Source organism: Musca autumnalis, unplaced genomic scaffold (genome assembly GCF_047663935.1).
Source record: "Musca autumnalis isolate F117 unplaced genomic scaffold, ASM4766393v1 scaffold_2, whole genome shotgun sequence".
NCBI lineage: Eukaryota > Metazoa > Arthropoda > Insecta > Diptera > Muscidae > Musca > Musca autumnalis.
Window position 1 is genome coordinate 199,054,416 of NW_027411755.1, and position 127,888 is coordinate 199,182,303.

Below are 127,888 nucleotides of genomic sequence, written 5' to 3' on the forward strand. Positions count from 1 at the left end.
TTCTGTTTAAAAATCAAGCTGGAGTCACGGTGGAATATTATCATCATGACGTGTGTGGCTGCCACAAGGATTTTAATAACTTCGGAGAACCCATTTGCCATAACATGGTGGAGGCATGTGAACGGCCCCATTGCCTGGTACCGGTAATGCCCTACGGCAGCTGCTGTGCCATTTGTGGAGCCGTCATTAAATTCCAAGTGGAATTTTGTGAAGATCGGCGTTTTCAGATCTTGGAAAATATTCTCCAAAAGGCAATAAAGGACCAGGAACTGCAGGATGATTTGGATTACTATGTCAATTATGTGAATTCTCAAAATTATGGCAATTATTTGCAGGCGGTAATTGTTGATCGTGATGGTTATAGGGAGAGGAGCATACAATTCTTGAGCAAACTGAATGAGTCGATAGATTGGAGAGCACGCCTTAACCTGAATGAAAAACACATTTTTGGTATTGAATATTCGGGACGTCCCTATAATCCCAATGTTACCTTTGGTTCCATACTACTCATACTCCTGTGTTTTATGTTTGTCTCGGTGGTGGCCTTGGTCATATTTGCCCATTACAATCCTGATAATCGCTACCTGCATTCTGTTCCAAGATGGGTGTATGATCCAAATCAATGGCGTTCCATGTTCCAAAGACGTGATGCTGTATTTGCCCGTTTTGATAACACCCGGGCTAGTGTAATAACCACCGCAGATGTTGGTGGAAGATCGACGACCACCATGGGTTATGATGCCGAAAGTGGTGATGTTCGCAGTAAGAGAGCTTTTGATAACCCCTTATTTGATGAGAAACCCAGCACTTCATCGAAGCAGAGAGTAGAGAGGGCTAAGGAAGAGGTTGATGGAGGTAGTTCAGTGAAGGATCCGCCCCCTCAATTGCTTATTGAAAGTGTTGATATGACAGATACTAATGTTCAGGACAATGATGAGCAAGAATTAACGGAAATCCGATTGGAGTCATCATCGGATGAGGAGGACAATAAGGAACAGGAAACAAAGGAATGAAATGTTGAAAAAAATATTTTTATAATATTACAGTGTTTTATTTTATATTGAATATGTTTGTATTTATGTTATATGTTAATGAACATTTGAATAAACAAGTAAAAAAGTATCAGTCGGCTTTGCCGACAGGGGTTTCAAAATGTTGGGCGTATGAACCGACAAAAATAGGGATAGGATTAAAGTTCAAAAATTTGCGGAGATATCGATAGAAAGGACTTTTTGACCATACTATCCTACGAAAAACATAATATCGCTGTAAACAGGGCCACTAGGAAAACTTTCGGTAAAAATGCCCAAAGGATCATTGAACAGACCCGTAACCACACAAAAATGTTGAACAATTGTGTGGGTGGTATCCCAAGGATTGGACAGATAGGGCCAAAATTTGAACATATAGTAAGTTTCGATAATATTTAGAGATCCAAAGTTTGGACCAAATCGGTTGCTACGTCTATGATATATCGCCCGTACAATTTTGGCGAATATTTTCGCACTTTTGTTGTTGTTGTTGTTGCTGTAACAGTGTTTTTATTATGTTTATATGTTCGTTCCTCTGTTCAATCTGGCTCTGGGTCTATCTCCAGTTCCAGAAAAATGGCTGCTTCGATGGGATGTAGCCACAGATCCACTGGAGTTAGATGGGTAGGTTTGGCGGGGCAGTTAAAAAAGTGTTGTGTGTCGTGAGGGTCCATGCCGCATATTGGGCATATGTCTTGCACGGCGCGATCGATTTCCGTCCAATACGAATTTAGGCGACTGTAATATCCCGAGCGTAGTTCAGCCAAAACTACTCTGGTTTGTCGTGGCAGCTGACGCTCCTCAGCTGCGATAAATGGAGGATGTACTCCGAGTACTTTATTCACACTATAATTGCTTGGCAACTGCGTCCGTGTGAATGCTATTCAATCCTGCTTGATATGCTTGTTGATCTAGGGGTTCTCTCCTGTATCGTTGGACCTCTCCCTCTAGAGCATAGATATCCTTCCTGATCTCCCTGAATGGTCCGGGCCTACCCACAAGATGGTGATTGGGATGGCCCATACGATAACATCCAAGCAGGTACTGCAACGAAAGCATCTCATTGTGTTGTTTTACAGGAAGAATGTTTGCCGCCTCATGTAGATGGTCCACTGAAGATTTGAGGAGGCACCCTGTCGCTGTTCTCAGGGCGGCATTCTGGCAAGTTTGAATCTTTTCCCAGTTCATATCACACAATCTCGGGGACCAGACTGGAGCCGCATAACTTACCACAGACCGACCTATCGCGTTATACGTGGCCAACAAGGTTTCTTTATCTGCACCCCAAGTGCTGTCGGCCAGGGACTTGAGGACCTTGTTCCTACTTTTCAACTTGTCGCAGATAGCTGTGGCGTGTGCGCACGACGTGAATGTAGCTTGTGGTCGGAATTCTACTACCGTCGACCACGACATTCAACTCACGTCCAAACTGCGCTGTCCATGTGGTGAACAGAGTGGCTGTAGATTTTGTGGCGGAAATCTGCATATTCCTCGATTGGAAAAAGGTGGTAAGATCGGTTAAATAGTTGTTCAGTCTCTCACAAATGTCATCAGGATAGGTACCCGACGCCAGGATCGTGCAATCATCCGCATACGTCACGATCTCAATGCCGTCTGGAGGGGGTGGAATGCAGGAGTGGTAGAGGTTAAATAGTTCCGTAGATATCACCCCACCTTGGGGAACTCCCTGTTTCACTCTACGGGGTTTGGACTTCTTATTCCTGAATTCCACGTACGACTGGCGTCCACACATATAGTTGACTATCCAACGTTTCAAGCTTGGCCGGAGGGTTGTCTGCTCAATGTCCTCAAACAGCGTGGAGTGCCTGACTGTATCAAAGGCTTTTGATAAGTCAAGCGCCACCATCACTGTTCTATCGCACGGCTGTCTCTGGTTGAGTCCTTGACAAATATGTGTGGTAATGGCGTGCAGAACAGTTGTCGTGCTGTGCTGCTTACGGAATCCATGCTGATGATCGGCAACTCGATAGCTATTTCTGATACTAGGGAAGAACTAAGGCCTCAAGGGTCTTTGCTACGGGCGACACAAGCGAAATCGGCCTGTACGATTCACTTTTGCTGGCATCCTAGTGGGACCACCCTGCCCATTTTCCAGACTTCGGGAACAATGAGGGTGGATAGCGACAAGTTGAAGACTTTGGTGAGATACTCGACTCCCGGCTCATCCAGCTGCTTCAACATTACCATGGAGATTCCATCAGGGCCCAACGCTTTGGATGATTTAGCGTTCCTGATGGCAATGGCAAAATCATCCATTGTTAAATTGTGGTGGTTCATCCTCGGCAGGAAGAGATCTGATGCGACGTAATACTCTTCTCTTCGCCCTGTCACTTTCGGGATGCTCGACAAACTGTCGATTGAAATAACTTGCGCACCTCTTCGGGTCAGTCAACGTAACGTCGCCAAACTGAGGTCCTATCGTCCCTTCCTCTAGGGTTCGACAGTGACTTAATCGTTGCCCACAATTCACCAATACCGGCTCCAATGTTGCAACTCTTCAGATGATTTAACCATTTGTTCCGCTTATGCTCGCTGACCAGACTGTTAACTTCCAGTGTCAGCTCCCTGACTCTGGAGTCATTAGGGTTGATACGACGAAACTCATCACGCTCATTTGCTAATCCCGTCGCCTCTGCTGGGAAGTATGGTCTTACTTCGGGTATTCGACCAGCAGGGATATGGCGAGGGGCTGCAGCAGTGATGATGTCTCGGAACGTCCTTTCCGCTACCCGAACATCAGAAGGATTGGGCAATTCTCTGAAGCGGTGATTGGTGAACTCTCTGAAACTCGGTCAATTAGCTTTTTGGTGCCAAAGGCGTTTTTTACAACTTTCGGGCTGTTTTCTCAAGAAGTATGGACTTGCCCTTGAAAAAAATTTTACTGTCGTAATTGAGGCAGCGAATGCAAGCTGCTTCAACAAAAATTAAAGTGATTCAAGAGCGGGTCTCAAAGTGAATTTATCCAAAACTTAGTGTGGGAGGTACCCGAAGAAGTGGACAAATATAGTCTATATTCGAACCTGATCTATATCTAGTAGATATATTAGGACGTGTAAAGTATGGACCAAATTGGTTACTACCTTCAAAAGTTATCGTGCGCACAATTTTTCCGAACATTTTTGAACTTTTGTGAGGGAGGTACCTGAAGGAGTGGACCGATATGGCTTATCTTCGAACTTAAAATAAGTTTGCACAAACTATTACGAAGGCCAAATTTTGGACCGAATAGGCCGATCCGTTGGAGAGTTAGCTTGCGCTTCAACTACTACACACGGTGTCATATGTGTTTTTCCATATTTCAGATTATTTTCTCAGGAAGTATGGACTTGCCCCTGCTGAAACTTGTACCATCGTATAGGTGGCAGTGAATACAAGTTGTTACAACAAAAATCAAAGCTATTCGAGATCTGGTCCTAAACTGAACTTTTCCGACATTGTGTGTGGGGTTACCCGAAGGAAGACCGATTGAGTCCAAATTAGAACCTCATCTAAGTCTGGTTGAAATTTCACGATGTGCAAATCATTGGCCGAATCGGTTGCTCCCATGAAGAGTCATAGTGCACACAAATTGTCCGAACATTTGCGAACTTTTGTGTGAGAGGTGCCGGAAGGAGTTGACCGATGTAACCCATCTTCGAACTTAAACTAAGTTTGGACAAAATATTACGAAAGCCAAATTTTGGACCGAATCGGTTGATCCGTTCGAGAGTTATTGTGCGCACCAGCCAGCCAGCCAGCCAGACAGACAGACGGACGGATATGGTTAAATCGACTCAAAATTGTCTGAAACGAATTTCGTCCAAACATACTTGGGGTCTAAAACCATTATTTCGATAAGGCACATTTAGTCTAAAGTCTGAGGGTATAAAAAAGCATCAGGTAGAACACTGATGCATTAGATTTCAATATATATTCTTCTTAAAAGACTCTTAAATCGTCTTCCAGCCATTAAGGACCTTTAAAGCATCTCCTTCCTATAGAACCTAACCTAGAACAAGTAAAAAAGTATCAGTCGGCTTTGCCGACAGAGATATACCCTCAGCCTGTATATATTTAAACAATTTTTTCCCAAAAAACGTATGTATGTAATTGGGGGTTTTCATAAATTTTGGGAATTTGAACCGACAAAATATTCATTAGGATTAGGGATCAAAAGTTTTGCGGAGGAGATACTAAAAGAAATGAATCGACATCGACCATTATGGAAATGGATCTTCAGCCACTACATATGGTGCCATATGGGGTTTTTACACACTTCGGGATGTTTACTCAAGAAGTATGGACTTGCCCTGAAAAACGTAAATGAGGCAGCGAATGCAAGTTGCTCCAACAAAAATCAAAGTGATTCGATAGCAGGTCTTAAAGTGAACTTTTCCGACATTGTGTGTGGGAGGTACCCGAAGGAGGACCGATTGAGTCCAAATTAGAACCTCATCTAAGTCTGGTAGACATTTCACGATGTGCAAAGCATTGACCGAATCGGTTGCTCCCATGAAGAGTTATAGTGCACACAAATTGTCCGAACATTTGCGAACTTTTGTCTGAGAGGTGCCGGAAGGAGTGGACCGATGTAACCCATCTTCGAACTTAAACTAAGTTTGGACAAAATATTACGAAAGCCAAATTTTGCCAGCCATCCAGACAGGCGGACGGATATGGTTAAATCGACTCAAAATTGTCTGAAACGAATTTCGTCCAAACATACTTGGGGTCTAAAACCATTATTTCGATAAGGCACATTTTTGGTCGTATCAAAGTGTATATACCCTTTCTAGTCTAAAGTCTGAGGGTATAATAAAGCATCAGGTGGAACACTGATGCATTAGATTTGAAGATATGTTTTCCTTAGAAGACTTTTAAATCGTCTTCCACACATTAAGGGCATTTAAAAGATCTTCTTCCTATATAACCCAACCTAGAAAAAGTCTTCCGTCCATAGAACAGCTTCAAAATGCGTCTTCTCTTCTCATAGAGAGACTTCAAGGATGTCTTGCTATAGAATATAAATATATTTTTCTGTAGAGGACCTTTGAAAGGTCTTCTCTTCATAGAAAACATTAATTTCTTTTCTACCTTTAAAAGGTCTTCTTCTTATAGTCCTTTTAAAATGCATATTTCCAATAGAGGACTTTAAAAACTTATTCTTCTAGTAGAACACATTTAAAGTGTCTTCTTCCACTAGAAAAGCTTTAAAAGGTATTCATCACATAGAAGGATACAAAACGTCCTTCGTTCATAAATTTTAAATGTACGTTTAAAAATTGATGAAACAATTTCATTTAAACTTATTTTACGCACGTGAAATCCATTCAAAAGTTGAACGGAAGAAAACGTAAGACTATTATCATTCTATAAATAAACATGTTAATGTCCGCATGACAGTTGGTTGTTGGGTTGTTTAGGGACATTGAATTCTTTTCTCCATTCTCGAATTGGTTACTGAAGGTCATAAGAAGGTGGTGGTGGTGGATGTTTGGAATGTAATTATTGGTTATTTTTGGAGTTAGAAGGAAATATAAATAAGGAAAGACAACATTAAGTTGAACTGTTTGACATTATTTTATGGGTCATTACTACAAAAATAAAATTTTGTTAATGTGGCTAAAGCTTCTCCATTCTCGAATTGGTTACTGAAGGTCATAAGAAGGTGGTGTTGGTAGATGTTTGGAATGTAATTATTGGTTATTTTTGGAGTTAGAAGGAAATCTAAATAAGGAAAGACAACATTAAGTTGAACTGTTTGACATTATTTTATGGGTCATTACTACAAAAATAAAATTTTGTTAATGTGGCTAAAGCTTTCAAACAACAACAAAGTAAACTAATTTGAAACCTTTAAAAACTAAGTAAGTACACATGAAAAGCTAAAGTTTTAACTAATGGTTTGTTTCTCCAAGTCACTTCGGACATAAAAACGAAAAACCTAATTTTAATGTTTTTTTTCAAACAAACCCAAAGTAAACAGGTAATAATACGAAACAAAAAAGTTTGCGTATTTTTCTTTTGGCTATTAAAAATAAATGTAAACAAATTGGTTTTTGAATGCGAGCGGAAAACGTTTTATTAAAACGAAATCCATTTTCTAGGCTATGAAATATGTGGGCGAATATAGGTACTTAAACATTCGCCAAATATGTATGCTTCAGGAACTGCACAGCTCTCCAATAAATATTGCTTCTGGTGCCCATCAAATTAGTAAAACATATTATTTTAATAAAAATATCTTATTTACTGTGTTACGTCTGGGACTTTCCACTGTACGCAATCCAGTATTTTGGTTTAATAACAAAAATTATAAACCTAATCATTTTATCTCTATGATAACAGCACTAGATTGCATTAAATGCCCTACTTATAGGCCAATAATACGCTCTGCATGGTATTATCACCTACCACTTCCGTTGAGCCAAATTGAATTGATAAGAAAAATATAAAAATAAAAAATCGCCAAAATGTATTTGCAAATACCACATCACGGCAACTCTAATCAATTTGGCATGTCTCTCACACTCTCTTTTCATTTGCCGTATTTATCTGTCAAATGGAATGGTTCTTTCATTCAATGGTCATTGTTGTCATTCTGAAAAGAATTGATTAGTTTTCGTTGTACGGTGCTGTCAATTTGTTTATTTTGCGGATAAATTAATACAACATCTTACGAAGTGAAAATAAAAAACATGGCAAAAAGTAAAGGAACAAACGTTGCCGAAACGGCATATCATGGAATTTATGGTGCTCTACGAGTTTTAGTACATTTAACTGCTGCCGTACAATTCGGTTATGCTGTTTATTATAGCCCTGTTCCTTTACGTGCAAGAATCTTCAAGTTTTACAACTTTTTTCTCGAAAAGCGTTCCTTTACTTCAGACACCATACAATTCATATGGAAGCAGATTGCAACTTTTGCTACATTTGCCAGTTTTACCACTTTCAAATGTAAAGGAACAGACCATATGATTACACTTATGTTCATTTCCCACAATCTGCAAATATTATGCACAATCCATTTGGAGGCAAATTTAAATATTTAACATTTTTAGATGCGGTAAGAAGAAGTGAAATATATGTATTTTGCTTTAAAGAAAGTTTTTTTCCTTCAAATATGTCAAATCATTCATATTCGCATTAAACGGTTGAGGTGAAAGTTCACAAAGGTTTATTAAATCTTATCTCATTCAATTCATATACTGCTTGGAAGAAGAATAGTGTGATAGTTGTGTTTAATAGTGGTGCGGTTGTGTGTTGTTTCAATCTTTATAAATGTGTATGAGGAGAACAAGGGCAAGGGGCCAGAGAGAGAACATTAAAGATTGTTATTATGTGAAAAAGAAGAAGATACATTTCAGAGTTGCCACTGTGTGTATTTATTTCTGTTGGTATTGATTATTGGCTTGGTTGATAACCAAAATTTAACTTCATAGCTGAAATATACACAAATAATCCACAATGTTCAAGGACCTGCAAAAATCTATTATGCATATTTTGACAAATTTATAAAGAAAAAAATTAAAAGTACTAGACTCTTGCAGTTTCTGACATAGAACACCTCTATCATATTTAACACAATCCCACGGTGGCGGGTTCTTCAATACGGGATTGATCTGGAACCAAACTACATCAGCGTTCCCGCAAGAGGATTCAACCTCAGCGAACACATGCTTGTATAGTTACAGTGAATCAAAGTCAAAAGTAACATCTAAAGTATAGGAACCCTGAAAATGCCTTGCAGGAAGGATTGGTAAAAATTCAGATATCGTGCACCGAAAATTTAGTTAAATTTTTGCCAAAAAGGCTAAAAGCTGTAAAGGATAACAAAGGATGTCATACCAAGGGCTGAAACCCTAAAAAATCCTTTTTGTTTCATGAAACTTTTGTTGAATACTTTGAAACACTTTGTTGTTCTTTACTAAACATTCACTTGTTTAAATTACATCAATAACGTTTTGAGTTTTGTATTCTATACGTCAGAAGTTTATGTGTATACCTTTTATATTTTTCAAGTTAGTTCTAAAATAAAATCTGAATTCAAAACAACGATTGTTGGCCTCGTGGTATTAATTCAATAAGGATATTCAATAGGTTATGGGCCTATTTTGAAAATATTCCACGTTTAAGGATATCGAAAAGGATAAAAAGGATACTATACGGAATCAGTTAAAGAATATTAAAGGAAACAATAAGGAATCAATTTTCCTAAGGAATTTATAATTCAAGAACTTTTTCAAAATATTCATAAGGATTTTTCAAGACTTTTATAAGGATTTTCAAACAGAAAGGATATTCAAGGATAGAAACTCAACATGGCGGACGCTAAACCAAAATTTTCGAAGCTGAATAATAACAACTACGCTAATTGGAAATTTAAAATGGAGCTTCTCCTACGTAAGCATAATTTATGGAAGCTGGTTATCGAAGGATCTCGTCCGGAACCAAAGCGCGGACAAAATAATGAAATCAGCAACCAGGCTCAGCTTGACGAATGGGACGCCAAGGATGATGAAGCAAGGGGAACCATAGGTTTGCTTGTCATGGATGACCAATTAGGACATATACGGAATATGAAGACTGCCAAGGATACATGGAACGCCCTCAAAGAATATCACGAAAGAAACACGCTTACTAATAAGGTTTACCTAATGAGATCTATTTGCAGTTTAAAGCTTGAAGAAGGGGGCGATGCTGTTGCCCATATAAATGCAATGAATGACCTTTTTACGAAATTGAGAGATGTCGGTGAGGAAGCTTTGTCCGACAAATGGAGCGCGGCAATGCTTCTGAGTAGTTTACCTGAAGGTTATGATACCCTCATAACTTCATTGGAATCTCGCAAGGAGGAAGAAGTCACATTTGCTTTTGTGCAGCAGAGAGTGATTGGAGAATACGAAAGGCGTGTACATTCTGGTAATTGTGGAAATGATGTAGTTATGAAGGCAACATCTAAAACAGAAATTGTGTGCTATTTCTGCAAGAAACCTGGTCATCAGAAGAAAAACTGCATGAAATACAAAAGCTGGAAGAATAAGCAAGGCAGTGCCAAGAATGGAAACAAGATCAATACAGTTGAAGAAATAGTAAATACCGAAAATATGCCGGATGAGTTTTTATTTAAATTTGGTAAGAACAAGAAAAATACATGGTTGGTGGATTCAGGAGCAACTCGCCATGCTGTAAGCGACAAGAATTTCTTTAATAATTTGGATGAAAATTACAAGAGTTCAATTGAGTTGGCAAATGGCGATTGTGTGTCTATTAAAGGCATTGGATCAGGTGAAATAAAGGCAATAGATGAATTTGGCAATGAACATACATTGAAAGTCAAAGAAGTGCTCTATGCTCCGTCGCTGGTTGGTAACATACTTTCCGTAAGACAACTTACTAAGGACGGGTATGAAATATCTTTTAAGAAAAATAAGTGTTGTATCAATGTTGGAGTTACAAATATCGGATTAGCAGATATTGATGGCGATATGTATATTTTGCGTCAACCGGACATGGTGAATGCGGTATTGCAGCATAATGAGCATTGTATACACCAATGGCACCGAAAACTAGGCCATCGTAATCCGGAGGCCATAAGGAAAATGTTTAAGTGCAATTTAGCGGAAAATCTCAAATTGGTTGAATGTGGAATCAAAGAAGTATGTGAAACATGTGTGAAGGGCAAGTTAACCAGACTTCCATTTCCAAAAGAGTCATCAACAAAATCATCAGCTCCTTTGGATTTGATTCACAGTGATGTTTGTGGGCCTATGCAAACAGTCACACCATCTGGAAAGCGGTATGTAGTAACCTTTATTGATGATTATTCTGGGTTTACTGCAATAAGGCTGATATCGCGAAAGTCAGAAGTGGAGCAAACGTTTAAGGATTTTGTGATGTTTTGTCGAACAAGTTTCGGTCGTACTCCTAAGAAAATACGTTCAGACAGAGGAGGCGAATATATTGGAAAAAGTTTTCAAGTTTTCTTGAGGTCTGAAGGAATAGAACATCAACTTACAGCTCCGTATTCTCCTCAACAAAATGGCAAGGCCGAACGGAAAAACAGAACGTTGATGGAAATGGCTAGGTGTCTGTTAATTGAAGCACAATTGCCGAATACCTACTGGGGAGAGGCGATTTCAACGGCCAATTATATTCAGAATCGAGTTTTCACCAGAACAACGAATTTAACACCGTTTGAATTGTGGTATGGTATAAAGCCTAATTTGGAAAATTTTCATATCTTTGGTTCAAAGTGTTATGTCCATATCCCAGACGAGAAAAGGCGAAAGCTTGACATAAAGGCCACTGAAATGATATTTATTGGCTATGATTGTAAATCAAAGGCATTTCGATGTTATAATCCCTCAACTAATAAGGTAACTATTAGTAGAGATGTAATTTTTACAGATATCGTAAAGGGTGAAGCAGATGAAGTATCTGTTTCTTTAAGTTCCAATAAAAAGCAGTTAAATAATCAATTATTGATTGAGGAGGAGAAATCTGATTCAAGTTTCTTGAATGAAAGTGCAATCAATAATTCAAGTGAGAACAGTACACTCTCAGAAGCGCCAGAAGGTATCAATAACTCAAGTGCAGACAATACATTCTACGAAACGCCCGTGACACAGCACAATGTGGAGACAGATGGACATGAAGTAAAGAGTTCATCTAGAGTTAATAAAGGAATACCGCCAAGAAGATTAATAGATGAAATATCAAATGTGGAAACAAATGAAAAGGATATGAGAACGTCATCCAGATCCAACAAAGGTATAGCACCAAAAAGATTTGTTGATGAAATTTGGTCAGTCAACGAGATTAAGGAACCAAAAACATATAAAGAAGCCATGGAAAGCGAAGAAAAGGTACAGTGGTTACAGGCTATGCAAGAAGAAATTGAGGCGATGAAAAACAATAAGACTTGGGAACTTGCGACACTTCCAGAAGGACGATCGGCTATACGATGTATATGGATTTACAAATTGAAACGAAATGAAAATGGTGACATATGTCGTTTCAAAGCTCGGCTAGTGGCTCAAGGTTTCTCCCAAAAGTACGGTGTTGATTACGATGAGGTTTTTGCACCAGTTGCGACTCATACTTCCTTCAGAATTTTGCTGTCTATCGCAGGAGAGGAAAATCTCATTGTTAATCATTTGGATGTCAAGACAGCTTTCTTAAACGGCAAGCTAACCGAAACAATATACATGCAACAACCACCTGGATTCAAAAATGAAAACGAGGAATTGGTATGTTTTCTGAAGAAAAGTATATATGGGTTGAAACAAGCAGCTAGAACTTGGAATTCGGTTTTGCATGAAGTCCTTAAAGAATTGGGTCTTACACAGAGTATGAATGATTTGTGTTTATATTCGGGAATTGTAAAAGGAAAAGTTTGTTACTTACTAGTATACGTAGATGATATTATAATTGCGTGTAATACTAATGAACAAGTCAAACTTGTAACATCATTCTTGCAGAGTCGTTTCCCTATTACAAATATGGGCGAAATAAAGCACTATCTAGGAATTGAGGTATCGAAAGATCAATTCGGAAATTTTCAACTTTGTCAGACGAATTATATTGAAAGAGTTGTGGATGAATATGGTCTAAGTAACTCAAAGCCAGCAAGTACCCCAATGGACATAAGTTATGGAAAAGGAGGAGGAAATTCAAAGCTTTTAGAAACAAATACTAAATACCGAAAGCTTATAGGGCATCTTTTATATATATATCTGTTAACACAAGACCAGATATTTCGGCAGCCGTAAGTATATTGGCACAAAAGGTTTCTCAGCCTACTTTAGAAGATTGGACTCAATGCAAAAGAGTTTTAAAATATTTGAAAACAACCGCAACTATGAAACTATTACTAAGTAACCAGGAAAAAGAACAAGGTCTCATTGGATACGCGGATGCAAATTGGGCTGAAGAACGCACAGATAGAAAATCAAATAGCGGAAGAATAGTTTTCTACAATGGTGGTACAATTGGATGGTCATGTCAAAAGCAAACTTTAGTTGCATCTTCAACTTGTGAAGCAGAGTATATTTCACTTTCCGAAGCAGCTAAAGAAGTTAAATGGATTAGACAAATATTGGATGATATAGGGCTACCAGTTAATCAACCAACACACATTTTTAATGACAATCAAAGCTGTCTTCGTTTGGTGAATGATGATAAGTTTTCTTTCAAAACAAAACACATGGATACCAAGTATAAATTAACAAAGGATTATGTTAAGAAAGGGATCATTACATGCAGCTACTGTCCTACACAAGAAATGATTGCTGACATTTTAACAAAACCTTTACCAAAGCCGAAATATGAAACTCTTTGTCAAAAATGCAATTTAAAGTGAATGAGGAGGAGTGTTGAATACTTTGAAACACTTTGTTGTTCTTTACTAAACATTCACTTGTTTAAATTACATCAATAACGTTTTGAGTTTTGTATTCTATACGTCAGAAGTTTATGTGTATACCTTTTATATTTTTCAAGTTAGTTCTAAAATAAAATCTGAATTCAAAACAACGATTGTTGGCCTCGTGGTATTAATTCAATAAGGATATTCAATAACTTTTAGAGTGCTTACTTTTCACTATGAGGTAGAAATCGATGTTGTTTAACCATTTTTATTTTTTATCTAAATTTACCTGAATTTCGTTAATTTTATTTTATTATATTTAATTTAAGACACTAATGCAAAAATATTAAAAGGAATGAAATCGCCATCATTAACCAATTCTTAGCAATCGCAGTTTTAATGAAAGAAACTGAAGTGGATACTTTTGACAGCACCAGTCTGTGCTTAAGCCTGAATCTAATGACCCGTAAATGGTGTGAAACTGCCGAGGTAAAGTTGCTTAACGTATACATACATCCCGCCGATAAATAGCTGTACTCCAGATTATAACTAACATTATCCCGCTGTTGGAAGTCATAACCGTCTGGTCTTGGGGAAATTTAATTCTCATCATTAATTGTGGCATTCGATCTTCCGAAATGACCCGAAGGGTATATTGCTGCTTTAGCAGATTGATAGCCCTGCGTTTTGCACAGTTAATGAGGACGTCTCTACCAAAATTGCCGGAGAGTGTCACAGTTCACCAGAAATAAACATCGTGTCACCGCAGAAAAAAGAGAGAGATGGAAAAGCGGGAGTGTGAAAAAATCGAGATGTACAGGAGCCAGAATGAAGTTTGAAAATTCTACCAAAGAGTCAAGCATCAAACTGATGGCTTTGGTACAGGCACATCCTCCTGTAGAGACCAGCAATGTAATTTGGTAACTGATACAGATAGTGTACTCAGGATATGGAAAGAACATTTTTCAAATCTGTTGGTATCAAATAGCAGCGAAGACGACGAAGATACCACAGTCCCAATCCCAGAAGATGGTATTGAATGTATACCGCCCAGCCAAGATGAGGTAAAGACAGCAATAAATCGGCTGAAGAATAATAAGGCAGCAGGGGCCGATGGCTTACCAGCCGAGCTGTTCAAAACCGGAGGCGACACGATGATAAGGTGTATTCATCAGCTAGTTAGCACCATCTGGCAGGAAAAACGAGTACCCGGCGATTGGAACCTGAGTATCCTGTACCCCGTCCACAAGAAGGGAGATAAGACTGTATGCTCTAACTATAGGGGCATAAGTATACTCCCTATTGCCTACAAGATCGTGTCAGGGATATTGTGCGAACGACTAAAGCCAATGGTCAACGAGATTATTGGACCATACCAATGCGGCTTTAGACCTGGCAAGTCCACCATTGACCAGATATTTACCCTGCGGCAAATCCTGGAGAAGACCCAAGAGATGCAGATCGACACCTACCACCTTTTTGTCGATTATAAAGCAGCCTTCGACAGTCCGCTGCGCTCAAAGGTATTCCAAGCCATGTCTGAATTTGGTATTCCCGCAAAGCTCATCCGGCTTTGTAAAATGACTTTAACTGACACGAGGTCCTCAGTTAAAATAGGAAAGAACCTCTCCGAAGAGTTTGGTACCAAAAGAGGTTTCAGACAAGAAGACAGCCTTTCGTGTGACCTCTTCAACATCCTGCTAGAAAAGGTTATACGAGAGGCAAACGTCAAAAGAAGTGGCACAATCTACACCAATAGTCACACGTTACTTGCTTATGCTGATGATATAGACATCATGGGCCGATCAGTAAAAGAAGTAACTGATACCTTTATAAAGGTCGAAGGAGAATCTGCTTAAGTGGGTCTGGCGGTAAACGGTGAGAAGACCAAGTTGATGGTGTCGACGCGCAATGCGTCAATTGAGCTCGGACCGACTGTGGAAGTTGGTTCCTATAATATTGAGGTAGTAAAAGACTTCGTCTATCTCGGCACCTCCGTAAACACAACAAACGACATCAGTTGTGAAATAAAAAGAAGAATTGTATTGGCCAACAGATGCTACTTTGGTTTAAGTAAGCAGTTTAAAAACAAAGCCACATCTCGTCAAACAAAAATAACGCTCTACAAAACACTGATACTACCCGTGCTGATGTATGGCTCCGAAGCCTGGGTACTTGCGCAAGCAGACATGGCAGTGCTTGGTGTGTTTGAGAGAAAAATTCTTCGAAAGATCTACGATCTACGGACCAATCTGCGTTGACGGTGAATATCGACGTCGCATGAACCACGAGCTGTATCTGCTATACAACGACATCAATATTGTTAAACGTATCGAGATGCAGCGATTGCGTTGGCTAGGCCATATCATAAGAATGAGCGATGATGAACCCGCTAAAAAGGCGTATAAATACGGACCGCTTGGCGGTGCACGCAGAATTGGCAGGCCAAGGAATAGATGGCGCAAACAAGTGGATGATGAGATGGAAAGGCGCGGTATTCCAGAGTGCGAAGCAACAAATAGAGAGGAATGGAGATCTCTTCTTAGTTCGGCCTATAGAACAAATGTTCTGTAATGGGCCAGCTAAGTAAGTAAGTAGTCACCTGGTCTGACATTACCGGGCAACCCTTCGTTTCTCTTGGGTTAGACCATCTCTCCACAATTTTCTCCCTCAGCAGACAGCCCGATTTCAACACATTTAAACGCAGTACTTTCATCAAGCATGGGAAAGCTAATTGGCCTAATTTTATGGAGTTCTAATCTTCCTACAATTAACCCTTCTGATGTTCGGGTAGCAGAAAGAACGTTCCGAGACATTATCACCGCGGCAGTCGCTTGTCATATACCTGCTGCTCGTAGAATACCCAAAGTGAGACCAAATTTCCCAGCAGTGGCGACTGAATTAGCAAATGAGCGTAATTAACTTTCTCGTACCAACTCCAGTGTCCTCAGAGTCAGAGAGCTTACTCTGAATGTTAACAGGTTAGTTGCTGAGCATAACATGTGATTAAATCATCTGAAGAGTTACAAAATTTGAGCCGGAATAAGTGATTTGTGGACAACGGTTAAATCGCTTTCGAGCCCTGGAAAGAAGGAAGTTATGACCCCAGCCACGTTTGGCGACGTTACGCTGACTGATCCGAAGTGGTGCGCAGGGAGTGACATGTTGAAGAGATGAGTACTACATCACATTAGATCTCTTCCTGCCGAGAAGGAACCACCACAATTTGAAATGACTGATGTCGCAAATGCCATCAGGAGCGCTAAATCATCCAAAACGTTGGGCCCTAATAGAATTTCCATGGTAATGCTGCAACAGCTGGATATGCCGGGAGTCGAGTATCTCAATAAAGTTCTCAACCTTTTGCTAGGCACCCACATCGTCCCCGAAGTCTGGAAAATTGGCAGGGTGGCCCCGCTACTGAAGCCAGCAAAGGTGATTTGTACAGACCGATTTCGCTTTTGTTGTACGCAGCAAAGACTCTTGAGGCTTTACTCCGCCCCTTTTTATTGCGAATCATTGTTAAATATTTTTTTGGAACGCCGGTTTTCTTAAGATACAATTCAGGGAATAAGCGTCGTTTAAAAACACCTCTCAGATCCGGTTGAAAATTTTACCATAGTCTATCCTTGGTACCCTGATCACCACGATATTTATATCGTTTTCCGGGGAAAGTCCATACTTGTCGAGTTTAAGTTACAGAATAGGCCTACTGGTCGAAAATGTACTTTTAAATTGTTGTTGTTGTAGCAGCATATAATGCTGGGTTGGCAGCCGCTGGCCGAAGCACTTTTGGTTTCGGGTCAATCCGGTACGTAAGAATCCGCTGCCGTGGGATTGTAGGTTCTTTTAAGTAACCTACCTTCGGCCGGGGGCTTTAAAACGTTCTCCTATGGACAGGTGGAAATGTATGCAACACGAAACAAACGGATTTCAAAATATTGTAAATTTTCTTGGAAAGAAAGAAATTGAGTTTCACTTTTTCACATAACTATCTCTTTCTAACACTCTCCAATTGTTAGATTATTAATAAAATATTGTTGTTTCCCTTTGTTTCAGATCATCCAAACCCTGTACTATACCATCTCTTTGGTAAATGATTTTGTAGGCAGCAATGAGGTTATGCCCAAGAAAACTCCATTGATACGCAAAATCAAGGATTACATGATGACGACATTTGCCTTCCCTATTGCTCTGAATGTTGGTATTACCTTCTGGGGTCTTTATGCTGTCGATCGTGAATTGGTCTTCCCACGTGTATTGGATGCTGTCTTCCCAAGGTATGTAGAAAATGTGTTATGAACATAAAATTTAAATGATAATAAAAGTTTGTAATTACTGCAAGAAAATGTGGAGATTTTAAAGATTTTAGAAGCATGCGAAAACGACAATAAACGAGATTTTTAGGAGCCACCAAAGAGAACAATTCTTACGAAGATTTGCTATTGCGTCATTGGGTTCAATAAACAATGAGTGTAATAGTCAAGTATGGAACTGCCACGGTAGGGATCAGAATCTCCTTGCTGATGTTCAAATAGCTGGATGTGCCAGTGTCAAGAATTACATCAATATCATGTGCCACAACCAACGTATGTCCATGGACACCAAGACACTTTTATTCCACTCACAGGAGCAATCAACTTCTTATTTGGCAATAGTGCCACATAAAGGGTCTTTTGCCAACATTAAAGCCATTATCGAGAAAAGTATAGAGAATAAAATTATAACAAAGACTACTAACTTTAGTGCGAGAGGTGTATGAAGGAGCGGACCTATATTTCGCGAAGTATTGGCTTCCAAGCATAAATGGAATTCCCAAGGATAACGAAATCGAGGACGAACAATAACCCAAGAACTAAGACAAAACTACCTTACATGGGAAGATGCAAAAACAACGGCAACTAATCATGTAATAATATGGCTATGATTGGTTGTTGTTTTAGCAGCATGAATCAGAAGAAGCATAGGTTTGATGCTGGGTTGAAAGCCGCTGGTCGAAACACTATGGTTTCGGGTCAATCCGGTACGAAAGAACCGGCGATGATTGGGGGAAGCCCTATACTCTCAAGAGCAGTAACATAAATAACATTGGCTTCCCTTATCAAAAAATATATAATGTTGTAGTCATGATCACAACGACACCCTCTATTAAAATGTCAACACAATCGGAGAAATGGTCCTAGACTTGATTAAAGCGCAAAAATGTTGAACCTTGAAGGAGGTACCTGAAGAAACGGACCAACATTGTCCATATTGGAAGTGGATCCAATTTTGGGAAGTATGGGCTTGCCCACGAAAAAAATAATGACGTTGCAATCAGAATCACAAGGACTACCATCGATGGAAATTTCAAAACAATCTTCGAACAGACCTTAAACTGCACTTAAGCGAAAATTTTGAATTTTTGCGAAGGATGTACCGGAATAAGACGTCCAATATAATTAATCTTCGAACATGATTTAAGTTTGCAAAGGTTTAACCAATGTCTGCCATTCGATTCGATAGTTACCGTGCCCACCAGCCATTTTAGTTGTTCAAAGTAGCCTTTGGACCAATATCTCAGGAAATATGGACTTGTGTGGGAGGTACCGGAAGGAGTGCAACCAATATAGTCCATATGCGAACCTGGTCTATGTCCAGATAAAATATTACGATAAAGAAATTTTGGGCCAAATCCATCCAAATTTCTTGAAAATGTATGTCATATTTTTTGTTGCGTAAAAAAACATGAAAACATATGTATGCTTAAAACTCCTTTAATTAGAAATTTTTTAATTAACTTTATATCTTTATTTAGTTTTAAGGATTAAATTCAGAGTTAGATGTAGTTTAGGATTACTTTGCTTTTGTAACATAGATGGCCTTAGAGGCTTGGTTACCCGTTTGAAATAAATGCAAATAAGATAAATATGTCTATGGGAGCTATATCCAAATCTGATCCGATTTCACACACTTTAAATTTCATCTAAATTGGACATACATAAATAAGTACCTCAAATATATGGAAGCTACATTGAGATCTAAACCGATTTCATTATAATTTGGCGAACTTTTTTCCAGAGCAAATTCCGTCACACACTTCAAATCTGATCCGATTTTCACTAAAAGCGAAAGCGTTCGTCCTTTGCAGAAAAAAAACGATCTTCCACAATTTGCATGCGAATCTTGACAAACAATCTGATACGTTGGATAATCTAAATGTTTGTTTTTTAGTTTGGTAGTTTGTCCGTGGTGTCACCTGGGGAACTGCCTTTAACACCCGTTAAAGGTAGTGAGCTAACATGTTTGGGCGTCGGGTTAGTAACCCTCCCCTAGAAAAAACAGCCTACTATGAAAAAACGAAAGAAAAGAAAAACAAACCCCTCTAAAGTTGACGAACCCTGCAAACGTTTTAAGGACCATGATCTGCGAATCTGCACCTGGAATGTTCGCACTCTTTATAGAGAAGGTGCAGTCTTCGCATTGGCAGACGTACTTGAAAAGTACAAGGCCGATATTACTGCCATACCGGAAATACGATGGATTGGGAAAGCCGTCACAACAACACCTAAAGGTGACGCACTGTATTATAGCTGCCATGACGTAAAGCATGAGATTGGTTAACAGACCAAAGATATATTTTACGAGCGCTTAGAAGAAACATATAACCGTTGCCCTGCCCATGACATTAAAATCATTCTAGGCGATTTTAATGCCAAAATTGGAAAGGAGAATATCTTTGGCCCAACAGTCGGGAAATTCTGTCTCCACAGTGAAACATCTGACAATGGTATGAGGCTGATAGAATTTGCAGCTGCAAAAAACATGGTAGTTAGCAGTACCAGATTTAATCATCTCGATATTCATAAGGGCACCTGGCTGTCTCCAGATCAAAGAACAAGTAATCAAATTGATCATGTTGTGATAGATGGAAGTCAGACACAACGCGGAAGTTGGACATCGATAGGCTGCAAACACAACTGATAGCCACAGCATATTCCACTCAACTAGCCATAAGTCCATATTTATATTAGGCAATTTTCCTTGCGGCAATTGTCAGTTTGATGGAGAGAGAGGTGAGGCATATGGTAACCCTTTGCCTCTCAACACCCTCTCTCACCTACAAACTGACAATTGCCGCAAGGAAAATTGCCTAATGTAAATATGGACTAACATAATAACACAATGGCAAAATATTGCCCACTCCATGCAAACAGCCGCAAAATCCATACGTGGATTCCAGAGACCTCCACAAAGGAATTCATGGTATGACCAGGAGTGTCGTGCTGCTACCGAAGAGAAAAATGCGGCATATAGAGCTACTTTACAATCAGTAGCAACGCGTAGCGCACGAGAGAGATATCGGGAGAAAAGGAGAGAAGAGAAACGCCTTTTCCGGAAGAAAAAGATAGAAATGGAAAAGCGGCAGTGTGGAAAAATCGAGATGTACAGGAGCCAGAATGAAGTCCGAAAATTCTACCAAAGAGTGAAACATCAAACAGATGGCTTTGGTACAGGCACATCATCCTGTAGAGACCAGCAAGGTAATCTGGTAACAGATACAGATAGCGTGCTCAGGATATGGGAGGAACATTTCTCCAATCTGCTGGTAATCAATAGTAGCGAAGGCGATGATACCACAGATCCAATCCCAGAAGATGGTATAGAATGTATACCGCCCGACCAAGATGAGGTAAAAACAGCAATCAACCGGCTGAAGAATAATAAGGCAGCGGGAGCCGATGGCTTACCAGCCGAGCTGTTTAAAACCGGAGGCGACGCGCTGATAAGGTGTATGCATCAGCTAGTTAGCACCATCTGGCAGGAAGAACGCGTACCCGACGATTGGAACCTGAGCATCCTGTGTCCCGTCCACTAAAAAGGAGATAAGACTGTATACTCCAACTATAGGGCATAAGTCTTCTCCCTATTGCCTATAAGATAGTGTCAGGGATATTGTGCGAACGACTAAAGCCAATGGTCAACGAAATAATTGGGCCATACCAATGTGGCTTTAGACCTGGCAAGTCCACCATTGACCAGATATTTACCTGCGGCAATTCCTGGAGAAGACCCAAGAGATGCAAATCGACACATATCACCTTTTTGTCGATTATAAAGCAGCATTCGACAGTCCCCTCCGATCAAAGGTATTCCATGCAATGTCTGAATTTTGGTATCCCCGCAAAGCTCATCCGGCTTTGTAAGATGACTTTACCTGATACTAGGTCCTCAGTTAAAATTGGAAAGAACCTCTCCGAACAGTTCAGTAAGAAAAGAGGTTTCAGACAAGGAGACAGCCTTTCGTGTGACCTATTCAACATTTTGCTGGAAAAGGTAATACGAGATGCAAATTTCAAAAGAAATGACACAATTTACACCAATAGCCACATGTTACTTGCTTATGCTGATGACATAGACATCATGGGACGATCAGTAAAGGAAGTAACTGATACCTTTAGGAAGGTCGAAGCAGAATCTGCGAAAGTGGGTCTGGCGTTAAACGGCGAAAAGACCAAATTGATGATGTCGACGCGCAAAGCGTCCATAGAGCTAGGACCAACTGTGGAAGTTGGTACCTATAATTTTGAGGTAGTTAAAGACTTCGTCTACCTCGGCACTGCCATAAACACAACAAACAACATCAGTTGTGAAATAAGAAGAAGAATTGTATTGGCCAACAGATGCTACTTTGGTTAAAGTAAGCAATTTAAAAACAAAGCCACATCTAGTCAAACAAAAATAACACTATATAAAATGCTGATACTACCCGTGCTAATGTATGGCTCCGAAACATGGGCACTTTCGCAAGCAGATAAGGCATTGCTTGGTGTGTTTGAGAGGAAAATTCTTCGAAAGATCTACGGGCCGATTTGCGTTGACGGTGAATATCGACGTCGTATGAACCACGAGCTATATCAGCTATATAATGACATGAATATAGTGCGATGATGAACCCGCTAAAAAGGCGTACGAATACATGCCACATGGACGCAGAATCGGCAGGCCTAAGCTTCGATGGAGCAAACAAGTGGATGAAGAAATGGAAATCGCGGTATTCCAAAAAGTCAAGCGAAAAACAGAGAGGAATGGAGATCTTTTCTTAGTTCGGTCTATGGAACAAATGTTCTGTAATGGGCCAACTAAGTTTGTTTGTTTGAAATTTATGGACTCAAAAACCGCTGTACCGATCTTGCTGAAATTTTCAAGGTATATTACTACATCGACTGAGTGAGGTCCAACAATAAAGGAGAGAACCCCTAGATCAACAGGCATATCAGGCAGGTTTGAATAGCATTCACACGGACGTAGTTGCTAAGGCCATAAGCAAATACAGTGTGAATAAAGTAAATCCCATCGAAGCAGCCACTTTCCTGGAACTGGAGATGGATCCAGAGCCAGGTTGAGCAGAAGAACGAACTCGCAAACACACAATAATAAACACTGTTACAACAACAACAACATCTTCGAACTTGATCTATGTTAGGATAAAATATTTCAAGGACCAAATTTTGGACCAAATCGTGCGCTCCAGCCAGTCGGATGTACATGGCTAAATCGACTTCAAATTGTCTGTAATCATTATTTCGTTGAGGAACATTTTGTATATACCCATGTTAGCTAAAAGACTGAGGTTATAAAAATCCGGTTGCGTACTGCTTTAAGTCATAAAAAAATTCACAATTTACTATTGTCTCTTTTGGGTCCTCCTAAAATAATTCGTTATTATCTGTGTTTCCTACTTAAATTTATAGAAATCCATGTTGATTATGGTCCTTTGTTTTCTTCTAAAGATTAAAAAAAAAGCGTGTATTGATCCCTCAAAAAATCTTTTATTTTTTATTTTATTTTATTTATTTCTTTTTTTTTTTTTTTGACTGCGTTAATAATCTAATTATTTATTATCCTCTCTTTCCAGTTGGCTAAATCACATTATGCACACCAATATCGTTGTATTCATTGTCTTGGAAATGTTTATCTCGTTCCGTTCGTATCCATCCCGCTTCAAGGGTCTGGCTGGCTTATCTGCCTTTATGTTGGCCTATTTGGTTTGGTTGCATGTCATTAAGCACTACTCTGGCGTTTGGGTATATCCTGTCTTGGAAGTTCTGCAATTGCCCCAACGTATTGTATTCTTTATTGGTTCATTGGTATTTACCTTGGGTCTCTATATGTTCGGTGAAGTAGTGAATAATTTGGTATGGTCGAAGGAACTTAAAATGGCCCAACGTAAACATAAGTAAATTCCAACAACTCGGTGTGTCGTCTGGTAATCCGGTAATCCAGAAGTAGAAAAATACAAATAACCACAAATTCACTAACTTTTTCAATTGACTTCACTAACTTCTGTTATTTTTTAGAATTGCTGCTAATTAAATGCAATAAAATGTTGAAATAAAATATAAAAAAGTGAAATTAATTAAATAACCCCGTAATATTGTTCTTATGATAATTCTAAACCAGATTTTTAAATGCTAATGTCTTTTTTTTTTTTGTGAAATATAAATAAATTGCATAAAACTATTATCTCGTATACTTATAAATATTTAATTATATCCTATATGATATATAATTGCAATGGAAACCAAAAAGAACAACAAATGAATAAATGCAAAGTAACCATTACTTTAACAATTAAAGTTAATAATAGATGACTATTATAATAAAGATCAAACAAAAACCAAAATTCAAATCAATCTTTGTGAAAATGCCTTTATTTCTAGAAGGCTTAGATTAAAATGTAGCATTTTATTTTTAATTTCTTTTCGTTAACTTATTTAGTATACTAGTATTTATTTATAAAGAAGAAGTAAAAGAAAGAAAAAAAAACAAAATTATAGATGTAATTCACAGTTTTGAACACATTCTCTCAGTCTATCTCAAACTTTGTCATATCAAGTGCACGAGTAACAAGTTTAAATTTTGAAAATTTTGATCACCACACAAAACATCCTTAAGTTATTCCAATAAACAAAAAAAAAAAAAAAGAGAAACTGTTACAATATTTCAACAATAAAAGTAAAACATCACGACAAAAAAATATTTGTTGGTCTTTTTATTTGAGAGGAAATGGCTAAAAGTGGGTTTAAAAAGGATTTGATATTTGTGCTTGGTGTAAATCAAGCCAGAAGAAAATTGAAACTATTCCAGGAAATAAATAAACAAACAAACAAATATTGCCGACTGCGTATTGCCATTCTGTGCAGCTGAATCTTTCAACGAAAGCGAAGTGTTTTGGTGTGGTGCTCAACCATCGGCTAATATGGAAAGGAACATCAAGGAACGCACGAAGTGAGGCTTGATTGCACCATATTCCTGCAAGTATTCTATACGGGGTTACAGACCACATACACTAGTTGAATAGGGCAGTGGCCTGGTGACATACCCTGAGCAATAATTCCAAACTGTCCATGCAATCTGCATCAGTTCTCATTTCTGACATTGTAGCTATAAAGCTACTGGGGTTAGTCCCGATTAACATTCGGCGAGTTTACTTGCGGCAAGTTTTCTCGTTCTCTTTTAAACTTGCCTCTTGCGTTTATACAAACAATTCTGGGGCCTAATTACGTGATTCGACATCGAGTTGTTTCGACCCGAGTACTCATAGTTGGGATGACAACATTCGTTATCGAGTAAAATTATCGAGAAATTGAGCATAAATTTGCGAGTAATTTCTCGTAGCCAAATGGCCTATCGTAAACAAACAAAATGAAAGATTTCTTATTGTATTTGTGTTTAAAATGTAAAAAATTGTTGTTTATTGACGGTTTATAGAGGAAAAATGATATTAGTAAATAATTGTGAGCATTTTTTACACAAAATAAGAGAAATTTGGAAAAGTCCTTTTTAATCGTTTTAAGTAATTGTGATAAAATTATAATTAAAATAAATACATATGCATGCTATCATTAACCAAAAATTAGTGTTTGCAGTCGTTAAAATATAAGTTGAAAAAATAAGCATTTCTGCAAAACAAAAAATTATTTAATATTAATAGGCTATATTTTATAGGTGAACAACTTTTAATAAAGTGCATTTTAAATAGTTCATCCCCCGTTGTTTTACAAAGGAAATACTCTCTGAGAGAGGCTAATGCAAAACACCCACCAAATTCTCTCATTTATTTTGAGAGAGAATTATTAAGGTAGATGTATTAGCAATCTGTAACTAGAATGACAAAACAATTTTGCAAACATTAATAATTTTCATATTTTCTTAGCACAACTTCATTCCGAAATTATTATTCAATGTATTGTTCAAAAAATTCCACAAAAATTTACATTTTTTCATTCATAATTTTGTTTTTTAGTTTTTGATTTGAAATAAACACATTTTTTTGACATCTACCTTCATAACTTTCCCCAAAGAACACATAGTTCGATTACCGGTTACTCTCGAAACATTCGATCAGTGATTTCGATCGAGTCTTATCATGCCGTTTTTTTCTCGTGTCGAAAACTTATTCACGAGTAAATTCTCGATCGAATCGAATCACATAATTAGGCCCCTGTTTCGACAAATTTTGTTTTTAAAACATTGGAAATAATGTCAAAAACGAAAAATATAAAAGGAATTGCCTGAAAATTTCCGGTACGAGCATTTTTTTCCACTTCCATACAACTTACGTGTCTCTCCAACAAACTGAGACTTGCCGCAAGTAAACTCGCCTAATACAAATTTGGACTTAGTTGAGTAGGTTTGTCAGGGCAATTAAAGAGGTGTAGTGTGGCACATGTTTTGCACAGTGTCATCGATAATTGCCCATTCCGAGTGTAGTTGCAGCTTATGCCCCTCAACTGCAATGGCGGACATGTGCATGCTATTTAAACCTGCTAGATAGGCTTGTTGATCTAGAGGTTCTCTCTTGTAACGTTGGACATCCCTATCTAGATCGTGAAGATCCCTTCTGACATGACTGGATGGGGGGTCCTATCCACCATATGGTAATTAGGATGACTCTCACGGTAACACCCGGGAAGTACTGCAACGAAAGCATGCCATTGTGTTGCTGTACTGGAAGAACCTTTGTCTCCTCATAGATGGTCCATTGAAGACATTAGGAGGCAGCGTGTTGCATTTCTCAGAGCCGCACTTTGAATATTTTCAATGGCGTTGCACATGTCCATTGAAATCTGTTAACGCTTCTGCTAACAGCGCGTTAGCAGAGCACTGTTAATGTTAACAGAGCTATTCAAAAATGTTTTTTTTTTTTTGTAAAAAATGCCTTTTGTAGAATCTGTACGGAAAATTCTGCCAAGAAAACATGGGTATCATTGGAAAGCTTACCGGGACAGCTATCCCCTGCGCTAATAAAATCTTTAAAAAATATTGCCCGATGTCGCGATATGTACTGTTTTTGCGATAAACCCTGCAATAAGGATTCTTATTTTGACCACAGATCATTTAAGGAAAATTCTTCCAGGACGACATGAATACCACTGGAAAGCTAATCGACACAGCTATCCCCTAAGCTAATAATATTTTCAAAAAAGATTGCCCGATGTCGCGATATTTATAGTTTGTTAGGGGTGACCCTGCCATCAGGACAATTATTTCATCTACTAAAACAATATTAATCTTCCTTGAATACTAAAATATAAATACGAAAATAATGCAACTTACCAATTTATTGACCATATTTGGAAAAATATAAAATTGCTTTCACAACACAGCATCTTTTCCGCTATATTTATTATCACACTTCATGTTCCTTTTTATACCCTCCACCATAGTATGGAGGGTATATTAAGTTTGTTTTTCCGTTTGTAACGCATTGAAATACTCATTTGCGACCCTATAAAGTATATATATTCTTGATCAGGGTAAAATTCTAAGTCGATCTGAGCACGTCCGTCCGTCTGTGGTAATCACTCTAGCATCCACAAAAATAGAGATAGGACGCTGAAATTTTGGGAAAATGCGTCTTTTGTTTGCAGGCAGGTCAAGTTCGATGATGGGCTATATCGGTCCACGTTTTGGTATAGCCCCCATATAACGGTACCCCCCGATTTACGGTATTTTGACGTTTTTAGCTACATTTTCAGACCGATTTGGCTATAATTTGACATTTAGGGTTCTTATGTGTCAACAAATATATATAACAAAACTTGTGGACATAGGTCCACGTTTTGGAATAGCCCCCATATAACGGTACCCCCCGATTTGCGGTATTTTGACGTTTTTAGCTACATTTTTAGACCGATTTAGCTATAATTTGAAATTTAGGGTTCTTCAGTATCAATAAACTTATATAACAAAAGTTGTGGACATAGGTCCACGTTTTGGTATAGCCCCCATATAACGGTACCCCCCGATATACGGTATTTTGACGTTTTTACCTACATTATCAGACCAATGTAGCTATAATTTGACATTTAGGGTTCTTAAGTGTTAATAAACTTATAAATTAGAAGTTGTGGACATAGGTCCACGTTTTGGTATAGCCCCCATATAACGGTACCCCCGATTTGCGGTATTTTGACGTTTTTAGCTACATTTTCAGACCGATGTAGCTATAATTTGACATTTGGGGTTCTTAAAAGTCAATAAACTTATATAACAAAAGTTGTGGACATAGGTCCACGTATTGGTATAGCCCCCATATAACGGTACCCCCGATTTACGGTATTTTGACGGGTTTAGCTACATGTTCAGACCGATTTAGCTATAATTTGACATTTAGGGTTCTTAAAAGTCAATAAACTTATATAACAAAAGTTGTGGACATAGGTCCACGTATTGGTATAGCCCCCATATAACGGTACGCCCCGATTTACGGTATTTTGACGGGTTTAGCTACATTTTCAGACCGATTTAGCTATAATTTGACATTTGAAGTTCTTAAATGTCAGTAAACTTATGTGACAAAACTTGTGGACATAGGTCCACGTTTTGGTATAGCCCCCATATAACGGTACCCCCCGATCTACGGTATTTTGACGTTTTTAGCTACATATTCAGACCGATATAGCTATAATTTGACATTTATGGTTCTTAAGTGTAACTAAACTTATATAACAAAAGTTGTGGACCTAGGTCCAAGTTTTGGTATAGCCCTCATATAACGGTACCCCCGATTTACGGCATTTTGACGTTTTTATCTACATTTTCAGACCGATTTAGCTATCAATTGACATTTAGGGTTCTTAAATGTCAATAAACTTATATAACTAGTGGGCATAGGTCCATGTTTTGGAATAGCCCCCATATAACGTTACCGCCCGATTTCAGGTATTTTGAGAATTTTACCAACAAGTTTCAACCGAATTATCTGTAATTTGAACATTTGACATTTGAAATTCTTAGTGGTCACCACACCTCTCCACCAAAAATTGTCAAGAAAGCCCCCATATAACGGTACCTCCCGATTTTCAGTAATTTGATAATTTTAGCTACAATATTAAACCGAACTAGCAGTAATTTGACATTTGAAGTTCTTAGGGGTCACAACACCTCTCCATCAAAAATTGTCAACATAGGTCCACGTTCGGATATAGCTCCCATGTGACGGTACCTCCCAATTTTTAGTAATTTGGCAATTTTAGCTACAATTTTTAACAGAACTAACTGTAATTTGACATTTGAAGGTTGTAGTGGTCACCACACATCTGCATCAACAATTTTCAACATAGCCCCAATATAACGATACTTCCCTATTTTCGGTACTTTGAGGATTTTACTTAAAATGTTTAACCGAACGTAGGTCCATGTTTTTGTATAGCCCAAAAACAAACCTCCCGATTTTCCGTACCTTAGCTTTATTTTTTGGACGAACTTTCTGTAATTTGAAATTTGAAAGTCAAGAAAAAATCTGCAACAATAATTGTTCATTTAAGTTCATATTTTCGTATAGCCCAGATACCTCCGAACTAGCTGTTAATGACATTTGAAGTTCCCACGTTATGTACCGATTTTCGATATTTTGAGGATTCTAGCTAAATTTTTTAACCGAATTAGGAGTTATTTGACATTAGAGGCTCCCATCAAAAACTGTCAACATAGGCCCATGTTTTATTATAACCCCTATATAACAGTACCTCCCAATTTCTATCCCACCAAAAATTGTCAACAGTTAGATATAGGCACCATAAAAAAGGGCCTCCCGAATGAAGCATATTATGTACAATATCTGACATTTTAACGTACTCACTTAAATGAATATTTTATGGTGGAGGGTATGAAAAGTTCGGCCCGGCCGAACTTAATGCTTTTTTACTTGTTTAATTTCTTTTAAATTTGAATTACAAAAATTATTATTCACGACTTTTTACCGCGTAAATAACAAAAACATCAGAGCAAGTTGGATCTTGTCAACAGAGATGAGCTAACGGAAGACTATGGCAAATGTGACTCTCATTTTTATGGAGTGACATTTTATAATAAGAAGAAGAGTTCAGAGTTACCCAATGTTCACAAAAAGAAAATGTTTTAGGACAAACCTATATCTCTGCGTGTTGCGTGTGCGTTTAAGGCCTTGTACACACGCTGCGATTTTGATGCATGCATCACCATTTTTTTAGCGGTGTTGCAAAAAGTAGTAGTGATGGAGGGAATGAAAATGCACGAAATGTATGAAATGTAAAATTTCATGACTAATCATTTAATTTATTAATACCATTTAAAATGTTAAAATAAAATAATAAAAATAAATGGACTAAACTTCCTCCTTTATTTGATAAGCATGTTGTTAGTTTTTTATTACCTTCATAGTTGAAACTGAATTGCTTGTGTGTGTTGTTTTATGCAGGTAGATCAACGATATCAAATCTTGCAGTTTTTGTAGAATACTGTTTAATGTCTCTAAGTTGTGGATACCAAGTGGAAACAATTTATACAGATTTTTCCAAAGCTTTTGACACCATTTCTCATTCGTTGTTGTTATCTAAATTACATAATTTAGGAATTTATTCATCATTTCAGAGGTGGATAACATCTTACTTATGTAATAGGAAATGTGTTGTCAAAGTTGGAGAATATGAATCAAATGGATATTACCAAACCTCAGGAGTTCCTCAAGGGAGTGTCCTGGGACCGTTATTATTTAATATATTTATTCATGATATTAGTAGTTATTTTAAATTCTCACAATTCCTGCTGTATGCCGATGACCTTAAAGTATTTTTGAAGGTCAAAACATTTATGGATTTTCTAAATATACAAGAAGATCTATACAACCTTATCCGATGGTGCGAATTGAATGAATTGCATCTTAATAGCTGTGTTCCAGAACTAAAAAGTTTTTACAATTTTTACGACTTTTACACATTTTACTCGAAAAAGCGTTCCCGTACACAAAAAAGTTGTAAAATGTTCACTTCTCTTTAAACAAAAATGGCGCTGAATGACGCTCTCTTTAAAAACTTTTTACACGACAAATTTGGTCGAGTAAAAAAATAGTAACATGGTTGCCGGCGTCTGATTGGCTGATACGCCGACTTTGACATTTGTTCCAGTTTTTTTGACGTATTTTCCATTTTTCCGTTCCCGAACTATTTCAAAAAACTTGTGTGTGATAACAAATTTTTTGCAGTTCACTCTTTTACGAGTTTTACCATTAAAAAGTACGGGAACGAAGCTAATATTGATAAATGTTTCCATTTATCTTTTCATAGATCCCGTAATCCACTTCAATTGCCTTTTTACTTGGGTAATCATATGTTAAAGATGGTTGAGGAAAAAGAAGATTTAGGTATTATTTTTGATTCTAAATTAACATTCACTTCACATATTGATCATCTAATTCCTAAAACTTATTCTTTACTTGCCTTCATTAAACGAAATAGCACGGATTTTAAAGATCCGTATACACTAAAGCAATTGTACTCATCATTCATTAGATCCAAATTAGAACACGGTGCTCTGATTTGGAGCCCTTTTTCTAAAATTCATATAAATCGAATTGAAAAAAATTCAGAAAAAATTTGTCAAATTTGCTTTAGCTTATCCAGAGTACGTAAAAATACTTTAAATAAAATTTCCAATCGTTTCGTTTCGTATTTTCCATAGGAACAATACAAAACGAAACATAACCCTCGTTGGCCGAGCTCGCTGTTTAGTTTCGTTTTGTTTACATTCGTGAGTACGAACAAAACGAAAAGCGAAAAGTACTCAACTCCACAACAACAGATAGAAAACAACACATGTGAATAAATCAAAAACGTTTGGTGGTTGATAAAATTCACTGTGGTATGCTGATGCTAACTTACCCTGCAAACATTTGCTATCTGTTTCTTGTCCAATGAGTCACTTCAATTAGATTGAACAAACGAATGCGATAGTCGCATTCTAATCCAATAAGATCATGCTCTCGGGAGGAACTGTTCCACTCATTAGATACTTTTTTGAGTGTCTCATTGGACACTGTAGAAAGTTATTAAAACGATAATATGGGTGGTGCAATGGTAAGCATGCTTGATTTGCAATCTGAATGCCCGGGTTCGATTCCCAGGCCAGTCGACATTTTTTTTTGAATGACAAAATTATTATAAGCTATAAAGCATTAATATAAGCTAAAACATTGATAAAAATAATAATAAATAAAAAGAAAAAAATATTTTTTCTTTCCTTTTTATTTGATTTGATTTAATTCTTTTTTATTTTATGTGTTGTTATTATTGTTGACCCATTGGTCGTTAATCCTTTGTTTGATTTATTTTTGGCTTTTTGGTTTTTTATTTATAAATCATTATATTTTATATTTTATGCGAGTATGTTTTTAGAATTTTTGTCGCTCATATTAATTTTTTCATTTGAAAAATGTGATGTCGCCTGACCTGGTAATCGAACCCCGGACATTCGGATTGCAAAGCGAGCATGCCTACCATTGCACCACCGTCTCATGTAATCATCTGTATACAAATGTCTTATTTGTTCAAATTACAACAGTTCTAAAAATAAATGCAAGCTATCTCATTTGTATCCAAATAAACGATGGAAAATAGATAGACATCATAATGATACAGAATTGTTATTGTTATTTGCCTATCGTATTTTTATCTAAATTTTGACTGAATACGATGCAAATGGGATAGCAATGTAATTGTTGTTGTATATTAGACAAATGTCGCATTTTTACAGAAAATTAGACACCAAAAAGATTCTCATTTATAAAATTAGATAAAACTCACTTCCAATTGCTGGCAGGGTATAGGGTTGTTAAGCAATCACATGTGTGTGTGTCTGAGTGTGCCATTGACAATACGCACGGCAAACGTTTCCCAAAAATACTTGTCGTTTCGGTGGTGAATGAAACAACTCGACAAAGCATAGCCGAAGTTACATTTCACCAATCGTACGATTTCCATCTTTTTACGTTGAAAAGTTTGTGTTTTTGTTTTGGTTGTGAGAATGAAACGATTCAGAGAAGCTGAACAGTTTGTGGCTTTGTGTGATTGGTACGGGAATCGTTTTGTTTCTTTCCGTTCATTGAGCTTATCTAAACTTTACTCTTCCTTGGCCTAATTATGAATCTCGGTGTCTTTTAATCCAATTAGAAACTTTCGAACGCAGAAGAAAATTACTTTCAATTTTATTTGCTTATGATATAATTAATTCTAATATCGACTGTTCATTTCTCTTGGATAAAATTGGATATACAGTTCCAAGTCGAAGTCTTCGGCACTTTAAGTTCCAATTTACATTAGGCGAGTTTACTTGCGGCAAGTGTCAGTTTGCCGGAGATAGAGGTGAGGTATATGGTAACCCTTTGCCTTTCAACACCCTCTCTCACCCACAAACCGACAATTGCCGCAAGTAAACTCGCCTAATGTAAATTGGGACTATCATGTTTCACGTAGATGCTAATACTATGTTTACATTTACGAAATCCACTCGATTTCAACTGTCAATTCCATTGCTCAAACGTCAAATGAAATCCAATCGATTTCAAATGAGTTTTCAGTTGACGTTTACGCAAAGGAATTGACAGATGAAATCGAGTGGATTTCGTAAATGTAAACATAGTATAATCGTAATAATTATGTTTTGAATAGCCCAATAAACAGGGCGTTATTAACCCACTTAGCGCCGAGAATTTTTTTTGCGAGAAAACTTAAAATTTTTTATGAAAATTATATTTTTGAGATTTTTTAAGCATTTTTTAATAAATAACTTTTTTCTCTAAAACGTATAGTTTTCCTGCAATCGGGCTTTATCTGGGTTAAAAATTAATACTCTAAATAGATCTTTTCCGATTGATTTTAGTGTAACAAAGTATGAATTTAAAACAATTTTGAAACAACATAACTTGTAATTATGAATACTTTTTAATTATTTTCTTTGTATATACGTATTTATGTATAATTTACATATTATTTATTGAATTACTGTTAGTCTGTAAGGAACTATGTTCTCTTGACTATTATGAAATAAAGAAATGTAAAACTAAATGTGTTTTTAAAACATCAAAATGCGAATTGCAAAAAAAGAATTTAATTTTTTGAATCGATTGGATTAATATTAACGCCGTTCGTTGTTCAATTTGTTGCCCAATATTTCGTAAAAATATTTCAATAATTATAATAGTGTGAACACCCATATCAATACAAAGTAATTGTTGTAATTGAAAAAAGAAAAAGAAAAGTAATTGTCGGAGTTTTATTACCTGTATCTCGTAGAATGGAATAACCCGAATGTTGGAAAATACATTTTTACCTAACAATGTTTTTTCCAAAAATTTTGTTATTTACATTTGTCGAGAAATATTAAGAAATATTTTTACCTGTTTCAATAATTTTGGTTTAACAATTTATACCTACATGCATTCAACAATCATAACATGTATGTAAAATCGTACATGTTTGTTACAAAAATTACACTTCTTACAATATTACGAAAAAATGCAACCATACAAGTACGAAAATGGTTATGCATGCATCAAAAGTCGCAGCGTGTGTACAAGGCCAAGATCTATTTAACAGGTCACGTAAGTAGCACAACAACAACTCTATTTTGGCCGACAATTCTTAAATATGTCAAAATGTTTGTTTACGTTTTCATACAATTTATTCACAATAACAAAATATTTGACAGATTGAAACCAATCAGCTGGCCGTTTTACGCCACCTTATAATTTCATCATGTACAAGGCTTAAAAAAACAAAAACAAAATACATATATTTCAATTTGAAATACATGTATTTTGTTTTGGTTTCGCCCTTACGTAAAAAAGTTGAGAAAAACAGTATTTATGTAATTTTTATTTGCAGCATTTCTCTATTTAACCTTTCAGTTGTAAACAGTGGGAATAACTAATTATTTTGCTTGGAAAAATAAACGAAAGAATTCCACTAGAGAAGACCGAAAACGGAAAGCTATCAGTTCACATTGGATGGCAATGGAAAGAAGAAGAAAGTATGTTGTTGCTATATCAAAATCATGAAAATGTAATTTCAGTCACGGTTACCTTATTTTTGGTCTGTTCCAGACCTGCAAGAATCTACTAATTTTTTTCGATAACATAAAGGAAAAATTGTTATCATAGTAAAAATTTGTAGATTCTTCTAGGTTCTGGAATAGAGCATTTATTGTGAAAATAGAAAATGTGCTGTGTGGACTATGGCTACCTCAGGTAATCGTCCAAACTTTAGTCATTAACTAGGCGTTTACACACAGACAGTATTGGGAAGACAATAGCAAAGTTACAAACCATTTTCACCTATACATTCATACTTTTCTTTACACATATTTAAAAAATTGTAAATGTATTTGTGAAAAAGGTTTGTATTTTTGCTTTTGTCTTGCCAATACTGGCATTTGTAAACGCAGGGTAAGTAACCTTTATTCATTAAAGCTCTGTTCCTTTACGTGCAAGAATCTTCAAATTTTACCACTTTTTACTCGAAAAGCGTTCTTTTACTTCAAACATCATACAATTCATATGGGAACAGTTTACAACTTTTACTACTTTTGCCAGTTTAACCATTTTTAAAAGTAAAGGAACAGACCATAAGTAACCAGATTCAAAAAAAAAATGTGCTAACCATGGCAGAACTACAAGGTAGTGGTATCACACCAGCTGTTCGAATATGAAAAGTCAAATCCCTTTATAAAAAATTATTTTTGTTGTAATTTCCCCAACAACATAAAGAAAGTTTTGACATAACATATTCAAAATTTTACGATGCCACTACCTGGGTAATTGTGCCATGGTGCTAACCAAGGCATATTTATATAAGGTAGAAGTGACAATCAGCTGTATTCTTACTTTTTTTTGTAAATTTAGTTTTCGAAGTGAAATAGGGTCTACTCATGAAATTTAAAACTTCTAAATTTGCTACAAAGGCCTAAAGAAGGTCGGCCACTCAGAGTTCTGTTAAAAACTTTTGATAACAAACATAATAGATTGTTCATTATTGTGATATGATTTCCTTTGTATTTTATGTCACAATAATGCATTTGACAGCAAACTAGATAGTCAGGGCTAACTAGACTGTGTTTGCTACCATAAAATACTGCTTTTCATCCTAAACGTGTAATAAAAATTACCTACGAGAGTTCTGTTTGTTCTATTTTGGAGGATTTTGTTCTATTTTAGAGGATTTTTTCCTTAAAAAAATTGGAGCGACTCTATTATTCAATATTTTCTTCGACAATTAATTTTCAATAACAACATTGTTGTTTTTGTAAATTTGTTAGTTGTTGTAATTCATGCATATACATATGTTCCTTATATAAATTTGCCTTGGTGCTAACATTGACAATTTTAGAGGATTTTTTCCTTAAAAAAATTGGAGCGACTCTATTATTCAATATTTTCTTCGACAATTAATTTTCAATAACAACATTGTTGTTTTTGTAAATTTGTTAGTTGTTGTAATTCATGCATATACATATGTTCCTTATATAAATTTGCCTTGGTGCTAACATTGACTAACCCCAAAAAATCCGGTATTTACAGTGCCATCTTCTCTTAAATTATTTAGAATAATGAATCTAATACGGCGTTTATATTATAGACTTTTGCAGGGTTAACCTTCTTTATGAGGATTTATTTGAAATATAAGCAATGGAATTGACATTTAAAACCCAGTCGGTTTGTTAAATCCGGTTATATATAATCGGGGTATAAACCATAACAAACTACAATCGAAATATAGACAAAATGGTCTGTTCCTAGTTATTGAGATTCTACTGTACCAAAGTGTCTTGGCAACTCTTCTAGAAATCAGATGTCTCTTCACTTTGTTGATGTTTTGTTTTGCATAACCTTTCTTCAAAGTGCTTTAACTGTAGAATATTTTTAATTGTTTAAGTAATTTTAATTGTCACAATAACCTACACAACATGTCACTGGCTTCCAAAGCAACTTTAGTGGCCTCATTCATTGTTTCCGGTGGAATTATTGGTTATGTCCATTTTAAACAAACAAGTGATAGGTTTGTGTTACCAATCAACCGATGGACATACAAGAATCCAGTTAAAATTTAACAAATTGTTCCATTACAGAGAAAAACTTCACGAGGGTGTAGTAAGAGATGTTGAAAGGCAACAACGCCGTAAAATGGAAAATACCTATACGCTACAAAAACAAATTGATTTAACCAAACAACTAAAACAAATGCAAACACAAGAAGGAGAAGTGACTACCGGAACATAAGCAGAGCTTTATCTTATTAATAAAAACAAACTTTTCCAAAGATATTTCTACTTATTTTTGTGTGAAACTAAAAAGGTCTTTATTACGTTCTTTTACACAGATAATTGTATATATATTCTGAAACATATAAGGTTTTGAATTTTTTTGTGGGTAGGGTAAACTTAATTGTTAGTGCTGGGTTAGGAGGAGAACACCTTTCCCTTCAATTTGAGGACAAGGTATAATAGTAACCTCTAGAAAATCTAATCCATATCGTTCGTTCAAAGGAAGATTCGATCAATAACGTCCTCTGCGGCTGTCTCTTTCTCTGTCGCGACGTTCGCGGGAACGAGAGCGTCTGCGACGTGGAGAACGTGAGCGGGAACGTGAACGACGTCTGCGTGAATACAAATATCTGGAAAAGAGATAATTTTGAATAGAATTAGAATATATAATGTCAAATTAAATATTTCTGTAACGGTTACGTAAAGGGGCACAGCGCGGGATAACTAACATTTATTTTAGGCTTTATTTTCATTTTAGGTGGCCAATAATACATAAAAGTTTTAATTGGGAACAACTTTAGGACCACCTTGTCTCATATAAAACGGCATTTGCAGTAGATCATTTTGCCGGGTTAAACCCCTTTTTGATGATTTATTTGACGTTTGCACTATGGAATTGACATTGGAAACCCACTGGGTTTATTAAATCTGTTTATGTGCAAAGGGGGTATAAGACTTGTTATTTAAAACACTTTCCTACGAACAGGTCAACACCAACAGTGCCGTTTTAGATGGCATGGTCTCATAGTTTTCTAACAATTTTTAATTGTATGCGTTATAAACAGGAGAATAAGGGGTCGATTATGGATAGCAACTCAACTGTCGTTGCGTTGCCAGAAGAAAAAATCATACACTTCAAATAAGTGAAACGACAGAAATTTTTGTCAAATTCATTAAATATCAGTGTATTGAACCTTTCGCTTGCTATTAATTTAATTGTAAAAAGTATGAATTTCAAATCGGAAATGAAAATTTCTTTTATTAAATTTGTTGTCGGCAATGCAACTGGAGTTGGGTGCCTCCGTGGTGCTTGGTATCCAACCCGTTTTGCACGCTGAAGGTCGTGGGATAGATTCCCCGGCCAGGCAACATCAAAAATTTCAACTGTGGCGACATTTCCTGAGTATTTCAGCCATGTAAACTTCTTTATAATTGGTGTCTTAGGATACGCCGTTGGGACTCGGCGATAAACAGTAGGTCCCATATCATTGATCTAATGTGAATCAGGGTGCGCTCATTGATTTGAGAGAAATTTCCCTTGTCCCTTCTGGGATGTTTGTGGAATAATTGTATATGTATATAAAATCCGGCTGAAGAAGCTGTTTTCAGAAGAGAATTTGGTATGCGTAGCAGGTTTTGGATCTGTGCATAGAATAATCCAAAAAGCCGGCTAATCCATGATACATATACGTTCTGTGATAAATGATCCAAAAAAAATTACGAACAATTCCAAATGTTTAATGTTTAACCCGCATCTTCTGCTTTTTGACTGTAGCCCCTAACTTAACTGAAACAAAGGGCTCATATTTACCTGCGCAGCTCTCGGGAAATTGGTTTCAAGTGCATGAAATTGCAAAACCCCGACCGAGTACATTCTCCCATCTCATATTGGCGGCAACAAGCTTCACGGAAATCAGTTACTGGTGACAATTCTGAGTACACCGGTCGACCACCAAACCATCTGTTGTTCAAATCATTGGCAGCCTTTTCAGCATCAGCTTCTTGGCGAAATTTGATGTAAACATTACCAACCAAATGATCTCCCAAATTGTCACATACGTTCATCTCTTCAATTTCACCATATTTATCTTCACACTCAACAAATACATCCTCAAAGAAATTATCATAATGCTCTTGCATTTCCTCGTCCGAAACATTTTTTACCAAATGGGAACCATCAGCCGATTTGGCTGAATTTTGTGGATTAACATACAGGTTCTGTAGCAACACAGTTTGTGAAAATGTGGGTTTGTTGTGTATGCGTGAACAACGATCTCCATGACGGCAGGCACCAATTTTAAAATAAAAAGAACAATTTACTCTAGAAAAGAAAAATGCAATGAAAAATTGAGCTCAGTATGGCGTTTCGTTTCCTTTTTATCGTCTGCTGCAATACATACTTGTCTTTTTCAGTGCCAAAAATGGACGCCAAATATTCAGCCATGTTTTGCGGTTTTTATCCTGCCGGTAAGCAAGAAATTATTTATTGTACACTAATTCAGGAAAATGGTTTGTGGAATCTACAGGTTAAAAAATTAACTAATTTAACATAAACACTTGGCCTTTTTATGATTTTTCGCTATTTTTCTTTCAACAAACACACGCCGAATATTGTCTTGGAAAAATCATCGATACAATAAAGGATAGGGATTTAAAATTCGATAGCTGACAAATCGATTTATCGATAATTTTGTCGCCGGTAATCAGCTGTTGGCGTTTTTCCACTGACTTTATCGCCGACAATATTTATTCTCATTTACCGTTGTTGCAGCAATAAACTATAGTTTCTTAACATTTTTAATCCGTTTGAATTGCTTAGTGTTTATATTTTACCAGTTTTTAGTTATTACAATGGGTTTTATTGCATATAAAACGTTTAAACTCCGACTTCGCTGATTGTGTTTAACTCAACGCCGCTATCAAACTCTTGTGTGTTGACTTCAAACTGTCATCATGTGAACCCCTCTAATACGATGACTCTTTTTAGTGATGCCTAATTGTCAAATGAATTCTAGATAGTTCCAGTGTTTTGCAAAAATTGAAAAGCAACGTTAATTTGCTAACCACCAAAAACTTTATTCTCGAAAAAGAAGTAAAACAATTATAACAAAAAGAGTAGATCTATTGGAGAACATAAATTGCAAGAAGACAAATAAACAAAGCCATGGATAAGGTAAGCTTGAAAAAATGAAAAATTAATTGCAAAAGAACACACTCATTTGCAGAACACAACACACTCATTACTACATAATTAAAATGTCATCGCATTAATATGCCCTTTTTGTTGGTCTTTTTCTATTTAGGTGAACGAACTCAAGGAAAAGGGCAACAAGGCTTTAAATGCCGAGAAGTTTGATGAAGCTGTTGCTGCCTACACAGAAGCCATAGGATTAGATGGAAAAAATCATGTTTTATACAGTAATCGATCAGCTGCATATGCAAAGGCCGGCAAATATGCCGAAGCATTGGAAGATGCAGAACAAACAATCAAATTAAATCCAACATGGGCTAAGGGATATTCACGCAAAGGTGCTGCTGCAGCTGGTTTGGGAGATTACATGAAGGCCTTTGAAGCCTACAATGAAGGTAAGTTGTAAATGAACTTTGCAAAAAGCGTTGTTCTTTGTAGGGTGTGTGAAAGATAAACATAACCTTAGTTTTTAAGAGTTTGTTGAGTTTGTTTTTCTTTCGAAATTACCAGATTGACAAATTTTAGTAAGGTTTTGGGGATTTTAACAAAGTGGAGCATAAATAATTGCACAGAATATTAGAAAGATGTATATTAATGAAAATTAGTTATTTAAAGAGGAGAGAATTTGTAGAATTTGCAAAAAAAATATTCCTTGACAGGTAATGCTTACACATAATACCAATTCTTTATTGCGCATATTGGTTCGAAATCTCTGGAAAAAATTAAGATTTAAATTAAAAGATACGTAATAAATACATTTAGTTATCATATTGTTCTTATAATTTATTCAGGGAATTCATAGATATGCCTATTTATCTGAGTGAGATTCAATTTAGACAGTACTGTGACAATCTTCAAAATGTTATGATAGAGAAGGTTGTAATATAGTAGGCTGAATTTGAACAAAGGAAGCTAGCTTCCTTCAACAAGATTAAATCTAGACAACGGCATCCGAATAAACACATTTTAGTTCCATTATGACACATTGATTCTCAGATATGAATGAGTCATTAGATGAGACGGACTTTACTGGTTTGAATCTTAAGAAAATTGTTAAAAAAAACTACTATAGTAAGTGATGCAAATTCACATTGTTCTCTGTTTTAGAGAGGGGTGAAGAGAGAGCCACTAGAGCTAATGTTGCGCACACCCAGTTTATTGATTCCACTATAGTTTATTGATTCCAGAATACATTATTGTTAAACGGAACATGTCCTAGTAAAATAATGCATTCTTTTCTTGAGTCCAGAAGAAATGAATGTGTAATTTACGAATTGTCTGTGTACTGATTCCATTACCATTGGATTTGGGAATATAGTCGGTAATCAATGTACAATTTTTTGGTCATTTGCATTCCTTTCTCGATTACAAAGGTAATACATTCCCCATTTTCCCACTGGGCAGTTTTATGAATTATTAGATGAGAGGGATTTCAACCATTTGCAACCTCAACGAAATACTACATCAATTTCTTAAATCTTAAAATATCTTTAATTCGTTTTACAGGTCTAAAACATGATCCAACAAATGCTGTTCTACTACAGGGCCGTCAAGAAATCACAGCAGCTGTATTGCAACATATGCAAGGTATGAACACACCAATGGATGTTGATCCACCAGCTTCCAACACCACCTCTACCTCTACAAGCTCTTCGAAACCAGCCGCCGAGCCATCTAAGCCAGCAGAGGAACCAAAACCTGCAGAACCCAACCCTGATGAAATGACCGAGGAGGAACGTAAAAAATATTATGCCAAAAAAGAAAAGGAAGCCGGCAATGCTGCATATAAGAAAAAAGAATTTGATGAAGCTCTTAAACATTATAATGCTGCTTTAGAAATGGATCCTACAGACATTACATTCTACAATAATATTGCTGCTGTCCATTTTGAACGCAAAGAATACGAAGAATGTATCAAAACATGTGAGAAGGGTATTGAAATTGGTCGTGAAAATAGAGCTGACTTCAAACTGATCGGCAAGGCATTTGCACGTATTGGCAACTCATATCGTAAATTAGAAGATTATCACAAGGCCAAGACATATTATGAAAAGGCAATGTCCGAACATCGTACACCAGAGGTAAAAACTTCGTTGAGCGAAGTTGAGAGTAAAATTAAAGATATGGAACGTAAGGCCTACATTGATCCAGCCAAAGCTGAAGAAGAAAAGGAGAAGGGTAATGAATTGTTCAAAAAGGGCGATTACAGCACTGCCATCAAACACTATTCGGAAGCTATACGACGCAATCCAGATGATCCAAAATTGTACAGTAATCGTGCAGCATGTTATACCAAATTGGCCGCCTTTGATTTGGGCTTAAAAGACTGCGAAACATGCATCAAGTTAGATGATAAATTCATTAAGGCCTACATTCGTAAAGGTAAAATTCTGCAAGGTATGCAAAAGACATCGAAAGCTTCGCAGGCATATCAAAAGGCCCTGGAATTGGATCCAAATAATGCTGAAGCTTTAGAGGGATATCGTGCCTGTGCATTGAATTTACAACGTAATCCCCAGGAGGTACTCAAGAATGCCATGAATGATCCTGAAGTTCAACAGATTTTGAAAGATCCTGCTATGCGTTTGATTTTGGAACAAATGCAAAATGATCCAAATGCTGTTAAAGAGTAAGTATTGAAAATGTGTACTAAATACTAATGTGGTGCGCATAAAAACAAGTAGACTGTAAGAGCACCAAATCAATTTATATGAGTGCCACAAAGGGGCAGTCTATTTAGTGACTGATATTTTCATATTCCTCGCGTGGAAAATAGTGATGGGATCAGTCAAAGAGGATTTCAGCCATCTGTTTAAGCTCTACCTCTCCTGTATATTACCCCCTATACAAGAGAGGTAGAGGTTAAACAGTTCCGGAGATACTCGTATCACCTCGCCTTGGGTAACTCCCTGTTTCAATCTGCTGGGCTTAGGCTTTTTACTGAATTCCACGTACGTTTGGCGGTCAACGTTTCAAACTTGGCCTGAGGGTAGACTACTCGGTGTTATCAAACAGTTTGGACTGCTTGGCAGTTTCAAAGGCTTTTGATAAGTCAATTGCCATCATCACAGTTTTATCACACTGCTTGCTGTAGTTGAGTCCTCGACTAATATGTGTGGAGATGACGTGCAGCGCCGTCGTCGTTCTGTGCTGTGCCACGCTGATGATCGGCAACTTGATATCTGGTTGACTTCCGAAACGTCAGTTGCTTTGTATTCGTGCATGAAACTAAGGCTTATTAGATCGAGTTCCCCACTACTGCAATTTCATATGGATTTTCTACAAAATCCCCAATGAGTCTCACCGATGATGATGACTCCCAAAAATTTGGCTTGGCTGACCCTTACCTTTACCTTACCTTATATTGTTCAATTAGAACCTCATGATGATTAATTTCAGAATTCAAAACATGTTTATTTATAACTATTCGTTATAATAAGAACAATCAATAAATGCTTAGAGGTAATTTTATAATTAATCACTATTTGATTATTATCTAACTGATATTAAGTTCCCAAAATCAGTAAAAAAGAACAATTCAATTTATATTCAGTTCAGAAATGTATACAAAATTCAAATTTGTTTTTGCAATGTTTATTTACAAACCTTTGCCAATTTTAATTTTGTAAATAATAAGTTAGTTATTTTCAAATTTCAAGGGTTTAGTTTTATTTGGTAATTCAACTAGTATGGTGTGAGTGTGTATATACAATGACTGTGAGATGATTTTAACTAGGCAATTTAGGGTTTTAGTGCAATAATTAGGTTAAGTACTAAATTTTAGATTTTAGGTAGATAATTTGTACTTGTATGTGTAATTCAATGTTGTATGTTAAAATTAACTTGGGCGGCTATTCGACCAGCAGCGAGCGGCTGTTGCAGTGATAATGACTCGGAACGGCCTCTATTAAGCTGCTCAGCCAGACCCCCCTCTGGTCATTGCCGAGGACCGAATGCTACAACTCTGTAGTATTGAACAGACTGTTGCAATAGGAAAGCTAATCCCCCAACGGAAAACAGTTGAACTGTTGTAAAATATACAAAAATGTCTTATAATGACCAGCCGGGTCCGTCACTGCCGGGTTGGTGACTGCCGGCTCCAAATTAGTGTAGTCCTTGTGAATTTGATTAAAATGTTTTTTCGCGTGCAAGTCCATGCTTTCTGACATAATGATCTAAAAGCTCCTACCGGTGTTAGTCATCCTAAAAATCCGTCCTTTTTTTTGGTCCTAATAAAATTTTTAAAAAATACTACTTTTTGTCTTGATATTATATATAAATCGTAAAAATGTCCATGTCTATTGTCGTCTTCACATGTTTCCTTTCTTTTGGAAAAAAATCCTAACATTTATTTTTATTTTATCTTTTCTTCCAGGCACTTACAAAATCCAGCGATAGCCGATAAAATCATGAAACTCATGGAATCTGGAATTATACAAATCCATTAGAATTTTATACAAAAATAAATAAAGTACACATTACGATGATGCTCCAAACAATTACAATGATGGAATCTTAATAAGCAAAAGCAACTTTACGCCTCTTCATACTTCAGTTCCTTTTTCTCAAATGCAATTTCTCTTTATAAAAAAGTTTGTACCCACAATTTCCATTGATTTTAAGCTGCATGATTATGCAATGAGAGAAATTTGCATGTCGTCCGGGTTTTATCATTCAACCATCATCCATTCCCATCCAACATCATTGATTGGTCTGAGTTGTGTTTTGTATTTTTTCTTTCTCTTAAATGTTTGGAATATTCATTTTCAACCAACTAAAAACTAATAATAAAAAATTCTATAGTTTTATTTATAGAATTCTGTGTTAATTAAAACAACAACAACATACAACTTGTTTAGGTTTTTCTATTATTTGTTTAATAATTATTATATTTTTTTATTTCAAATAAAATGTAATGTTTTTTTTTAATAAAACAAAATTTTGGTTTTCCACATCTCTTTTTGCAACAACAAGAAACATACCTTTAGCTTAAAACAATAAATATTAAAACAAATATTTTGAAAACATAAAACGATACTGCTTTAAACAGAAATAATAAACTACAACAACAACAAAATATACTTAATATAATCTACCTAAAAATATATTTATAAAGAAATAACAATATAATTGTTTACACTGGATAAAAAAATAACAGTAACAACAACAAAGAACAAAGAACAAAGAAATATTTCTCTTAAATAAAACAACAAAACTTAAAACAGAATATTTGCGTGAAAATGGATTTTTGTAAACTTTTTTGTGTAAGATCATTAGTTAGGGTTACCATTTGCAGTAGTCCTTTAGTCTGTCCTACAGTGCTAATAAATATAAAGAAAACGGTACGATCAAAAATCTGCCTGGTTGAAATAAAGGTTTTATTAGACCACAAATAGGCTGACTTCCGAAACGCCAGTTGCTTTGTATTCGTGCATGAAACTATCTGCCCAATCATGAATATCAACTCCCCGTGAGTTGTTTCACTTTCTCCTTTAAGTTGCAACGGCAGAAAGACAAAACTCACGGGGAGTTTACCTTCATCATCGGGCTGATGGGTTCTTAGATCGAGTTCCATACTAGAGTAATTTTATGAAATTGTAGTAGTGGGGAACTGGATCTGGAAACCCATATTTTCATGAACGAATACAAAGCAACTTATGTACGTTTCGGAAGTCAGCCATACATTTGGCCGAAGTGTCTTTCAGACAAATTGAAGTCGACTTAGCAAGTCCTACTTCCTGAGATAATGACCTAAAACCTTTAAAAAAAAAACCTGCCCATACCAAGTAGAGTATCCAAATTGGCCGAAATTGAAATTTTCTTCCACAAATACATCATGTAATAAGAAGGTGTATATAGTAAAACAGCTTCGTCTACCTCCATGTGTGCTTATGTACAGTTTAAGGGCTGTTGGAGCATAGCATTTAATAGAAGGTAGGGAGTCCTTGTGATTCTCATTAGAACCAGGGTTTAAAATGCTAACGCCATATTAGCAAAAGCACCGAATATTTGCAGCTTTGCCTGCTAAAATTTCTTCGAAATATGTTTAGCAACAATGAACAACGGCAACATGTAGCAACAAATTTTACAAAAATATTGCTAGCGATGCTGATGCTATCAGCCCTATTCTGAACGCATGGGAGTTGGGAATTTTTTCCCATTCCCACATTTTCGTATTCTGAACAAAATTTTGTGGGAGTTTTTTTCCCATTTCCCATCTCCCCTCATTCTGAATGAAGTTCGAATTGGGAATTTGTTCCCATGGGAAAAAAGTATACCAGCCCTATTCTGAACGCATGGGAGTTGGGAATTTTTTCCCATTCCCACATTTTCGTATTCTGAATAAAATTTTGTGGGAGTTTTTTCCCATTTCCCATCTCCCCTCATTCTGAATGAAGTTCGAATTGGGAATTTGTTCCCATGGGAAAAAAGTATACATTCTCTATCTTGAATTGTGGGAGAATTTTGTGTCTTTTTGTGGGAAAAATCTCCCCAGCAAACAGTGTGGGAGTTTGAAAAAAATTTTCAAGAAATTTCATATTTTTATGAAATTTCATATTTTAAGACATCTACACGACAAAATTATTGCAAATATTTATAATCGCCATGTGTTTGCTTAATAAAAGCATACAAAATGTACTGTAAAATATGTCATTAGTAGACTTCGGATTTTGCATATTCTTATTTGATACAAAAACCTGCAAGAATCTAACATGTTTTACACCGATAAAAAAATTTTCCTTTATGTTATCGAACAAAACAAAAAAAAAAGTTGTAAAAATTAGTAGATTTTTGCAGTTCTGGAACAGACCATATGTATTAAAACACGAGAAAAAGTCATGGTTGATCATCAAATCAATTTCAAAAGAATTTTTGGCAATAATTATTAAAATATATTGGAAAATAACCATAATATATACAATCTTTACAACTTTTATTCATTTTCGTAATATAACCTTCGGGTTTTTTAAATCAGACGACTAACGTTCTATTGAAAACGTGTTAGTCTCCTCAACGACACGCCAACGATCACACAAACGTACATACATATATGCCAAATTATTGCAATGCTATTCCATTTTCCGAAGTGCCTTTTCTTGAATAGGATCGTTATTTTTGAACGTAGAAGCTTGAAATCAAAGACGTATAGATATAAAGACTCGAACAAATGCATATTCCAAAAACATGTGATAATAGTTCCACATTTTGGTTACAGATGGCTACACAACTCACTGGAATTGATAACAGCAATGCCAATCGTTTTTGATTCCCATTTCTCGCGGCAGAAAACATTAACGTCGTGTTTTGTGGCTGAAATTTATTTATTTTCTTTTTTATTGTTCATTCAATGAAAAATCAAAAGCGAATGCCGTCAAACTTGAGTTTTAATGTTTTTCTTGTCAATATTCCAATGAGTAACAGTTTTCGTTTAACAGAATGTTGCTATGATATCGTAGCAACAGAGGTTAACTCCCTCTACAGTTAATTTTTCACAATTGACTTTTCCTATCTTATAATATTGACATCTTTGTTGAAATTTTGCAAGGGCATGTGTTTTAGTTTTAGATTCAATCAAAAACGTATTTTCAGGCATGTCACAGAAACGAATTCCGATCGAAAGTGGAATTGATTCCGTATTTAGCTTCTTCAGAAAACGAAAAACGAAGAATTTTTCGGAATGAAACCACTTTTGATTTTGCAAACGGAATTGTATTTTTATTTTGTTTAAATCTGCCACTTTAAAACACTCTAAAAACACTTAGAAATAATTAAAATGTTGTTTCGTTAACAAATTTACATTTAATTTCACATTTAAAATAAATAATTAAGTTTTTTGACTTCACAAAATCGATCGGAATCTAAAGAAGCTAAGACAAAAACGATCGAAATGAAATTTCGGAATTGCAACCATTCCGATCGGATTCTGTGACATGCCTATTTATTTATTTTTTTGAGATACGTTTTCTGAAATATGTAATAATCGAGAAAAATATACGAATTTTTCTTTTTGAATTTTTTTTTTTTAAATATGCAAAATACGAGTTCTAGCGATCATTAGGAATAAGTAAAACTAGCGATATACGCGTTAAACCCCTAACTAAAATTATTCCGAATCAACATACAATTTTTAAATTCGTTGCAAACTTAAAAAGTTCCTATTACTTTATACACAAAACTTATGTTTGCCTACTAATTAAAAAAATGCTTACACCCATGGTTTAATAAGAAAGGTTAGCCAAAGCTTTATGTCAATTTAAATTTTTTCATTCCAGTATTCCTAAAACTTCAAAACAAAATACACAAAATGTGTATGTGTGTGTGGTGTTTGAATAATATGCCAAACAATTTTAAAAACAATCGAATTCAATGATTTTTGAAACTGTTTTTAGAACATTTATATGGAAGAAATTCGTCACCTTTGCATTGAAACAAACATTTCATCATATCCACAACTCGATTATGTGGAAAAATCTTGACACTTCATTCATTTTTCGCGTTTTTATAAAATGCTCAAAAATGGTATTGAAAACAAACCCACTTGTTGCTTTTGTGTTTAGTAATTTTGACGTTTTAGGAATTCAGGGAAAACAAGGGGTCTATAGATTGTTTTCATTTAAATCTACCTCTTTACTTATACAATGCTTACACCAATTCGCAAATTCTGAAGAAAATGTGCTTATTAGAACAACACCACACATCGTTGACTCCATTCACTTAAAAAATCCATAAATCAATGCACACGGTTGTTGAATTAAGTGAGTTGTGCTTTGCTAATCTAATTCAAAAACCGCGAATTCAATGCAAATAGGCATTTTGTATTACAAAACAAAATTACATCCCCCCCAAAGTATGCTATAATAATTTGGTGTAACTGATTTCGAATTTCGAAATTCCAGCTCCCATCATTTGCTGTTCCCACGTCGTTGAGAATATGGAAAACGTGGGAATGGGAAATTTCGCTCCCATGGGAAACAGTTCCCATGGGAATGTTCAGAATAGGGCTGTACATTCTCTATCTTGAATTGTGGGAGAATTTTGTGTCTTTTTGTGGGAAAAATCTACCCAGCAAACAGTGTGGGAGTTTGAAAAAAAAATTCAAGAAATTTCATATTTTTATGAAATTTCATATTTTAAGACATCTACACGACAAAATTATTGCAAATATTTATAATCGCCATGTGTTTGCTTAATAAAAGCATACAAAATGTACTGTAAAATATGTCATTAGTAGACTTCGGATTTTGCATATTCTTATATGATACAAAAACCTGCAAGAATCTAACATGTTTTACACCGATAAAAAAATTTTCCTTTATGTTATCGAACAAAACAAAAAAAAAAGTTGTAAAAATTAGTAGATTTTTGCAGTTCTGGAACAGACCATATGTATTGAAATACGAGAAAAAGAGTCATGGTTGATTCTATTAACGCAGAACAACAAGTAAAAACAAATCAATTTCAAAAGAATTTTTGGCAATAATTATTAAAATATATTGGAAACTAACCATAATATATACAATCTTTACAACTTTTATTCATTTTCGTAATATAACCTTCGGGTTTTTTAAATCAGACGACCAACGTTCTATTGAAAACGTGTTAGTCTCCTTAACGACACGACAACGATCACAGGCGTACATACATATATGCCAAATTATTGCAATGCTATTCCATTTTCCGAAATGCCTTTTCTTGAATAGGATCGTTATTTTTGAACGTAGAAGCTTGAAATTTTGCAAGGGCATGTGTTTTAGTTTTAGATTCAATCACAAACGTATTTTATTATTATTATTAATATTTATTTATTTTTTTTTTTTTTGAGATACGTCTTCGGCTATTTTTTGGTGACGATATGTAATAACAAGCAAAAATATGTAATAATCGAGAAAAATATCCGAACTTATCCTTTTGAATTTTTTTAAAAATATGCAAAATACGAGTTCTAGCGATCATTAGGAATAAGTAAAACTAGCGATATACTCGTTAAACCCCTAACCATGGTTTAATAATAAAGGTTAGCTAAAGCTTCCTGTCAATTTAAATTTTTTTCTTTCGACTGTTCCTAAAACTTCAAAACAATATACACAATCTTTGTATGTGTGTGTGATGTTTGAATAATATGCCAACAATTTTAAAAACAATCGAATTCAATGATTTTCAAAATTGGTTTTAGAACATTTGTATGGAAGAAATCCTTCAGCTTATTATTGAAACAAACATTTTATCATATCCACAACTCGATTATGTGGAGAAACCATGGCCCTTCATTCATTTTCGCGTTTTTTATAAAATGCTCAAAATTGGTATTTTGTAAACAAACCCACTTGTTGCCTTTTTGTTTACTAATTTTGAAGTTTTATGAATTCAAGAAAACAAGGGTTCTATAGATTTTTTTCATTTAAATCTACCTCTTTACTTATACCATGCCCCTAACTAAAATTACTCGGTATCAACATACAATTTTTAAATTCTTTACAAACTTAAAAAGTTCCTCTTACTTTTTACATAAAAATTATGTTTGCCTACTAATTAAAAAATGCTTACACCAATTCGCACAATCTGAAGAAAATGTGCTTATTAGAACAACATCACACATCGTTGACACCATTCACTTAAAAAATCCATAAATCAATGCACGGTTGTTGAATTAAGTAAGTTGTGCTTTAGCTAATCTAATTCAAAAACCGCGAATTCAATGCAAATAGGCATTTTGTATTACAAAACAAAATTACAGCCCCCCAAAAGTATGCTATCATAATTTGGTGTAACTAATTTCGAATTTCGAAAATTCAATTCCCATGATTTGATGTTCCCACGTCGCACGGTGGTCGAAAGCACTGATCTAGCGGCGCAAAATTCGTAACTTGCAAACGAATTGAGATACGTCACTGAAATTTTGCACAAACTCAGCTTGTACCTGTGGGTAATAATGGGCCAAATATGAACAATATCGGCTAATGTTTTGGTATAGCCCCCATATAACGGTACCTTCCGATTTTCGGTATTTTGAGGATTTAAGCCACAATTTCGTAGCAAATTAGCTGTAATTTGGTACTTAGGGTTCCTAGTGGTCACAAAATATTTCCACCAAAAATTATGAACATAGGTCCACGTTTTGACATAGCCCCCATGTAACCGTACCTCCCAATTTAAGGTATTTTGAATATCATGACCACATTTATAATTCAACTTGGCTGTAATTTTGTATTCCGTGTTCTCAGTGCGTATAAAATCTTCTTTCAAAACTTTTTCAATACGGATTTATGTTTCGATGTAGCCCCTTTTATGGTACCCCCGATTCGTTGAATTTTTACGTGTTATCCCATATTTAATAACATATTTAGCTATAATATAGGTATAATAGTGTCTTCGGGGGTAGAAGTCCTCCTTGCAAACATTTCTCAAGATAGGTCCATATTTTGATTTAGCTCCCATACAAATGCACAGCTAAATTTGTATGAATTTCATGCAAAATCTCTTATTTTAAAAGTGCAGTCATCAAAAGATTTGCAAATATTTGCAGCCCGAATGTGTTTATTCAGTATCCAGAGAGTCCAATTTCATTCCCCAAAAACTAATCGGACCTAAGTTCGGCCAAGTTTACAAGATGCACTCTATGGAACAAGCGAGTACAACCCATAAAAACACTAAAAAATTAATCTTTTGAAAATTTATTGCTATATAACTAAGTACCTCCAGATCCCAAAGTAATTTTTATAATTTTAATCACACCCTCTGCTATTAATTAAAAATATATCTTGTCCATTTTCATTACGAATTTATCTAACATTTAAACAAATATGAAGCTAATTTTTTGCAACAATTTTTTAAAATCTGATGAAACAAAAACTCTTGTATTTGATAGTGAATAATTGAGTGAATATTTACAACAACAAAAATGAAAAAACAAAATCTTTGTCTGCAAAGTGTCTGTAATCGATACAATGGAAAATATTTCGCAATTTTGTAGTTCGATTTTTTGACTTTTGCGCCGCTAGATCAGTGGTTTCGACCAGTGTGCGTCGTTGAGAATATGGAAAACGTGGGAATGGGAAATTTCGCTCCCATGGGAAACAGTTCCCATGGGAATGTTCAGAATAGGGCTGTATTTGATTTCGTCGCTGTAATAAAAAAGCATCATTCACGCATACTCATATTTTGCAGCACACATGATCAACACATATCAGAAATGAGAATAAGCAACAAAGTTTCAACGGCTTAGCCATGTTTTCAGCAAACAATTGTTTTTGAGATCAGGGTTACCAGTGTAATGCATTAAAAATCACGATATAATTAATTCCACTTTTTCGTTCAAAGGACATGTGAATTTTTGGTGAAGCCGTTTAAAATATATTTTTTTATTTTTAAACAATAATAATTAGTATTCTTAAGGTTCTATCTTATGATGGGAGCATTTTGCCATTAAATGACATCTTTTTTATTACTGCGTTGGCAACTCTAATCACAAAAAGCACCCTCTGAGGCTAATACGCTGCGATGAATGGTCAGCCGACTGCTAAATATGTAGCGTGGTTGTCGATTATGCCTAACGAAAAAAAGATTAGGCGTAAACAAAAAATGTACAAAAATAAATATGCGTTCAGTTGCTTATTTAGCCGTGTGTGTGAATATTGTGTAGCAGTTGAAGTGTACAGCTAATACTATGTTTACATTTACGAAATCCACTCGATTTCAACTGTCAATTCCATTGCTCAAACGTCAAATGAAATCTAATCGATTTCAGATGAGTTTTCATTTGACGTATACACAAAGGAATTGACAGATGAAATCGAGTGGATTTCGTAAATGTAAACATAGTCTAATGCTAATATTTTTAGATGCTGGCTTTTAAACCCTGATAAGAACCATAGAATATTTTCGTGGGAAAGTTTATGCCTCCTGACATATAGCCAGTTTCTGTATGTCGAAAGAAGAATGTGTGCGAATGAAACACTCCCGAACTTTAGTTTTCGAAATAATTGTACCTTTGCTTTTGCTTCAAAACAAAAAACTAATTTGAAAAACACACAATAGTTTGGACGTTTTTCATTCGCACACATTCTTCTTTCGACATACAGAAACTGGCTGATAATCAGGGCAATCATGAATATTTCCCTCGGAATTTTTCCGCACGGAAATTAATTAAAAAAGTTGAAATTCTTTAAAAATCATTATTTTCAAACGTGGAAAACTGCTAGAATCTCCTTTTTGGACATAAATACGGAAATAAATTGTGAAATTGGGGAAGGGGAAAAAAATCCGCACGGAATTTATATTCATGATTGCCTTGAATGACCCAAATGGCTAAAATGTGTTGCGTGGGATGTAGCACGAAATAAATGTGATTTTTTATGTGTAAAGAACTGGCAGCGTTTTTTCTTGGGTGGTGTAGGCTGCGGCCGGCAAAGAAAAAATTGAGCGAACCGGATATATGAAACGGCCGGCTCATACGTAGAGATAGCCAGTGATGCCACTGATAAAACCAATTATTGCAGACACGTAACGTAATTTTCCCGAAAGCAAATACAACCCTACAGGGAACTATAGGGGTCTGTAGTTGCGGACAAAATGAAAACCACTAAATGTCGGAAAATGCACGAAAATGTGGAAAAGTGCTGCTGCTTGCGGCCCTATAAAAGGCATAAAGGCCTGCGTACATAAGCTGCTCTGCCTGATTGCCTTGCTTTCCTGCTTCAATAAAAAAATAAAAGAACAAAGAAGGCCGACCCAATTTCCAACTGATGGCAACCCAGTTCGAAATTTCGTCTTTATTCTATTATTTTTATTACGTCAGAAATGAAGCAGGTAAGCAAGGCAATCAGGCAAAGCAGCTTATGTACGCAGGCCTTGACGGCGAAAAATAGCACTTTTAATCGCCATTGAGTTTTCGTAAAGAAACCATTATTTCTTTTATAGTCGTCAAACGAAAAAAAAACAAAATCCCATTGCCAATGAAAAAAGTGGAAAGTTTCAAATACATATATAAAGAACTAAGCAAAGCATTTATTTTATTTATTGTGTTTTGGTTGGTTGTGTTAAATATATTTATTCTTTTGTGCGTGCAACCCTATGTAAGTAATGTAAATAGTGCTCATACGGTAGATAGATGCTTCAATGTTTGTCTCTTTGTTGCTCCTTAAAGATATCGCCAAGTTCAGGGATAACCGCAACCAAAACAAAGAGAATACTGACTCCTCCAGGTATTGGCGTGGAGGAAGTCAGGGGAATTTTTACGCCAAGATCTTTTAATCTTATGCCGATATTTGAAATCAAATTGCTAATTGGATTTTTGGATCCCGAGTAATCGGAGTGCCAGTGGGGCCATTAAACTTTCTGGTGACGCAAACAATATAAAAACCTGAAATGAAAACAGACGTTCTATAAGTATCCGGATTTAAGGTAATAGAAGTAATAATAGATACGTACCTACCATAAATTACTGTGCGGCCGCCAAACCGCTGTTACACTCTGGCGAGAAACGCGCATGAGCGCCTAGATGATGACCATGTCAACCTGAAATAAAAGAAAAAAAAAATATACAATTCATTAATACTTATGCTAAAGTTACCTAAAGACTAAATAATTGGTGTTAGTAAGTTAAGTTGTGATTGTTAGTAGTTAGTATATTAGTATATAAGCTTAATTTTTTTCTGTGAGGATTTTTTAACACCTGCAAATTGGATAAGTGAGTAGGGTTACCCCCAAGAATACGAAGGGAATAATTGCCGAGGTTTATTTTTATATATGGACTATATGATAACGTCCAGTAAAACCCACTAACCGAGCTCGTTTAGGAAGGTATATTTCTTTGTCTATAAATTGACCAGATTTGGCGTTAATAGTATCCTTATTCGTATTGGTTGGTAGTCTTAAGTATTGTTCTCACGTTATAGAAACATTCAGGGTTAAAATTTCAGTTCTGGACATTGTGGATTATGTTTTAATTGTTAGGTTTAAGTCGTTTAATTATGATAATAAAACGAATTTATGTTTGATTGTGTAGATTAATATGAATTGCTAAGGTTTTTATTTGTGAGAGAGGGCTCTGGGATGTAAGTTGCTAGGGAGGTAAGTGTTCGTGGAGAATGGGGCCCTTCAAGATATACGCGTGAGGATAAAAAGGGTCAAGGTTGGGAGGGCTGAGTGTGGGAACACTAGTCACCAAGTTCCCCGGTCATGTGCGTATGGTGTGTTGTTTTATGTTGTGTTTGTCCTGTCTTAATAATCCGTACCTCTGAATTGTTAGACCCCTAGGACTTTTGGTGGAAAGGGTTGAGAACCCCCTGAAAGAAATTGCCACGACTGAGCGAGTCAGATCGCCACCAGAGGGCCGCTTTAGGCTGGTTCATAACAAATGCTGGTAGGCACGATAACTCTTGAAAGAAATAACTTCAAAATAGATCCAGTTCCACGATGGACCATGTCGGTCCAATCCTTATTATACACATAAAGAACTTGTCCTTAAGTCCTTGGTCACTAGCGGGTATCTTGAAACGGTACAGTGGTTTCACTACCTCATACCTTCGCCTATAGACTCGAAGTCGCAATGTTGAAACATCGACCTTCGACGACTTTGGCGAAAAAACTGTCCATTTTTTAGTTAAAATTAGTCGATATTTAGACGTTCAAAGTTAATGGGGAAAATTGAGTTTATGGGCGAGGGAGTTGGGAGGAATAAGGGTACACACACCCCTGTAACCGCAAATTCTGTTTTGTTTCTTTATTCTTTGCAGATTTTTTGTCATTTTCTTTCATTTTATTTTCTCCGCCGCCAAATAAACAACAACGCATTCATTTGAATTAAAAACTTTTGTGATGAAAAATAAATTGAACAAAAAATTATCTGTAAAAATTAATAGTATAAACACGGACTTAACCAAAATCATGTTTTTTGGTGTGGGTCTGTCAGTGGAATAATTAAGGGGCCTACGACATTCGATTCGATCGAGCATTTGTTCGAGAATGAAAAAAATGGAACTATTAAGCCCTATTCTTCATTCCGAAATTATTACCTAATGTACTATTCAACAATTTCAGCAAATATTTACATTTTTCATTAATAAGTTTGTTTTTTTAGTTTTTGTTTAAAAATAAACACATTTTTTACCATCTACTTTCTTAATGTTCTTTGAAGAACACAGGTTTTAATAGTTCGATTTTTTCATTCACGAGCAAATACTCGATTGAATCTAATGTCGTAATTAGGCCCAAGGTCTAGTCCTTTAAGTCCTCGTCACATAAGAGGATTTCTGGTTTAATTCATTAAGTTGCATGTTCTTCCGGATTTAATACCTTAGACAGACGGCAGCGTTAATTTGCATTAACTCCCTTAATGCACATTAATTCGTGCATTATCCACATTCTTAATGCAGAAGATAGAACAGTATTTAATCTGCATTTACTAAATTTTAATATGGCAATACTGTAGGAAATTCTATTGATTTGCACAGAGGACAAAGGCCGATATTGCAGTGGAAAAACAGATAATGCAGTGCAACCAAAATTTTGCAGTTCAAACAACAACAAAATACATGTTAACCAGCAATCAGCTGTTTCGTAAATGCAGAATTTGTCGTCTGTCAGGGTAAAAATAAATGCAGTTCCTAATTCAAATTAACGCTGCCGTCTGTCTAGGGTATAAGTCAAAAGTCAAAGCATACGAAAATCATGTTTCAGCACACATTCAGCCGCGTAGTGTTGCCGCATCTCTACTCATTTCTGTTAAATAAATCAAGTACATTTTTGCCAAAACAGTTGTATTAGTTGGCAGTTGGTCTGTTCCTTTACTTTTGGAAATGGTAAAACCGGCGAAAGTAGTAAAAGTTGAAAACTACTCCCATATGAATTGTATGGTGTCCGAAGTAAAGGAACGCCTTTCGAGTAAAAAGTGGTAAAACTTGAAGATTCTTGCACGTAAAGGAACAGAGCTAGTGTAAATAAGAGTACATCAAGAATATATAAGGTGGCAACATCATTGAACAGCTGTTGATATTTGATTTGCAGTTTTTTGTCGATAAAACTGTATCGTAGACAACAACAACGTCAATTTAGTAAAAAAAAGTTTCTTAATTGAATGATAATCAACTATTATCAAGAAATATAATAAAGTAAATAAATTACAATAAAAACGAAATGAAACAATGCACACATTTTTTTAGAAATAAGTGCTCGCAAAAGAATTAAGGAAGAAGAAAATCGCTGCTATAAAATAAATTGAGTAAAATGACATCACGCTGGGCAAAGCTATGAAATAAAAAACAAATTAAAATAAAGAAAAACACCAAATAGGCAAAATACTGAACGTTTAGCCGAAAAACAAAACAAATAATTAATATCTAAAATAGAATTTATTGCAACATACATAAGCCTTAAATTCACTAAAGCAATCAACAATATATCAAACAACAACCTTCAAAATAGCAAAAAGAACTCGCAACAAATTATTGTTGATTACGCCTAACAAGAATGAAGTTCCAGCGATAAAAAAAACATTAATTGAAATTGAATTGTGTTGTTATCAACAAGTCACCGCACAAGCAAGTATGCTTGTTCCGAAAACTCTATTTATTCAGCTTTGATACAAAAGAAATAAATTAAATTAGCAACGACTAAAAAGAACAATCAAACAATAGACATTGGAAAAAATTTTAATATTTGGCCAACATGGCAATAAATTGGCGTGAATTATTCCCAACCAAACTTACATTTCTTATATTCATATTGTATATGTCCCTTTTTATAGGACAAGGTAAGTCTACAAATGAAACTATATCTATGAATAGTACAAATCTGAATCAAATGTTGTTTTCTTCTTTTAGGGATATTTGTAACAGCATCACAGGAATCAAATAATTCATATAGTTATAATACGGTAACCGTAGTTTTATTAACGGAAGTCTTAAAACTTTTAGTTTCGGCATCATTATATCTCAAAGAGTATGTTGAATTATTCAAATATCTTTGATTATCAATTAAATATCGATTTACTCTATTTCTTTTTAGCCACAACTTCACATCATTGGTTAAGGATGTACGCAAAGACTCAAATGTTATGCTCTTATATTTTGTTCCGGCTCTACTTTATTGTCTCTACAATAATTTAGCATTTGTGAATCTATCAACATTTGATCCCACAACATACTATTTGTTATTGCAATTAAGAGTCGTCATAACCGGTATTTTGTTTCAGGTAAGATATAAGCAAATGCAATATTGAAAAAAAATGGTCAAACGATTATCAAGCGGATTAAAATAGGAAAATACGTGTGGACGTTTTAAATATAAAACGTTCATTACCTTTTTTGCGCTACATAAAATATTATTAACTCTTGTCTTAAATATGATATTCTATGCGCAAATAACTTCCTGAAGGGGTCTTCTATGAATAAGAGGTATCCTAAAGGTCCAAGACTTCTATGGATATAATATCATTCAACAGACTCTTCTATGAATACAAAACTTTTTAACCTGGTCTTATAATCCCTCCTATAGATAGAATACCTCATAAAGGGGTATTTTATGAGTAGAAGGCATATTGAAGGGACCTTCTACGCATAAAAGGTTACCTAGGGGAAACCATATAAAGGGGTCTTCTATGGATAGAGGACCTTATAAAGAGGTCTTCTACGGATAGATTACATTTTAAGGGATCTTCCATCTATTCAGGATCCTAAAGGGATCCTCTTTTGATAGAACACTTCCTGATAGGTCTTCTAGTGATAGATGTCCTCCTAAAGTAGTCTTCTGTGGATAGATGTCCACTAAAGTGATTGTGTAATGATAGAATACCCCATTAGAGGTCTGGTGGGGTTAGAAGAGCATTAGAAGACCCCGGCTGACTTCCATATCGTCAATAGCTTTGTGTTGTTTAAACTTTGTCAAAATATTTCAGTTTCACATTCATATATTGTTCTTCGAAAATGCATTCTTGATGTTTTGAAACATGTAGCTTCGCAGTTGCTAAGCACAACTGCGTTAAGAAAGATAATACTTCGCAGATTTTCAGTCATTTGTAAAGCAACTGACGATACGGAAGTCAGCCCCCTTCTCGTGATATTAGATCACCTATAGGGATCTAGTGGTATCCTTTAGGTGGTCTTCTTCCTATAGAAAAACTGCTATATATTGAAGACCACTTTAGGTCTGTTATCTGTAGAAGACCCCTTTTTGAGGTCTTCTACCTGTAGATTCCCGTCTTGTATCTGTAGACGACATTTTTAGGGATGTCTTCTATCCATGGGCTCTTTAGGTCTCTTATCTCTTGTAAGTCCTCTGTAAAGCAGCTGAGGATACGGAAGTCAGCCCCCTTCACGTGATAATATATCACCTATAGGGACCCAGCGAAAAGTTTGCCTCCAAAGAGGCAGTTAAATGATATGTACAAGTGATTTGGAAGTGCATCAAATTATGCATTTTCACTCATGATTTTTACAAGGGAGTGACCCCGGAAAGAGGCACTCCATTGCATCGCATTTTAACTGACCCTTTGGCATTGCATTTTAACTGAACCTTTGGCACTGCATTTAAACTGACCCTTTGGCATTGCATTTTAACTGACCCTTTGGGGTAGAATAGTAGGCAGTCCAGAGCAGTCCAAACATGTGTGTTTCCTCCGCTCTCCATTTAATCCAAGCTTAAGTGCTTTTGCTTCATCTGCTAAATGGGTTTGATATTGTCTTCCCATCACCAGTTAAGATTTCGACATGTATTCCAACCAATGAACGGAAAGAAACAAAACGATTCCCGTACCAATCACACAAAGCCACAAACTTTTCAGCTTCTCTGAATCGTTTCATTCTCACAACCAAAACAAAAACACAAACTTTTCAACGTAAAAAGATGGAAACCGTACGATTGGTGAAATGTAACTTCAGCTATGCTTTGCCGAGTTGTTTCATTCACCACCGAAACGACAAGTATTTTTGGGAAACGTTTGCCGTGCCTTATGGTCAATGACACACTCAGACACACACACACACATGTGATTGCTTAACAACCCTATAAGTTAGCATCAGCATACCACAGTGAATTTTATCAACCACCAAACGTTTTTGATTTATTCACATGTGTTGTTTTCTATCTGTTGTTGTGGAGTTGAGTACTTTTCGCTTTTCGTTTTGTTCGTACTCACGAATGTAAACAAAACGAAACTAAACAGCGAGCTCGGCCAACGAGGGTTATGTTTCGTTTTGTATTGTTCCTATGGAAAATACGAAACGAAACGATTGGAAATTTTATTTAAAGTATTTTTACATACTCTGATTCCAACAGCACTCCATTGGGAAATTTTCTTCTCGTGAGTTACCGGAAAAATGTTCACAAATTAAATATTATTTAGTTTGTATTAACAAATGTTTGGAAATGTTAACACGATTATCTCTTTTCGGTAATGTATTCCGCTGCCTGTAGAGATGTACAAACTGATTTATGTACATGTAGGGATCTCTAACAACTGCTAATAAAATGTAGTGAACGGAGTGCCTTTTTCACGACTACGTTTGCACTGTATCCGGATGCTGTTAAATTGTGAGGAATTGGAGTGCCTTTTTCACGACTCCGTTGAACTGCCTCCGGATGTTGTTAAAATGTGACAAATGGATGTGATTCTTTGGATTGCATCCAAATGCGACTAAAATGTGAGGAATGGAGTGCCTTTTTCACGACTCAGTTTGAACTGCATAAAAACATGCCGTGAAAGAACTAGTCTACATTGCACTACTTCCAATTTATTTTGCTGGGGATCTAGTGGTCTCCTTTAGGTGGTCTTCTTGCTATAGAAGATCTGCTATCTATTGAAGACCACTTTAGGTCTGTTATTTGTAGAAGACCCTTTTATGAGGTCTTCTACCTGTAGAATCCCCTCTTGTATCTGTAGACGATACTTTTAGGGATGTCTTCTATCCATGGACTCTTTAGGTCTCTTATCTCTTGTAAGTCCTCTGTCTAGGGAAGGCCCATTTAGGAGGTTTTCTACGTATAGAAGACCCCCTTAGGAAGTCTTCTATCCATGTAAGACTTTTTAGTTTTTTATCTCTAGAAGACTAATTTAGGTGGTGTTCTGTCTGTGGAAACCCCTCTTAGGAAGTCTTCTGTTTATGGAAGGTCCATTTAGGAGGTCTTCTGTCCATGGAAGATCCTATTAATAAGTCTTCTATCCATGAACGACCCCTTTAGGAGATCTATATATAGAAGCACCGTTTAGGAGTTATTCTATATATAGAAGGCCAACTTAGGATGTCTTCTATTTATTGAAGACATCCTTATACAGTCTTCAATTCACGGAAGACCCCTTTAGGATATCGTCTTACTATAGAAAGCCACTTAAGAGGTCTGATATTTATAGGATGTCTTCTGTCTATAGAATGTCCGTTTAGGAGGTTTTCTATCTAAAGAAGTCACCTTTAGGAAGACTCTTTAGGAGATCTATTGAAGACCCTTTAAGTTTTTTATTTCTAGAAGACTATTATAGGTGGTCTTCTGTCTATGGAAAACCCTATTAGGAAGTCTTATGTCTATTGAAGGTCCATTTAGGAGGTCTTCTGTCCATGGAAGATCCCATTAGGAAGTCTTATATCCATGAACGACCCCTTTAGGAGATCTCCTATCTATAGGATGTCTTGTCCCTTTAGGATGTCTTCTATTCATTGAAGACCTACTTATACAGTCTTCAATCCATGGAAGAACCCTTTAGGATATCGCCTTACTATAGAAATCCCCTTAAGAGGTCTGATATTTATAGAAAACCCTCTTAGGAAGTCTTCTGTCTATAGAATGTTGGTTTAGGAGGTCTTCTATCTAAAGAAGGAAGGAAGTCTTCTATATATAGAACTTCTTCTACACATATAATAAGACGAATTTTGGAAATTTGATAAAACTAATCTTTGTTTCTCCTCTTTATTTCCAGATAATTTTCAAAAAATATCTTTCCCAACGACAATGGATCTCATTAGTGTTACTCACGGTGGGTTGTATGTTGAAGCAAATCAATTTTGGTGGTATCTCCAGCGATAGCGCCACACCCAATCAAGCTATCAAAATTTCAGATGCAACAGAGGCAAATGATGCTCAACACCACAACTATAACAATAAAAATATGAACGGGTTTGATTTTAGTCTAAGCGCCTTACTAATATTGGCCCAAACAATATTCTCTTGTCTGGCTGGTGTCTACAATGAATATTTGCTTAAAGATAAGGGTTCCGAAGTGAATATCTTTGTGCAGAATGTTTTCATGTATTTAGATTCTATTGTTTGTAATGTTGCGATACTTTTGCTTCAAGGCGAGCTGTTCTCAGCCTTTACCTCCGAGAGTCTACAAGCAATATTTCGTTTTAAGGTTATTATAATAATTATAAATAATGCCGCAATTGGTATTGTGACAAGTTTCTTTTTGAAATACATGAATTCAATATTGAAAACATTTGCCAGCGCCTTAGAATTGATGTTTACCGCTGTATTGTGTTATTTCCTCTTTGCCATACCCATTTATATAAATACAGCATTGGCCATTGCGGTCGTCTCGTTTGCCATATATTTGTATTCACAAAGTCCCGTGGTGAATTTGGGTAGAGTACGTCCGCTGACTAGTGTTAGTGATATTCAATCATCACATGATAAACGTAAACTTTTGGATGAAGATGGTGATACTGATTTAGAAATGGATATGGTGTAGTGAATAATAGGAGAGATGTGTATTTGATAAATTTAATTTTTAAGTACATATTTTTTGTGTTGTATTTCTTAGGATCTTCCCTACCTACTTCTTTTGTAATGTAAATGTTTTGTTTTCTTATGGCATTTTTGTTTGTTTTATTTCACAAATTCAGTTTGTTATAATTTATAATAATCATTAGAATTAAAATACCATTTAAGTTATTTTGTATTACCTGCAATATGCAAGCGGTACTTGTTATAATGATCTTGCAAGTATAAATAATGATAATTCTGTTTGTCAGAAGATTGGCATCCTAGTTTTCTAAACCTCCCCCATATTGTAAGTTAGACTTGGTCAAAACACGGACCTAATACCATCTTTCTTGCATTGCAAACGCTCTCTGTTTTCTCTTTATAAGCACAAAATTAATAATATTTGGAAATTTAAAACTATTTACTTTAATTCGAAGTCCCTTTGCCTTACTAAATAAAATTTAAAACAATGTATATTTATGATACATCCAAATTTGGAAATCGTCAATATTAAATACAAATTGACATTACCGACAATGAAAAATGAAATTCTTAATGTTTCCCCCCTTTAAGAAGATTCTCATGGAGCTTCTAGAATGGTTTCGATTGTGCGAGGCTAGACTTAGTGTATAATTTAATTATTTGTATATTATAAAATAATTTGTCTCCTATGAATTGTTTTAAAACCAAGACTTATTTCTCCTCTAATGTAATAACAATATTATTAGTAAAACAACTGAGATATAGAAACTCTATACTGGCAATGGAATGAGACTCAGTGCTAGCCTTATTTAACCAAAGTATAATGATATTTGTATAATTGAGTTTTTATAATGAATAAAAGAAAAACAAAATTTTAAATTTATATTTAAATTTGTGAATACTTTAATTGGTACAAAAGACGATTTTAGATAACAGAACTTGTAGAGAATACCTTGTTTCCGGTTGAGAACATATTGTCCTCACTAATCTAAGCGTCAAGTTAAAGGCCCAAAATTAGCCCGCTTTTGGAAGATCATAACCGTCTGGTCTTGGGGGATTTAAATGCTTATCATGAGTGCTGTATTCGGAATCGACAAGAATGGCATATTGCTGGGTGAGCCGATTGATAGCTTTACGTTTTGCATGTTCAGTGAGGATGCCCCTACCACAATTAGCGGAGAGTGTCACAGTTCGCCAGACATAACCATCGTGTCACCTGGTCCTACAAATGACATGACCTTTTCATGGATCAGACCATCTCCCCATAATTGTCTCAATCAGCAGACCGCCCGATTTCATCACCTCTGAATGCCGCACTTTTATCATTCATGGGAAAGCTAATTGGCCTAGTTTTAGAAAGTTCACAAATCACCGCTGCAGAGATCTGCCCACCCCTTCTGATATTCGGGTAGCAGAAAGGACGTTCCGAGATATCATCACTGCTGCAGCGGCTAGCCATTAACCTGCTTGTCGAAGAATACCCGCAGTGAAACCAAACTACCCAGGGGAGGCGGCGGGATTAGCAAATGAGGGTGATGTGCTTCGTCGTACCACTAAACCCAGTAACCCCAGAGTCAAGGAATTGACACTGGAAGTAAATAGGTTCTTCGGCGAGCATAAGCGCAAGTAGTTAAATCATCTGAAAAGTTACAACATTGAAGCCGGAATAAGTGAATTGTGGGCAACAATTAAGTTACTCTCGAAGCCTGGAAAGTAGGAAGAAAGGACCTCAGTCTCGTTTGGCGTCGATGCACTGACTGATCGGAAGAGGTGCGCAAGTTATTTCAATCGACAGTTTGTTGTCGAGCACCTCAACGCGGGAGTGACAGGGCGAAGAGAAGAGTACTACGTCGCATTAGATCTCTTCCTGCCGAGGATGAACGACCACAACTTAGAATGGATGATGTTGTAAATGTCATCAGGAACGGTAAATCATCCAAAGCGTTGGGCCCTGATAGAATCTCCATGGTAATGCTGAATAGACTGGTTTTAACTCAAAGGGAAAAAATCGATGTCGGATTTTTTATGCGGCACCCTCCTAAAATGTTTAGTTATGTTAAAAATTAAGATTGCCAAAGTTTGAGCTCAATCAGAATATCTTAACAGGTGCCACTGGGGCCTCAAAGTTTCCAAGGGCCCTTTATATAGCCAAAATTAAAATCTGATCCGATTTTCAAATTTTTTGTAGGATTACTTACTTAGCCACTACAAAGAACTGGTAAACTGTTTGCATCGATTGGACAGTAAATGTGGTGTATAGAGCGATTTCTTTGAAATTCGCCAAAGGCGACATACAAATTTGTGTGGGACCAAAGGAAATTTTTCACAAAATCACTCTAGAGGCCACATTTATTGTCCAATCGATGCAAACAGTTTACCAGTTCTTTGTAGTGGCTAAACAAATAATCCTACAAAAAATTTTGAAAATCGGGTCAGATTTTAATTTTGGCTATATAAAGGGCCCTTGCAAACTTTGAGGCCCCAGTGGCACGTGTTAACATATTCTGATTGAGCTCAAACTTTGGCAATCTTAATTTTTAACATGACTAAACATTTTAGGAGGGTACCGCATAAAAAATCCAACATTTATTTTTTTTAAAACCACTCTAATGCTGAAACTGCTGGATGAACCAGGAGTCGAATATCTCACTAAAGTTCTCAACCTGTCGCCAGATCGTTCCCAAAGTCGAAAAAATGGGTAGGGTGGTCCCGCTACTGAAGCCAGGCAAGAATGCAAGATGAAGGATGAAGAGATTGCTATCCAGTTGCCGATCATCAGCATGGGTTCTGTAAGCAGCACAGCACGACAACAGCGCTGCACGCCATCTCCACCCATATTGGTCGAGAACTAAACCAGAGCAAACCATGTGATAGAACAGTGATGGTGGCACTTGACTTATCTAAAGCCTTTGATACTGTCAAGCACACCACACTTTTTGAGGACAGCGAGCAGACAATCCTCCGACCAAGTTTGTAACTTTGGATAATAAATTATATGTGTGGTCGCCGCCAATCGTACGTGAAATTCCGGAACAAGAATTCCAAGCCCCGTAGAGTGAAACAGGGAGTTCCTCACGGTGGGTTGATATCACCGGATCTGTTTAACTTCTACATCTCCCCTATTCCGCCCCCTCTACACGGCATTGAGGTCTTACTTATGCGGAAGATTGTAGGATCTTGGCTTCAGGTACTTTCCCTGATGTCATTTGTGAAAGGCGAGGAATATGCAAATATCCGCCACTAAATCTACTACGGCCACTTTGTTCAACACATGGATGACAGATTTGAGAACAGAGTTGAATGTCATGATGGTAGCAAAATTCCAATCTCAAACTACCCCAAAATTCTAGGGGCCATATTCGACAGCATGTTAATATCGCCCGCGCATGCCACAGCTATTTGCGATAAGCTGAAATGTCCCAAGCCGGCAGTACTTGGGATGCAGATAAAAAAAACACAATGACATGCTTTGGTTGCAGTACTTGCTCGGATGTTACCTAGAGAACCATCCTAAACACCATATGGTGGATAGGACTGTTCTTCCGACTACTTCATGATGCATTTTCGGGACAATGCTGAGTTTGTTTGTGTTTGGGAGACTGTGTCTCGTAAACTGACAACGAAGTTAGAGACATGGAGATGATCTAGCGCAGCACGCAGCAACATAACTCGTTTCCCAGTAGACCTGGAGGCGGCTAAGACCACAGCAGACCGGTGGCAAACGGAACAGACCCATGGCACGGGGTTTTTTCCATTTCGGCACGGACCAAAAGAGTTTCGCGTTATATTGCTGCTTCAATGGTGAAAAAAATGTACGAATATTGTTGAGGCCCCTGGTCGTAGATTCATCCTTGTCCATCCAGTGCATAGAACCGACCGTAGTGGGATTTACGTCGTTGACCTGGTTCGTTGATGAAAGTGGCATAGGATTCATATAATTGGTTTGCAATAAGGACAACTCGTGGATTGAAAATACCAAATCTAGTGATGAGCGTTGAAGTCACACAGAACAATTTTGTTATCCCCTTGCAGTAGATGATATATGGAATAATTAAAGTATTATAGAATAAAATGTTGCTTACACAAGACAAATTTATTATCGAGTCTTTTTCCAGCTCCTGATTCACCTGTTTGTTAGAAAACATATCGCCAAAGATAAACGCCATTGGGTTACAAGAATATAGGTATGTAGGTTAGGTTTTTATTCACTTATTTTAAGTTGTAAGGTCAAATGTTTTAGGAAACGCATTAGGAGCTCCTTTGGTAGGTAGAATACGTCTACGACGATATCAAATAAAAAGTTAAAAATAACTATTAGAGCATTTTTAAAGTGGAGTATATAAAAAGTCAATAATGCAAAGTTTAAAATAAAAAATTATTTCATTTTTTTTAAGAAACGATGAAATCATATTTCCTGTTGCCGGATACATTTCTTATTCATCTCGTCGTATTGACTTTTGAGCCATTTTAATATAAGTGTCCTCATTGAAACGATGAAATGCTCGACATTCTTGTAGATGTTCCTTCATTGTTCCCAACGGGACAAAATGAGTGGCATTATATTCACAAATCTCCATTGGGGGACCACGATAGTTTTTACGGCATTTCAATACATGTGCTGGCATTCGGTACATAACAATACGATGGCCACTATTAAAGGGACAAATGCCAAATTCATGCTCATCCGACATTATGGTGAGTGGTTTTTGTGTTTGGTCGTTGTTAAGCTGGAAAAGAAAATGTAAGAAATTAATAGTCAAGTAAGTCAGTACAAAAGCACTTAAAAGGAATTTTTAAAAAATGGGTTTTTTAATTGATTTTATATTCTATTGAAAGGTATTTATTGAATGAATATACCGACCATGGCACAATCACACCAGGGGGGTTACTCTGTATTGCGGTGCGTTTGGTATTGTGTTAGCGCAAGATATTTGCGTTAACACACGATTTTGACATATGCTTCTGTTTTACAGATTGCGGCGGTGCCAGAAAGGAAAAAAGGAACAAAAATAATAGAATAAAGGAGATACTAAAACGTATTAGAGACGCATTTAATTTCCTTACGCATCGCATTTTTCTAACGCATCGCAATAGAGAGTTACCCCACAGCTGTTCGAATATGAAGTGTCAAATGCCTTTATAAAAAGATATTTTTGGTGTAATTTCCCCAACAACATAAAGAAAATTTTGAAATAACATATTACAAATATGTCGATGCCACTACCTGGTCGATATGCCTTGAGAACGACCATACCATTGCTATCGAAAACGATATCGTTTTCGAATGTTCCTCGATAGATTTGCGGATATTTTGTTCGAAAACGACACACGAGAATGGATTTTATAGCCTCATCTAAATCGGGCTAAAACGACACTTTTTTTTCATTTATAAGTGTTTTATCTCAGAAACTAATAGGAATTTTGCATTGCGGTGTTCTACAATATTATAGCCCTAAGTAGTAGAACTTATGTGTCAAACAGAAGAACTAGGAAAAGCAGCATCTAGAGCAGCGTCGCCCAACAGAATACCATCAAACTGAAGTTAGTGTTTATGTACAGGTGAAAAACAGTAACCAAGCGATGTTTATCAGTCGTGTTTTGGCAAAAGCAAGACAACTCAGTGGGCGCCCGCAGTATACAGATGGGCGACCCTGATCTAGAGCATCAAAATCGACAAAGTATATGAAAGTTTATATAATTTATGGAACTGTGGTCAGTAGCAGCTAAACTATTGGGCTATGAACCAATGTTGTAACAGTGTTTTTGTTGTTGTAACAGTGTTTTTGTTATGTTTATTTGTTCGTTCCTCTGTTCAATCTGGCTCTGGGTCTATCTCCAGTTCAAGAAAAGTGGCTGCTTCGATGGGATGTAGCCATAGATCCATTGGAGTTAGATGGGTAGGTTTGGCGGGGCAGTTAAAAAGGCGTTGTGTGTCGTGCGGGCCCATGCCGCATACTGGGCAGATGTTTTGCACGGTGCGATCGATTTCCGCCCAATAAGAATTTAGGCGATTGCAATATCCCGAGCGTAGTTGGGCCAAAACTACTCTAGTTTGTCGTGGCAGCTGACGCTCCTCAGCTGCGATAGATGGAGGATGTACTCCAAGTACTTTATTCACACTATAATTGCTTAAGGCCTTGGCAACTGCGTCCGTGTGAATGCTATTCAATCCTGCTTGATATGCTTGTTGATCTAGGGGTTCTCTCCTGTATCGTTGGACCTCTCCCTCTAGAGCATGGATATCCTTCCTGATCTCCCTGAATGGGCCGGGCCTACCCACAAGATGGTGATTGGGATGGCTCACACGATAACATCCAAGCAGGTACTGCAACGAAAGCATCTCATTGTGTTGCTTTACAGGAAGAATTTTTGCCTCCTCATGTAGATGGTCCACTGAAGATTTGAGGAGGCACCCTGTCGCTGTTCTCAGGGCTGCATTTTGGCAAGTTTGAATCTTTTTCCAGTTCGAATCACACAATCTCGGGGACCAGACTGGAGCCGCATATCTTACCACAGACCGACCTATCGCGTTATATGTGGTCAACAAGGTTTCTTTATCTGCACCCCAAGTGCTGCCGGCCAGGGACTTGAGGACCTTGTTCCTACTTTTCAACTTGTCGCAGATAGCTGTGGCGTGTGCGCACGACGTGAATATAGTGTCGAATGTGACCCCTAAAATTTTAGGGCAGTTTGTGGTCGGAATTCTGCTACCGTCGACCACGACATTCAACTCACGTCCAAACTGCGCTGTCCATGTGGTGAACAGAGTGGCTGTAGATTTTGTGGGGGAAATCTGCATATTCCTCGAATGGAAAAAGGTGGTAAGATCAGTTAAATAGTTGTTCAGTCTCTCACAGATGTCATCAGGATAGGTAGCCGACGCCAAGATCGTGCAATCATCCGCATACGTCACGATCTCAATGCCGTCTGGAGGGGGTGGAATACAGGAGAGGTAGAGGTTAAACAGTTCCGGAGATATCACCCCACCTTGGGGAACTCCCTGTTTCACTCTACGGGGTTTGGACTTCTTATTCCTGAATTACACGTACGACTGGCGTCCACACATATAGTTGACTATCCAACGTTTCAAGCTTGGCCGGAGGGTTGTCTGCTCAATGTCCTCGAACAGCGTGGAGTGCCTGACTGTATCAAAGGCTTTTGATAAGTCAAGAGCCACCATCACTGTTCTATCGCACGGCCGTCTCTGGTTGAGTCCTTTACAGATATATGTGGTAATGGCGTGTAGCGCTGTTGTCGTGCTGTGCTGCTTACGGAATCCATGTTGATGATCGGCAACTTGATAGCTATTTCTGATACTAGGGAGGATCAAGGCCTCAAGTGTCTTTGCTACGGGCGACAAAAGCGAAATCGGTCTGTACGATTCACTTTTGCTGGCATCCTTGCCTGGCTTTCGTAGTGGGACCACCCTGCCCATTTTCCAGACTTCGGGAACAACGAGGGTGGCTAGCGACAAGTTGAAGACTTTGGTGAGATACTCGACTCCCGGCTCATCCAGTTGCTTCAACATTACCATGGAGATTCCATCAGGGCCCAACGCTTTGGATGATTTAGCGTTCCTGATGGCATTGGCAACATCATCCATTGTAAATTGTGGTGGTTCATCCTCGGCAGGAAGAGATCTGATGCGACGTAATACTCTTCTCTTCGCCCTGTCACTCTCGGGATGCTCGACAAACTGTCGATTGAAATTACTTACGCACCTCTTCGGGTCAGTCAACGTAACGTCGCCAAACGTGACTGAGGTCCTATCTTCCCTTCTTCCAGGGTTCGAGTGACTTAACCGTTGCCCACAATTCACCTATACCGGCTCCAATGTTGCAGCTCTTCAGATGATTTGACCATTTGTTCCGCTTATGCTCGCCGACCAGCCTGTTAACTTCCAGTGTCAGCTCCCTGACTCTGGGGTCATTGGGCTTGATACGACGAAGCTCATCACGCTCGTTTGCTAATCCCGTCGCCTCTGCTGGGAAATTTGGTCTTACTTCGGGTATTCGACCAGCAGGGATATGGCGAGCGGCTGCAGCAGTGATGATGTCCCGGAACGTCCTTTCCGCTACCCGAACATCAGAAGGATTGGGCAATTCTCTGAAGCGGTGATTGGTGAACTCTCTGGAACTCGGCCAATCAGCTTTTTTATGATTGACGAACGTGCGGCGTTCAGAGGTGATGAAGTCGGGTGGTCTGCTAATGGAGACAATTATGGGGAGATGGTCTGATCCAAGGGAAATGACGGGTTGCCAGGTTACGTCATTTGTCAGACCAGGTGACACGATGGTTATGTCAGGCGAACTGTGACACTCTCCTCTAATTCTGGTAGGGGCGTCCTCATTGACCGTGCAAAACGTAGAGCTATCAATCTGCTCAGCCAGCGCTGTACCCCTGTGGTCGTTTCCGAGGGCCGAATGCCACATCTCATGATGCGCATTAAAATCCCCCAGGACCAGACGATTATGACCTTGCAAGAGCGGGCTAATGTCAGGCCTATAATCATGGATACAGCTATTTCTCGGCGGGATGTATACATTCAGCAACTCTATCTCGGCAGCTCCACACCTGACTGCTACCCCCATACATTCCATGTATGGGTCATTAGAGACAGGCTCAAGCGAGATAGGTCTGTATTGGACAGACTGGTGCAATAGGAAAGCCAATCCCCCACCTCCACTTCTGGTGCGATCTTTCCTCAGAACATTGTAACCATCGCAATGCTCTAGGCTGTGGTTGTTGTTCAGCTTAGTATCCTGCACCGCCGCGACCTTGATGTTCTTCCGACTCATAAAATCTACTATCTCCTCGATCTTACCTCGGAGTCCATTGCAATTCAATTGCAAAAAGGCTGCATTTTCGGGGATTGGGACAACAACGGCTGGTGTTAAAGGCTGCGTGTGTGGTTGTTGTCGAGGGGACTGCGGGGGAGTTTCGTAATCAGACGACGAGGGAGTCTCGTAATTCGACGACGACTCAATGGGAACTGTGTTCACACAGCATGCAGCAACATAGTCCCTGTCGTAGTTCCTCACGTGGACGAGTCCAGAGCAACCCCTTAGATGCACCCACTCCTGACATCTATTGCATCTCACCGAAGGTTGGATGTGGGTGAAGATGCGAATGTGACAAACTGAGCACAGATATATTGGTCCTGGGTTTTCTGCCGTCCCGGCTCGGACCAATAGAATTCGGAGCAGGCATTCCGGGATACACTGAAGTGGTATACACTGAGGTGGCAGCCGCTGGCCGGAACATTGGTTTTGTGTTGTTCCGGGTCAATCCGGTACGAAAGAACCCGCTGCCGTGGGATTGCAAATAACTTTCCACAAAAAGTATTCAAATGATGTGCACAGCAATTCTTCAGAACATTCTGAAACTCTAAAATACTTATTTCATGTTGTTAGTCCCAATTTACATTAGGCGAGTTTACTTGCGGCAAGAGTCAATTTGTAGGTGAGAGAGGGTGCTGAGAGGCAAAGGGTTACCATATGCCTCACCTCTCTCTCTCCTACAAAATGACAATTGCCGCAAGTAAACTCGCCTAATGTAAATTGGGACTTAACCCCCCGTTTACACATGCACACATGCAAGTGACAGTTCGAAAAATACCAATACACTCACACATATTCACTGCCACACCAACTAACAACCTCACTGCCGACAAAATTTCCTTGTCAGTAATCAATGTAAGTGCTTTGAAAGTAACTTCAATTTTTTCCGAACGTTTACACATGCAAGTGTCAGTTCGAAAAAATTGAAGTTTCGACTATAATTGGTCTGTTCCTTTACTTCTGAAAATGGTAAAACCGGCAAAAGTAGTAAACGATGGCGACCATGCATGCTGCTGCCGTACGCTCTCGTTTAATCTGTGATAAGTCAAATTGGCATTGTTGTAAATCGTTTAAAAAACTGCTCCCATATGAATTGTATTGTGTCTGAAGTAAAGGAACGCTTTTCGAGTAAAAAGTTGTAAAACTTGAAGATTCTTGAATGTAAAGGAACAGGGCTAATATGTATACACAATTGTCTGCAAGTTACTTGCATGTGTAATCCTTTGGTAAGGTGGTATTTCATATCATACTTTCTACAAAACATATTTCAAACAATGTTCACACAGACTGTTTATTTTCATATTTGGGATTTCAATATATTTATCAAATGGCCTTTGAAAAATGGGCCAGAAACAGCATGGAATGTTTTGAAGACTTGTGAATTTCATTCCAGAGACAACGAAAAGTCAATGAAAAACTGAAACTGTTTTGGAGATGTGGTGCCATGGAATGGAATTTTTAGATAAATCATGAATTTTGAGGCAATAAAAGCAGTTTTTCGACGTGATTATTTCTCCAAATTTTTTCTTCAGGCTTTTATCTACATGTTTGTTTCGTTGGTTTCAACAAGGTTCGAATTGGTTTCAGATATTACCTCGATTTATTGTAAAAAGTGAATATTTAGCCATGTATAGATGAGGCCATAAAATCTAAACCGGATCTAACACGAAACCGAAATACGGGTTTTGTCGATTGGGTATAAAATCAGCAGTAGAAGTTGTTTGCACACAATTACCTTGAAAATGTTGCACATATTTAACTTTTGAGAAGCATTTTATAGACTATTAGAAGCGACCAAAGTCCACAAAACGTGAATTTTTCAAAGATTGCAACCAGAAAGTCCACAAAACGTAGATTTTTTAAAGATTTTTAGAAGCAACCGAAGGTTCACATAACGCAGACTATTTAAGATTTTTAGAAGCAACCAGAACGTCCACAAAACATGATTTTATTTATAGATTATATAAGCAACCAAAAGTCCCAAAAAGTATTTTTTAAGAATTTTAGAAGCAACCAAAGCTTCACATATCGCGTTTTTTTAAATTTTAGAAGCAACCAAAAAGTCCATTAGCTACGAATTTTTTAAAAATTTTAGAAGCAACCAAAAATTCCACAAACGGTGGATTCTCAAAAAAAAAAAAAAAAATGTTAGAAACAACTTAATATAGACTTGAAGAAAACTAACATAACTGGCGATGTTTTGATTAACTTTTCCCTTGGTTTTGTTTATATATTTTCGTTATTTTTATTAACACATAAATTCTACAATAGCAAAAGAAACATAAAACATACATACATAAAGTTAAAAATTAATGTTAAACACATAAAAAATACAAATCAATAATAATAATAAATTATTCTATTGTTCGGCGTTTTTTGCAAGCAATATCATTCTTTGCATTCTCATTGTTTTCAATTTTTAAAATATTCTTCTTGTCGTCCTCCTCATCAATCTTGGCTATGTTTTCTTTATTTTCCTTTTCCAGCTCTTCCAACTCTTCGCGCAAATCTTCCAACTCATCTTCATATTTCCTCTTCAAGAATTCCATCTTTGATTCAAACATACGTCTCTGACTTTCAAGTTCAGTTTGTAGACGTCTTTCGAAATTCTTTTTACTTTCATCCAAAGCGGCTTGGAATGAATCGACCAGTTTTATACGCAGTTCTTGTTCTTGTTTTTGCAACTCATCGGCTCGTTCATTTGTTAGGCGTGCAATATCTTCACGCAGTCTGGCGTTTTCATCCAACAAATCTTCAAGGTCGTTGCGCAGGAATGCATTTTCTTCAAGTAACTGTTGTACATATTCATTATTGTCCAGTTCCTTTCCTTCAAACACAGAATAGCGTGATTTGTTTTGTTTCGTGACCGGAGCCTTGAACACGATATTTCTGGCAATGGCAGCAAAACTGAGAACATTCAAATTTTCTTCATAGTATTTATCTGTGGGTGTAACATTTACTATCATCGCCATTTTTTCTTTACCCAAGAGAGCAGCTTGCAGCAGCATTGTTAGCTTGGACTCCCTAAATGGTATGCGATCTTTACCACCTGCCGATACACTGTTGGCAGCATCTAAACATCTTCCCAAAACCATTAGTGATGTGTTTATACGTTGAGCTTCTTTTAAGCGGGATCCCATGTTTCCAGTTTTGTCCAATCTTTCTGAGCCGGCTAAATCGCAAAATTTAAACGAAGTTTCTGTGATAACTCCGGAACGATAATATTTAAGAACATCTACAAAAAATATACAATGTGATCTACTGGAGTTGGCATTGATGGATGTTGAAGCATATGTTAGTTTTTGCAGTCCCCAACGCAATAATCTCAGGGCCTCTGCACTGGTTTTAACAAAAACCGATGTTAATCCCTTAATGAAAACGTTTCCATCATTACAAACGATTTTGAGATTTTTACGAGTTGCGGGCTTTTGTACCCTACTATTATTGGTGGCAGTTGGTAGTGGTGCCAAAAGATCGTATACCAATTCATTATATATTTCCACAAAAGACACCCAAATCAATACAGAGACACCATCGTCTAGCTGAAGCTGGGGAAAATTATGATCTGCTGCAATTCGTTGCTGTAAATTTGCATAGTCACCTTCTAATTCCGGGCAGCTGGACATAATTTTCATACGCATACTATTCTCTTTTGCTGCTGCAGTGTCATCCAACACTGTAATGCGCCCATTTACCAATTTTAAAACGGGATTTGGATATATATTTGTTTGATATTGTGTAAAGACGTGTTCCAAGGAACGAGGTATAACACCTGGGCGATTAGCATCTCCCAGCAATGTAAAAGTCTTACCCGAACCAGATGTACCGTATGTCATTACGGATAGGCTCTCTTCAGCTTCAATTTTCTGTCCAATACATTTATCATAGACTTCACTTTGACTGACATTGGCCGTAAATATACCCGAGAAACTGTAATGTTTTTCCATGGAGTTTTTGTTGTTGCTTGTGCTGGCACACTCTAATGGCGGACCCGTTATCAAAACATTTCCATCTTCGGAAATTTTATATGCAGGCTACGGGCAGGGACTAACTGGTCTAAGTCGAAGATATACCAATGCTCCAGTTTCCACTGTAGAACCATCGCTGGAGTTGGCATCATTTACACCCGATGATCGCACATCGCTATCAATATCGGATTCGGAGCTATCACTGGAATAATCATCTTCGGCAATTTCTGCAAAGAGTCGTTCACGTGTTTGTGGGCGTGGACGAAATCTTCTATCAATAGATGGATCTCGTGCCATTAGAAAGGAACGAACTTCCCGTTGGGGATTTAAATTTGTGTTTGCCATTTTCTTTTAGTTTTGCAAAATTTGTGTGCGAAAGCGTCACAACAGCGATCGAGATTGTGTGAAAAATCAAGTTCGGCGCCAACAAACATTAAATTCAAAGCCGACCGATTTTTCAACAACACGACGGTAATTGATATGTGTATGCAGGCCTAGAAGTCTCGAGAGACAATTTTGTTTGCTTTTTTGCGCTCAGTGTATTGTAATGTGAGAAGAGCGCGTCACTTGGCCGTATGTGAGAGAACTGCAGTTCTTTTGTTATAGATTTTATAAATTATTTATTTTACTTACATGTAATATTTTATCGTCCTCGAAACTTTTGCAAGAAAGTGAAAATGATTCCAAAATATATACTTTGCAATTTTTTGTAGTACAAACACTTAGTCTATGGTCAGACTAGCAAGGTTTCATGAAACCAATTTCGTTAAAGTTTCTTTTCAAATTTCGTTAATGTCCACACACGTTAACGTGAAATTTAAGATCTTTGCGTGTCCTCTTTATTTTACCATTCGCGTTTGTTGTGTTTCTCATACCAATAAAAACAAAAAAAGACATAAATAAACCAAAAATCAACACAAAATAATTAACATTAATAATTAAATTAATATTAATAGTTAAATTTTCACTATTTCATTTATTAAATGTTTTTATTAAATATATTTATGTTTGTTTTGTTGTTAACGTTTGCTTGAGAAAATAAAAATGAAAGAAAGTTGAAGAAAAAATCTTGCAAAGAAGAACAAGAAGAGACAACACAACAAACACAGAAAACCATGTACATGGGTTTCACTACTTCATACCCCTCGCCTATAAACTTGACGTCGCCATGTTGAAATCGTGCTAGTCTGACCATCGACTTATAAACGCTTCAGAAACCCACCCTCACCGCTTTGTTGAATGAGGCCGTTAAGGAGGTTTTCTATCTAAAGCAGACCCCTTTAGGAAGTCGTCTATATACATAATTTCTTCTACACATATAATAAGACGCATTTTGGAAATTTGATAAAACTAATCTTTGTTTCTCCCCTATATTTGCAGATAATTTTCAAAAAATATCTTTCCCAACGACAATGGATCTCATTAGTGTTGCTCACGGTGGGTTGTATGTTGAAGCAAATCAATTTTGGTGGTATCTCTAGCGATAGCGGCACACCCAATCAAGCTATAAAATTTTCAGATGCAACAGAGGCGGCGGCTACAGCAAATGATGCTCAACACCACAACTATAACACAACTATAACAATAAAAATATGAACGGTTTTGATTTTAGTCTAAGCGCCTTACTAATATTGGCCCAAACAATATTCTCTTGTCTGGCTGGTGTCTACAATGAATATTTGCTTAAAAATAAGGGTTCCGAAGTGAATATCTTTGTGCAGAATGTTTTCATGTATTTAGATTCGATTGTTTGTAATGTTGTGATACTTTTGCTTCAAGGCGAGCTGTTCTCAGCCTTTACCTCAGAGAGTCTACAAGCAATATTTCGTTTTAAGGTCATTATAATAATTATAAATAATGCCGCTATTGGTATTGTGACAAGTTTCTTTTTGAAATACATGAATTCAATATTGAAAACATTTGCCAGCGCCTTAGAATTGATGTTTACCGCTGTATTGTGTTATTTCCTCTTTGCCATTCCCATTTATATAAATACTGCATTGGCCATTGCGGTCGTCTCGTTTGCCATATATTTGTATTCACAAAGTCCCATTGTGAATTTGGGTAGAGTACGTCCGCTGACTAGTGTTAGTGATATTCAATCATCACATGATAAACGTAAACTTTTGGATGAAGATGGTGATACTGATTTAGAAATGGATATGGTGTAGTGAATAATAGGAGAGATGTGTATTTGATAAATTTAATTTTTAAGTACATATTGTTTGTGTTGTATTTCTTAGGATCTTCCCTACCTACTTCTTGTGTAATGTAAATGTTTTGTTTGGCATTTTTGTTTGTTTTATTTCACAAATTCAGTTTGTTGTAATTTATAATAATCATTAGAATTAAAATACCATTTAAGTTATTTTGTATTGCCTGCAATAAGCAAGTTGTACTTGTTATAATGATCTGCAAGTATAAATAATGATAATTCTGTTTGTCAGAAGATTGGGATCATAGTTTTCTAAACCTCCCCCATATTGTAAGTTAGACTTGGTCAAAATACAGACCTAATACCGTCTTTCTTGCATTGCAAACGCTCTCTGTTTTCACTTTTTAAGCACAACATTAATAATATTTGGAAATTTATGGTATTTAAAACTATTTACTTTAATTCGAAGTCCCTTTGCCTTATTAAATCAAATTTAAAACAATGTATATTTATGATACATCCAAATTTGGAAATCGTCAATATTAACTACAAATTGACATTACCGGCAATGAAAAATTTAATTTTTAATGTTTCCCGCCTTTAAGAAGATTCTCAAGGAGCTGCTAGAATGGTTTCGACTGTGCGAGGCTAGATTTAGTGTATAATTTAATTATTTGTATATTTTAAATAATTTGTCTCTTATGAATTGTTTTAAAAAACCAAGACTTATTTCTCCTCTAATGTAATAACAATATTATTAGTAAAACAACTGAGATAGAAACTCTATACTGGCAATGGAATGAGATTCAGTGCTAGCCTTATTTAACCAAAGTATAATGATATTTGTATAATTGAGTTTTTATAATGAATAAAAAAAACAACATTTTAAATTTATGGGCCGATTCCGTACAGCGAGGCGAGTCATGTCGCGTCGTCTATCGTCTCTGTGACAAAATTTAAAAAATGCACTACGTACAGCGATAGAAAATAATCGTCGATAACAAGTTATTTTTATTTTATTTTTATTCGTTAGTAAAAATGTACGGCGACAGCTAATTTGTTGTCGCCGGAAAATGAACATTTCGGCGACAAAATTTGACGACGTCAGGCGATATTGCCATACGGAATCGAAAAATTGCATTCGGCAACGCGACACGACTCGCCTCGCTGTACGGAATCGGCCCATTATATTTACCCCCAGTTTATGTATTTCGAAACGAAAATGTGTGCGCATGAAAGACACCCAAACTTTAGTTTTTGAAATATTATTTCATTTGCTTTTGCTTCAAAACAAAAAACAAATTTGAAATACACACTCAAATTTGGTAGTTTTTCTTTCGCATTCGTTTTCTTATCGACATACATAAACAGGCCCTTAATTTTGTGAATACTTTAATAGGTACAAAAGACGATTTTAGATAACAGAACTTGTAGAACCTTGTTACCGGTTGAGAACATATTGTTCTCACTAATCTAAGCGTCAAGTTAAAGCCCAAAATTAGCCCGCTTTTGGAAGATTATATGCGTCTGGTCTTGGGGGACTTAGGGGTCGATTAAGATGAAATGTTGTATTATTGATGTCAACCCAACTGGGTTGTCGATAAACGTGTTATCGATCAGTGTTTTTTTAAACTTGTGAACTCTATATTAATCCAAAAGGCACAATTCGCAAAAAAAAACTATTTTTAAATGATATGTTCAGTGGAATTATATTTTGATGATGAAGAAAATGTACAGGACATGACATCTATTAGAAGAAATTTGAGGGAAAGTCGAATCCATTGGAATTGACATCTGCTATCGATAATCGACCCATTAAATGCTCTTCATGAGTATTCGGAATCGACAAGAATGGTATATTGCTGGGTGAGCCGATTGATAGCTTTCCGTTTTGCACGTTCAGTGAGGATGTCCCTACCACAATTAGCGGAGAGTGTCACAGTTCGCCAGACGTAACCATCGTGTCACCTGGTCTGACAAATGACTTTACCTGGCAACCCGTCATTTTTCTTGGATCATCTCCCCATAATTGTCTCCATCAGCAGACCGCCCGATTTCATCACCTCTGAATGCCGCACTTTTATCATTCATGGAAAATCTAGTTTCCGAGAGTTCACAAATCAACACCGCAGAGATCTGCCCACCCCTTCTGATATTCGGGTAACAGAAAGGACGTTCCGAGATATCATCACTGCCGCAGCGACTAGCCATTTACCTGCTGGTTGAATACCCACAGTGAGACCAAACTACCCAGCGGAGGTGGCGGGATTAGCAAATGAGCGTGATGAGCTTCGTCGTACCAGTAACCCGAGTCATAAGCGGAACAAGTAGTTAAATAATCTGAAGAGTTACAACATTGAAGTCGGAATAAGTGAATTGTGGGCAACAATTAAGTTACGCTCGAAGCCTGGAAAGTAGGAAGAAAGGACCTCAGTCTCGTTTGGCGGCGATACACTGACTGATCCGAAGAGATGCGCAAGTTATTTCAATCGACAGTTTGTCGAGCACCTCAACGCGGGAGTGACAGGGCGAAGAGAAGAGTACTACGTCGCATTAGATCTCTTCCTGCCGAGGATGAACGACCACAATTTACAATGGATGATGTTGTAAATGTCATCAGGAACGGTAAATCATCCAAAGCGTTGGGCCCTGATAGAATCTGAATGGTAATGCTGAAACAGCTGGAATGAACCGGGAGTCGAATATCCAACTAAAGTTCTCAACCTGTCGCCAGATCGTTCCCGAAGTCGAAAAAATGGTCCCGCTACTGAAGCCAGGCAAGGATGCAGGATGAAGAGATTGTTATCCAGTTGCCGATCATCAGCATGGGTTCTGTAAGCAGCACAGCACGACAACAGCGCTGCACGCCATCTCCACCCATATTGGTCGAGGACTAAACCAGAGCAAGCCATGTGATAGAACAGTGATGGTAGCGCTTGACTTATCTAAAACCTTTGATACTGTCAAGCACTCCACACTGTTTGAGGACAGCGAGCAGACAACCCTCCTCCGACCAAGTTTGAAACGTTGGATAATCAATTATATGCGTGGTCGCCGCCAATCGTACGTGAAATTTCGGAACAAGAATTGAAAAAAAATCTGGCAACGCTATGCCTGAATAGTAGTGTGAGAGTCGACAGCTAATTATTTCAATAAAATTATGTACTTAAAGATGTTCTTTTAAATCAGATATGTTATAAACAGTCATTTTGGTTCTCAAGACTTTTGGAAATGATGGAGTTCACTGTGAATGTAATGTAATATCATAATAATTGAAATCATAATACCGCGCTAACTTGTTCAACGATAAACGTGTTGCTGCAATTAAAAAAGAACATTCAAATATAAAGTATAGTACACATTGACAAGCAAAACTGACAGTCATCGAGGTCTATTTCGTGAATATCAAAGTCTAATTGAAAAATTTATTTTATAATCTCTAAATAATATCGTAAATATTGTATTTCAAACGTTTTTTGCTAAATAAAAGTTGTTATTTCCCGGAAAATTGTCCTTAAAGTACGTTGACTGTCAGTTTTGACTGTTAGTGTGTACTCCCCTTAACTGTTGTTGGTCATTCGCTTTTGGATGCTTTCGTGTTTACTCTACTGTTTTTGTGTAAACACTGGAAATGCCTGCTGCTTCAAAGATTTTATGTGGCTCCTGTAAAGGTGCACTTGGCAAAAGTGGGAGCATTGAGTGCAGAATATGCTCCAGTTGGTACCATGGATCCTGTGTTAATATTTCGGACAAAGAGCTTGCTGCATTAAAATCGATTAAAAAATCTGTTTATATTTGTGTTGAGTGTGATCGTGGCCTGGATACCCAGCAAACCAAAATCGGAAAAAAAAATCAGAGTTCGGACCGAATTCGGTCCGAAAGTCGGATGAAACGTCCGAGTTCGGATCCGAATTCGGTCCGACTTCTGACCGAAAGTCATATGGCGTGGTTGACGTGTTCTCTGACCGAAATTCGGATGAAAATCGGATGTTTTAGCCGAATTTCGGACCGAATTAGGTCCGAACTCTGATGAACTATCGTATAAATTTCTGATTTATTTACCGACTTTCGGACAGATATCGGTCCGAATACGGAAGTAAAATCTTATGAAATTCGAAAGCGTTTGACTACTTTCGAACCGAATTTGGTCCGAAGTCAGATGAACTATCGTATGAACTTCTGATTTATTTACCAGCATTCGACCAGAATTTGTTTTTATTATTAAAATATGTTGAAAATACACGGTTAGTTCATGAAATATCCAAATCCTATAAAAGTTTATTTACTATAAACATATTAAAGGTTTTAATATCATATTATGCTGTGTTAAATGCGCGACTTGGTAAAAAAACAAACTGTGTAGAACAACAAATCCGTCAACACGATCCGTGAAATATGTAAAACAATTGTTATTAATATATGAAAAAATACATGTCTTCACATGCAAAAAATTTTGATACACATAAAAGTGTAAAGAAACTTAACTTTGGTCATATACAAATATAAAACATATGACTTTCCGCGGAATAGTGTTGAAGTTTGACGAAGAAAATCTTTACTTTCATTAACTTCATAAAAATAAAGAAATATGCATGCAACCGATCACTATGAATAACATTTAATCACTATCATGCATCAACACGCATAACAAAAATAAACCAAATTTGTTCTCCGATACAGAAATTAAAACCCGAGCACTCAATTTTTCGTTCGTACTGCATCAACGTCGGCACATCAACAATTTCACATTTACAATGTGCGAGCGAAACATGTACAATTCTTTTCTCTCTGCTTATTTACACTTAATTTTGCCAAAGCAGCACAAGAGAAAATAGAAAAATTCCCTGCAGAGAGGGGGAGATAGGACGGGAACAAGTTCGTCAGACTAGTCGGACAGAGTTCGGACCGAAGTCGGTTAGACGCGTCGGAAAAAACGTCCGACTTTGAGCAGACGCGTCGGACGTCCGACATTGTGTTTGCTGGGTAGTGGTACTGGGAATAGCGGCATTTCTAATGATATTCGATCTATTAATAAGAAATTTGACGACTTCATAACATGCAATCAGAATGAACAAGTCTCAATCAAAAAAGCATTGGATGAAATAAAAACTGAGATGGCTTCATGTCTCAATGCTATGAAGAGTGATATAATGGAATGCAATAAAAGAATTGATGGAATTGCTTCTTATTCTTCAGATATTTTAGACCTACAGATTGAGAACAATATCCTCCATCGCAGGCTAAATAGGAATGACATCATGATAAACGGATTACCGGAAAACATTACCGACCTCGTGAGTGTGGTTGTTTGTTTGGCTGAGTTCTATAATGTTCCAATTTCCACTCATGACATCAACCACGTCTGTTATGTGCACAACCAAAAGATGTTATTAATAAAATTCAACACCGTGCAGACACGAGATGCAATAATGAAAGCCTATTTTAAGGAACGTCAACTTAAAGTCTCTGATGTTATTAAAAGTACTGGCTCTGACATTGAAAAGCGTGTATATTTGAACGATCATTTTCCTCCTGCTGCTTCAAAATTAAACTTGGTGTGCAGAAAGCTACGGGACAAAAATTGGTTGCAAGGTTTAAGATTCTGAATTTTGATAAACCCAAAGCGGTACTTATTCTCTCTAATGGAAAAAAGGTGACTCGGGACTTCGATGAGTGCTCAGCGCTTCTAAACAATGTTGCTGCGGTTTAATAATTTTAAATAAATTTAATAATAATTAATATGTCTGTCCGATTAAAGAAAGAAATATTAAAGAATATTGCCTTTCATGTTTATTGACTGTTATACACCCATTCAAAAGTACATCTTTCGTATGTCTGTCTGATCGATTGTTGAGTTTTGACTGGTTCATTATGCTCAATATATGAATATACATATCTCCGAATTCGTTATGGTGTTGTAGATATTAGTCGGTGGTATCGACTTTTGGAAATTTGCCATTTTTAATATAACTTTGAGTGGTTATTTACTCCTACTTAAATTTTTGATTTATATTGTATTATTGATTTATACTGAAAGGTTAGCTGTTGTTATTGAAGTGTTAATGAGTTATAAAATTGATTTAGTGATTATTAATTGGTTCTCCACTATATTTACTTTATTTGGGTATGATGTCTTTTAATTTTGACATTGCTCCAATAAATGGATAGTTTAGAGTAGGGCATTAAAATTGCCAGTGTATTAGGCCATCGAGAAACTCGGTTAAATTTAATGAACTTAAATCAATTTTATCAGGTTCGCAACTGGATGCATTTGGCATTTCTGAGACTTGGCTTAAGCCTATAGTTTCTAATCGTGAAGTTGACGTTCCGGGTTACAAGATTTACAGAAATGAACGCAGGTCCATGAGAGGTGGAGGTGTGGCGATTTATATGTCAACTAAGTTCAAGCATAGAGTTGTTTTTAAGTCTTCAATTGTAGGAAAGTGTGAGTCGATATGTTTGGAACTGTACTCTGGCAATGCAACCATATTGTTTGGGGTAGTTTATCTGCCTCCTGTAGGAGATATTTTAAAGTTTGAGGAACAACATCACGACTTATTTCTGAAATACTCTAATATAATCGTTGCTGGGGATTTTAATTGTGACCTCTTCAATTCTGCACGTTCAGTAATTGTGAGAACAATGAGCTCAAGATTGAACTTGTCTGTCTTACACAATATAAAGCCGACCCATTTTGATGTTGTGCATCAAAGCACAAGCCTGATTGATTTTTGGTTGCTTAGTGATTGTAGCATGAATTATTACTCTGGACAACTATTTGTTCCCTCAATTTCACATCATGCGCTCATTTTCGCGTGTTTCGATGTTAGTATGAATGCAATGGAAGAAATTGTTGAATATCATGATTTTAATAGTATAAATTGGGATGGTATTTTTCAATGCTTATCGAATTTTGATCAGACACGTTACTATGCTACTGTTAATAGTGATAGCAAGTGGGAAATTCTTTCCAACTTATTTAAAGAGCTTTACTGTAATGTCCCTGTTGTGCAGAAACGCATTTCATCAAAAGTGGATGACTGGATTAACACAAGGAACATTATATCTGCTAAATCTTTACGTGATTGCTCTTACAGGGCCTATTTAGAAAACCCTTGTTCTTCGAGGTGGAGGGTATATTGCAAGTATCGTAACAGAGCGAAAAAAGTTATGCGCAATGAACGATCTAAATATTACTCAATGTATTTTCGTAGCTTGGACACCAAGTGTCTATGGCGTGTACTTAGAAGGTATGGTTGTTCTGATGACAATGATGTTGAGAATAATTGTGATGCTGAGAATGTAAATGAGTATTTTGCCACATGTGTGACATCCGATGATACTGATAGGATTGACTTTGAACCATTCCGGGATACTGAAACTTTGTTTTCTTTTGCATGTGTTACCATGGATGATGTTATGAATGCTATTGGAAAAATTAGGTCGAAGTCTGTAAAATATCTATTGAATTTATTAAAATAATTTTTCCTCATATTTCATATATGCTGCTGAATTTGATTAACACTATATTGATGACTTCAGTTTTTCCAAAAAATTGGAAAACAGCCCGAATAGTGCCAATTCCAAAGTCAACTTTGGACCACAAGGGTCGATCTTAGGTCCCTTACCTTTTATTCTTTACCTAAATGACTTCTCTGAATGTATTGATCTTAATATTTGTTCATTGTTTGTATTTGCTGATGATGTGCTGTTGCTATTTAAGGCTCAAACTAATAGTATCGGTTACTTGGAGAGTACAATGAACTGTTGTTTAGATGACATAATAAGATGGACTCGATCTAACTCGTTACAAATTAACCCGCTGAAAACGAAAATTATGATGTTTGGTTCTCACGTTCAAGATATTGACATTTCTATTGAGGGTTCAAGAGTTGATGTTGTGGATAAACATAGGTGTTTGGGAGTTATTTTGGACAATAGGTTAGATTTTGGATTCCATATTGGCGGCATACACAGAAGAATCTATTTGATTTTGCGTAAATTGTACTCCACTAGTATTTATTTGACTCAATGGGTTAGGACGAAACTTGCCCATGCACTGATGATGCCGCATATATTATATGCTTTAGAAGTTATATCTGGAACATCAGTAGGTAATTTTACTAAACTACAGCATATTATGAATACGATTGCTAGGTTTGTTTATAATCGTGAACATATATCCCAGTTTGTTCTTGACTTTTTAGGCTCTTCGTGGAGTGATTATGTTAATATAAGAAATATCTTATATTTTAACAAGTTTATTAAAACGGGTGCACCTAGATCGTTGTGTACATCATTTACATTCTTTTCAAGTAGAAACCCACAGATCACCATCCCTGTTACGAATGTAACTGATAGGTTTAAGTTAGTTTAGTTTAATTTCCGTTAATTTAAAAATTTGAATTGTAACGTAAAGTTTTTATTACGCAGTTACTTTATTTAAGCAACAACAATTATCATGTAGATTTATCTTCATTATTCTAGAAGTTCTTTACCTTTCATTAATGTGCTTTTGTTTTGTTTTGAAACAATCATGTAATTATTGTTTAGTTTGTTACTTCTTTATTGCACTTGTTTGTTGTTGTAGTTACGTCATTACTGTGCTTGTCGTCCAATTGTATTCCCCCATGTATGTATGTGAGTATGGTTGTTCGCTTATGGGTACTTTACACGATATGTTTTTTACATATGAGTTGTCAATTTTCATATACATTTAGTACGGGAGAAGTGACAACTCATATGTAAAAAACATATCGTGTAAAGTACCCATTAGTGCGAATATGCGTCTGTGTGTTCGCTGCACAGATTCGAGATGTTGCCATATGTGTTCTGGAGGACTCTAGAACAGGGAGACTTTGGAGTATAATTACCGGGGAAATGGCAATGACGGAGGAGTTGTGTTTTAAGCGTTGAACTGAACAGATCGGTTAAATAAGAGCTGCGTGCTAACTAGAGACTTGCTGTGTGCTTTGTAATTAAAGTCGGTTCTGAATAAGTGTAATAAAGTAAATAAAGCATTGTAGAAACGTAATCTAAAACGAACCCTGTTTTATTTGGTACAAATCGTATCGGGGAATAAAACAACAGGTGTGTACGATAACCCAATAATTTGTACAAATTCGTACAAATTTTTACTGAATGCTGTTCGATAACAAAATTATCCAGCAAAAGAGAGCGAGATTGGAGAGATTTTTGGATAGTTTTGTGACTGAGAACTTGCAAATTTTTGCTGGGAAAATTTGTCCCGCAAAAATTTGCAAGTCTGATCAGCTGACTTTTAATCACATGTTCAATGTAAACAAATCGAAATGTTAACTTTTTGGACTAAGAAAATTTCACAATTGCACATTTTTTTAGATTCTAAAGCGTTGTGGATAGGATTAAAGCATTAAATAAGTAAAGTTCAATTTTAAAATTTATGTTTTTGTTCCGTTTGGCTTAAAATATCAAAAGAAACAAAAACAAATTTCATACATTTTCGGAAACAGCTGACTTTCTTGCAAGTTTTTGCAAAATGCTGTTCGATAACTTTCTGCAATTTTTCTTGCTTGAGAGAGTAAAATTTACTGAGAGAGGTTGCTGGAACTGACTGAGTAATTATTGCTGGGAAAGTTATCGTACACACCTAACGTCTACACGGAAATTAGTTAAATCTAATTCCGTAACAATATGTAGTGCGCGTGGCAAGATGTTGGAACTACCTCCCTTTAGTTTCGGTTTATTTTCACATTCGAATAATGCATTTCGGTAAAAACTTCATGATCATTTGTATCATTTGTCGGAGAGGATTAGTCTAACCATTGCTCTTTTTCCTTATCAGTAACGCTATGCAGTTATTTAAGTTACATACAGTTAGTCAACTATATTATTGCAAAACCGAAATTATTACAAAATTTTAAATAAAACATCATGTTATTGGTATAAATAAATATCATTATTAACATTTTTGTTAACAATACAATTCTTACACATGTTTATTAATATAATAAAATAAAAAGTAACTAAATTTCACTAAACATTTTCTTAAACATAACAAAAATGAGTACAACTCATTATTTGCACTGTCAACTAAAGAATTGCAAAATTCACAACTTTGCATTTTATTAGTCCCCCAGGTTAGTGGGCGACCTATTCCCGACTTTTTTCTTCAGGTGTACCCATGAATTGTCGATGTTGGGTTAATATTTAGGCTTTGGACTGGGGTGTCAATGACTTTGGTGCAGTTGTATAACAACCAAGTCCTACATAAATACGATTTATGCGTAGGGTCGTTGTCTTGGTAGTATTCATATTGCAATTTTTTTGCATTTTCAGGGTCAACAGATCCAAATTTCTTGACGTTTTTTGGATAAATAATATTTAAAACACGTAAATAAACTACTTACTCTGTCATTGTTTCCTTCAAAATCTGGATGTCACCAACGTCACTGCTTGGTATACAACTCAATACCATAATAGACAGTTTTCCGAACTTTGCGGTATGTATTAAATTCTTGTTTTCCATGGCTATAAAGGGGTTTCGCAGTACTTTTTGAGGCCCATCGTGATAGTACAACATAATTTTAGTCTTATCAGAAAATATAACGTCATCCCAATACTTAAGATGGCATGAAAAGTTGTCTGTAACAAGTCTGAATAGTTTTATATGTTGTGCTAGGAGGGCAATATTTTTTACCTACTCACTCATGATCAAGGCTTGTTGTTATGTAGCACTTTTCTGACTTTTCCATGTGAAACACTTACTCCAAATTCTATTTTGATTAGAAAAAGCAATTATCTGGTGCTGATTTGGGGTCTTTCGTCAATTTCTTTAATCAGTCTCCTGCCAATTCGTGGATTTACTATTTTGGTCTACAATGTGACGTCATTAGTTTGAACCTGCCTTCTCTCTCCGTGCGGTATATGATGTTGCATATAGTTATCAGCTTATGAGAGGTGATTTTAGCGATTTCTCTGGCGGATTTACCATTATTATATTGGAATAGACCAAATGTAGCATATTTTCCGAAATCCGTTTACTTAAGTTTCTCTTTTTCTGAATATACCGCCTATGTTACACACAGAACAATTAATTTATGATAAAAAATTATGGGTATACATGTCCACATACCATAAAATCATAAAAATCCTCAATTGAAAAAAATCGCTGTGAAAATCCCACGATTTTATTGCACATTCATTCATTTTGCAATTATTTAGTTGACACCACAAAAACCAGGTACCTATACTTTTTGTCCGCTGTTTTTGTAATTTACTATCGATTTCTGCATTTTTTGGCTGGATGTTGTGATTAACAGGTAAATCAACAGATACGTACAAAAAACCCAACATTATTGAAAGAATTTCTTGTAGTAATTCCAAATTAAAAATCTAAATGTTTAACGATTCATCGTTTGCAATAATATAGTTGACTAACTGTATATGTATCATGAATTATTTGTAAGTTTTGTGCATGGAAACGCACAATTCTTGTGTTTTAGGCTACTACATATGTATGTTGTTAATGGACAATGTAACTTTCTTTTAATAATTTATCCTATATTTAAAGTAAGGCTGGGGAGCCAATATCATGGAATTATTTGAATTATCAGGAATATTACAAAGCTATGTAATACATTTATTAGGCCAAGAAGGCTTCTGTGTTACAAGTGAAGAAATAAAAAAAAATAAAATAAATAAAAAATAAAAATTCCAAGCCCCGTAGAGTGAAACAGGGAGTTCCTCACGGTGGGTTGATATCATAGTATCTGTTTAACCTCTACCTCTCCCGTATTCCGCCCCCTCCAGATGGCATTGAGATCATACGTATGAGGAAGATTGTACGATCTTGGCTTCAGGTACTTTCCCTGATGTCATCTGTGGAAGGCGAGGAATATGCAAATATCCGCCACTATATCTACTACAGTCACTTTGTTCAACACATGGATGACAGATATGAGAACAGAGTTGAATGTCATGATGGTAGCAAAATTCCGATCTCAAACTACCCCAAAATTCTAGGGGTCATCATGTTAATGTCGCCCGCGCATGCCACAGCTATCTGCGATAAGCTGAGATGTCCCAAGCCGGCAGAACTTGGGATGCAGATAAAGAAACACAAAGACATGATTTCGTTGCAGTACTTGCTCGGATGTTACCGTGAGAACCATCCTAAATACCATATGGTGGATAGGACTGTTTGTTCTTCCGACTATTTTGCTGCCTTTGTTGCAGAGACCGTTGCAATTGAACTGCTGGAATGATGCATTTTCATGACAATGCTGAGTTTGTGTTTGAGAGACTGTGTCTCGAAATCTGACAACGAAGTTAGAGACATGGAGATGATCTAGCGCAGCAAGCAGCAACATAACTCGTTTCCCAGTACTCCTGGAGGCGGCTAAGACCACAGCAAACCGGAAGTGCACCCATCCATCGCATGCATTATATTTCACTGATGTTTATATATGGTAACAAATGGAACAGATCCGGGGTTCATTTCCATTTCGACACGGACCAAAAGAGTTTCGCATTATATTGCCGCTTCAATGGTGAAAAATATACGAATATTGTTGAGGCCTCTGGTCGAAGATACCGCCTTGTCCATCCAGTGCATGGATCGACCGTCGTGGCATTGACGTCGTTGGCCTCGTTCGTTGATGAAAGTGGCATAGGATTCATATAATTGGTTTGCAATAAGGTAAACTAGTGGATTGAAAATACCAAATCTAGTGATGAGCGTTGAAGTCACACAGAACAATTTTGTTATCCTCTTGCAGTAGCTGGTATATGGAATAACAGCTTCCATATTGGAAATATAACGTAAAGTATTATAGAATAAAATGTTACTTACACAAGACAAATTTATTGTCGAGTCTTTCACCAGCACCTGATTCACCTGTTTGTTGGAAAACATATCGCCAAAGATAAACGCCATTGGGTTACAAGAATATCGGTATGTAGGTTAGGTTTTTATTCACTTATTTTTAGTTGTAAGGTCAAATGTTTTAGAAAACGCATTAGGAGCTCCTTGAGTATGTAGAATACGTCTACGACGATATCAAATAAAAAGTTAAAAAATAACTATTAGAGCATTTTTAAAGTGGAGTATATAAAAAGTAGTCAATAATGCAAAGTTTAAAATAAAAAAAAATTATTTCATTTTTTTTAAGAAACGATGAAATCATATTTCCTAGTGCCGGATACAGCTCTTATTCATCTCGTCGTATTGACTTTTGAGCCATTTTAATATAAGTGTCTTCATTGAAACGATGAAATGCTCGACATTCTTGTAGATGTTCCTTCATTGTTCCCAACGGGACAAAATGAGTGGCATTATATTCACAAATCTCCATTGGGGGACCACGATAGTTTTTACGGCATTTCAATACATGTGCTGGCATTCGGTACATAACAATACGATGGCCACTATTAAAGGGACAAATGCCAAATTCATGCTCATCCGACATTATGGTGAGTGGTTTTTGTGTTTGGTCGTGGTAAGCTGGAAAAGAAAATGTAAGAAATTAATAGTCAAGTAAGTCAGTACAAAAGCACTAAAAAGGAACTTTTAAAAAAGGATTTTTTATCGATATTTATTTATTTATTCATTTATTGCGATTAAAGCTTTTAAGCCAATAAACATCGCAATGAGCAAAACTACTACAAAATCATATTCTGCATAACAAAAAATCTTAAAACTATTATTAAGTAATTAAAAAATTAAGTTATTAACAATTTTTAAGCAAAAACAAAATATAGTATAGGCTCCCCAGCCATAAATAAATAAATACGTATAAAAATTACATCTATTGCTGATGGTTCAAAATCAAATCAAATCAATGCCAGAGCAAGCAGAATCTACTCAGCAACATCAGCCGACGCTGCTATAAAAAATCATTAACATACATATATGTGTCATGTCGATCCTACTATGGTTCAGCTGGTCTGAGAGCAAAGCTTTCAAACTTGTTACGAAATACTCTTCGGGAAAAAGAAAATTGACGTAGCTCATTGGGAAGTCCGTTCCACAAATGCGCAGAGCGAACAATAAATGATCTTTCGTAAACGGATGAATAAAATCGTGGATAACGTAATTGTGTATTCCTAGTAGATCTGAAAAAACACAGTCTTTCTCGTAGAACACCAGGTAGATCCAAAAGCACAGATTTGTAAAGAAATGATATAACACGTTCTTTAACATATATTTTAAAGGGAACTCCAAGAAAGTTACAGGCATGAGCAGAAACATGTTGAGATCTACGCAAATTGTAGACAAATCTAATTATCATATTGAAAAGTCTTTCTAGTTTATCAATATTCTCCTCCGTTGTACCAGAAATGACTTCTATGCCATAAGATATAATAGACATTAACATGGAATAAGCTAAGTTTCTCTTAATACTAAATGGCAAAAACAGTTCGGTAGAATACAACCTTCGAAGTATACTTATTACCCTAGGGTATAAGCCATCAATATGGGCAGAAAAATCCAGCTTTGAGTCTATAACAACTCCTAAACATTTTAATCTGTCAACAAAACCAATCGTTGAGCCATCAATCTGTATATTCATACTACCATCCATACGCCATATTGGACCGAATAGCATGGCTTTAGTCTTAGAAGCATTTACAATCAATTTGTTGTTTCGCAGCCAATTTGAAATGGCGCATAAGTTAATATTGACGTTATCTTCCAATTGAGCAACAGATCTCCCATTAAAAAATAAATGTATGTCATCTGCATACAAAAAAGGACGACAGGCATTGCCCAGAACACAACTACCAATGTCATTAATATATAAAATAAAAAGAAGGGGTCCCAAAAGGGACCCTTGGGGCACACCACTGTAAATATTACGCCTGTTGGAAATACTTCCATTGTATGTAACATACTGGGAACGCCCTGACAAGAATGAGTTGATTAACTTACACGATGTCGAATCAAACAAAAACCTAGATTTGAGTTTATCAAGTAGTATTGTGTATATATTTTCTATTCTATTCAATATTATATTCTATTCAAGGGTATTTATTGAATGGTATATTCCGACCATACCATTGCTATCGAAACCGATATCGTTTTCGAATGTTTCTCGATAGTTTTGCGGATATTTTGTTCGAAAACGAGCAATCGGACTAAAACTACACTTTTTTATCTCAGAAACTAATACAATATTGTAGCCCTTAGAAGTAGAACTTATGTATGTGTCAAACAGAAGAACTAGGAAAAGCAGCATCAAAATCGATAAAATATATGAAAGTTTACATAATTTATGGAAATGTGGTCAGTAGCAGCTAAACTATTGGCGGATGAACCAAATAACTTTTCACAAAAAGTATCCAAATGATGTGTACAGCAATTCTTCAGAACATTCTGAAACTCTAAAATACTTATTTCATGTTGTTAAGGTGGTATTTCATATCATACTTTCTACAACACATATTTCAAACAATGTTCACACAGGCTGTTTATTTTCATATTTGGGATTTCAATTTATCAAATGATCTTTGAAAAATGGGCTAGAAACAGCATGGAATGTTTTGAAGACTTGTGAATTACATTCCAGCGGCAACGAAAAGTCAATGAAAAATCGTTTTCTTCAGGCTTTTATCCACAAGTTTCTTTTATTGGTTTCAACAAGATTTGGTTTCAGAGATATTACCTCGATTTGTTGTAAAAAGTGAATATTTAGCCATATTTAGATGAGGCCATAAAATCTAACAAGTAAAAAAGTGTCAGTCGGCTTTGCCGACAGAGATATACCCTCAGCCTGTGTGGATTGAAACAAATTTTTTTCCAAAACACGTATGTATGTATTTAGGGGGTTTTAAAAATGTTGGGCGTTTGAACTGACATAAATGTTGATTAGGATAAAAGATCAAAAGTTTTGCGGAGGAGATACTAAAAATAATGGATCTCCAGCCACTACATATGGCGCCATAGGGGTTTTTACACCCTTTGGGCTGTTTGCTCAAGAAGTATGGACTTGCCCCCAAAAAAACGTTTACCATCGTAAGTCCCAATTTACATTGGGCGAGTTTACTTGCGGCAATTGTCATTTTGTAGGAGAGAGAGGTGAGGCATATGGTAACCCGTTGCCTCTCAGCACCCTCTCTCACCTACAAACTGACAATTGCCGCAAGTAAACTCGCCTAATGTAAATTGGGACTAATTGAGGCAGCGAATGCAAGTTGCTTCAACAAAAATCAAAGTGATTCCATATCAGGTCTTAAAGTGAACTTATCCGAAATTTTGTGTGGGAGGTACCGGATGGATTGAACAAATATAGTCCATATTTGAACCTGATCTATATCTGGTAGATATATTAGGATGTGTAAAGTATGGACCAATTCGGCCACTCCCTTCAAGAGTTACCGCACGAACAATTTTTCCGAACATTTTGAACTTTTGTGGGGGAGGTACCTGAAGGAGTGGACCGATGTGGCTTATCTTCGAACTTAAACTCTGTTTGGACAAAATATTACTTAGGCCAAATATTGGATCGAATCGGCAGATCCGTTCGAGAGTTATCTTGCGCTCCACCCACCTCACACGGTGTCATAGAGGTTTTTTGCAACTTTCAGGCTATTTTCTCAGGAAGTATGGACTTGCCCCTGATGAAACTTGTACCGTCGAATGGGGGGCAGTGAATACAAGTTGCTAAAACAAAAATCAAAGCGATTCGAGAGATGTCCCTAAACTGAACATTTCCGAAATTTTGTGTGGGAGGTACCCGAAGGAGTGGACCGATTGAGTCCTCATCTAAGTCTGGTAGAAATTTCACGATGTGCATAGTATGACCAAATCGGTTGCTTCCTTCAAGAGCTATCGTGCCCACAAATTTTCCGAACATTTTCGAACTTTTGTGGGGGAGGTACCTGAAGGTGTGGACCGATATAGCCCATCTTCGAACTTAAACTAAGTTTGGGCAAAATATTACGAAAGCCAAAATTTGAACCGAATCGGTTCATCCGTTCGAGAGTTATCGTGCGCACCAGCCAGACAGACAGACGGACATTGGTCAATCGACTCCAAATTGTCTGAAACATATTTCGTCCAAACATACTTGGGGTCTAAAACCATTATTTCGATGAGCCACATTTTGCCCGTATGAAAGTGTATATACCCTCGTTAGCATAAATGCTGAGGGTATAAAAATGGGCTAGAAACAGCATGGAATGTTTTGAAGACTTGTGAATTACATAACAGCGGCAACGAATGAAAAATATAACTGTTTTGGAGATATGGTGCCAAACATACAAAATAATGAAATTATTAGATAAATCATGAATTTTGAGGAAATAAAACAGTTTTTCGGAGGTGATTATTTCTACAAATTTTTTCTTCAGGTTTTTATCTACAAGTTTGTTTCGTTGGTTTCAACAAGGTTCGAATTGGTTTCAGATATTACCACGATTTGTAAAGAGTTAATATTTAGCCATGTTTGTTTAGATGAGGCCATAAAATCTAAACCCGAACAGCACGAAACCGAAATACGGTTTTTGTCGATTGGGTATGTACTTTCATAAAATCCGTAGTAGAAGTTTTTTGCACATAATTACCTTGAAAATGTTTCACATATTCAACATTTTAAAAGCATTTTATAGATTTTTAGAAGCGACCATGGTGTAAGAAATTCGCCTTGGAAGCGACCAAAGTCCACAAAACTTAGATTTTTCGAAGATTGCAACCAGAAAGTCCACAAAACGTAGATGTTTTTAGATTTTTAGAAGCAACCAAACCGTCCACAGGACATGGTTTTGGAACAAATTGAATACTCTACCAGCTGACGGAAAAAATTTAAATTTTTTTTTTTAATTTTAAGTTTTTTTTTTAAGTAGCCGGCCTTCGGCCAGAGATTCAAGACTTTCTCCTATGGACAGGAGCCAATTTAGGGCACGGGAACAACATTTTTTATACCCTCCACCATAGGATGGGGGTATATTAAGTTTGTCACTACGTTTGTAACTACTCGAAATAATCATTGTAGACCCCACGAAGTATATATATTCTTGATCAGCGTGCAATTCTACTCGATATAGTCATGTCCGTCCGTCTGTGGAAATCACTCTAGCGTCCGAACGGATTGACGTAGGTTGAGGAAATTTTGGGAAAATACATATGTTATATTTACGTAGGACTTTGGGTATTGAAAGCGGACTATGTAGGTCCACGCTTTCGTATAGCTCCCATACAAAATGACGCGTGACGCGTCGTCGTTTTAAGGAATTTTTAAAATATTTGGCCCATTTTACCACCGAATTGGTTGTAATTTGGTATTTTGTGTCTCCAGAGGCCTAAAAATATTCCTACCAAAGTTGGGTTATATAGGTTCACGTTTTGGTATAGCCCCCATATAAAGTACGCGTCATTTTAATATATTTTGAATGTTTTAGACCCATTTGACCACAGAATTAGTTGTAATTTGGTATTTTGTGTCTTCAGAGGCCACAAAACATTCCTATCAAAGTTGGGTTATATAGGTCCACTTTTTGGTATAGCCCCCACATAAGGCCCCTTATAAAGAACGCGTCATTTTAATATATTTTGAATGAATTAGACCCATTTGACCAAAGAATCGGTTGTAACTTTGTATATTGTGTTTCCAGAGGCTAAGAAATATTTCTACCATAAAATGTTTATATAGGTCCACGAGTTGATATAGCCCCCATAATACAATATCTCCCGATTTTCGATATTTTGAACGTTTTAGCCTCAATATGACACCGAGATGGCTGAAATTTGATATTTAGTCTTCTTTAGACGTAAAAAACTTTCCCCCCGAAATTTGTAGGTATAGGTCCACGCCATCATATAGCCCCCATAGAACGGTACCTTCCGAATTTCGGTATTTTGAAGGTTGTGGCCACATTAATAATTGTTCCACAAACATCCCAGATGGGACAAGGGAGACTTCTCTCATATCAATGAGTGCACGCCGATTCATATTGGCTCAATGATATGGGACCTACCTTTTTATTGCCTAGTCCGAACGGCGTGTCTTACGACACCACATGTAGAGAAGTTTTTCATGGCATAAATACTCAGGAAATGTCGCCAGCATTACTGAGGGGGAATTTTGCCACCGTTGTAAATTTGATGTTGCTTGGCCTAGGATTTGAACCGCAGACCTTCTGAGTGCAAGGCGGACGTGCTAACCATTGCACCACGGTGTCGACATTAATCCACCGAAATAGCTGAAATTTGTGGTGGAGGGTATAAAAAGTTCGGTCCCACCGAACTTAACGCTTTTCTTACTTGTTATAATTTAAATATCTCGGGAAGTATGGACTTCCCCCAACAAACTTTATATTCTTGTAATCAGGAGGTAAAGATCTACCTGTGGTAAACATTTGAGGTTTTTCGGCCAGCTGGTAGAGTATTCTATTTATGCCATGGTTTTTTTATTGATTATATTAGCAACCAAAGGTCCACAAAATGTATTTTTTAAGAATTTTAGAAGCAACCAAAAAGTCCATTAAATATATGGTCGTTAAATATAAGAGCTCAGAAACCATCTAACGTTCAAGTGATGGGTTCAGGGTCCATCTTTACTTCATTAGATGGGCTCAGAGGCCATCTGTACTTCAATAAGTGGGCTCAACCAAAAATTCCACAAACGGTGGATTTTCAAAAAAAAATTTGGAAACTACCTTATATAGACTTGAAGAAAACTAACATAACTGGCGATGTTTTGATTAACTTTCCCCTTGGTTTTGTTTATATATTTTCGTTATTTTTATTAACACATAAATTCTACAATAGCAAAAGAAACATAAAACATACATACATATAATTAAAAATTAAAGTTAAACACATAAAAAATACAAATCAATAATAATCATAAATTATTCTATTGTTCGGCGTTTTTTGCAGGCAATATCATTCTTTGCATTCTCATTGTCTTCAATTTTTAAAATATTCTTCTTGTCGTCCTCCTCCTCAATCTTGGCAATATTTTCTTTGTTTTCCTTTTCCAGCTCTTCCAACTCTTCGCGCAAATCTTCCAACTCATCTTCATATTTTCTCTTCAAGAATTCCATCTTTGATTCAAAAATACGTCTCTGACTTTCAAGTTCAGTTTGTAGACGTCTTTCGAAATTCTTTTTACTTTCATCCAAAGTGGCTTGGAATGAATCGACCAGTTTTATACGCAATTCTTGTTCTTGTTTTTGCAATTCGTCGGCTCGTTCATTTGTTAGGCGTGCAATATCTTCACGCAGTCTGGCGTTTTCATCCAACAAATCTTCAAGGTCGTTGCGCAGGAATGCATTTTCTTCAAGTAACTGTTGTACATATTCATTATTGTCCAGTTCCTTTCCTTCAAACACAGAATAGCGCGATTTGTTTTGTTTCGTGACCGGAGCCTTGAACACGATATTTCTGGCAATGGCAGCAAAACTGAGAACATTTAAATTTTCTTCATAGTATTTATCTGTGGGTGTAACATTTACTATCATCGCCATTTTTTCTTTGCCCAAGAGAGCAGCTTGCAGCAGCATTGTTAGCTTGGACTCCCTAAATGGTATGCGATCTTTGCCACCTGCCGATACACTGTTGGCAGCATCTAAACATCTTCCCAAAACCATTAGTGATGTGTTTATACGTTGAGCTTCTTTTAAGCGGGATCCCATGTTTCCAGTTTTGTCCAATCTTTCTGAGCCGGCTAAATCGCAAAATTTAAATGAGGTTTCTGTGATAACTCCGGAACGATAATATTTAAGAACATCTACAAAAAATATACAATGTGATCTACTGGAGTTGGCATTGATGGATGTCGAAGCATAAGTAAGTTTTTGTAGGCCCCAACGCAATAATCTCAGGGCCTCTGCACTGGTTTTAACAAAAACCGATGTTAATCCCTTAATGAAAACATTTCCATCATTACAAACGATTTTGAGATTTTTACGAGTTGCGGGCTTTTGTACCCTACTATTATTGGTGGAAGTTGGTAGTGGTGCCAAAAGATCGTATACCAATTCATTATATATTTCCACAAAAGACACCCAAATCAATACAGAGACACCATCGTCTAGCTGAAGCTGGGGAAAATTATGATCTGCTGCAATTCGTTGCTGTAAATTTGCATAGTCACCTTCTAATTCAGGGCAGCTGGACATAATTTTCATACGCATACTATTCTCTTTTGCTGCTGCAGTGTCATCCAACACTGTAATGCGCCCATTTACCAATTTTAAAACGGGATTTGGATATATATTTGTTTGATATTGTGTAAAGACGTGTTCCAAGGAACGGGGTATAACACCTGGGCGATTGGCATCTCCCAGCAATGTAAATGTCTTACCCGAACCAGATGTACCGTATGTCATTACGGATAGGCTCTCTTCAGCTTCAATTTTCTGTCCAATACATTTATCATAGACTTCACTTTGACTGACATTGGCCGTAAATATACCCGAGAAACTGTAATGTTTTTCCATTGAGTTTTTGTTGTTGCTTGTGCTGGCACACTCTAATGGCGGACCCGTTATCAAAACATTTCCATCTTCGGAAATCTTATATGCAGGCGACGGGCAGGGATTAACTGGTCTAAGTCGAAGATACACCAATGCTCCAGTTTCCACTGTAGAACCATCGCTGGAGTTGGCATCATTTACACCCGATGATCGCACATCGCTATCAATATCGGATTCGGAGCTATCACTGGAATAATCATCTTCGGCAATTTCTGCAAAGAGTCGTTCACGTGTTTGTGGGCGTGGACGGAATCTTCTATCAATGGATGGATCCCGTGCCATTAGAAAGGAACGAACTTCCCGTTGGGGATTTAAATTTGTGTTTGCCATTTTCTTTTAGTTTTGCAAAATTTGTGTGCGAAAGCGTCACAACACCAGCGATCCAAATGGTGTGAAAATTCAAGCTATTTTGAAATAGTTCGGCGCCAACAAACATTAAATTCAAAGCCGACCGATTTTTCAACAACACGACGGTAATTGATATGTGTATGCAGGCCTAGAAGTCTCGAGAGACAATTTGGTGTGCTTTTTTGCACTCAGTGTATTGTAATGTGAGAAGAGCGCGTCACTTGGCCGTATGTGAGAGAACTGCAGTTCTTTTGTTATAGATTTTATAAATTATTTATTTTACTTACATGTAATATTTTATTGTCTTCGAAACTTTTGCAAGAAAGTGAAAATGATTCCAAAATATATACTTTGCAATTTTTTGTAGTACAAACACTTGTAAAACGTTTGATAAACCCTCGCCGCTATGTTTAATGAGTCCGTTAATCACTATGAAATGATAGCTACACACGACGGCGGAGTGTTATTGGATGCACTTTGTACTGTTGTTAGCCAGAGATGGAAATGGATGATTTTCTGTAAATATATAAACGTACTATAATGCTAGGTTTACATTTACGAAATCCACATGATTTCAACTGTCAATTCCATTGTTCAAACGTCAAATGAAATCTCATCTGAAATTCATTGGATTTCATTTGCCGTTTAACCAATGGAATTGACAGTTGAAATCGAGTGGATTTCGTAAATATAAACCAAGTATAACCCAGATATGCCCAAGGCTTGATAGTGACCATGATCATTTTTTACACATTTTTTCTATATTTTTTTTTTACAAAAATTAACATTTTTTGTCTGGGCCCTTCCGAAATGGTGTCCAGATGTATTTCTAGCTATATCCTTGAGGTCAGAAATAAAAACGTTACTTTGATAAAGCTGGCATGTCATGAAAACAAGAATTTTTTGTGTCCTATATATAGGACATTGGGCATATCTGGGATAAGAACCCCCCCTAGTTTCATGCACGAATACAAAGCAAGTGACAATACGGAAGTCGACCTCTGTCTCACAATCTTTCATAAGAGATCTTTGTTTTTTTTTTTAATTTTCACAAGTCACTTATGGACAAGCACAAACCGGATACGTGTACTAAAGTCTCCTCTAGTTTGGAATATCCGGCCTTCGGCAGCGCCTTAAAGGCCTGCGTACATAAGCCGCTCGGCTTTCTCGCTTAATTCATTTCTGGTAAAGAAATAAAGAAATGTCAGAACCACATTTCAATTAGGTCGAACTTGGTCTTTGGTCTTTTACCAGAAATGAATTAAGCAAGAAAGCCGAGCGGCTTATGTACACAGGCCTTAAGTCCTTACATTATCTACAAACCGCAAACAGGCTACGTATTCCAGTTCTTCGGTTAATCTATCTAAAGCTGAGTACACATTGCCAGTTTTGAATGACAGCTTTGTTGGTGCTTGCTAGTGTGGCCGTTCATTTTTGTCATTCATCATGCAACCACAAAATGTTTTGTGGTTGCGTGACGGTTGGACAGTTATCGATAACTGTGAAATATCGACATTCAAAACTGGCAATGTGTACTGCTCTTAAGAATGACGTACACAAGAAGTTTTCTGAAAAGGACTTATAGTACGGTTACACTAGAGTTTTTTGCCGGTTTAACTCACTTCGATAAGATTTATTTGACTTTTGCGCTTTGGAATTGACATTTGATATCCAAACGCACTGGGTTAATCCGGTTAAGTGTAACCGGGTATTACCTCATTCAAAGTCATTTAAGAATCTAACTCAGTAGTCACACGCGCAAAATTTGCGGCGAAACTTTCCCATTATTTTGGCGTTCACAGATCGAGTTCCATACTAAAGTAATTTTATGAAAATGCTGTATTGGGGAACTCGATCAATAAACGCCAAAATAATGGGAAAGTTTCGCCGCAAATTTTGCGCGTGTGTTAGGAGTCGATTATGCATTGCCACTAAACTTGATTTGGGTTGTCAATTGTCAGCACAACTGAGATGAAATATTGTATTACTGATGTCAACCCAACTGGGTTGTCGATAAACGTGTTATCGATCAGTGTTTTTTTTTCAAACTTGTGAACTCTATATTAACACAAAAGGCACAATTCGGCAAAAAAAAAAACATTTTAAAATGATAAATTCAGTGAAATTTTTTGATGATGTAGAAAATGTACAGGACATACATATATTATAGTACGTTTATATATAACCGGATTTAACAACCCCACTGGGTTTCAAATGTCAATTCCTTTGTGTATACGTCAAATAAATCCTCATTAAGAAGGTTAACCCTGCAAAAGGCTGTAATATAAACATGGCCTTAGAAGAAATATGAGGGAAAAATCGAATCCATTGGAATTGTCATCTGCACTGTAAGTTGAAGCTCATGTTGGAAAGATATGTATAATCAGTAAATTATTTTAGGTTTAAGGAGAATTTTCGATTGAAAAGGATGCCTTAGTTTATATTGTGGAAACGTTAAATGATGACTGCAAAGTTACAGATCAAAATGGTTGCTGAAAAATAGCCGCTTTGTCAACTGAGATTCGCAACTTAGTTGAAAGTTGCCATACATAAAGTAATTTTGGCAACTGACAACGCCACTCGACGATAATTGCTATCGATAATCGACCCCTAAAATTGATCTCCAACCACCACCTAAAGTAGACATGTGCTAACTACAATTAAACGGTGTTTGCTTGGTTAACCTTCTTTATGAGGATTTACATTGACGTATACGCAATGGAATTGACAATTGAATCCGGTTAAATACCAACGTACTATTATAGAAGAAAAAAGACCTTGAAATTCTTGTTTAAACACTTTAATCAAATCGTTATTTTATCTGTGTATAAAGATTTGTATTCGTCTTTATATATTTTTGTTCTTTACTAAATATACGATTTTCTTTACAAAAATGTTTCTCTTTCTCTGTATTATGAAATTATAATTTACTGCTTCTTTTTTGCTTATGTGTTAAACGATCGACGACGATATTAATTGCAGGACTACAAACTTATTTGGCAACTTCTTTAGACTCCTTAGCGTTTTGTAAAGACTGAGTAATGAAAAGTTTTGCCAAAGATTGGGAACAGAATTGTGAAATGTGTTGTGAATAGGTATTAATTTGGCCCGAAGTAATGGTTGCATTAAGTCTGGGTGGTACAGGCAATGGTCGGAATTGTTTAAGAACTTCTTCTTCGGGAATGGGTGATTCACCTTTGGCAACACGTATAGCATTCTCGGCAGCTTGTTTGGTGAGAGCACGATGTTTTTCCTGAAAGCAAGAAAATAGTCAGATCCAACTCTTTGTTTCAATTAGTCGAAATACTTACAGTTTCTTGTTTGAAGACCACTTGTTGGTATTTGTTGTAACGTATCGACTCTTGATACAATTCATCCACACGTTCGATAAGACAACGCATATGGTTCTCCAAAACTGAAGCAGTACCAAGATCCAAGAAATTGTGACCTTGTTCCTCGGGCATCATTTCGCACAGCTCACTCATCATAATATTGGTCAAGGGTGAGTTCTTAATAACAATGGGAATTTCCACAAACAGACTTTCATAGCCAACTTTCATGTTTCTCAAAGCCTCAGGGGTAAAATCACCATCCTTGTACATTTGAATGGCTTGTGGAGTCAAGCGATAGGCTTTCAAGCAAAGGAAACCACGTCCTGACTTTTGGGTATCATAGATTACCACCACCGATTCCTCAATGCTGGTTTGATAATGATATTGGGACTCAAGCAAAGCCATTGATAGGAAATTTCCCACATTGGAACTTTGATACCAACCCACATGGAAGTGATCAACATTGACACGACGCAGGCGACGCATCATTGTCAGCTGATACAGTTCTTCATCCATGGTCTCGTCATCACTTTTTGGGAAGGGGAAGCAATTGGTGATTTCCAAGCATTTGTCCACCACCAGACCGAGTAGAGCACCTTGAGCCAAATCCATGTTACTGGACTCTTCATGGCAGTGCTTGACAATTTTCATTGCCGCCTAAAAAGAAAAAAAAAACAAACATTAAAATTTTGCAAAAATAAAACCAATAATACAATAGCTGATTTTATACGAGATATGGCATCTCTAGTATTCGTTGGATGCATACTTGTCAACTGCGAACGTGTGATTTTTGCTTTTGACATTTCGTGGACACAGCCCATATTTTATCAACGAATTTCTCGATTAGTAAATAAGTATGCTGTACATTTTTTATAAATCCATTAAGACTGAAATAAAATCTGTTAAATTCGCTTACCAATCCATCACATTGTACATAATTAATAGTGTTATCCACTTCTTCAGTTTGGCGAGCACGATTACCACGATTTGTTGCCATTTTGATGAATTTGTGAAAAGAAAGATAGTGATGACAATAATGGCAATTAAGATTTATCGAGAAAATTTATGAATTATCGATATTTTTCGATTAGTGCTGCCAACGATAATACAATGCGATGTCGATTAAGTGCAAGGACGACACATCAAACTAATGGAATCATCTTTTGCACAAATACATTTGCGTCACTCTAGTCCCGGGCCACACTAGAGTAATTTCAATGAAATATTGACATGAAACTTTGCATTTTTTGGGAAAAATTCATAATTTGAAGAAACTAGTGTACACGGTTTCATGTGTTCTGCAATTTTTCTTTGTTGCAATATTCGTATGAAACAAACAGACCGTTTTGTTTTACATTTTCTTTTACTTTCATGTCAAAATTGAATTCTTCAGTTCCAAATTTGATATGGTATTTGGCCAAAAGATGCCGTAAATTCATCTTAAGCCCTCGGCACATACGGCCCGTTTAGTGACACGTTGGGACACGCGTTGTCCCAAAACAGTTAAATTATGTTTAACTTTAATGCGTCAGCCATATTCTTGTTTTTCAAAAAACTTGGCTTCACTTACACTTTTTTCATGTGGTTGTTGTAACGCAACGCAAAACGCACCGTATGTGCCGAGCGCTTTAAGCATCTGTTTATCGCGTTGCGACAATCACATGAAAACTTCAAGAACAAACTTGGTATCACTTATGGCCTAAACACATCCAACGTTTCTGCTAAACCTAAATAACGACGGGACGTATACAAATATTTCACCAACCTACCAAAACAACGCTCTCTAAAGGCCTGCGTACATAAGCTGCCTTGCCTGCTTCTGATAAAAGAATAAAAAATAAAAGGGCAACCCAGTTCGAAATTTGCTCGGCATTCTGTATCCTTTAATTTTATTATGTCAAAAATGAAGCAGGAAAGCAAGGCAATCAGACAGGGCAGCTTATGTACGCAGGCCTTAAGCGTCCGTATTACCCAAATACGTTGAGTCCCAAATCACTTTTAAAACACAAAATCCGCGACCGAAACTTACTTAAATGTTTTCATTCGTAAAACAAATAATTTTCTTTGTAATGAATTGTATTTCTTGTTTTGTTGGGCTTTTGTTTTTAAAATACAAAACACACACATACAAACAATAACGTTCTGTCAAAGTTAAACTTTTTCAACTTACAAAAAGTATACGCTCGACGTATTTCGGTAGTTCTCATAAGAATACATGTGTTCTACTTTTTTCACCACACACGCCCTGGGTATACGGTCGTATATAGGTATGGGCCTTAAGGCCGCGGCACATACGGTCCGTTAAGAGTCGCGTTACAACAACCACATGAAAACTTCAAGAACAAACTTGGCATCACTTAGTCCGGGCCACACTACAGTCATTTCGTAAAGTAATTTCTCTAGATCGACGTCCATAGTAGAGTAAGATCATAAAATTGCTGTAGTGGGGAATTCGATTTAAGAACACCTAATTTCGTGAAATTTTGTAATGAAATTCACGCTAGTGTGGACCGGGACCTACACTTTTTTCATGTGGTTGTTGTTACTAACGCGTGACGCGACGCACAACGGACCGTATGTGCCGGGGCCATTAGAGTAAAGTTTTGTGTCATTTCTGGTAGATGAATATAAGACAAAGTGCTGCCAAGTTTCAATTTTGTATTATTCTTCTACCAGAATTGACACAAAACTTTACTCAAATACCCTGGTTACACCTAACCGGATAAAAGCTGAAAACACATACAACGTTTGAGTAAAGTTTTGTGTTATTTCTGGTAGATGACTAAAAGACAAAGTGCTGCCAAGTTTCAATTTGTCTTTTTTCTTCTACGAGAAATGACACAAAACGTTACTCAAACGTTGGATGTGTTTTCAGCTTAACCCATTGGGTTTGGATTTCAAATGCCAATTCCGTAGCGCAAACGTCAAATAAATCCTCTCGAAGTGGGCTAACCCGGTAACCGTACAAAAACCAGGGCTGGATTCTTGTTCTATGAAAATTTAAAATGAAAAATATTTTCTCTTGGTCTGTTCCAGTACTGCAACAATATACTACTTTTTAAAAAAGTAAAAAGTAGTAGCTTCTTGCAGGTTCTGCAACAGAGCATCTATAAAATTTTTCATTTGACATTTATTTCCTTTATAAAAGTTTTCATTTCAATTTTTCATAGAACAAGAATTGAGCCCCAGAAATTACTCAAAACTTTACTCAAACGTTGGATGTGTGTACAGCTTAACACTTTCCAAGATGGTTGTAACCAAGGCAAATTTATATAAGGTATATGCATGAATTACAACAACTAACAAATTTACAAAAACAACATTGTTGTTATTGAAAATTAATTGTCAAAGAAAAATATTGAATAATAGTGTCGTTCCAAAATTTTTCTCAGGAAAAACATAAATACATAAATAAAATCCTCTAAAATAGAACAAATTTGAATCAAAATCATGGCACAATTACCCAGGTAGTGGCATCGTAATATTTTGAATATGTTATGTCAAAACATTCTTTATGTTGTTGGAGAAATTACAACAAAAATAATTTTTTTATAAAGGGATTTGACTTTTCATATTCGATCAGCTGGTGTGATACCACTACCTGGTAGTTCCGCCATGATCAAAATGTAAATATAAAACATTCAGAACTGTCGTAGGTCATTGTTATTACACGTTTATGGTGAAAATAAGAATTTTATGGCAGCAAATTTCGAAGTTTCAAATTTCATGACTAGACCGTATTACATTTTGAAAACTAAATTTACAAAAAAGTAAGAATACATATGAGCTGTGTTCCTTTACTTACCTGAGGTTACCATTTTTAACATTTGTTACCATTTTTAAGCTGCAAAGCGTTCCTTAACCCCGAAAAGTGGCAAAACTGGAAGCCATTTTTAAAAGAGTGAGAGGGGAGAGAGAGCGAAAATGGCTTTCTCTTCTACCACAGGCTACCAGCAAAATTTCTGCATGTAAAAAATTGCAGAACTGATTTTTCGACTTTTGTTTGACGATTATTTCACAATGAAGGAGAAAACGGACGAAAAGCAGAAGAAAAAGTCGAACGCTGACAAAACTAAATTAAAAACTGTGTAATAAAAGACGAAAATTGATTTTTGTATGCTTCTTTTTGACATTGCTGCCTGATCTACCTTTTTTCCGTTCCTTTACTTTTCTGGTAAAAATGTTCATGAGAAAGCAATTTTGAGCAATTTTGACACTTTTCTCTTTTACCACCCTTACCATTAAAAAAGTAAAGGAACAAAGCTATGATTTTCACCTCTACCTTGTATAAATATGCCTTGGTTGTAATGCTTGGTTTACATTTACGAAATCCACTCGATTTCAACTGCCAATTCCTTTGCGTATACGTCAAATAAAAACTCATCCGAAATTCATTGGATTTCATTTGACGTTTAGTCCCGGTCCACACTAGAGTGATTTCATTGAAGAAATTGCATGAAATTATGCGTCTCTAGATCGACTTCCATAGACAAGTAAAATTATAAAATTGCTGTAGTGGGGACTTCGATTTAAGAACGCTTAATTTCATGAAATTTTTTAATATTTCAAGTCACAAATATGAATATTTTCTTTAGTCAGCTCCACGCAGTTGTGACGCAAAACATTAAAATGCGATTATCTCAAAACGGGCAAATTGCGTATGGAACACTTAAACATGACACCGACGAAATGTAGGGACTGCTTAATTTAGGTAATTAGAGGGCAAATGAAATCATTTAAAGAAAAACCGATAAATAAATAGCTGAAAATCGGGATAGAAACGCCCCAAAATAATATCTTAAGCGCACGGCACATACGGTGCGTTGTGATTTGCGTTACAACAACCACATGAAAAAAGTGTAAGTGAAGCCAAGTTTTTTGAAAAACAACAATGTGTCTGACGCATTAAGGCCTCGGCACATACGGCGCGTTGAGCGATGCGTTACAACAACCACATGAAAACTTCAAGAACAAACTTGGCATCACTTACACATTTTTCATGTGGTTTTTGTTTTCAACGCGCAACGCGTCGCACAACGGACCGTATGTATTTGGCCCATTAAAGTTAAACATAATTTAAGCTCTGTTCCAGAACTAAAAAGTTTTTACAATTTTTACACTTTTACACATTTTGCGTTCCCGTACACAAAATTTATATGAAAATCGTTTACGACTTTTACAACTTTTACGACTTTTACCACTTTATAAAGTACGGGAACAGGCCATTATCTGGGCTTTATGGTGCAGAAATGCGCTGGTTCATGAAACAAATTCAAGATAAAGCTGATTTTTAAACAACGATATCTGCAGTTATGGTTGCAAAATTGATGCAAAAGACAGGTTATACTGTAGTCATAAACATTAACTTGCGAAATGCAAAATTTAATGTTGTTACTACTTATAATAGGCCTGTGGTAAATCCTTGGGGGACTTTTTAATAGTGCGGTTACACTACAGTTTTTTGCCGGGTTAACCCACTTTATGAGGATTTATTGCTTAATCTGGTCAAATCTGACCAGATTTGCCATACAAAAATTAAACCCTCTCACGACTGGGTTTATTTTAAATCCGGCACAAATCCACCAAAAATACAGTGTTGTATTCGGTATTTGTGCAAAAAAATTCAACTCTACTCAAAAAGTACCAAAAGTTGCAACTGTTTTTGCAACAGAGTTTGTCGTGTTTTACACGTTTACGATTGGTCGCATGAGATTTTATAGAGTTAATAAATCTAAAGTTATTTGAAAATCATAAAATTATTTATTTTTTTTTTACATTAGACACTTTTTTAACAAAAAGTACGCTTGATACCATGATACAAAAATGTATCCCTGTGTGTAAAATATACCAATATGAGCAAGAAGGGGAAGATATCCCATACGAGAAATTATAAAAGTGTAAAACACGACTTTATTAGCTATTTTGTGTGTATACGTAAACAAACATCAGCTGACAGTTTATATCCTCGATAAGCTAAGTGTAACCAGCAAAGATTAACCCACTGGATCTATTAAACCCAGTGGGTTAACCTTCAATAGTGTAACCGGGGTATAATATTAAAATTGCTGATATTTATCGTTGTTAAGCATGGTAGAACAAATACAAGGTAAAGTTAATACTACAACAAATACAACTCGAACAACAACCACAAAGGAATTTGTTTTTGTTTGTAAACCTTAGTGTCAACGTAAATGTAAACAAAACAAGGAAATGTCTATAAATTATTGGAATTTAAAAAACTAATATTTTTTCACATTTGATTGAATATTTTGGAAAACATGAATGAAAACTCGTTAGATTTTCAATTTGAATGTTTCCATATCATTCCACTAAATGCATAATTTCTCGCAGAAAGTAGAATACTTGCAAAAATGTTTCGGGTCGCTGGTAATTCATTGAAAAAATAGAAGATGTTTCAATCATTTGCTTTTGAAAACAAAAAAGCACATGTTTATTAGGGCTTTATTCTTTTCAACTTTAACAAAATACCACACATATTAACAAATATTGTACCGCCTCTATAAGCGATGTTTTAGTGTGCGGCATGTCGTTCGGACCTGGAGGAGGTTACATGTCAATGATATGAAGCCGTCTTTATGGGAAATAGTTTTTTTTCTGATAAATAAATTTGTTCTTCAAAAATATATATCCCTAATATACATCGAACATAGAAATAAATACATAAAATGTCGAATGGAATTTGACACTAACACTACAACCCAATTCAGTCAGCTGGGTATTGCTGCTACCTTTTCTTGTTCTACCATGGTTGTTAAGGTAGAACAGACAATTCCTGATAAGGAGGAGTCCCCAACACAGGTATGAGTCCGTAAAATATGACAAGCGTTGTTACACGATATTGACAGTAACATTTTTAGAGCCTCTGGTCTAAAGCATAGGCCTGACATTTTTTACTCATTTATGAAAATGTAGAAGGAAATGTATTTTTTGATCCGTTTAGGTCTAATATAATATTGTTACGAATGTAACTGATAGGTTTAAGTTAGTTTAGTTTAATTTCCGTTAATTTAAAAATTTGAATTGTAACGTAAAGTTTTTATTACGCAGTTACTTTATTTAAGCAACAACAACTACCATGTAGAACTCTCTTCATCATTCTAGTCGTTACATTACCTTTCGTTAATGTTCTTTTGTTTGTTTTGTTTTGCAACAATAATGTAATTATCGTTTATACGGCGTTTATATTATAGTTTTTTGCAGGGTTAACCTTCTTTATGAGGATTTATTTGAAGTATACACAATGGAAATGGCATTTGAAACCCAGACCCACTGGGTTAACCCGGTTATATGTAAACGGCCTATTAGTTCCTACTTCTTGTATTTCGTGTAGTTGTTTGTTGTTGTAATTACGTCATTACTGTGCTTGTCTACTTGTATGTATGTGAGTATGGTTGTTCGCTTAGTGCGAATGTGTGTCTGTGTGTTCGCTGCACAGATTCGAGAGGTTGCCATATGTTCTAGATATTTCTAGACCAAGGAGATTTTGGGTATAAATAGAGTTACGAATGGCAACATTGAGTTGAGTTGTGTTTTAAGCGTTGAACTGAACAGATCGGTTAAATAAGAGCTGCGTGCTAACTAGAGACTTGCTGTGTGCTTTGTAATTAAAGTCGGTTCTGAATAAGTGTAATAAAGTAAATAAAGCATTGTAGAAACGTAATCTAAAACGAACCCTGTTTTATTTGGTACAAATAGTATCGGGGAATAAAACAACGTCTACACGGAGATTAGTTAAATCTAATTCCGTAACAATTGGTGTCAGCAGTGAGATTACGATCATCCTACCATGAAGTTTAAGGATCTACGAGTGGAAGACTTGAAGAAGGAGCTAAGTAAGTTGGAGTTGTGTTCTACTGGCAACAAGGCCGAACTACAAAAACGCTTGTTGGAAGAGTTCGAGCGCCGTGGAATGAACATCGATGAATATGAGTTCGACGGTAAGGAGGAAGTCGAGTTATCGGCAAAGGACGAATCCAGCGTTGAGGAAGTTTCGTCGGTAGCTGCCAGGGGAGACGATTTGAAATCAATGCTGGCTATGATGATGGTGGAAATTAGGAAAATAGAAGGAAGCTCCATGGAAATGAATAAGAAAAGCGAAGAAACTTCCAGACTTATGATGGAAATGAAGGCAGAAAATTGTAGAATGATGGAAGAAAATTCCAGTAAAATGTTGGAAGAGATATCCAGAAAGAGTGAAGAATATTCCAGAAAATTAGAGGAAAAGTTGGAGGAGAACTCTAGAAAAATCACCGAAAACTTAATGGCAGAAAATTCTAGGATGTTTGAAGAAAATTCAAGAAACTTAAAAGAGGAGTTGGAAGAGAATTCTAGAAAAATTAACGAGAAACTCGAGAACATCACGATGGTGATTGAAAAGAGAGTAGAAAACGTGGAGGTACAAATGAAAGAGTTGGATAAAAAGATTTTGTCTGTTGACGAGAAAGTTCTGGCCCATGATGAGAAATTTGTAAACCTTGAGAAGAAAATGTCGGAACTGGAAATCAAAGGCGGCCCAGTGAGAGCTATCCATAACGCGTTAAAAATTAAGCCTCCAGTGTTCGACGGCTCTACCTCTTTCAATGTATTCAAATTACAGTTCGAGACAGTGGCTGCTAGAGATTCTTGGAACGACAACGACAAGGCGGTATCACTCCTGATGGCATTGAAGGGTGATGCTGCTGACGTATTACAGAGTATTCCCGCCGCTTCTAGGAACAACTATGGAGATATAATGGCTGCTCTTGAACGTAGGTACGGTAGTGAACACAAGCAAGAGATCTACCGAATGGAACTGAGGGGAAGAGTCCAGAAGCCAAATGAGACCTTGCAAGACTTTGCGGCTGAAGTAGAGCGGTTGGCGCAGTTGGCATATCCTGGAGAGACACATCCATTGGTGGACCGCATAAAGATTGAGACATTTGCTAGTGGTATTCGTGATCCAGAGATAAAATTTGCGACGTATGCGGCACCGATGGGAACATTTGCAGAAACCGTGTCATTTGCCCTGGCCCAAGAAACCGCGAAGATGCTGGTGAAACCTAAAGCTTACAACGTGCGGAGGCTGCAAGTTGAGGACAACAATTCCCAGACCGTTGTCGATCCGCTAAAGGATGCACTAATGCGTGTGAAACGAGGGGCTGGTAAAACGAGAAAGACTTGCTACAACTGTCGTAAAGCTGGACACATTGCACGAGAATGCATATTGCAACGACCAAGGCTCAGATCCACCTCACCGCCTTCAAAAAGCAACGACCAACCGGTGGCCAAGACTCTGCAAAGAGAGACATCAGGTGAATCAGATACAGCAAGTTCTGCTAATCACGAGGCGCCGCTGGCAGAGGATGAAAACGATGGTCCCACAATTTCTATAGCCATAGTCCAGCAGAAGAATCACAACTTGACGGTTAAAGGCTTCGTCAATGGTGTATTGCGTACCTTGACATTGGACACCGGTGCAACAAAGTCCATTATTAGACCGGATTTGGTAAAAGGGAAGGTATTGCCGTTAAATGGAGTCAAATTGCGGACGGCCACAGACGAGACTACAACGGTGCATGGAAAGGCCTACCAAAGGCTGAGCATGGGTAGAAAATCTGTAAATTTCGATTTTATAGTGGCCGATATTGTGGACGAAGTTATACTTGGTGTAGACTTCATGATTGCCTTCGATATAAACCTGGACATAAAGCACCGTGTGATGACTTGGTCCAATGTGGAAATACCGATTAATGTGGGCTACAAAGAGAAGAAAAGCATGTGTCGCCCTAGCGCAGAATCTGACGAAATCGCTGTAGATGTCCGTACGCTGAAGGTGGAAGCCGCCGAAAAATGGCCAGTACGAAAGCGGAAAAATCTCGCAAGGAGGAGGAAAAAGCGAAGATGTACGTCGAGGAAACGTCCATCGAAAAGCGACCGTACAACAAGGAAGGACAAGTCCGATGAAGACCAGGTGGCACTTAGGAAGGTGACCACAAAGAAAGAAGGTATAGCGTCAAGATTCCTGGAGAGAAAGCAACGTCCAGAAGAGCGGAAGTCCAAAGCTGACGCAGAAGAGGGTACAACTAAATCGGTTGCCACCACTACGGAACGAGAACTGCGTCTAGTCAAGAGGAACAGGCTTAAGCGGGAGGCAGTGTTACCAATGCCCATACCACAGAGAGGGAACTGTGCCTATTCGGGACGAACAGGCTTAAGCGGGAGGCAATGTTACGAATGTAACTGATAGGTTTAAGTTAGTTTAGTTTAATTTCCGTTAATTTAAAAATTTGAATTGTAACGTAAAGTTTTTATTACGCAGTTACTTTATTTAAGCAACAACAACTACCATGTAGAACTCTCTTCATCATTCTAGTCGTTACATTACCTTTCGTTAATGTTCTTTTGTTTGTTTTGTTTTGCAACAATAATGTAATTATCGTTTAGTTCCTACTTCTTGTATTTCGTGTAGTTGTTTGTTGTTGTAATTACGTCATTACTGTGCTTGTCTACTTGTATGTATGTGAGTATGGTTGTTCGCTTAGTGCGAATGTGTGTCTGTGTGTTCGCTGCACAGATTCGAGAGGTTGCCATATGTTCTAGATATTTCTAGACCAAGGAGATTTTGGGTATAAATAGAGTTACGAATGGCAACATTGAGTTGAGTTGTGTTTTAAGCGTTGAACTGAACAGATCGGTTAAATAAGAGCTGCGTGCTAACTAGAGACTTGCTGTGTGCTTTGTAATTAAAGTCGGTTCTGAATAAGTGTAATAAAGTAAATAAAGCATTGTAGAAACGTAATCTAAAACGAACCCTGTTTTATTTGGTACAAATAGTATCGGGGAATAAAACAACGTCTACACGGAGATTAGTTAAATCTAATTCCGTAACAATATGTATATAAAAAAAATTGGGCATTATAGACTCAATAAGATATTATCCCGGTGTTGATCCCAACCAGACACCGGACGTTGTGAAGCTCTGGATACATTAACATTGTTGGGAAGTTCAGTTTATTTCACTCTCAGTTGGAAACAAGCCGAAATGTTGCAGCTTTACTTAAAAAATTGTAACTGCATCAAATAAGCTGGGGGTAACTGTACATGCCTTGAAATTTAACGTCGGCACCAAACTCTTCATTTTTATCCAATGAATTTTAATATTATTCACACAGAATATAATCCACTTCAAAAAATAAACAAAATAAATAAACAAAAGTTGTTTTTAGCTTTTCCTGTAGTGCAAGGTTGGATACGTTCTATTAGTCTGTATTTGAGTATGTCTAGAATTCCACTTTTGGTCTCAGATTTTGTGTTTAAGGCCCATACCTACATATATACGGACGTATACCCAGGGCGTGTGTGGTGAAAAAAGTAGAACACATGTATTTTTATGAGAACTACCCAAGGTATATTTATTATAAGGTATGTATATGCATGAATTACAACAACTAACGAATTTACAAAAACAACATTGTTGTTATTGAAAATTAATTGTCAAAGAAAATATTGAATAATAGGGTCGTTCCAAAAATTTTTTCAGGAAAAACATAAATGCATTTTGAAAATCCTCTAGAATAGAACAAATTTGAAGCAAAATGTAAATATAAATCATTCATAACTCTCGTAGGTCATTTTTATTACACGTTTAGGATGAAAAGCATTATTTTATGGTAGCAGATTTCGAAGTTTCAAATTTCATGAGTAGACCCATTTTGAAAACTAAATTTACAAAAAAAGTAAGAATACAGCTGATTGTCACTTCTACCTTATATGAATATGCCTTGGAACTACCGAAATACGCCGAGCGTATACTTTTTGTAAGTTGAAAAAGTTTAACTTTGACAGAACGTTATTGTTTGTATGTGTGTGTGCTTTGTATTTTAAAAACAAAAGCCCAACAAAACATGAAATACAATTCATTGCAAAGGAAAATTATTTATTTTACAAATGAAATTATTTAAGTAAGTTTCGGTCGCGGATTTTGTGTTTTAAATGTGATTTGGGACTCAACGTATTTGGGTAATACGAACGCTCGTTGTTGTGGTAGAAAGGTGAATAGCAGAAAAACTTTGTCAATAGAAAGCTTGGGTCTACAAAAAAACTAAACAAAAAACATCGATGCCCACGAATATCTCTACTCACTGGCAACGCCAAAATCAGCCTTTTCCCAAATATGGCAACACTATTATACCTTATCAATACTTTCGCGGCAAACTTCCCGCCAATTTTTTTAACAAGACAATCGGATAAGAAACCGCAACGTGAATCAGTCGATTGTAGAGAGACAAAGGAACAAGTTCATCCAATTGGTAAGAAAACATACAACCATACAAACAAAGGTACTTCATCATTGTCTTTTTAATAGACATATTTGTTTTTTGAGATTTTTCATAAAAAAATTAAATGTTGAAAACTGTGTATGCATGATGGATGCACTTTCTTTTGTTGTTATTTAATAACAAAAACAACTAATACTTGATCATCGATACGATAGATACGGTCTGTCCAATAACTATTAATCAGTAATAGTAATATTAAAATTAATTTTTAGTTCCTTAAAGTATAAATACCATTTACCTATAATGTTTTAGATTCTAAAAAAAAAAATAAAAAATGTTCTTGTTCAAAAATATTGACATTTTAAACTGTTTATATTGAACAGCTAATTTTACGGAACAAATTTGCAAGAGAAATATTTTAGGTACTAAGTCAAAAAATCTCTCCCAGCTCGCTCTCTTTTATTGAACAACATTCTGTAAAAAATGTATACGATTGTTTACACAGACCTACTATCCCATGCATTTTTCCAAGGCATATTTATTTAAGGTAGAAGTGACAATCAGCTGTATTCTTACTTTTTTTGTACATTTAGTTTTCAAAATGTAATAGGGTCTACTCATGAAATTTGAAACTTCGAAATTTGAAACTTCATCCTAAACGTGTAATAAAAATTACCTACGAAAGTTCTGAATGCTTTATTTTTACATTTTGATTCAAATTTGTTCTATTTTAGAGGATTTTCAAAATGTATTTATGTTTTTCCTAAAGCAATTTTGGAACGACCCTATTATTCAATATTTTCTTTGACAATTAATTTTCAATAACAACAATGTTGTTGTTGTAATTCATGCATTTACCTTATATAAATTTGCCTTGTATTTTTCTATGAAACTTTAAAGCCTTGTGTGAATTTCTTGACGCCGTCAAATTTTCTGTTTACCCTTTTAACGGCTGTTTAACGTTATTCAACTTCCTGTACACAACATCAACATCCCCCTATATCCTTTTGTTTGTTTATAATTGAAAACAAAAAAAAAAATGCATAATGTTAAAAGGAACTACATACTTACCACCCTCGTCACTTTTGTAAGCACATGCGCACCATAACATAAGGCTCGCGCGGGGGGTGGGGATGACCAAAAAAAGGAAAATTGACCAACATCCAACAAGAACAAAACAGTCAGTCAGTACACAAACGAAACATATTCTAATTTTTATTCATTTTTTATTCTGTTTGCAAAAATAAAATATCAATTTATTTGCTTTTTATTGCCACACAAAACGAAATAGCACATGTCAAACATAAGAAAAAATGCTTACAAATGTTGGTTGTACTGAACTTAATGAACGTCTATTGACGGCGGTCCATAATTCCAATTATGAAGAGACATTATCCTGTCTCATGCAAGGTGCCAGGTGAGGTGGAATAAAGTGCATTTTTGTTGTATTTTTATATTGAAAATTGCTTGTTTTTTATATAGAGCCACATTCATATCCTATTCCTGTGGACGAACCGCCATAGGTTCGGCGGCTTTGATGGGTGACACCGAAATATTACAATTACTTATACAGTCCTGTGAGGAACCTGATTTTATTTTTCAATCGGGTAAGTTTGTTGTTGTTTACACTGTAATGTGTGAAATCGCAATTTGACCTAAAACTAAGAATTGGAGAAGGAAGACAATAAGATTACAAGTTAACAAGACCGAAATTCAGTTATATTTTAATGATTTTTGAATCGTTTATAATTGTTGTTGTTCTTTTTGTAGTATTATAATAAAAAAAGATTTTATCGCTTGGACAATAGATTAATACTACCGAATTGGAATTGGGAGCAAATGTAACCATCAAAACCGTATCTTATCGGCTTGAGTAAGTTTTGGGGGCTCCATTCGGAGTGCTTTGTTTTGGTTTTGTAGTCATGTTTACCAAAGAATATGTAGTACGCGTAGAATCAAAAGGACTTATATACCAGCAGGCTATTTCCCAGTTTAATTAAAAAGCAAAAATCGTCGACTTCTGAAAATTCAAAAGAAAAATGGGTACTTTATTCCGTTTAAGAACCGAAACGTGTTTATTAAACATTATAATTTTAATAGTTTATCACTCAATGTAGGGAAGGATTTTTGCTTACGCTACATTGAATGACTGTCTGTGAATGTGGGAGTGAAAACAAAAGCTCAAAATTTCATTTGAGACTTGTGTATTTTGCTACATTAAGCAGACATACATAAATGAATTTAAATTAATTTTAATAAAGGGGGAAGGGTTGGGACCTAACTCGCGTAGTACGCATATCTTAGAATTGTGGTTACCTCGATAAAGTTAACTTGCCTCTGACTTAAGATGGATGAATCCTTCACATCAGAGATGGACACCATTGGCAAGCGCCTTTGTTTAAATTACGATTTAACATACTCAACCCTTTTTTATTTACAGATAAATCCAAATCGAATGAAATTGAAATAGAAACCACTCCCGAAGGCATGGACTGTTTGGAATGGGAAGATGAATTTAATGGCAGCAACAATTCGGACAATTCAAATGATGAGACTGTCGAAGAGTTCACCTCACTGTATTATTATTATGCCAAAACATTTGAACGGACTGGAGATATTGTAAGCAATTTGGAAAATTATTTTTGTGATCATAATAAAACAAAAGGAGCCAGTGGTGCCGGTGCTGGTGCTGCTGCTAGTAGTAAGGCCTCCGGTAATGGAAACTCATTGTTACTTGCACAAGATCCACACACCTTGGATCATATGACCATGGCTCCGTTACACTATGCCGCTGTGGGCGGTGATTGTGAATGTGCTCGTATTCTTTTGGAACATGGTGCTAAAGTAGATGTTACCACGGCCGTTGGTTATACTCCACTGCATATAGGGGCCGATAACTGTGATATAACAATGTTGTTATTGGAATATGGCGCAAATCCAAATGCCAAAACCTTCAACACAGGTGAGACACCTTTGCATGCCGCTTTAAAATATCGCAATTCAAATGTTGCCAATTTGCTGTTGCAAACCCAAAAAGTCAATATAAATGAAATCGATGAGAACGACAAGACTCCGTTGATGTATGCCATTGCCTATGATCAATTTGAATTGGCCATGGAACTAATAGGGAAAGGTGCCCGTGTCAATTTACAGGATAAAGATGGTAATACGGCTTTGTTTTATGCTGTGGAAAAGAACAACATTCCCTTGGCCTCGTGTCTATTGGAGCGTGGAGCACGTCATATTACATCCCATTATTTATTACATCAGTGTATTGTTTTTGATATGCCGGATATGTTGAAGCTGCTACTGAGTTACGATGAAAATTTGAAAAGTTTAAGGGTACGTAATCCAGATGGTTTTACACCCATCAAACTGGCTGTCATCTATAAGAAATGCGATATGCTGGAATATATGCTACAACTGGATGCTTCTTCGTTGTCAACGGAGATTGATAATGACCTCATCTTGGCGGTGCAATATATAGATAGACTGGAAGATTTTAGATGTGTTGCCAGAATATTATTGGGCCATGTTGAGGGTTTGTCTTGGATGACATGGCCATCATCATCGTCAGCAACATCGTCAATTGTGGTATCAACTTCCAGTACAAATTGTTATGTTCCATTTTGTCACACACCCTTGTCACGGGCTGTAACGTTAAATAAATTGCATATTGCTGAATTTTTATTAAAAGAAGGTGTGGGTATACAGCAGATATGCTATGATCATGTGGTCAATAGTCTAAGAACTTTGAGGGCTGCAGGAGCCAAAGATTTTACGAAGTTCTTGGGTAAGTTACAAAAAAAGCAAAATAATAGAAGCATTAAAAATCTCATTACCTGTCCTTCTTTACAGTTTTAAATGGTTTTAAATTCCCCCACTACAAAGCCACCAAAATCCCCCTCAAATGGTCTGCGGAACGTCAAGATTTCGAAGAGGACCTAAAACGTTTATCAACCCAACCCTTAGAACTGAAATCCCTAACACGTATACAAATACGCAAGCATTTAATCCGCACTCTCTCTAGTTCCACCGTTGAAATACAAAATCAATATCGAGCATCGAATGATAAATCAACATTACAAAAAATTATTGAACAATTGGAAATACCAAAGTGTTTACAAACATATTTAATAGACTTTGATGATTGTGTATCTGTGATGGCATTATATAACTAAAAAAAAAAACAAAAACGAAAAAAACTCATTGGATCCCTAGTTGACTCTTCATCGTGTGTTTTAACAAATAGAATTATAACAAGTGTTTTAAAAAAATGAGAAACAACAAAAAAGGAAACCCCTCAAAGACATGACTACAACAACAATTTGGCTGTATAAGACATTTATTTTTTCGGCAATATATACTATTTTACTTAACAATATATATGTACGTATATTTTACTCAACAAAAGATCTCTAACTTAAAATTATTTATATTGGTATTTATATCATTTATTGTGTACAAATTGTTTATATATGTTTTACATTTTTTTGTGATATTTTATTTTGTATTTGAAAAAAAAATTTAATTTCATATGATTTTATATATCTTTTAAATTTTTTAGATAATAGGTCTGTTCGTTTACTCAATAATTTGTACAAATTTGTACAAGTCCAGCAACTTCTTGTAATCGACTAAGGTCTTTTGCATTGTACTGTGGAGTAAACGAACAACATCCAGTAACAATTTGTACAAATTGTAAGTAAACGAACATACATAATGTAAATCCAAATTTGAAATAAATACTCTGGTCAGAAGAATCCTCTAAACAATTTGTTTTATTAGATGCAGGGATTCTGTGTCGATCCTCTTTGGTAAGATTCAAACTCCTGCTCGATTTTTCACGATCCCAACACCGGAGATTTCAGTTTAAAAATTATTTATAGCAAAAATATTTGTACTCTAACAGTAGTGAGATTCTCTAACTCATTTTTGAGCTACCGACAAAAATCGGTAAAATTAAATTGCTTATAATTTCGGCAATTAACGATGTTTGTCGGTAAGTTAGCGACGAATAAAAAGTAGTCTATTTGATTTTTATACCCTCCACCATAGTATGGAGGGTATATTAAGTTTGTCATTCCGTTTGTAACACATCGAACTAATCATTTGCGACCCTATAAAGTATATATATTCTTGATCAGGATAAAATTCTAAGACGATCTAGCCATGTCCGTCTGTTGTAATCACTCTAGCGTCCGCAATAATTGAGATAGAGTGCTGAAATTTTGCACCCGAGGGTATTTTTTCCATAGGCAGGTCAAGTTCGAAGATGGGCTATATCGGTCCACTCTTTGGTATAGCCCCCATATAACGGTACCTCCGTATTTGAGGTATTTTGACGTTCTTCGCCACATTTGTAGACCGAATTAGCTATAATTTGGCACTTAGGGTTCCTAGTGATCAGCAAACTTATATCCCAAAGGATATGGGCATAGGTCCATGTTTTGGTATAGTCCCCATATAACGGTACCTCCCGATTTTCGGTATTTTGAGAATTTTAGCCACAATTTTTAACCGAACTATTTGTAATTTGACATTTGAGGTTCTCAGTGGTCATAAAACATCTCCACGAAACATCGTCAACATAGGTCCATGTTTTGGTATAGGCCCCATATATCGGTTCCTCCCGATTTTCGGTATTTTGAGAATTTTAGCTACAAATTTTAACCGAACTAGCTGTAATTTGCCATTTGAGGTTCTCAGTGATCATGAAATATCTCCAACGAAAAATCGTCAACATAGGTCCATGTTTTGGTATAGCCCCCATATAACGGTACCTCCCGATTTTCGGTATTTTGAGAATTTTAGCCACAATTTGTAATCGAACTATCTGCAATTTGACATTTGAGGTTCTCAGTGGTCACGAAATATCTCCAACAAACATCGTCAACATCGGTCCACGTTTTGGTATAGCCCCCATATAACGGTACCTCCCAATTTTCGGTATTTTGAAAAGTTTAGCTACAGTTTTTAACCGAAATAGCTGTAATTTGACATTTGAAGTTCTCAGTGGTCATAAAACATCTCCAACGAAAAATCGTCAACATAGGTCCATGTTATGTTATGGCCCCCATATAACGGTTACTCCCGATTTTCGGTATTTTGAGAATTTTAGCTGCAATTTTTAACGGAACTAGCTGTAATGATCGGTATTTTGAGAATTTTAGCTCCAATTTTGTCTATTCAAAAATAATCGTCAATATAGGTCCATGTTTTGGTATATCCCCCCATATAACTGTACCTCCCGTTTTCGGGAATTTTCAGTGGTCACGAAACATGGGTCCATTTTTGAGGGTCTACATTGTTTTGATGAAACTACCCTCAATTTGACTCTTGATGTTCCCTGCAGCTATAAAACTTTTCCGCCAAAAAATTTAAAAATAGGTTGACTCTTTGATATAGCCCCGTTGGTGGTACCTTTCACCTCGCTGAACACATTTTTTTAGATTAGATTAGATAACACTGTGCAACAAAATGGAGGTGAAAGTCTGGGGCACGGAAAATTCCTCTTGGGGAAGAAAGGCCTTGGTGGGTATATTATGAACCCCGAAGGACAGATCCGCCGTGAGTCGAACTTCCGCGTTATGGCGTGATGAAATTTTTGTTAGAGACCCTGTGGGCCATCAGGAATTAGCGCTATATCTTTATTCACTGTTTCTTAAGTGCTCTACAAAAACAACAAACAAAGATATAATGCTAATTGATGATGGCTTACAGGGTCTCTTGCAAAAACTTCATCACGCCATAACGCTGAAGTTCGACTCACGGCGCATCTGTCCTTCGGGGTTTTTAATATACACACACCAAGGGCTTTCATCTCCAAAAGGAATTATCTCTGCCCCAACATTTGTGTTCACAGTGTAATTCAAGCAATAGTGGGAGGCAGTAGGAGTCTATCCATTGTCGAAAAGTTGTTCCATCAAAAATTGTAAAAGGACCCTAATTATTCCATTTTAATTAAGGCTATGTTATGGTGGAGGGTATAAAAAGTTCGGCCCGGCCGAACTTAACGACTTTTTACTTGTTTGGTTATAATTCAGTTTCTTTCGTCCGAAGAGCTGAGCTGAAAAGGCAGTTTAATTCAAAAATCAAAGTGAGTAACATGGTTGCCATATATTATTAATATCAACATATAAAGCGTAAGGTTGCCATAGAAATATTATTTGAAACATTATTCAGGTAATACATATGTAGGTTAGGTTAGGGGATGTGCAGCCACTAATTGTGACTGCGTCACTCGGAGACCTTCCGGTCCATTGTGATCATCCAGTAGAAAAAAGCTGCAGGAAAAGAGGAGGTGGAAAAAGGGAGGATAGGGGAAAAAATAAAAAGAGAAAGTGAAAGAACGAATAGATTACAAGAATGTTTAAGCGTGGAGTAATAGTTTTAGAGTAGGAGAAAATATTTATTTTTAATGGTAGGCAGAATAGTTGAATTAATTTACGCGTTCTGGTTGCGCTGTCCCAGCCACTTCAGATTTTTAATGATGTTGTAGATCACAGCAGGTTCCACAGTTGAGTAGAAAGTTAGACACGGTGGAAAGTGAGCACCTACTAACCTATGTCGTCTACGAGTCATTGCTGGACAGCGACACAGGATGTGCTCGATCGTCTCTAACTCCTCCTCGTCCTCACAGAGTCTGCAGTAGTCAGTAACATCCTCATCCCATTTGTTGGTATGGGCCCTGATGTAGCAGTGTCCAGAAATGACTCCCGTCGTTACTCTAACTTCAGCTTTACTCAGGTTCAGCAGAGAGTTCGTTCTTTTGACTGACAGAGACGGCCATATGGATCTTGCCACAATGCACCTAGGTTCATTATGCCACAATTCACTGGCTCTTTCGTCAGAGAAGGTTTTCATATTTTTAAAGAAATGACAAATGGGTGGTTTGATAGAGTCAGCGATAGCTGGTCTGTGGACTGCGATCCTCGCCAAGCTAATTCGTCTGCTCTTTCATTACCCAGATAGTCGCGGTGTCCTTGCACCCAGCATAGCCGGAAGCCGTTAGTTAGCGTTCCCAAGGCTGATCTACACTTAAGGACGACATCGGATTTGATGTTGCAGGATTTGATGGCTTTAAGATAGTCACCGGTTCAAAGATTTCTGCATCCAAACTTTTTATCAATTCCGCTGCCTTCCAAATCGCGAAGATTTCAGCCTGGAAGACACTACAGTTGCTGTCTAGCCTGTAGGTGTACTCAAGAGATAGCCTTTCACAGTAGACGTCAGCCCCGGTAACTTCCTCCATCTTGGAACCGTCTGTATAAAAAGCCAGACCGTCCAGAGGGGGGTTACTGCGGTTCCAGTCATCTCTACTAGGTATAACGACGTCTATATCGTCAAATCTCAGGACTGGTGATATATGGTCGCTCAGTTTTCCGCGTTGGTTCACATTTATGCCTGATTCATTCAGGATACAACCATGCCCATAGGTACAACCGCGCCAGAGATCCTGTTCATGCAGCCGTAGGGCACTGCGAGTTGCCGGATACTTAATGCTGAGACTCTGAGGTTTTAAGTTCAGCATTGCGTTCAGAGCAGCCTGTGGTGTGCTCCTTGTGGCTCCAGTTATGAGGATCGAGGCTGTTCTTTGTACCTCGTCAAGCCTACCGGATGTCGATTTTTGGCGCAGTGAGTGCCACCAAACAAGATAACCATACGATAAAATTGGTCTAACCACGGTGTTATACAACCAGTGTATAATCGATGGGCTTAGGCCCCAACTTTTCCCAATGGAATTCTTACATGAATAAAGTGCAATCAATCCTTTCTTCGCCCTTTCCTCAGCATTCCTGTTCCATCGCAATTGACAGTCCAGGATAGTGCCGAGGTACTTTGCCTCGGGCGAGAGGTGAAGCTACACTCCATCCAGTGTTGGTGGTACAAATACGACGAGCTTACGCTTTCTGGTGAACATTACCAGTTCTGTCTTGGTTGGGTTTACTCCAAGGCCATTGGCCTTAGCCCAGCGCGACAGCGTCGATAATGCTCCTTGCATAAGCTCCGAAATGGTTGACGGAAACTTACCGGAAATCTGTAGTACAACGTCGTCCGCATAGGCGACAACTTTTATACCTTGATTGTCCAGGTCCATCAAAATATTGTTTATAACAAGTAGCCACAGTAGCGGTGAGAGCACCCCTCCTTGGGGGGTGCCTCTAGTTACTGTTTTCCTAATTTTTGTCTCCCCAATGCTGGAGTTTATAATTCTGCTTTCTAGCATATTATTTATCCAGCAAGTTAGAGGTTCAGGTGTGTTAACTTCCTTAACCCTTTCGGTCCCGAACTTTTTTCCTCGCATTAGTAGTTACTTTAAAAACATAGAATTAAAGTATAAGTCATAACTAAGACATAACATAAATTGGTGGGCGTTACCCCGCCTATTTCGGAAGATACAGTACATTTTATCTAAAACTTATTTGCTCATTATTTTGTGCAATTATGTACATATAAATGTTATAATCGTATAGAAGTATACCTCTGACCTTACTTTTGAAGAATCAAAACTAAAGTTCAACATAAAGCTCATACATTTTGATTTAGAAACGATTTAAATAATTTGGACTGTACACATCGATTTTTGACATGCCGTGATTTTCCAGACTTCACACTGAATAATGCATCGTAGTTCTGTTGATCGGGATACAACTGGCAATTTTTTATAATTTTTGCATTCTTAGGACTACAATTAGCCAAAGCAATATGTTCTTTGAGGAAAAAATTCCGTTAGTTTTAAATAAAACGACGTTAAAATCGAAGTTGCTTATAAGCAACGTTGGGGTCGAAAGGGTTAAGTGAGAGTTTTATGGACTCAAGTTCTACGTTGTTAAAGGCTCCTTCTATGTCCAGAAAGGCAGTCAAGGTAAAGTTTGAGTTTTCCATATTCCTCTCAATGAAGCCAACCACCTCATGCAAGGCAGACTCCACAGATTTGCCTTTAATATAGGCGTGTTGTGAGCTGCTTATAGAGGCGGTGTCTACATGGCTCCTTATCTTCAGATCGATCAGTCTCTCGAGAGTCTTAAGGAGAAAGGATGATAAACTAATGGGTCTGTAGTCCCCTTTGGTGCAGAGTGACTAGGTTTTCCCGCCGGCGTTATACCATCCGGTCCAGGTGACTTATATGGCTTGAAAGTGTTGACAGCCCATTTAATCTTATTTCTGTTAACCACCTTATCAATGAGATCCAAATCCCTAGGCTCTTGAATTTGGAGATCGTCACATTCATTATTGACGGTGTCCGCATCCTTACAGCCTGGAAGTGGGTCTCTGCCAGGAGGTTAAGAGTCTCGGTAGCAAAGTCAGTCCACGCACCATCTAGCTTCTTGATACTTCCAATGGATTTAGGGTCCTTGGAACGTATCTTACGAAACCTAGCTGCATCGTTGACTTCTTCTACTGACTCACAGAAATTCACCCAAGATTTTTTCTTAGCTCGCTTGATCTCACTCTTGTATTTATTGAAACTCACCTTGTAGGAGTCCCAATCAATGTCGAGTTTAGTCTCATGCGCCCTGTTATACAGTCGCCTGGTAGTTTTTTTAAGCTCGCCAAGTTCCTTATTCCACCACACTGGCTGAGATTTCTTCCCAGGATAGGTTAGTGGACAGGATTCCTTATGGCAACGGAGAAGAACGTCTGGTCCCATTAAGATCCTCAGCTGTTTCTACATTAATGTTAAGAGCCAGTTCAGAACTCGTTAGTTCCATGTACTTATCCCAGTTTGTTCTTCGCGGGTTCCTATAAGGCATTTGGCAAACCCCGTCCAAAATGACATCAAAGGATATCTTCATATGATCCGAGAAGGAACATTCTTTAGATACCCTCCAATTACATAGGACGGAGTCATATAGATTAGAGAGGGTTAGGTCGATGACCTCCTCCCTATCCCTAATTTTAAAGGTTGGTTCATTACCCCTGTTACATATTCGTAAATTATATGATAAAATAAAGTCGAATATAGACTCACCCCTTTTGTTGGTGTCCTTGCTGCCCCATTGGAAATGGTGAGCGTTTGCGTCGCATCCCAGGATCACGTTACAGGTACCCATAATATCACCGAGCAACCGTCGGACATCCAAGTTTGGTGGGTCTGGGGCCTCAAAAGACATGTATACGGATGACAGCAGTGTGGCCATCCCCGTACCATGCTCCAGCCTAACCGTGCACATGTAACCGTTGCTGTAATTAGATAAAAAGATTAGATTTAAGCTCTTTTTACCTACTATACAAGTCCTCACTTTGTCCCCCTCGGACGCGGCGAAGATGTCGAAATTGGCATTGCTTAGTCCAGAAACCTTATTTTTACAGATATAAGGCTCCTGGACTATGACAATGTCTACTTCAGAGGTCGTGAGGGACAAGAGTAGTTCAGCGGCGGCGGCTTTGCAATGATGCAGATTGATCTGCAAAATGCGTTGCCTTTGCCGCTTCCCTACCCTTACTGAGTTTCGTGGGGTGGACTCAGTCAAAACCGAACCCATCCTGAACCGAAATTCAGTTTTCCCTCACGTTCTCTAAGATATAACTCCCCAGGGGGGGAGGGGGGGCGGAGGGTAATACATAACACTATTCAAAACTGATTGATATGCTTGTCGGTCTGTGTTGCTGTACTCAAAGAATCTTTGTTTCCTCATGTAAATGGTCCACTGAAGACATGAGGAGACACCAGGGCGGCATTCTGACTGGTTTGAATATTCTCCTATCGCGTTGCACTAATATTCGAGGACCAAACTAGGGCCGCATAGCTTACCACAGACCGACCTATCGCGTTATATGTGGTCAATAAGGTTTTTTTTTATCTGCACCCAAGTTGCTGTATGGCCCTAAAGCTGTTTACCCTACAATTTGAGTCGAACAACAGTGGTGGATATGAAATTGTAAACAGCTTTAGGGCCATACAGCAAATTTCTCATTTTATTTAATTTGCTAGATGGCTTTATTGACCTGTTTATCGATACAGAGTCGGCGAAAAAGGGAACTGATGAAGTTGTTTGGTGACAACTGAAACTATAGTATTCCCTACCCTTCGCCCGCAACTAATCAATTTCATATCCACTTTAAAATATTTTGTTGTTATTCAAACAATTGAATTACAACAAAATATGGACTCAAGCTGAAATAAACACAAAGATGAAAAATATTCCTCGCATTGTTATCAGTAAAGTTGCCAATGACTCCACATAACAAAAGTGCAAGGATTCCAAGTAATCTTAACTCAAATATTTCCAAAACTGTTCCAGACTTCCGGAACGATGTGGGTTGTTAGCGACAAGTTGAGAACTTTAGTGAGATACTCGACTCCTGGCACATCCAGCTATTTTAACATTGGACCACGGAGATTCCACAAAGGTCCAACGCTTTGGATGATTTAGCGTCCTGATGAAATTCGCAACATCATCCATTGTAAATTGTGGTGGTTTGATAAAAGAAATCCAATGCGACATAGTACTCTTCGCCCTATCATTCCTGGGCTGCTCGACAAACTGTCGATCGAAATAACTTGCACACATCTTTGGATCAGTCATCGTAACGTCGCCAAAACAGATAAGTGAAAAATATGCACGATCATTTTTGCTTTACTACAACAACAATAATAAAAATATAGACTTGCCCCACAATAATTATATACGTGTAATCGTAATCGGGAACAATAAGAACCCACATTTGGTACAAACTTAACAGTCATCATTGTGGTGTCCCTAAACTTAACTCAATCCAGGAGTTTAGATTTAACATTGGCGATGATATCCGGGAGATTATTTTGTAATTATTATTCGTGACGAAGTCAGTGGCTCTCAGAGATGTTATTGCACAGCCAATGTGAAGGTTAAAGATTAACGGATACCTTCTGTTTAAATCAACAGAAGTTTGACTTCTTCTTATTGAAATGTACATGTGAAT

At 36.8% G+C, this 127,888-nt stretch overlaps 14 protein-coding genes across 19 annotated transcripts in view; 7 read left to right on the forward strand and 7 right to left on the reverse strand.

Moving 5' to 3' along the window:
- The window catches only part of Amnionless (amnion associated transmembrane protein), a 2,347-nt gene extending 1,244 nt beyond the window's left edge, over positions 1–1,103 (forward strand). The window contains exon 1 of the mRNA XM_073966264.1: positions 1–1,103. This exon is cut by the window's left edge and continues 1,244 nt beyond it. Within this exon, the coding sequence (XP_073822365.1) occupies positions 1–1,013 (1,013 nt within the window). The 3' untranslated portion in view covers positions 1,014–1,103.
- LOC141395102 (androgen-induced gene 1 protein-like) overlaps positions 1–24,421 on the forward strand; it is a 77,341-nt gene extending 52,920 nt beyond the window's left edge. For 2 of the 4 annotated variants that reach the window (XM_073970530.1, XM_073970531.1), the window contains 2 exons: positions 17,461–17,681; positions 23,300–24,421. In XM_073970530.1, coding sequence (XP_073826631.1) covers positions 17,461–17,681; positions 23,300–23,624 — 546 coding nt within the window. In that variant the 3' untranslated portion in view covers positions 23,625–24,421. Of the gene's footprint in view, positions 1–7,629; positions 8,098–17,460; positions 17,682–23,299 lie in introns of those variants that run through there. The other 2 variants (XM_073970533.1, XM_073970532.1) reach the window with 2 other exon arrangements.
- The window catches only part of LOC141393277 (uncharacterized), a 131,598-nt gene extending 104,456 nt beyond the window's left edge, over positions 1–27,142 (reverse strand). The window contains exon 1 of the mRNA XM_073966265.1: positions 27,004–27,142. The gene's annotated coding sequence lies outside the window, so the exon portion shown is untranslated. The remainder of the gene's footprint in view (positions 1–27,003) is intronic.
- Positions 27,143–36,545: 9,403 nt separating this feature from the next.
- LOC141393279 (protein PET117 homolog, mitochondrial) lies at positions 36,546–37,020 on the forward strand. Its single transcript, XM_073966267.1, has 2 exons — positions 36,546–36,755; positions 36,826–37,020. The coding sequence occupies exons 1-2, from the start codon at positions 36,664–36,666 to the stop codon at positions 36,974–36,976; spliced, it is 243 nt and encodes an 80-aa protein (XP_073822368.1). The 5' UTR covers positions 36,546–36,663; the 3' UTR covers positions 36,977–37,020.
- A 10-nt stretch (positions 37,021–37,030) lies between these two features.
- On the reverse strand, positions 37,031–39,378 carry U2af38 (U2 small nuclear riboprotein auxiliary factor 38). The gene is made up of 3 exons (XM_073966266.1): positions 39,141–39,378; positions 38,552–39,061; positions 37,031–37,370 (listed from the first exon to the last, which is right to left on the reverse strand). Exons 1-3 carry the CDS (start codon positions 39,182–39,184, stop codon positions 37,253–37,255), a joined length of 672 nt encoding a protein of 223 aa, XP_073822367.1. The 5' UTR covers positions 39,185–39,378; the 3' UTR covers positions 37,031–37,252.
- Positions 39,379–39,710: 332 nt separating this feature from the next.
- On the forward strand, positions 39,711–45,158 carry Stip1 (Stress-induced phosphoprotein 1). The gene is made up of 4 exons (XM_073970534.1): positions 39,711–39,913; positions 40,044–40,326; positions 41,438–42,560; positions 44,307–45,158. Exons 1-4 carry the CDS (start codon positions 39,905–39,907, stop codon positions 44,377–44,379), a joined length of 1,488 nt encoding a protein of 495 aa, XP_073826635.1. The 5' UTR covers positions 39,711–39,904; the 3' UTR covers positions 44,380–45,158.
- Positions 45,159–56,923: 11,765 nt separating this feature from the next.
- Positions 56,924–63,482, forward strand: LOC141395104 (UDP-galactose transporter senju-like). The gene is made up of 4 exons (XM_073970535.1): positions 56,924–57,680; positions 57,751–57,868; positions 57,935–58,121; positions 61,836–63,482. The coding sequence occupies exons 1-4, from the start codon at positions 57,596–57,598 to the stop codon at positions 62,601–62,603; spliced, it is 1,158 nt and encodes a 385-aa protein (XP_073826636.1). The 5' UTR covers positions 56,924–57,595; the 3' UTR covers positions 62,604–63,482.
- Positions 63,483–64,825: 1,343 nt separating this feature from the next.
- Positions 64,826–99,816, reverse strand: LOC141395107 (uncharacterized). 2 transcript variants are annotated; one of them, XM_073970540.1, is made up of 3 exons: positions 99,657–99,816; positions 90,395–91,045; positions 64,826–67,326 (listed from the first exon to the last, which is right to left on the reverse strand). In XM_073970540.1, exons 2-3 carry the CDS (start codon positions 90,476–90,478, stop codon positions 67,033–67,035), a joined length of 378 nt encoding a protein of 125 aa, XP_073826641.1. In that variant the 5' UTR covers positions 90,479–91,045; positions 99,657–99,816; the 3' UTR covers positions 64,826–67,032. The 2 variants fall into 2 exon arrangements, with proteins under 2 accessions (XP_073826641.1, XP_073826642.1); XM_073970541.1 differs by lacking the exons at positions 90,395–91,045; positions 99,657–99,816 and adding an exon at positions 73,175–73,358.
- LOC141393280 (kinesin-like protein subito) lies at positions 73,646–75,386 on the reverse strand. The gene has a single exon (XM_073966269.1). The coding sequence runs from the start codon at positions 75,384–75,386 to the stop codon at positions 73,794–73,796; it is 1,593 nt and encodes a 530-aa protein (XP_073822370.1). The 3' UTR covers positions 73,646–73,793.
- On the reverse strand, positions 75,474–75,752 carry LOC141393281 (kinesin-like protein subito). The gene has a single exon (XM_073966270.1). The coding sequence runs from the start codon at positions 75,750–75,752 to the stop codon at positions 75,474–75,476; it is 279 nt and encodes a 92-aa protein (XP_073822371.1).
- LOC141395106 (UDP-galactose transporter senju-like) lies at positions 75,949–78,452 on the forward strand. The gene is made up of 2 exons (XM_073970539.1): positions 75,949–75,980; positions 76,788–78,452. Exon 2 carries the CDS (start codon positions 77,000–77,002, stop codon positions 77,576–77,578), a length of 579 nt encoding a protein of 192 aa, XP_073826640.1. The 5' UTR covers positions 75,949–75,980; positions 76,788–76,999; the 3' UTR covers positions 77,579–78,452.
- On the reverse strand, positions 97,259–99,599 carry LOC141395105 (kinesin-like protein subito). The gene has a single exon (XM_073970538.1). It carries the CDS (start codon positions 99,349–99,351, stop codon positions 97,393–97,395), a length of 1,959 nt encoding a protein of 652 aa, XP_073826639.1. The 5' UTR covers positions 99,352–99,599; the 3' UTR covers positions 97,259–97,392.
- Positions 99,817–102,153: 2,337 nt separating the features above from the next.
- Positions 102,154–103,744, reverse strand: eIF3h (eukaryotic translation initiation factor 3 subunit h). The gene is made up of 3 exons (XM_073970542.1): positions 103,618–103,744; positions 102,681–103,358; positions 102,154–102,622 (listed from the first exon to the last, which is right to left on the reverse strand). Exons 1-3 carry the CDS (start codon positions 103,696–103,698, stop codon positions 102,362–102,364), a joined length of 1,020 nt encoding a protein of 339 aa, XP_073826643.1. The 5' UTR covers positions 103,699–103,744; the 3' UTR covers positions 102,154–102,361.
- An 11,224-nt stretch (positions 103,745–114,968) lies between these two features.
- On the forward strand, positions 114,969–119,751 carry LOC141395109 (uncharacterized). Of its 2 annotated transcripts, XM_073970544.1 has the most exons (5): positions 116,142–116,396; positions 116,462–116,586; positions 117,420–117,941; positions 118,017–118,772; positions 118,838–119,751. In XM_073970544.1, the coding sequence occupies exons 1-5, from the start codon at positions 116,293–116,295 to the stop codon at positions 119,158–119,160; spliced, it is 1,830 nt and encodes a 609-aa protein (XP_073826645.1). In that variant the 5' UTR covers positions 116,142–116,292; the 3' UTR covers positions 119,161–119,751. The 2 variants fall into 2 exon arrangements, with proteins under 2 accessions (XP_073826644.1, XP_073826645.1); XM_073970543.1 differs by having other exon boundaries at positions 114,969–116,396; positions 117,420–118,772.
- Positions 119,752–127,888: the final 8,137 nt, after the last annotated feature.

What these genes read in the sequence shown, in the direction of transcription:
- LOC141393279 (XM_073966267.1), top strand. Translation starts at nt 36,664, where the DNA reads ATGTCACTGGCTTCCAAAGCAACTTTAGTGGCCTCATTCATTGTTTCC. An exon ending in TTTAAACAAACAAGTGATAG is followed by an intron (nt 36,756 to 36,825) that starts GTTTGTGTTACC and finishes GTTCCATTACAG; the next exon opens with AGAAAAACTTCACGAGGGTG.
- U2af38 (XM_073966266.1), bottom strand. Translation starts at nt 39,184, where the DNA reads ATGGCTGAATATTTGGCGTCCATTTTTGGCACTGAAAAAGACAA. An exon ending in TTTGGCACTGAAAAAGACAA is followed by an intron (nt 39,062 to 39,140) that starts GTATGTATTGCA and finishes TTTCTTTTCTAG; the next exon opens with AGTAAATTGTTCTTTTTATT. An exon ending in ATTTCCCGAGAGCTGCGCAG is followed by an intron (nt 37,371 to 38,551) that starts GTAAATATGAGC and finishes TCTCTTTTCCAG; the next exon opens with ATATTTGTATTCACGCAGAC.
- Stip1 (XM_073970534.1), top strand. An exon ending in CTTTGAAGCCTACAATGAAG is followed by an intron (nt 40,327 to 41,437) that starts GTAAGTTGTAAA and finishes TTCGTTTTACAG; the next exon opens with GTCTAAAACATGATCCAACA. An exon ending in GATCCAAATGCTGTTAAAGA is followed by an intron (nt 42,561 to 44,306) that starts GTAAGTATTGAA and finishes CTTTTCTTCCAG; the next exon opens with GCACTTACAAAATCCAGCGA.
- LOC141395104 (XM_073970535.1), top strand. Translation starts at nt 57,596, where the DNA reads ATGGCAATAAATTGGCGTGAATTATTCCCAACCAAACTTACATTTCTT. An exon ending in GTCCCTTTTTATAGGACAAG is followed by an intron (nt 57,681 to 57,750) that starts GTAAGTCTACAA and finishes TTCTTCTTTTAG; the next exon opens with GGATATTTGTAACAGCATCA. An exon ending in GCATCATTATATCTCAAAGA is followed by an intron (nt 57,869 to 57,934) that starts GTATGTTGAATT and finishes ATTTCTTTTTAG; the next exon opens with CCACAACTTCACATCATTGG.
- LOC141393280 (XM_073966269.1), bottom strand. Translation starts at nt 75,386, where the DNA reads ATGGAAAAACATTACAGTTTCTCGGGTATATTTACGGCCAATGTCAGT.
- LOC141393281 (XM_073966270.1), bottom strand. Translation starts at nt 75,752, where the DNA reads ATGGCAAACACAAATTTAAATCCCCAACGGGAAGTTCGTTCCTTTCTA.
- LOC141395106 (XM_073970539.1), top strand. Translation starts at nt 77,000, where the DNA reads ATGAACGGTTTTGATTTTAGTCTAAGCGCCTTACTAATATTGGCCCAA.
- LOC141395107 (XM_073970540.1), bottom strand. Translation starts at nt 90,478, where the DNA reads ATGGCGTTTATCTTTGGCGATATGTTTTCCAACAAACAGGTGAATCAG. An exon ending in CGACAATAAATTTGTCTTGT is followed by an intron (nt 67,327 to 90,394) that starts GTAAGTAACATT and finishes TTTCTTTTCCAG; the next exon opens with CTTAACAACGACCAAACACA.
- LOC141395105 (XM_073970538.1), bottom strand. Translation starts at nt 99,351, where the DNA reads ATGGCAAACACAAATTTAAATCCCCAACGGGAAGTTCGTTCCTTTCTA.
- eIF3h (XM_073970542.1), bottom strand. Translation starts at nt 103,698, where the DNA reads ATGGCAACAAATCGTGGTAATCGTGCTCGCCAAACTGAAGAAGTGGAT. An exon ending in ATGTACAATGTGATGGATTG is followed by an intron (nt 103,359 to 103,617) that starts GTAAGCGAATTT and finishes TTTTCTTTTTAG; the next exon opens with GCGGCAATGAAAATTGTCAA. An exon ending in TGGTCTTCAAACAAGAAACT is followed by an intron (nt 102,623 to 102,680) that starts GTAAGTATTTCG and finishes TCTTGCTTTCAG; the next exon opens with GAAAAACATCGTGCTCTCAC.
- LOC141395109 (XM_073970543.1), top strand. Translation starts at nt 116,293, where the DNA reads ATGCTTACAAATGTTGGTTGTACTGAACTTAATGAACGTCTATTGACG. An exon ending in TGTCTCATGCAAGGTGCCAG is followed by an intron (nt 116,397 to 116,461) that starts GTGAGGTGGAAT and finishes TTTTTTATATAG; the next exon opens with AGCCACATTCATATCCTATT. An exon ending in AGATTTTACGAAGTTCTTGG is followed by an intron (nt 118,773 to 118,837) that starts GTAAGTTACAAA and finishes CCTTCTTTACAG; the next exon opens with TTTTAAATGGTTTTAAATTC.